Below are 128,841 nucleotides of genomic sequence, written 5' to 3'. Positions count from 1 at the left end.
CCCCCTAGCACGGGCCCCGCTGACAGGTGATGTGGGCAGCGGGCTCCTGTGACCTCCTGTGTGCTTGGGGGACGAAGGCAAAGCGGGGCTCTTGGCTCGCTTCCTTTTAACCTGGAAGAATCGGACAGGAATTCTGTGGGCATGAAGCCCACGCGTGCTTCATAAACCATCGAGATGCTGTGACCTTCCTGAAGCCTTGAGAATTTGCTCAGGAAAGTGACTTCATACCAATGGTTTTGCCTCAAGGAACGCCGCTGGTCTGGCGGGGACTTGTGGTGGTTGTCGAGTGTGGGTGAGGGTTGCTGGTCTGTTTTCTTGGGCAGCTCGCTCTCCCACTGTTCTTGTCTCCAGCTTTGTGAGCACAGAGCGCTTGGTGGTCAGCTGCTGGGGGCTGTGAACCGGTGGGCTTCCGGAGCTGAGAGGGTTCCGGGCCTCGGACCCTCAGGGCGGCCCCTGCCCCGGGTCCCTTGCCCTGGACTCAGCGCACACTGCGTAGCCGCTCCACACCGGGTCTCAACACTCGGACTGTGGCCAGTTCGGGGCTGTCTGGACGTGCTGTGTAGAGGGGCGCTGCTTCTCTTTCCTGGTGGGCTCGTAGGACCGGGAGGGACCTGCGGAGGCGTGTCTGCGCGTCTGCGGCCCGCCCGTCGTGTGGAGGGCTCCGGGCTGCGTGCTCGCCAGCACTTGCCGCTGTCCTCCGTGTTTGCAGCCTTGGCCTCTCCTGGGGGTGCAGTTGGTTTAAAGCAGCTTTATTGGGGTGTTGACGGATAGCCCGCATGTTTCTTCATTTTCAGTCTTACTGAGGGTGGTCCATTCACGTGCACCCAGCTCGGCCTGAGGTGGGTGCTTGCGCTGCGCATGCGCTTGTCCCCCCTCCGTCCTTCCCCGCCGCGGCCATCACCGGACAGTGCCTGGCGTGCCAGTATCTGGGCAGCAGGGCCTTGCCCGTCCATCTCTGTGGGAGCCGAGGGCCTGCCCGGCCCGCCCTCCCGCAGGCCCCTTGGCCCCGCAGGTCGCTCTCGGTCTGTGAGTCTCTGCTTCACAGCTGAGTTTGCGTCATGTTTTTAGGCTCCACGTGGGAGTGATACCCGTGACCCTTGTCTTCTCTGGCTTCGCGTAATACGATCTGTCTCCAGGTCCAGCTACGTTACTGCCGGTGGCGCCATGTCCTCCTTTCTGTGGCTGAGCAGTATTCCACTACGGCGCTCGCGGTACAGAGCCTGCCTGCCGATGCAGGTTCCACCCTGGGCTGGGAAGGTCCCCTGGAGAAGGAAACGCAGCCCACTCCAGTGCTCTTGCTGGAGGATCCCATGGGCAGAGGAGCCTGGCGGGCTGCAGCCCGTGGGGTCGCGGAGCGCGCGCGCCGAGGACGGAGCCGCCTTTCTCCTTTTCTCTGTCCGGCTTAAAGTCGGCTGCTTGTCTTGGCTGCTGTAAACGGCGTTGCAGTGGACACTGTGGTGCCTACATCTTTTCAGGTTAGTTTTTTGGACACGATGCCCGGGAGTGGACTTGCTGGACACATACCACAGCTCTTTTAGTTTGAGGACCCTCCACGCTTTCTCCGTGGGGGCTGCACCATTTCCGCCATGTGGGAGGGTTCCCTCTTGTCCACCGCACTCCCGCTCATTTTCTCACTGTTTCCTGGCAGCCTTCTGTTAGCGGTGTGCTATAAGTCGCCTGAGGTCGCGCTCGGAAGCTGCGAAACGGGGCACGAGTGCCCTGCGTGCAGTCCGCCCTGTTGACGCCGAGCTGTGTGTCACGCCTGGGAGTGGCGTCGGTGCCCCCAGGAGCGCTGCTCGGACGCCGCTGGCTGTGCACGCCGTGTGCGTGTGTTCTGCGCAGTGTGACCACAGGTGTCACGACCCAGCCCTGCTGTGACCAGTGGCTCCCAGGGCCACAGGGAAGCCTGTCTGCAGTCCTGGCTTTCACTGGTGCGGTGCTGGTTAGCGTCGCGTGTTTCCTGTCTCGGGGAAACACCCTGGATGTGACTGCTGGTCGTGTGGGTCATCAGTTTCCCCCTCCTTGCCCCTGTGGTCCACTGTTGGCAGGGGGCCCGGGCCGGGGGGCTGGGGGCGGCTTCTTCCCATCTTCCAGCGTTTGCCGTCTCTCGGTGCTCACGTTGATGAGGACGGCCTGACTTGTCCCAGGAGCGAGCAGACTTGCTCTCCCAGGCTTGGAGATACGAGGTGCTGTCTTCATTAAGTCTTGGAACTGCCGGCGGGGCTGTGGCGCACCTTCTTGGCCTGCTGGCAGCGCCATCTGCTGCGTCCACGCTAGACGCGGTCCTTGCCGTGCCTGCAGTGTGACTGCGGGCCGTTTTCCAGGGCGTCTTTGGGGCTTGCGCCAGGGCCCGCGGTCTGTTAGTAGGCTGGCTGGAGCTGTGGGCCTGCGTCTCTGGGCTTTCTAGGTCCGTTGTTGCCTCTGGGCCTTAGGGTGGAGCTGGAAGCCGTCTGGCCCCCCAGCCCCGGGCCTCTGCCCTCGTCCCCAGCCCCATGCCGCCCATCCCCATGCGGTGTCTAAAGCTCAAATTGCCGCTCCATCAGCGGAGCTGTGTGTGTGAGCTCTGCGTCCTCGGTGGTCAGCAGAAAAATAACTCAGCAAAACGTAATTTTAAAACAGCAGTGCTTATCATTTTTCCTAGTTACACGTGGACAAATGGATAGAAAAGGGAAAGGGAACAGAAACGTGCAGGGGCCCTGCCCACCCAGGGGCTGGGGCTGGCACTGGGCTGGCACGGCGGCCCTGTGTGGACGCTGTCTTCTCCGCGTGTGGGGCACCGCGGCACCATGCCTTTCAGGGTCCCTTGTGCGATGAGAGAAGGCCACGTGTGATTGTTGCAATTTCACTTCTTCGCTTCCTGCCTTGAGCGGCCCCTGGCTTCTTCTTGCGAGCTGCCTGGGTGTTTTTACCGGCTCTGTTGCACAGCTCGCCATCTCCGTATAGATTGAGAAAACACCTCTGCTGAGAGTGCTTTGTCCTAACAGTTCAGGTGTTTTTCCAGCCGAGTTATTTGTATGGCTTTGGGCCTTAGACAGCCACGGCTGCCACCCAGCCTCCCTGATGTGTGCTGGCCTTCTGGTGCCCGGGCCAGTATGGGAAGAGGGTTCTCCTGTGAGCACCGGCTGCTCGCTTGCTATAAGACCTGGAGGACCCTGACCCCACCCCAGCACCGGAACGTGGCCCGTTCCGTCCCCTCCAGTGGCCTGTGTCCTCGGCCAGTGCGCCTGAGACCCGGCTCCTCCCCACTCGCTGTTCACTGGGTTCAGCTTCCCGCAGACCAGGCTGGGGCTGCCTGGAGGGGCACCGCGCGGGGGCGTCTGGGTGAGCAGCTCGGCTCTGGGCCTGCCCCTTCTCCCGGAGCAGCCTCTTGCCGCCGCCACACCATCTTCCCTGTGGCGGGGGCGTCCTGGATCTGGCCACTCCGCCCAGCCTGTGCATCCGCCACCTTTCCTGCTGACCGCGCGCCTCCCGACTTCGGTCCGGTCCGTCGCGGGCCCAGCCCCACTCCCTGCAGTGTGAGCAGAACCCAGCCTGAGCCTGTTAAATTCCAGCCTCTGTCTGCCTGCCCTCCAGCTGTGGGCGGCCAAGACTGGGCGCAGAGCCATCCTCTCCCCCAGCACAGACCTGGGACACAGAGGGGCTCGAAGGACCTGGGGCTCCTCCTGGCGGGTCCGGATCACCCGCTGGTGCCAGAGGCGCTCAGGGCCTGGCCCCATCCGTCCCTGCAGGCCCACTGTCCCCTCATCACCCCTGTGTCTCAGGACGTGGGGAGCAGAGCCCCTCGTCCCAGGAGGGCTGCTGTGTCTGCCTTCTGAATAAACAGCATCAGAATCATCAAGGGAAGTTTCAGAGGGCCCAGTTCTGCCCTTCTGCCCCAGCACTTCCCCTCTCGGTCCCGCCGAGGTGTGTCTGACAGGCTGTATATCCTGTCCTTTCTGACATCACCCTTGATGTAACCTTTAAAGGCAAAGCCCCCACCCTTTATCGGCCCGCTGGACCTGGCCTGCTCCCATCCCCGTGTGGATGCTGTGGCCGTGAGGCGTGGAACGTGCACCGGCCACCCTGCCTCAGGAGGGCCCCTCCCTGTGCCGCGTCCTGGAGGCCCCAGCCTGTCCCCTACCCTCGCCCTGGGGCCTGCTTTCCTGGGGTCTGCTGTGCCCGGGGCTTTGGGAGGGGCCGCGGTCCCTTCCTGAACTTGGACGTCACCATGACCCCCAGCCGTCTGTGACCTGCGGTTTTGAAGCTTGAAGGAGCTTTGCTCGAGGGTGCTTGCTTGGGACGAGGTGTGTCCCGCGCCCGATGTGTCCATAGAGCAGGAGGTGGGGCAGGGAGCACCCCGTCCTGTAGCTCTCTGCTGAGACCACCTCCACGTCCCCGCTCGTGGGAGCCCATGGCTTATTGTTCTCGAGGTCGATGTCACGTTTGTTTCAGGAAGTCAGCTTCGTTAGAAGGGTCACTCCTAACTATAGTGGCCATCAGACAATGCACTCGAGAAGTTCTCTAATTTTAGGTCTGAAATGCCAGAATGGACAGATGAGGCCAATATTTGTTCAGTCTTTCAAAAGTATTTTCGCAGTGGAATGAAAAAGAGCTCCCAGGACGGAGCGCTCACAGGTGGGAAAACAGTTGCTGCTTTGAAGATGGTTTTCCCAGGCACAGGGCTCACGTCTCCCGCTGCCAGGGGCAGAGATGGCGTGTGTGGTGTCAGTGGAGGGCTCCTGGCTGAGGCCAGCCCGTCTGAGCTGGGCCGCCCCCAGGGAGCGCGCCTTGAGGAACTTGGAGGAGCTCGTCCGTCAGATGCACACCTGAGGTGGCAGGACGCACCTGCACGTCCGCAGGCCCCGGCCTCCAGGTGTTCATCGGGGGGGTGTGGTGCACACCTGCTCGTCCCTGAGGCCCCTGCTCCAGGTGCCCGTGGCGGGGGGGGGGGGGGGAGGCAGGCACACCTGCACGTCCACAGCTCAGCCTCCAGATGTTCCTCGGGGGGCTCACCTGCATGTCCGCAGTCCCCGGCCTCCAGGTGTCAACTCACTGAGTTTTTGCTCAGAAGCCATGTGTTAAAAGGCAAGTGGGATTGAGGTCTTGGCTCCCCAGTGACCACTGGGTTTGGCTCTGCTTTTGAGTCCCAAGCCTCTGCTGGCCTGGCCCGTTCTTCAGGGCTGAGCATGGTGGCCACCAAAGCTGGACACCTCCACCCAGCAGCCCTCCTGGCCTGGTGGTGCAAGGCAGCTGGAGTCAGGCTCCACCTGGTGCAGGGCAGGGGTGGAAGTGCGTGATGGGTGTGCCTGGGTCTGGGGTGCGTGTCTCGGTGCCAGGACCCGGGGCTCAGCACGCAGGACGTAGACAGGCTTACCGACAAGGCGTGTCAGGGTTCAGGCAACCCGCTGTGACCCGAGCCCCCAGACTTCCATGCAGAGGATCCCCTGCAGAAGGGAACGGCTGCCCACTCCAGGATTGTGGCCTGGAGACTTCCATGCACAGAGGATCCCCTGCAAAGGGAGGCTGCCACTCCAGGATTGTGCTGGGACTTCCATGACAGAGATCCCCTGCAGAAGGGAACGGCTGCCCACTCCAGGATTGTGGCCTGGAGACTTCCATGCACAGAGGATCCCCTGCAGAAGGGAACGGCTGCCCACTCCAGGATTGTGGCCTGGAGACTTCCATGCACAGAGGAGCCTGGGGGGTACAATCCTGCTAGAACATTTCTAATCAGAAGGGTCTCTGTGCTCGCGTGTCCCTGCAGAGTGAGCTGTGACAGCCGAGGTGTGGAGCGCCTGCGGGCGGCCTGATGGGAAGCTGTGTTTATACGACGGAATATTCCGGAGCCAGAAGAGCGGCAGGTTACAGTCCACGACAACAGGGGCGGGCCTGGAGGGTCTCACGCTGAGAGAAATCTGCCAGACACAGAAGGACAAGCAAGTCCGATCTCACTCCCACGTGGAATCTGAAAGCGACCGACACAGATGAGGCATGGGGGACAGACAGGGAGTTGCCGGAGGGCGGGCGTCGGGCAGCAGGAGACGCAGGTGCAGGAGACTGAGGCAGCGACTCCAGCCCCAGGACAGACAGGTCACGGCTGTAACGGCAGCACGCGGTCCCCAGCCCCGTAACCGGCGTCTCACGCCTGAAACCAGCTCTGTACGTCAGCCTCCCAGCAGCGAAAAACAGATAAAGCACGTTCAGAGCCCAGCTCAGCCATCGCCTCCAGCTGCCAGGACACTGTCGTCCTCAGCTCAGGGGAGACCCCTCCCTGAGACGCCCCCGCCCCCCCCCCCCCCACCGCAGGCGGCTCTCCTGTCTGGATTCGCCCGCCTGGGACATGTCGCGCCAACGCGGTCCTCGGCTGTCTTGGGACCTGGCCGTCTGCTTCTGCGGAGCCTTGCGTTTTAGGGCTCACACACCTCTCCCCTTTCCTGATGGCGCCCTCGGAAGCACAGAGGCTTTCAGCTCCGGTGACGTTCCGTTCGTTTTGCTCCCTTTCGTCCCTTGTGGTTTTGCTTACCTCTAAGAAGCCGTGGGCTCATCTGAGAGCTTTAAGATACCTGGGAGAAACCGAAGGGCTTCCCTGGGGCGCAGCTGGTAAAGAATGGCCTGCAGTGCGGGAGACCCTGGGTCGAGCCCTGGGTCGGGACGATCCCCTGCAGAAGGGACGGGCTACCCACTCCAGTATTTTGGCCTGGAGAATTCCACGCACAGAGGATCCCCCGGAGAAGGGACGGGCTGCCCACTCCAGTATTTTGGCCTGGAGAATTCCACGCACAGAGGATCCCCGGAGAAGGGACGGGCTGCCCACTCCAGTATTTTGGCCTGGAGAATTCCACGCACAGAGGATCCCCCGGAGAAGGGACGGGCTGCCCACTCCAGTATTTCGGCCTGGAGAATTCCACGCACAGAGGATCCCCCGGAGAAGGGACGGGCTGCCCACTCCAGTATTTCGGCCTGGAGAATTCCACGCACAGAGGATCCCCCGGAGAAGGGACGGGCTGCCCACTCCAGTATTTCGGCCTGGAGAATTCCACGCACAGAGGATCCCCCGGAGAAGGGACGGGCTGCCCACTCCAGTATTTCGGCCTGGAGAATTCCACGCACAGAGGATCCCCCGGAGAAGGGACGGGCTGCCCACTCCAGTATTTCGGCCTGGAGAATTCCACGCACAGAGGATCCCCCGGAGAAGGGACGGGCTGCCCACTCCAGTATTTCGGCCTGGAGAATTCCACGCACAGAGGATCCCCCGGAGAAGGGACGGGCTGCCCACTCCAGTATTTCGGCCTGGAGAATTCCACGCACAGAGGATCCCCCGGAGAAGGGACGGGCTGCCCACTCCAGTATTTCGGCCTGGAGAATTCCATGGACTGCACAGTCCACGGGTCGCACAGAGTCGGATACGACTGAGCAACTTGCACGCTTCACACACACACTAAGAAACCACTCCCAACCCCCAATCCTGAAGATTCCCTTCCGTGTTTTCCTTGCATCATGTTTTAAATCACCCTGTGATTTTCATCTTTTTTAAGCTGTGCCGCGTGGTCTACAAGGTCTTAGTTCCCTGACTAGGGATCAAACTGCCCCCTCCACCGGAAGCTGGACTGCCAGGGAATTCCCTTCGTCTGCTATTTTGATCGCTTAACTCTGGAAATGTCAGCCTCTCATGAAGTTGGAGTTTTGTTTTGCTGAAAGGCAAACCCCCTTTTCTCCAGTGGTTTCTGGGTTCTCATTGGTTGTCAACCCCCATTGATCTGAGACGTCGCCACCGTGGTGCACCAGCTCGTCCGGCTCAACCTGTAGATACTGGCACTAAAGACTGCGGATCTGCTTCTGGACCTTCGAGGTTTTCTTGTTGGCACTGTTTGACTCAGTAGCTTTATAACAGGCTTTACTATCTGCTAGGAAGCATCTTCTCACAATTTTCTTCTGCTTGCTAACTTTAAAATGAACTTTAGAATCATTCTAGCTCTTGAAAATTCTATTCCTGGTTTTCTTTTTTGAGAATTGCTAAAAGCAGACCCACATGAGGAGACGGCGTGCTTCCCGTCTCCTCATCCAGAGCCGGCGTGCCTGCTCTGCGTCGCTCTGCTCCCCGGGGCGCGCGGAGGCCTCTCTGTGGAGCCCGAGGGCCCTCTCCCCGCTGGCCCTGAGCGGTGACGTCCGGCTGCTGTACTCAGCCGGCCTCCTCTCCCGTCAGGCCTCCGACCAGGCGGGTGCGCCGTATGGAGAAGCCTCCGCTTTGAGGGTCCCACGCCGTTCCCCGCCTTCGCTGAAGGGTCCATCGTCTGTGGCTCTTGCTGGCCACCCTTCGCACCCTCGGCCGGACGGTCCTCGGTGCCCTGACTGAGAGGGCGGGCTTGGAGCCCCCGGGACCTGCGCCACCCCCAGCCCTTGAGGCCGCGCGGGAAGCCCCCCTGCCCCTGACACCAGGGGCCTCGCCTCCGGCTCACCCAGCTCGCCCCACCTCAGGGACTTTGCTCATGCTATTTCCCTGCCTAGACATCCCGCACACCGGCTGCTCCAAAGGCCCCTGTCGCCCCCACCCCGCAGGGCGCCCTGTCTGCGCCCCGCAGGCGCGTTCTCTGCAGCCTGGCTGCCTCACAGGACGTGGGCTTCCGGGCCGGTCTGGCCTCCGTGCCTGGGACCCGTGGGGTCAGACGTGGGGCGGGGGGCCCTTTCTGGAGGGCCGGGGCCCCGGCACCTGCGGGGAAGGGCAGTGCCCCAGCCCGGGTCAGCTGTGGGCCGGGGCCCTGACGCAGTCTCTCTTGCAGTTCATGGCCTCCCGCGGCAACGCCATCGCCAGAGCCACGTTCGAGTCCAAAGTGCCCGCCTTCTACTACCGGCCCTCGGCCTCCGACTGCCCGTGAGTACACAGGGCCTGTCCGCGCCGCTGCTCTGCGCCGGCCCGTGTCGGGAGCCCTGTCCAGGCGCCCCTCGCTTGGTTTTGGTTTCTGGTGTGGCGGCGGTGGCGGGCAGGGCGGGGACAGCTGGCCTGGGCCCCCGGGCCGTGCAGGTCCCCGGGGAGCCTCAGCCTGGGTCCAGGGGTCCTTGTGGCACCCCGGCCATCTGGGGGGCTCGCTGGGCGGCCACTCCTGCGTACAGCCCACCTGGCTCGGTGCCCAGGGCATGGACGCGGGGAGGGTCGGGGCGTGGCTCCGCATGATCCCAGTCACCAACCTCTCTGAGCCTCAGGGTCCCTGTGGGCACCGCTGGGTTCCGAAAGGTTCCGGGGGTCAGGGGAGGTGCTTGGGGTGAGGTTGGGACCCCAGCCCCTGGGAGAGGCCCCCATGTCAGGCTCAGCACCAGCTTGGAGAGGAAGGCCCTGTGAGGAGGCTCCTCCTGGACTGTCCCCCGCTTGGGACGGACGGCGGGGCCGCAGCCTGCCCTCCTCCCAGGCCCTCCCCATCTGGCTCCACCCCCAGGCGGCACCTCCTCTGTTTGCTCAGTGCTGTTGCCCCCGACTCACTTGTTGAACCCCACACCCCGGGGGCCCGGCCCACACCTGGACCCGGGCTGCACGCGGGGCTCGTGTGTGCCTAGCTCTGCGCAGGTGGGGGCTAGGCTGCTGGCTGCCCCAGTGGGGTTGGGAACAGTGACCCACCTGGGAGGTGGGCCAGCTCAGACCCCGCTTGACAGGTGGGGAGCCGGGGGCTGACCTCACTCTGCACGCTGTGTCCAGCCCTTCAAGTGCTCGTGTGCAGGCCCCTTGCCCGGCCCCACCCCTCCTGGCACCCCCACCTGGCCGCTCTGCCCACCTGTGAATCTGCAGGTCAGCAGTTCTTCTGCGGTCAGCCCACCTGCACGCATGGCTGGGTCCCCACCGCCTGAGCCGGCACCGTGGACAGACTCCCACGTGCCTGGTTCCTACGAGGTGCCCCGGCACGGCTGTGTGGTCAGGGCCTCTAGGCTGACCCAGCGGCCCCAGCGGGAGGGTGCTCTGAATCCCAGTGGGCCCCATTTTCCAGAAACCTCTCTGGGTGAGGGCTCACAGGAGCCGAGCCCACTCCATTCCCCAGACTCAGGTGCCTGGGTCTGCCGGCAGCGGTGGGGTCCTGGGAGAGGCCCCTCACCGGGCTGGTATCAACAAGGGAACCTGACCAGGCAGCCATGAGACCAGGAGGGTGTGGGGGCTGATAGCCGAGCTCACCATGGAGGCTGTGCAGTGGTAGAGGGCGCGTGGATGCCCGTGTTCGGTGTGGAGCGCACCTCTAGCTATACCCACTTAGTGCAGCGGCTGCAGCAGCCTCCCACAGGCAAAGGCTCTGGGGTGCTGTTGGGATGAAATAGGTGGTGAGTCAGGAGGCCAGAGTCTGGGCCGCGAGGGGTCTCTCGACCCGGGGCCCTCCCCGCCCCCTGCCGCCTGCGTAAAGGGAGGGTCAGGCCCCAGGGATGCGGTCAGTTTCAGCAGCAGGCCCGTGACCCAGGGCGGCCGGGGACCCGGCTCCCTTCCCGTGCCCCTGGTGCCTGACCTCGGGCTGGGGGAGGTCAGGCCAGCCCCGTTTGGCCTGTTGGAAGCCGGCCCCTCCTGCTTCCCGCGTGAGTGGGGTGGGCTGGGCCCCCCTGCTCCTGGCAGCCATGGCCGGGCTGCCCCCTCGGTGGGCGAGGCCCGCCTGCTCGTCCGAAGTTCCCCCGGGCCGCTCTGGCCAGGCGTCGCCCAGCGCGTGCCCTCTCTCCTCAGACTCCTCCGGGAGCAGTGGATCCGGGCCAAGTACGAGCGGCAGGAGTTTGCCCACCCCGAGCGGCAGGAACCCTACTCTGCAGGTGAGGCTGCCCCCGCCTGGGCGTCTGCCCCCGCCACCGCCCCCCAGAGCTGGAGCAGGGCCCCAAGGAACCTGGGCGGCCGCTTCAGAGTCTGGGCCCGTGTCCCTCCACCAGCCCTCAGCACCGGCTGGCTGACCTGGCCACAAGGGCCCTACAGCTGCTCACAGGTCCGCCCTGAACCCTGCCTGCGGGTGGCCCTCTGGGCCCTTGGCGGCTGTGCCTTTGGCCCTGCAGGGCGGGCGGGGCTGTCCGCAGGGGCGTGGACGGGCCTGGGGCCCAGGTGGGCCTGGAGAGGGTGGGCCAGGCCCCGGGGGCTCGGTCAGCACAGGGCTGCTGCTGCTGCGGTGATCAGACGAGGGCAACAGGGGACCAGCCCCCGTACCGTCTGTCGGCCGAGGGGCTCTGCGTATGCCCCTCTCCTACCTGGCAGGCGGTTGCAGGACTGGGCTGTGGCCTTGATTCAGTTGCCATCCACCCCTGAGAGCCGTGAGCTCGTGGGCGCAGCCCCCTGTTCAGCCCCAGGACTCACACTTGTCCTGCCTGAGGCCCCGGGATGCTCACCCCACAGCCTGTCTCCCGTCTCCCAGGAACGAACACCTCAGGGGTCTGGAACGTGTGCGCGTGGCCTCAGCTCAGAGGCAGGGTGTCGTCTGCTGTCATCAGGACCTCTGGCTGTGGGGGTCCAACCCAGAGGGCGTCAGGCAGACAGGAGGGTGGGCTCGCGTGGCGCTGGCTCTAGGCCCAGCCTGACCCTGGGCCTCAGTCAGCGGTCAGGGCCCTGAGGACGTGGCCCGCTTCCCCTGGTTCCACCTTGGGTGGCAGCCGCCCCCGGAGGAGGCTTCACTGCGGCAGCTCCAGACTCCCTGCCTTGGCTGGAAGCGCCCTCGGCTCCCACTTCCCCCGGGTGCCGCGAAGAGCTGCTGGGCACGGTGTGGGCCTCACAGGGGACAGCTCCCACCAGGCGTCGGCTCCTCTGCAGGAGGCCACCCCCTTTTCTCCGAGCACTGGGGCCCAGGTAGGGAGGCCCTGGCCTTGGCTGCGTCTCTGCCCCCGGCTCGGGGCAGTGACCCCTGGCCAGGCTTTCTTCTCTTTGCTTCAAAGCCAGCACCTCCCAGAGTGTAAATGCCGCCACCTTGAGCCTGAGGATCCAAGCCTGTGGTCCCCCAACGCCCTCACCCAGTGGAGCTCTGGGTGCCCTGAGACTCTCAGGGAGTGTCCCGGGTGTGCAGGACCCCATGGGAGCCCTCTGCAAGGGCCCTTGGGGCAAAGCCCCCCTCAGGGTACCGTGGGGAGGTGCCCTGGGGACCCAGAGGTGCCCAGCACTGCTCTGAGTGTGGCCCTGAGTGGCCTGTCTGGTGGTCACGGCGGGGCTGCCCCTTCCCCACCTGCCTCCCCAGGCCTTCAGGGAGAGGGTGGTGGCCCGGGGCACGGCTCCCCACAGCTGCCCACCTGGCTGGCCGGAGACCCCGAGACTGGAGCCCTGCCCGCGCTGTGCTGCAAGGAGGGGGCTAGGCCCCAAGCCCCAAGTCTCCTGCCCCCCAGCCCCCATTGCACCTCCCCGTGCCCCTGTCTCTCCCCAGCCCTCGCCTCCCGGCAGTCCAGGGCGGTGGGGCAGCTGCCCCGGCCCGTCGTCCTCCTCAAGGCGCAGCCCTTGCGAGGAGCGCTGGGGTTCCTGGGGCCTTTCCCATGCATGGGAATCCAACACAGCCACGGCCACCAGGAAGGGGGCCCGCGGCCCGGAGGGAGGGCGCGCAGGCTGAGCCGGGCAGCCTGAGCAGCCTGCAGCGGGGGGATGCCACACACCCCAGGATCCAGGGACCCGAGCGCAAAGCCACCGTGGACGAGGTGCCCGTGCAGGTCACTTCCCAGGTCAGGGTCGGCATGCCCGGGGGCGCCCATGTGCCCCCGTCAGGCAGGGACCCCCAGCGTGAGGCTGTGGTGGGGACCGCAGGCGCCAGCCCGGCTCAACGGCTCTGTTGTGGCGGCGGGCGAGGCAGTAGGTACCCCACGCTGCCCTTGGCCAAGGTCGGGTGTGGGAGGCGCTCGCCCTGAGATAATGCAGCAGAAATTCCCGCCGCCCACAGGCCCCTCGGCCAGCTGACCCCAGGTCCCGGCCGCTCCTGGCTCTGTCCCCAGCCCGTCCCCGCCTGCACCGAGCCTCAAAGGCCGCCTTTCACAGGCAACAGGGCCCCTGTTGTCCCGAGGGCCGCCTGTCACAGCACACCCGGCCCCACAGGTCCCAGCCCCTCAGAGCCCGAGGGCCCCAGGGCCTCGTGGGACGTGTGTGTTGAGCTTGATGAGAAGCTGCCCACTGCTTGTCCCCTCGGGGGACGGTCAACTGGGGAGCTGGCTCCCGTGTGTCGTCCCTGGGGTGGGCAGCACTGGAGCCTGGAGCCCCTGCTGTGTCCTGGCCGCTCCACGCAGGGCTTCCTGAGCAGAGGTGGCTGCTGAGCGGGGGGCAGCCTGGGTTCTCCAGCGGCCCCGCGTGGGGCATGCAGCTGGCACTCAGTAGATGCTGAGTGAACCCTGTGGCCTCTGCCCCAGCACTGGCCAGTCTTTTGGGAGCAGACGGTCATGCCGCACGCAGCCGGGCCCCTGGTGTGGGCTGCGGGTGGGTGCTGCTCGGGGCCCCTGGGCTGGGCTTGCTGGCAGGTGGGTGGCCGGGGGCCCGGCTTGGAGCCCAGGGCGTGCTGGGTGGCGGTGCCCACATCAGGGACTGGGCTGCCGCGTCCTGTATCACGGAACAGGGGTGCGGAGACAGCGTGGCTCGGCCGCGGGCTTCAACTGTGGCCTAAGAGCCGCCCATCCCCCGGGGGCATTGGAGGCTGGCGGGTGCCCACCTGGAAACACCACGGCCAGGCCACACACCCGAAACCAGGCCTCCTGGCGGCTCGCCGTCGGGCCTGGGGGCCCGTCCCGTTGGGCCGGCCGCGGCGGGTCAGCGGGGTCGGGGTGACCGGCTGGAGCTCCATCCGGGCCACCGCAGGGGCGCCCCAGCCCAGGCCGGCCGAGGCGCTGCTGCCCCCTGCTGGGACCGGCCGGCAGCTGCGCGCTCACTGGCCAGCGGCCTCGGACAGGACTGCTGCCCGCCTCAGCCGCGTCCTCAGCAGGTGGGCGGCCGCGGGACGGCCCCGGAGGCCCGTGTGGGGCCACGAGACCGCTGAGTGCGTGCTTGGCCGGCCGTGCCTGGTGCGGACAGGGTGCTGGCAGGGACCATCTTCGCAGAAGAGCTGTTCCTCGGGCACTGCTCTCTCTAGCTGACTCAGGGTCGGGGAAGCCGGCCAGGGGTCTCCCGGCCTTGCCCTGGCGGGGCGCTCGTTCAGTCAGCACGCGTGCCAGGCTTGAGCTGGGGGCGTGGTGGTGGCCTTGTCCTCCAGCACACACACGCAGGGCACGGGGCTGGGCCTGCCCCAGGCTCTGAGGCGTGGGGCGTGGGCGGAGGCCCCACCTGGCCTGTCACACTGCAGACTCAGGGGGCCAGTGGCCGCCTTTTTATGGCCGTCTGGAGCGCAGAGAAACGCCCCTTGTCCACGGTGTCTGGGGCGGGCGGCGGGCAGGGAGCTGGAGGCTCCGGGGTCAGCACCTCGCCATGGTGTCCCTACTGGGACAGCTGCAGCCTGCGGTCACCTCCAGCAGGGGGCAGCACCAGGCACGGCCGGCTCAGAGGGCCAGCGGGGGGCCCTGCCCTGCGACACTCACACGGGGCCCAGAGCAGGCAAAGGGGAAAGAAAGGGCAAGAGGGGTCAGGGCGGACGCGGCCTGTTGTCCATCTCCCCTGCCCGCCGCTGCAGCCCTGACCGCAGTCTGTACCCTCAAGCCACGTGACTGACCCCGGGCCCGAGGTCAGGGCCGGCTCCCCGGTTCCCGGCCGAGGCTGTCACGGCACCGTGTGTCCGAGCTCGCCTCCCACCTCCCTCCCCGTCCCCGTCTCTCTGGGCCCGTGGTGCTCTTGCATCTGGGTGTTTGGCCGCTGCCAGCCCCAGGCCTGCAGAGCCCGTGGGCGCCACGTGCCTCCCGCCCACCCAGCAAAAGGAAGGGGGAGGCCCGGGGTCCAGAGACGCTCAGGAGCCCCCCACCCCCACCCCCGGGGGGCAGGCCCCCGCACAGGAGTACGACCACCCGGTCCCCCCATCGGGGTGGCTGTCCAACCATGCCCTCCCCCCAGGGTACCGAGAAGGCTTTCTCTGGAAGCGCGGCCGTGACAACGGGCAGTTCCTAAGCCGGAAGTTCGTGCTGACGGAGCGTGAGGGGGCCCTGAAGTACTTCAACAGGAGTGATGTGAGTGGGTTCGGGGGCCGGCCCTCCACGCTCTCCTGGGAAACACACTGCTCCCCTGTGGGGACCCTCCACCCGCTGCTGGTCGCAGCCACTCCCTCTGGTGTGGGTGACGCTGGGGGCACTCATAGGCCCTCGAGGGACAGGGAACTGCCACCCTGAGGCAGTCAGGGGTCCCTGGGCAGTGTGTGGAGGGGCTGGCTGGCCCTGCCCAAGGGCACCGGGGCCTCCGCAGCCCCACGGCAGGGAGAGGGGAGAGGTCAGGCTGGCAGGGTGGGGAGCGGGAAGGGGCACCCGGCCTAGCGTGGGGTGGGCCACAGGGCCCCCCTCGCACCTCCTGGGAAGGTGCAGTTCCCTTGGATGGGGAAGCCCAGGCCCAGCAAGTGTAGGGAACTTGCTCAGAGCCGCACGGCACGCACGTGTGGGGCCAGCATGCAGAGCCCGCCGTGCCTGCCTGCTGCTGAGGCCCGGCCCTGCTCCCCAGGCCAAGGAGCCCAAGGCCGTCATGAAGATCGAGCACCTGAACGCCACTTTCCAGCCGGCCAAGATTGGCCATCCGCACGGCCTGCAGGTCACCTACCTGAAGGACAACAGCACCCGGAACGTCTTTGTCTACCATGAGGACGGCAAGGTGGGCGCACGGCTGGGCCCTGTGGTGGAGGGGGCCGAGGAACCCCGGGGGGAGGGGGGTGGCAGCTGGCGGCTGCGTCCCCACCCGGCGAGGCTGGGCCTCCGAGCAGACCCTCAGGCCTGGCCTCAGCGTCACTCTGGCGTGACCTCCGAGTGCTCGGCCGTGCTGTGGGTTGTGCGCGGCGCACAGTCTTCTGATGCTCTGCTGCTGCTGCTGAGTCGCTCAGCCGTGCCTGACTCTCGGCGACCCCATGGACTGCAGCCCACCAGGCTCCTCCGTCCATGGGATTTTCCAGGCGAGAGCACTGGAGTGGGGTGCCGTCGCCTTCTCCACTTTGAGGCTCAGTGTGTTTAAATAGCCAGGCTTCTCTTCGGCTGTGTGCGCCTTTGGGGTCACAGTCAAGAAGTCTCTGCCAAGTCACGTCGTGGCCCCGTGTTTTTCTCGTAAACTTTACTGTTCGGGGACTCACGTTTCAGCACTTGATGCATCTGTGGTTGAGTAAGGGTCCAGCCTCATTCTCTGAAGTGTGGACATTCAGTTTTCCCAGCACCGTTTGTTTAAAGGACTGTCTTCTCCCCACGACCAGTCTTGACGCTGTTACAGAAATCACTGCACGCCAGCATTCGCTCCTGGGTTCCCTGTTCTAGCCCATCCTGGGTTCCGTGTTTTTGGTTTTAGTTTTACTGAACTATAGTTGCGTACTGTGAGCATCTTTGGGCTCTTTCTCACGTTTCCGTCCGCTACGGGCTGTCGCCGGGGGCGGAATAAGGCTCCTGAGCTGCACAGGCCTGCCCTTACCCTCCTTACCCTCCTGCCTCTGCGCGGCCCCTCCTCCTCCTCGGCAACCACGGGTCTGTTCTCTGTGAGCCTGTTTCATGAAAGCTCATTTTCTGTCATAGTTTAGATTCCACGTGTAAGTGATTTCAGATGGTGTTTGTCTTCTCCTGACTTACTCTCTGGACGCATCCAGAGAGCTGCGGATGGCATTCGTTTCGTTCAAAAATGGCTGATATTTGTGTGTGCACAAACCTTCACCCACGCGTCTGCCCGTGGACGCGCAGGCGGCCTGTGTGTCTTCAAGCGCACCTGCTTGAGTCAGTCTTCTCTACTGCTCCCAGGAGTAGGACCGAAGGTCACATGGTCATTCTGGGTTCTCTGAGGAACTTCCGCACTTGTCCACGCGGCTGCGCCGGCTCACACTCACGCCAGTGAAGGGGGCCCCTCTTGCCCACAGCCCCTCCAGCGTCTGTTCTCTGCAACCGTTCGACGGCGGCCGCTCTGTGTGAGGTGGCTCGTGGTGGTTTTGGTTTGCGTCTCTCTGATTGCTGGTGGTGTGTTCTTCAGAGAAACGTCTATTTAAGCCTCTGCCCGTGCTTTGACTGGGCTGTTTTCGTGTCACTGAGTCATAGGAGCTTTCGTAGATGTTTGGGAATTAGAGCCTCAGCAGCTGCATTGCCTGGAGATACCTCCCCGCCGTCTGCAGCCTGCCTCTGCATTTTGTTCAGTCTCGTTTCCTCTGGCATTTGCCTAGGGCCCACTCATCATTTGTTTCAAGTGCCCTGGGAGACTGACCTATGGAGTCTGGTGCGGCTGGTGAGAGTAGGCCGTGCGCGGGTCTACTAACAGACGCGCCTCCTTGGGCCAGCGTCCGCGTCTGCGGGAAGGCCCGGCCCACGGAGCGGCGGGGCTGAGGGGCAGCGCGGCCGCAGCCCACCGCCCAGGCCTGCTCTGGGGCCCGGCCGCGGGCGGCCTGCGGGCCAGGCGGGCGGGGCTGGGCGCGTGGCGGCCCCGCGGCGCCGCCCTCACCCCGCCTCTGCCCCCAGGAGATGGTGGACTGGTTCAACGCGCTGCGCGCCGCCCGCTTCCACTACCTGCAGGTGGCCTTCCCGGGGGCCAGCGACGCCGACGTGAGTGGCTGCGGCTCCCCGTGACGCGGGGGGAACGTGTGCCCTCGGCCGGGACTTGCGGCTGGGGGCCGACCGAGGGCCACGCGGCCCCCAGAGACCCCGGCCGCCAAGGGGCCTGAAGTCCCTGGAGGCCACGGGGTTTCGTTCCAGGGAGTCTCGGTGTCACTGTGGACGGGGAAGGCAGGCAGGGGCGGCGGGGGGCACAAGGGGCGGGGCGCGGGCAGGGGGCGGGGAGATGGGCGTGGCGAGGCGGGCGGGGCGGAGGGAGGGGCAGGGGCGGGGCGTGGGGCGAGATGGGCGGGGCGGAGGGAGGGGCAGGGGCGGGGCGTGGGGCGAGGTGGGCGGGGCGGAGGGAGGGGCAGGGGCGGGGCGCGGGGCCGAGCGAGGGCGGGGCGTGGGGTAGGGCGGGGCGTGGGGCGAGGCGAGATGGGCGGGGCGGAGGGAGGGGCAGGGGCGGGGCAAGGGCGGGTGGGGAGGCCCCCAGGCCCACGCCGCGCGGTTCCGCCCCAGCTGGTGCCGAAGCTGTCCAGGAACTACCTTCAGGAGGGCTACATGGAGAAGACCGGGCCCAAGGTGGGTCTGACCCAGCGCCCTGGACGCCTGGGCCTCACAGCGAGGCCCCATCCCCGTCACCCGGGGCTGGGCGGGACAGGGTCGGGGGTAAACAGTGCCGGCAACTGCCCATGTGTTTTGTGAGCTGGGCTCCACTGACCCCGCTCCTGGGGCTTTGGGTCCGGCGTGGTCAGCTGCGAACCCTGCCTCCCGCCCTCGGCCTCCCCGACACGCCCCTGTGCACCCGGGGTCCCCGCCACAGGGTGGGGCGGGCAGGCACAGGGCCCAGCCTCCGGGACCAGATGGGGCCCCTGGGGAGGCGCCGCCTCGGGCCGACCTGCGCTCTCACCCCCCAGCAGACAGAAGGCTTCCGCAAGCGCTGGTTTACCATGGACGACCGCAGGCTCATGTACTTCAAGGACCCGCTGGTAAGGCTGGACACGCCCCGGGTCCCTGAGGCATGGGCTGTGCCCTCCCGTCACTGCGAGGCAGGCCGGCCCGGGCGGTCTGCTGGGTGAGCTGGGGGGCGGGGCTGCACGCAGCTGAGTGACTCGGGCGGGAGCAGCCGCCCTGTGCAGCACCCCCGGTACCCCCCCAGGACGCCTTCGCCCGCGGAGAAGTCTTCATCGGCAGCAAAGAGAGCGGCTACACGGTGCTAGACGGGCTCCCACCGTCCACCCAGGGCCACCACTGGCCACATGGGATCACCATCGTCACGCCAGAGCGCCGGTTCCTGCTGGCCTGCGAGACGGAATTGGAGCAGCGGGCGTGGATGGAGGCGCTCCGGAAGGTGGTGGACAGGCCCATGCTGCCCCAGGAGTACGCAGGTGAGGCGGGGGGGCTGGCCGAGGGGGAAGCCCGGCGACCCCGGGGCAGCTGTGACCCGGCGGGGCCCTGTCCTTCTGCAGTGGAAGCCCACTTCAAGCACAAGCCCTAGCACGAGGAGGTCCCGGAGGCCCGAGGACCCTGGACTGCCCGGACGTGGCTGCAGGAGGCCGCGGCCAGCGGGGCCCGAGCTTCAGCCACTAGCACCCGTGTCTCTGGAACCCCTTTGCGGGCTGGCCCAGCCTGACCCCACCACGCTGCTGCCCACCCTCCATGGGACACCCACAGCACCCCCACCGACTTCTGCCCGCCAGACCCGCGTTCCTCTGAGGACCAGCCCCCAGCTGCCACTGCTCACCTGAGCGGGAAGCCCCTCCCACCAGGAAGCTGGGCTGTGGGGACAGAGCCAGCCTGCATGCCCCCCTCCTAACACGTATTTATTGAAACCTGCCGTGTCGGTCCTGGGGTCCCGGGGGCCAGAGCGGCAGACGTGGATCCCATCCTCACTGAGCTGACCACACGGATGTGTGGGTCTGGGGGGTCGGGCCCCCACGGCAGGAGCCACAGGACCTCAGGCCTCAGGCCTGGCTGCCCCTGGGCGCCTGCCACGCCGACTCGGGACTCCGCGCTGACTGTGACCCCCCCATCTCTGCCTCCCCTGTCTCTGACCCCTCAGAGGATGGAGCCTGGGCCCAGCTCACTGTCTGCAGCCCAGCATGCTGCTGGCCAGTGGTAACTGCCCCAAGCCTCCCTGTGTGCCTGGGGTGGGGGGACAGGGCCATGGTGCAGCAGGACGTGTGTGGGGGTCACCCGCCAGGTCATCTGGGTGCTGTCCTGTGTGGCCACGACATGCTCCCAGGGGACCTGGACCAGCTGCTGGGACCGAGAGGAGGGCACTGGGCCTCGGCCTGGCCGGCGGGCCCACAGCCAAGGATGGGGACAGGCGCCCTCCTGTGAGCCCGTCTCCCCTCGAACAGTGCAGACCCACGAGAAAGCTGGACCTTGGGCAGGGGCTGCAGGGGCCAGCAGGCAGCACAAGCCCCCTCCACCGGGACCACTGCCAGAGCTCGCCAGGTCAGGGGTCACCAAGATGGCTGGGGAGGTGAGGACTGCTGTGAGGTCACCCGGGGCCAGAGCGCTGTCTCCCCAGACCCCCTGCCCCTGGCGGCTCCTCCAGTCCAGGTCCCAGGAAGCCCAGGTCCTCAACTTCCAGAGCAGGCAGGGGGCCTCACCCAGGGTCCCCAGATCTTCCTGACCACACAGGGCTGCCCAGGACTCAGCCTCGGGCCCTGGACAGCGGCAGCCCGCTCTGTCAGTGTGGACTCTGCACGCCCACATGCTCTGCCAGAAAGCTGTGGGAAAGAAGAGCTGCATGACCAGCCAGCAGGGAGCATCTCTCAGAAAGAGCAGACCCCACGTGGCGGTGCGGGAGTCAGAGGCACCTCCTGCTCGATGAGACCAGGGCTCAGGGCACCCAGCCCCACCGGCCGCTCGGAGGGCCCGAGAGATTCAGAGACAACACTGTCCATGCCTAAAACCACGACACTCTCCCAACACTGGCCACTTGGTGCCACTCACCAAGGACACACTCCAGACAGAGCTGAACACTGGTCCCAGCGCCCGCGGACCTCATGGGGCGTCCAGGCCGCGCTGCTCCCCGCCCACACCCGGCCCCAGGAGCTCCCTCAGAAAGGACCACTGCTGCTGAGCCCAGTATAAAGGATTTATTTAAACTCAACAATGAACACAAACCTTCCTTTAAGTTCCATTTTTACAGTGAATGAAACTCTGTACTGCGTTCCTTCCCATGCATGGTCACCGGGCATTAATCTACACCTCTTATTGTAATTGTGGAAAAATAAAGTGTCTCCCCTTTTGTAACCGTCCCGGCATCTGGTGCAGCGTCGGTGAGGCACAGGCCTGCTCGTCCCGGGCCGCTCACCTGTGTAACCCGAGCCGTCAGGTCACGGCCTCCATCACCGGCCGGTGGTCACGCCGCCCCACGAAGCCGGGGGGCCCGCAGTCTCCTGACGAGAGCTGTTCTGATGGCCAGGCGCTGGCTGCCCAGCTGTCCCTGGGACACGGTGGCCAGGCCCCCCGCCCCGCCGAGCCCTCCCCAAGCAAACCAGACACGAGGGCCGGGAGGAGGCGCCGCAGGGCCTGCGCTTTATTGGGGTCATCAAGGTACACGGCCTGGCCCGGGCCCCCACGCGCCCCGGCCCCGCCGCGGCCCGGCCGAGTCTGCGGCTCCGCGGGCGTCAGTCGAGCTCGATGGGGCTGCTGTCGTCCTGGCTGTCCTCGCCCTCTTGCTCCGAGGAGCCCATGAGGCTGCTCAGGAGGTTCCCTGGAAGGGGTGCGGCACTGTCAGCCCCAGTCCGGTCCCGCCCCGCGGCCCCACCCTGTGCCCTCCTCCCGCCCCACGCCCTCCTTCCGCCCCGGGGGGCCTGCGGGGGCCCGGCACGGCCACCAGCACAGGCCTGGGGCACCGGGGACCGAGCAGCGGGTTCACTCGCTCGCAGGTTACCTCTCCAGTGCCCCAGGAATGAAGGAGATGTGTCCGTTCTAAAGCAACTGTGGCCGCCTGTGGGCCTTGTTGGGCCACTTTACCTAATTTTTATCCAAAGAACCACTCCTCCGTCGATACAAAGAGCAAAGTTTATACAGTGCCCGAACCCAACCCACACAAGGGAGCAAGGAAGAAAGGGTGTGTGGCGCCCCCAGGGTGAGCCTGCCCCAGGGCGGCACTCTGGGACTGGTTCTGCGGGAAAAGCAGGGCTGCTGACGAGGCCCGAGGGGCGGGAGGGCTGGACGCGGTGAGAGCCCAGAAAAGGGGAGCGGCCCCCACCCCGCCGCTGACACGCCACACCACTCCGCCTACAGGTCAAGTCGGGCTTGTACCTAAGTGGAAACAGCTGCTCAAATGATTCAGGAGACCTTTCCCTGCGGCAGCACCGATCGACAACGCTCACCCCAGCCTCCCTGCAGATCCCCATGCGGCAGGCTCGCCTGCGACGGCCTATCGCGCAGGGGACGCGCCGAGGGGCTTGTTCTCCCGGGCCTGCGGCCCTGAGGCCCACGGCAGCTCCACAGCAAAGGACACGGGCTGGGGGTTCATGGAGAAGGGGCTGTCTGTCTGTCTGCGAAGCTCCCCCCAAGGAAGCTGAGAAGACCAGCTGCCTGGCCTGCATGTCCCCCGGGGACAGTGGCGGGCCTGGCACATGTGGACTCTGTAAGGCGCTTTATCTGCTCAAGAGGAAGCCTAGAGCGCTAGCGATGCCAAAACCCATGTCTGAGTGCAGGACTCGGCTGGCCCCTGCCCTGCGGGAGGGCAGGGCAGCCAGGACTCGGGAGATAGAGGCAGCACAGACGGCGGGGCAGGGAGAGGCCCGGCCCGGAGAGGCAGTGTCCGGGCCCGCACCCGCCAGCGCCCAAGACACACACTCCCAACACGCTCTAGGGTCAGGGGACGGATCTGGAGTCAGGCTCCAGCAAAGAAAATCCCAGAACCTCATAGCTTCCCTGGTGAAACTGCCAGAGCCAGAACAGACACTGCAGGGAAAGAAAGCTACAAACCAACATCCCTCATGAACACTGACGCAAACGCCTCAGCAGGACACTCGCAGACCCAGTGCGGCAGCTGGGGAAAGGCTCAGCGCCACGGCCAGGCGGGCTCTGCTCCTGGAGTGGAGGGAGGCTCCACATGCGGAAACCAGTCAGTGTGACACAGCCCGACAGGTGAAGGGAAACCAATGGTCATCAATGGGTACAGACAAAGCACTTGACAAAGGCAAGACTTTCATGAACACACTCAGAAAGGAGACCATCTCACGCCAGGATGCGATGAAAGCCAGACGTGGACCACAGCAGCCACCACAGCGGTGACAGGCTTGGAGCTCCTGCCCTGAAACCAAAGGGTCGCTGCCCCACTCCTGCTCAACACGGTCCCGGTGGCCCTCAACACGGGCACTGCGCGGCCCACTCACACGAGGGCTTGTTTCCTATGCTCACACTGCAGCTGGCTGAGCCCATGAACAGCCGGCCAACTCTAAGTTACACACCAGTTTTCGGCTGCTCAGGGAATCAACACCCCAACCTCTGCACGTGCTCAAGGGTCAACTGAACTTGAGGTTCTAGCCAGAGCAATTAGGCAAGAAAATGAAAGGAATTACAATGTGAAAAGAAGTAAAATTATCTGTGCAAGTGGTATGATTTTACATGTAAAAATTTCCAGAGAGTGTAAACAGAAACAATTCTATTTACAATAGCATCAAAAAGAATAAAACAGTTAACTAGCTGAACCAAGCAGGTGAAAGCTTTCACGACAGAAAGCATAAGGCATTTCTGAAAGATACGTAGGTGAAGACACATCCCATATTCCTAGACAAAAAGACTTCATATTGTTTAAATGTCAATACTACCTAAAGCTGTCTACAGACTGAATGAAATCTCAAATCCCCAAAACATTTTTTGTGGAAATAAAAAAACCCATCCTAAATTTCACATGGACTCTCAAGGGACTCAAATAGCCAAAACAATCTTGAACAAAACTGAAGTCTTGCACTTTTTCATCTGAAAACGTACTCTAAAGCTACAGTCATCGAGGCTGGGCTTCCCAGGCGGCGCTAGTGGTAAAGAACCCGCCTGCCAACGCAGGAGACGCAGGTTCGACCCCTGGGTCAGAAGATCCCCTGGAGGAGGAAACGGCGACCCGCTCCGGTGTGCCTGCCTGGAGAATCCCGCGGAGAGGAGCCTGGCGGGCAAGGAACAGCCCACTGGGGCGCAGAGACAGACACGCTCTAGAAGGAAACAGACCAGGGCGGCCGAGCGGAAGACACGCGCCAGCCAGTGGGAGAGCGAGCCCAGAAAGGATTGCGGCAAAGGGCTCTGGACAAGCGGGATGCGCCCACTCGGTGGGGAAAGGGCAGTCTTTCCAACACGCGGTGCTGGGAAAACTGGAGACCCGCACACCCAGGAACCAAGCCGACGGCCGCGCGAGCAAACCACGTCCAAGATCCCCTCAGACCGGACCAAGGACCACATGGAGGCCTCAGCCAGCAAAACTCTTAAACCTCAGGGCAAACGCTTCGCGACGCTGAACTTGGAAATGACTCCAAAGGCACCAGCAACGGAGAGCAGCAGAAAACAGGGTGAAATTTAACGTTCGTGTCAAAAGACGCTCCAGGGTCGCGCGACGGGCGGCAGAAGCCAGCGCGGCGCCGTAAAGCGTCACCCTCCAGCGCGGCGCCGTAAAGCGTCACCCTCCAGCGCGGCGCCGTAAAGCGTCACCCTCCAGCGCGGCGCCGTAAAGCGTCACCCTCCAATTAAGAATCTGAGACAGACTCTAGGGAGTAAAACGGTGCCGAGGGAGAGGAGGCGAGAACAGGCGGACAGAGGTTTTCAGGGCAGCACCAGAGTAACGGCGTGTGCACGTTACCGGGCGCCTGTCCGAACTCACAGGCACCAGAGTGACGCTGGCGTACTCAGCCCCGGGTGGTGAGGCCGTCAGAGCAGGGGCGTCCTGACAGGTGGACCCGCTGGAGGCGGGGAGGCTGCGCCGGCGGCGGCGGGGCACTGGTGGGAAACCTCCCTACCTTCCTCTTGGTCTTGCTTGGACGTAAAACTGCTTAAAAAAAAAGCCAACCCACAGAATGGGGGCAGATAGTCGCAGCTCATGTGTCTGGTAAGGACTTGGTAGCCAGTATAGATTCAGAGCTAGGGAAACGACATGAACCAACGGCCGACAAGCACATGGAAGAGAGGCGCTCGGTCCCGGAGCAAACACGCGGCAGCCCCGGCAGCGCGGGTCCGGCGCCCCCGCGCCCAGACGCCGCCGCCAGCAGACGGCAGCAAGTGCTGGCGGCAGGCGGACGTGCAGGCCCCGGACCCTCCGCCCCGCCGGCGGCCGTGCAGAGCGGAGCAGCCGCCGTGGGCGGAGGGCGTGTGCTCAGCAATCGCACAGGCCCAGCAACTCTGCTTCTGGGTGTCCCGAAAGCACCGAAAGCAAGACCTCACGGAGACGGCTGGCACAGCCACGCTCGCAGCGGGCCAAGGGGGAGAACCCACGCGCCTGCTGATGACGGGCAGGTCAACAAGACGCGGTCCACGCGCGCGACGGGACACACGCCGCCTCAGAGAGGAAGGGAGTCAGGGCACCGGCCGCAGCCAGCACCGGACAGGCACCGACTCCACCAGGTGAGGCCCCCGGGGGCGCCAGGCTCGCAGGGACCGAGAGGAGGGCTGGGGCTCGGCCAGGACCAGCGCCCACTGCAGCCTCACGGCCCCACGGCACGGCTGAGGTGGGCAGCGGCATCTAATGTGTGTTTTACCACAAAGCACACCCGGCTTTGACTCTGCGGCCAACAGACAGGAGCCCCGGGGAGAGCATTCACCGGGGGCAACAGGCCCTACCGCTCTGCTCGGGAGGCGGAGGGCCGGGGCTCCCAGGGGGGCGGGGAGATGGGCCAGCAACCCCCCTACCAACGTCGGGCGCGCTCCAGGCCCCGGACGCACTCTGCTCTGAGCCGCACCCACGGACCCCGACCCGTGAGCCCCCTCACCTAGCAAGCCTCCGTAGGATGACGTCTGCTTGGGCGGCACACCGAAGAAGAGCTGTCCTATCCTGTCGAGGTACTGTGGGGGGCGGGCACTGAGCCGGGCCGCGCCCGGAAGCTTCTCCCCACCGCCCCTCCCAGCTTCTCCCCCAGCCCCCAGCTTCTCCCCCAGCCCCCCAGCTTCTCCCCCAGCCCCCCAGCTTCTCCCCACCGCCCCCCAGCTTCTCCCCCAGCCCCCCAGCTTCTCCCCCAGCCCCCCAGCTTCCCCCACCGCCCCCCAGCTTCCCCCACCGCCCCCAGCTTCTCCCCACCGCCCCAGCTTCTCCCCCAGCCCCCGAGCTTCTCCCTCTGCACCCCCAGCTTCTCCCTCTGCACCCCCAGCTTCTCCCCCTTCTCCCCAGCCCCCCAGCTTCCCCCCCTTCTCCCACCGCCCCCCAGCTTCTCCCCAGCTTCTCCCTCTGCACCCCGAGCTTCTCCCCATTCCCTCTTCTCCCCACCCCCCACGCCCATGCAGCTTCTCTCCACACACCCCTCTCCGGCCCTCACCTCGTTGTACATGGGGTCCCGACGCAGGGATGGCTGGTACTGCTCACACAGCACCGTGAACACCGTGAGCTTCCCCCTGGAGCAGGAGGAGCCAGCACACTGATGCCGCGCAGGACCACCGGCATGGGGAGCGAAGCCACACGCCTCCACACACGCTCACACACACCTCCACACATGCCAACACGCCTCCACACACACACACACGCCTCCACACACTCACACGCCTCCACACACGCCTCCACACTCACACGCCTCCACACACTCACCTCCACTCACACACCTCCACACTCACACGCCTCCACTCACGCCTCCACACACACACACGCCTCCACACACACACCTCCACACTCACACGCCTCCACACACGCCTCCACTCACACACGCCTCCACACTCACACGCCTCCACACACTCACACCTCCACTCACACGCCTCCACACTCACACGCCTCCACACTCACACGCCTCCACTCACGCCTCCACACACACACGCCTCCACTCACGCCTCCACACACACACGCCTCCACTCACGCCTCCACACACACACGCCTCCACTCACGCCTCCACACACACACACGCCTCCACACACACACCTCCACTCACACGCCTCCACACTCACACACGCCTCCACACTCACACACACCTCCACACTCACACTCCTCTACTCACTCCTCCACACACACGCCTCCACAGACACGCTTCCACACATTCTCACATGCCTCCACATTCACACACCTTCACACTCACGGCTGCACACACACGCCTCCACACACACACGCCTCCACACACTCACATGCCTCCACACACGTCTCCACACACATGCCCCTGCACACCTCCAGTGCCTTCACACAAGCACACGCTTCTACGCACACACCTCCACGCATACACTCACCCATCTACGGCCAGCAGCAGAAACCAGATGAAGTTGAGCAGGGGCTGCACGAAAGGAGGCCCGCTCTCAATGGACGGGTGTTTCTGTGTGTACGTCGTGAACACCACCGAGGCGCTGCTTTTGTTTTTTAAACAGAGAAACCTGGAAATAAGAAACATCCCAATCAGTGGTTGCACACATCCTCAGGAGGAGGAGATGGGGGCCACGACCCTGCTCCGCCCACCTAAGGTGCCTGCCAGGCCCAGCGCAGGGAGCTGGGGTTGACAGCGTGGGGACTGACTCCAGAGGGCGCCCGGCCAAGGTCAGCAGAGGGGAGCAGCAGCTCCCTGAGCCCGAGCGCCTGCCTGCCCTGCCGGCGAGCACTCGGGCTGGATGCTGCCCAGCGCTGGCCCCCTCCCTGTGGAGGACGTGTCTGTGGCCAGATTTCGGCGCAGCGTGGGCCCACAACACAGCCAGATGGACAGGGAAGGGCAGAGGCCGCAGGGGACATCAGCACCACGCGCCAAGCTGGGGTCAGGGCGCTCCGGATGGTGAACTGGTTTTGTTCTTGGAGTCCAGATTCAGCAGCAAGTGGTGCTGGTGGGGTTCCGAAGCTCCCTGTCCCCCAACTCACGAGACACGGCCTGGCCCGAGGCCTGGCCGCCAGGTCTAAGTCCTCTCTGGGAAGGTTAATCTCATTCACAACAGCGGTGTATCTGCTGGGGGGAGAGGCCGGGCCCCAGTCACCTCACGTGAGCTCCCCACCATGTGGGCCTGACACGGTGCTCACGCCTCCAGCGACTCTGCTGTACCACAATGTTCTTAAAATAAATTGTCCAAACAACTCAAAAGAGAAGACTCAGCTGGGACAGAAGAGCGGGGACACAGAGCTGGGTGGGAAGCTGCGGGTGGCCCCCATCACCGTGTCTGGACCAAGAGACGTCGGGAAGACAAGCCGCCTCTGAACAACACCCGTGTCATACGGACACTTCACATCCCAGCGTGGCGCTGGAAATTCAGTGAACGCCTGTGTCCCACCGAAAGAGTAACTCCCTGCCGACCAGATGCGATGGATAAATAGGAAAGCAGAATGCACGGCCACAAACAAGTGCCTTGAGGCGTGAAAGTGCTTCTGCCAACAGAAGCGTCCAGGTTGGCCCGAGAGAGGGCAGGTCTGGAGCCCCTGGAGGTCAGCGGCAGCGTCATGCTTGGGGACGTGAGGCGTGTGTGGGATGCCAAGTGACTTCAGACCTGTGCTTGCGTGAGGTTCGGCCAGAGGCCAGCCTGGGGCCCCGGGACACCACACGCGAGGAGGGGGCGGCAGGCGGGCACCTACTGGAGGACGGCCTGGGCCACGAACATGTCCGCCTCGCCGCGGAAGCCGTGGGCCGTGGAGTACTCCACCAGCATGTCGGCGCAGCCCTCGCCGTCGCTCGAGTGCAGGAAGTGGTACCGGGACTCGCCGTAGTTCTCTTCTGCGGGCAGAGCGAGGGGGGTGGGCGTGAGCGCGGGGGGCGGGCGCGAGCGCAGCGTGAGCGCAGGGCCCCGCGGCGTCCACGCACCCCACCTGCTCGGTGGACCCGGCAGAGGCCAGACTGCCCCCACCGTGCGGACAGCTGGGAGCAAGCCAGGAAGGCAGAACCTGAGGCCCCCGGGAGCGGAGCACGCAGGGTGGAGCCCAGGGGCCCTCTGCCCACGTCTGCCATCCTGACGAGGACCCAGGACCGGACGCAGGCTCTTTGGGGACCAGCCGTCCTCTGCTGCTAGGCTCCTCTGAGCCTCTGACTCCACACTGGCTACTGCCCTCTGGGTGGGTAACCCCAGCCCCAGCCTGCCCAGTTTCAGTAGAGGACTGGAGCTGTGAAGGGGCCCCCATCCCCCAACCCACCTTCCAGCCAACATCTCCCACCCAGAGCGACTCAGCTCCTACCCCAGTACCCCAGTCACTCAGTCCTACACTGGGATGCCTGGAGCTACTGTCCACCGTCACAGCTGGGGGTGCCAACGGTACTCAACCCCAACCCCAGACCACCTAGCAGCTACAGAGCTGGCAGGACACCCGGGATCGGTGGCATAGAGGCTGAGACCCAGCTACAGGGTAGGGACCCTAGGTCCTGCTCACCCGCCACACTGGGTCCCTCTCCTCCAGGGGAGTCTCCACTGCTTCGGGTTAAGCATTCTCCACCTTCCAGCCGTTCCCCAGCCCAGCCCAGCCCCAGGTCACAGCCAGCTCCTGGCCGCCTCCAGCACCGAGCTAGTTCCGGGGTCTCCTCTCTCTCCAACCCCAAGAGCTTTCACAGCCTCCAGGTGAGAGGAGAAACCTGCCAAGTCTCCAGCGTCCTCCAGCCCCGGGCAAGCAGCTGCACAAGACCTCAGGGGACCAGGGCTCCTACAGCCCTTTCACAGGACATCGGCCCCGCGCACACACCCCCGGGGGCTGCCTATCGCAGGGGGGACCTGCAAACACCCCTCAGCATAGCCTCCCATGTGCGCAGGGTCCCGCCAACCTCACCCACCATCTGTGCTTGAGACCCTTGAAATACTCAGATCTTCAACTTCAAATCTTTAATATACGCGTACCAGAGATACACAGCTCCCAACCTCAGCAAGGTCTCTGCGCAGGCACCGGCCGCACACACCCGGCTCCGCAGACTCGGGTAGGCTGGGCACGCAGGCGGACAAGGCAGCGCAGAGCAGCCTTCGGGCCCAGCCAACCTGCGGACAGAGCCCGGCCCGTGCGGACAGAGCAAAGCGGCTTCTAGCCAAAGCCTTCTGAACCGCCACAGGCCGGGGCGGACGAGGCCGCCCGTCGGTGCGGTGTGACGGCCCCTGCCCGTGGCCGCCATGTGTCCACCCGGCCTGAGGACTGCCGCAGCGCTGATGGGTCGGCGATGCCCTGCCTGCGGTTGCCCATTTAGAAGAGAGCGGTGGGTGCAGACGGGCCGGTGGGGGTGGCGGATGCAGAGCCCAGCGCCCGCGGCCACCCGAACACACCTACCTTTCCACAGGGTGAGGGCCAGCAGCTGGTGGAGCCGGGGGTGGCCCAGCTTCCCTGACCCGCCGCTGGACCACTTGAGGGCTCGGGACACGAACGCCACTCGCTCCGGGGAGTTGGGGTCCATCAGGCTGAACAGCCTGGCCAGACTTTCTGCAAAGCGAAGGCACACAGGCCTGACCCGGAGGCACGCGCGCGGCTCCGGCCCTGTACCGGGCATCTAAAGGAAGCGAAACCCGCCACTTCCGGGGGCAGGCACCGTGGTGGGGCCCTGGGGCCACCCGACCGCTCGCCGCCTGCCTTCACCAGGCGCCTCCCCAGCGGGGCCCGCGAGCGGCGCGGGCAGGCGGGACACGGGCTGCGGGTATCCACAACAACCCCCGCAGGGTCCGTGCAGGCCTCAGTGTATGAGCACGTGAACGCGTGCGTGCAGATGTGAGTACATGCGTGCGCATGCGTGCACGGTGGGGCTCGGGCCGCCTCACCCAGCAGCTCGTCGGCCACCTCGACCTCTGCCTTCTCCAGCGACTCCAGGACAAGCATGGACAGGTCAGCGGCGCTGTTTTGCTGTAGAACGTGAGAGAGGCCGGTCAGTGGCAAGAGAGGCTCCTGCCAGCTTTCAGAAGGCGGGGAGGCTGGCCGGTGGCTCTGGCTGCCAGTTAGAAACCAGTGGCCGACCGCACCTAGGAAACAGTTCTGAGCACCGAGGCGGGACACGGGCACGCTAGGGCCGCCCTCCAGCCCTCTCCCTGGATGCTCTGCGCCGACGGCTCACCTGCCCATGGCTGAAGAACAGCAGGGCTCCGGAGCACATGAGCTCGCGGGCCTCGGCGTGCTTGCTCTGGGCCATGTACCTGCGGGAGAGAGGGCAGGCCGTCAGGTTCCACCACACAGGCCCGCTAAGCTCGGCCACTCCCCACCCCCGTCTGGTGACCGCGTGTGGGCACCCTCTCCGACCACAGCAGCACCTTCCTGGTGCAGGGCAGGGGTCTCAGCAGAGGGACCAGGGAGGGGCTGAGGGCCACTTCCAGCTTCAGACACAGGTGTGACCGCGGCAAAAGGCAGGGGAACCTGGCCAGGACCACGCATCGGGGCCGATGGGCTGCGAGGCCGTCCCCTCCCCTGAGTGCTTTCCAGCGGGAAGGCGTCTCGCTGGGGACAGGAGTTGGGAAAAGCTGGCTTCCCAACTGCAGGCAGACAGGAACCTGATGGGCAATGAGGCCCACACAGAATACAAAGGGTGCTTCCTCCACAACAAGTGAGACAGAGATCCAGGGTGGCAGGGTCAGGCCTGAGCTGAGCACAGGACACCAGGCCCACTGGCCACACGTTCCTCTCAGGGACAAACCGGCCCGAAACCCGCCTAGCCGGTCAGACCTGCGTCCCAGCCCAGACAAGCCGAGTGGGAGATGCGAGAGGTGCGCGGCCAGCAGGCGCGCAGGAGAGGCAACACGGGAGCCCTGCTGCCCTCGGGCTCAGGCCTGGACCAACTACGGAAAAGGGCTTTTATGCACCCGGCTCGGGAGCAGCAGCCTCAGCCTCAGCGCACAGGGTGGGACCAGGAGGAGACACCCACAGCCCGGGAAGCACCCAGGGCACCTGCGGGTGTGGGCCGGGCTTCTGGAAAAGTGAGCCCTTGCAGGCCACGGCACGGATGCTCACAGCGGGCTCTGCTTCACGGACACGACAGGCTCCGGATCCTCCCCCGAAGCACAGCTAGAAACAAGCACCTAAAAAGCCAGGGAGGGACCGGAGGCCCGAGAGGCAGACAGGTCGGGTTCCTGGGGCAGCAGGCCCGGTTCCCAGTGACCACAGCCACACAGTCCTGGCAGCCCTGCCCACGGGAGAACCGCCAGCGGCTGGACACCCCCCAGCAGCGACAGGTGCCCCGAAGCCTGACGCGCCTTCTGCATGCCGCAGAGGGACGGGTCTGAGCCCTTCCTGTCCCGGCAGAGAGAAGGCTGAAGAAGAGTGCCCATAACACCTGGGACGGAGCTCGGCCGCCCTCGTCCTTGGAACCAGCAGCTCCTGCCCCCCTCGTGCAGCACACACCCTGTAAATCCAACCCAGTTCCTCTCCCCCTCCTCAAGCTGCTGGGGGACACAGTGTAAGCGAATTAAAATAGCACAGATAGGTGAATTTATCCAGCAGGTGAATGGATAAGATGATGTGGCCCACCCATACAACGGAATGCCACTCAACACTAATTAACCAGTGACACGTGTAAGGCTGAATCTTCCAATGATCATGCTAAGGAAACTTGAGAAGTCAGACAAAAAGAGGACATGCTATACAATGCTGCTTACATAAAACCCCACAAAATGCAAACCCAAGTATCGTAACAGAAATCAGTGGACGCCTGGGGGCAAGGGGTGAAAAGCTCATTCTAAAGGCAGAAGAGAAAGCTGTGGGGCATGAGGGGTATTTTCAGTACTTTGGTGATAATTTCTTGCGTGAATACATATGTCAAAACCCATCAAATTGTACATTTATATAAATGCTTAAAAGCACTTATAAAAAGACATTACAAGAGTGAGGCTGACTTCTTCGGAAGCCGCCAGCCACGAAGAGCTCTAAGCCAGGACTGCAACCGCAGGTCTGAGCACGGATGACGCCCTGCAGGCCGACTCAGCTGGGCCCTCTGGACGCCCACTAACGCCACCCTGCTTGGGTCCACAGCTGACCGTTCACTTCTCAGGAGTCCTGAACACGTGTAGGAGTCCCTCAAAGACCAAAGAGGAAGCCAAGACGTGGAGAAGAGGTTTAGCAAGTTGTCCTGGGTTACAGATCGCTGAGCAGAGGAGAAACGTGAATACAAGTCACAGCAGGGCTGGTGGTCACCACAAAGCACACTCCGGGCACAGGGAGGCCTCTTCAAAGCTAATCAACAATCGCGCTCCTGGCACAGCGGCGACTGCAGAACTGGCTCACAACAAGGATCGCTGTGTTTATTTTTGGGACGATCCAGTTTTGCTGATAAATCACTGGGGCAAATATTTATATACAAATCCCTGAGAACAGCAAGCACCAGGCAAATCTCAAGCGCTACAGAGCTCCCATCCTACAGATCTCGTTGGCTGGGCTCCGGGCAGAAGGCTCCACGTTACAGACTTTAAACCTGCTTACACCTTTGACTCATCCCCTGAAGGACAATTAACTCCCTGCTCCCTGGTCCTCTGGGCCACCAGCCCAAATGCGATCTGAGGCAGGCTCACTCGGACTGTGTCCCAACCAACCAACAACCAGAGCAGAAAGCACTGCCAGAGCTCCCAAGACACTGATCCAACCTGCCGTTAAAAGAAAAATTTATATCCAGGCCTAAATGTTTTAAGGCAGACCTGACTGCCCATAAACATCACAGCAAAGTATTTGCCGCCCTGGGACAGTTTGGGGAAAAAAAAAAAACATTCCGCAGAACAGATTAAATCCTCTAAAATAATCTTTAAATGCTAACAAATGGCCCAAATGTTTTCTGGCAAGAAACCTAAAGGCTGATAGCATTTATGTAATATACAGCAATGCCTGACGCGCACAGGGACAACTAGGAAATCACAGCAGCAGCTGTAGGGACCGCAGAAACGGTGTGACACGCTGCAGTCCAGAGCAGAACCGAGCTAGGCGGCGCCCGGGCAGCTCCTGAGGCCACCCCAAAAGCGACATCGCATTTAATCCAATGCGGCCAGTCAGTAGTTCCTGAAGTTACCTGACCTCTCCTCTGCGCTCACAGCCCATCCTGTGAGGGACTCGCATTCCAGCAGCTCAACTGCCGCACGTGGCCAGCCAGCCGCACACGCACAACAAAAACACCGGCTTCACGGAAACAGCCGGGTCAGTAACACGGCGAGCAAGCGCGACGCAGCAGGAGAAGCATGTTTACAGCCTCGCGGCCGGGCGCGGAGGGAGGAGAACCGGGGGGCGCGGAGCGAGGCTTTCGGACTCAACGGCGCTCAGGGCGGGGGAGGGGGCGAGCGGCCGCGGCGGCTCCGGCACCCGGGCCGTCTGCACTCTCGGCCAGGGCTTCGGGCCCAGCCGGGGTCCCGGCCGGGGCTCCGGGTCGGGGGTGGGGGTGGGGGTCCAGTCCCGGGCGGGGCTCCGCGTCGGGCGCCGGAGTCCGCGGGCCCGGGCGCCGGCGGGGGCCGCGGGGGCGGGTGAGGGGCCGCGGCGCGGCTCCCCGGGCTGCAGCCCGCCCCCGGCCGCCTCCCCGCCGCCCGCTCCCACCGCCCAGGCGACGGGCAGCGGCGCGGGCCAATGGCGGCGCGGGGCGGCGCGGCGCGGCCAATGGGGGGCGGCCGGGGGCGGGGCGCCGGGCGCCGCGGCCGGGCGGAGAGCCCTGGAAGGCGGCGGCCGCGGCGCGGCGCCTACCTGAAGAAGAGGGTCCGGTACATCTGGTGCGCCTCGTAGTAGTCGCCCTTCTCGACGCTGGCCCGCAGCTTGCCCTCCACGCGCTGGACGCCGCCGCGGTTGCGGGCGCCGTTCCGGGCGCTCTCCTGCTCGGCCATCGCCGCCGCCGCCGCCATCGGGCCGGCGCTCCGCGCAGGGCTGACGCTGTCGCAGGCGCGGTCGGCAGCGCCTCTCGGCTTCCGTCCCGGCGGCCTCCGGGTGCCCTCTACGGTGGCCCGCGAGCAGCCGCGCGCGGCCGGGGAGGCGGGGCGCGGGCGGGCACGTGACCGCGGGGCGGGGCGCGGGGCGCCGCGGGGCGGGGCGGCGCCACAATGGCGGCGGCGGCGGCGGCCCCGGGAGCGCGGGCAGGGCGCGCCCCGCCGTGGCTGCGGCCGCCGAGACACTGAGGCCGTCCGGGGAAGACCGTGCTCCCAGCCCTTCAGCGGGGCGCCGGCGGCTCGGGGTCCGGGCACAGCGCTCGGCCCCGGCGCCCGACACCCGGCCCCGCCGCTGACGGCTCGCGGGGGGCCCGTGGGAAACGCGGAGACGCGTCTGCGGCGGGGGCGCGCACGGCGGGGGCGCGCGCGCACGTCCGCCGCCAGGGGCACGCGCACGGCGGGGGCGGGGGCGCGCGCGCCGAGAGGCTCGCTGCCCGGCGACCCCGGCCCAGACCTGGCAGAGGCGACCTGGCCGGAAAGGGTCGGAGGAGGGGTCGCTCAACGCGCTGTGTCCCCCCTCATCGCCCGGGGCAGAGACGAAGCAGGTAGAGAAAAGAACATACTGTTTAGTATTCATCTGAAACGCACTTTTAAAAATTAAAACTCTTTATTTGAACATTTCGGCAGCGTCTTACCAATTCGGTGGCAGCAAAGAAGCTCTACCAAAGTGTGGAAAAGCATCTGCAAAAATACACTGCGCAGAGTCCTGTCTCGCGTCTTTAAAAATAAATATTCAAAATATTTCCACCCCATCTCCCAAATTTAGCTTTACATAGGAAATTTTGATTTATATATTTATCCTGTAATATATGAAACATATGTATACATTTTATTCAACTTAACTGCATAGGCATTAGTTTCAATTCTAACAAGAGTGAAAAAAAATCCTAGTTTATGTGGCTTTCGTATATTTGAGGACTATTGTGCAATGCACATAAAACTCTTCAGAAAACCAGTCAGCACCATCATTTTGTCTTTTTCTGAAAATACATTTATGGTACACCAAAAAACTGTCTTAACCCAATAAAACTTAAATAATTCTTAAGGTAAAACAATCTGTAACTTCAAGTGCCTTGCAGATACATTTATAAAGTCTGCTCAGTAAAATAGTCTAAATATTAAATATTAATTATAACCAAAACAAAGAGAATGGCCAAGTCATAATAAAAGGCAAATCCAACCAGAGCCAGCACAAAGTGCTGCTGTAAGAACAGCGTCACCAAATGTCCTGGTTTCATGAATTTGCCACGTGGGACAATCTTTAATAACTGTAAGTGGAATAAAAACATAAGCCTCTGAAAGACAGAGCATGTTAGTGTTTGCTTTTCAGCAAAATTCAAGACAAAACCTGAATATACCCAAAAGATTGGATTTCTTGGTTCCTATTCATAGTGTGAAGTGAAACTGCAGGGAGAACCCGATGGGATGAGCCCAGTGGAGACCTGAGAACTCTTATTTACATTTTATACAGATCCAGACCATCCCCTCTTGAGTCAGATACACTTCAAACCTGCAACAAAGGCAAACGCTCCAGGGTTCCTGACGGGATGATGGAAAATCCTTCTCAGCGGTGGGAGCATGCTAAGCAGGAAACCCCATTTTCATTACTTCTGCACCTGGTGATATAAAGGGCCACTTATGCCAACAGAGGAGCATCTCATCCTAAAGGGAGGGAGTTCAGCTCTCAGCTTTGGTGACACCGTTCATCCCTGAAAGACGTGTGCTGGGTTGAACACGCATCTGCTCCCAAAGGCCCTTTCAAGGGGCTGATGAAGGCTGCTGTCAAGGCCTCAAGAACACTCCAAGCTTTTTAACCTCCTTTGCCTTGTTCCTGATGTCAAGCAAGTAGTTTTATGTTCAAAGTCAAATCCCCCCCACCCCCCAAAAAATAAGTGTCTGTGTGAACCATACATTCAGATGAATCCCCAGAGGCCACCTGTGGCTGGTAGGCCTCTGAGCCCACGAGCCAGCATGCAGTGTCTGCTGGGGACGGGGCAGCGGCCGTGCAGCGGGCATCACTCCACCCTGGGTCCTGCCGGCGGTCGGCGCATGTATTTCAGGGGCGACTAAATGCTGCAGTCTACGCCTGAGCCTGTGAAGGATTCCAGTGTTCCGGGCTGACCACTATATACAAAATGTACAAGAATAGCGAGTCGTCTCTTTACTCAACAGGCTCTCCATGAACTCTGAACCGGTAAAGACACGTGTATTCAGGATGGCCCCAGTTAGAAAAAATCCGAAGTTCCACTATTTGGAAAGCTCTTTCCGGTTTTTTCTGTAATTGAAGGGAAAAGAAAAAAGAATCACACATTTCATATTAATAAGCCCAAGCCCCACCACTTCCCCAGCTGTGAGACTTGAGATGAAGTAGCCAAGCTGGAGATGAAGCTTTTAACATGAAACGCATCATCACAGCACACAGGTTCAGGTCTCTGCGTGCGACACGCTCACGCGGGACAAGCTGCGCACTGGCGAGGTGCACTCGGGCCGGAGGCGCTGGGAGGCGCGGGCCCGCTGCCTCGGGGGCTGGCCCTCACGCCCCGTGGGCGGTCCTCAGGCCGGGACCGTGGCAAGGGAGCCCGGGGTGTGCAGGAAGCACGAGGTCCTTACCGGGGCCGCGAACATCTGGAGAGACTCCCCTTCCTGGTCGTAGGTGAACCGTCCCAGGGGCTGCCCTTCCTCCTGATACTCGTTTTCCAACCCCTGAAACAGAGCCATCTGGTCACTGAGTAAAGGGAGGAGACCAAGTGGTGGTGGGCTGGGCTGGGCTGGGGGCCACGTTTCCGTTAAAGCAGGCGAAGGCCCTCCCAGGAAGGCCTGCCGTGCGCTGGACACGGTGCTATGCGCGCCTCACAGACCACAAAGCCTGTGAGGCAGGCGTTGTTTCCCGTTACATGGGTCAGGAAAACAGGCAGGGAGAGGGCGAGCTGACCAGGCAGACAGCCACGTGGCCCGATGCTGCCCTCCACACTCCAGAGTGGAGCCCCAGGGCACCTGATGAGTGCGGGAGAGGAGAGGAGGCCAGCAGAGTGAGGTCGGCTCACTGCCAGAAAGAGGACGGTGGGTGAGGGACGGGAGTCAGTGTCTGTGGAGACGGTCTCCGTTTGGGAAGATGAGGGAGCCCAGGAGATGACGGTGGTGACGGCTTTCCACAGGATGAATGCGCCTAAGACCCCTGAACTGCGCACTCAGAGAGGCTTAAGATGCTAAGCTTACGCTCTGTGTATTCTACCACAATAAAAAAGCAACCAGTAGGAAACAAGTGACTATTTAGATGTCTGTTTCATAAAAGGAAAAAGGACTTTCTAGGTGTAAAAATGGCATGGAAGAAATCACAGGTAATGACCAGGCGTAACTCAATGTGGAATTAAGACTCCACAGGAGAAAGTGTATCTAACAGAATGACTCATGATCAGTATTCTTACATTAAGAAGCTAAAATGTCCGTAAGGCAACTAAGATATCAAAAGATAAACAAAGACTAGACTAGACTCTACAAAAAAAGGAAACACGCGTGTGAAACACACAGTCACGAAGATTAAAATAAGAGCCATCAGGCCAGTGGAGACTTAAAAAGACCCAGAAAGGGGGCTGCGAGGTGAGGAACGCCTCTCAGACTAACAGCACACGAAGGATCAAAGGCCCCTCGCACCCCCGAAACCCCCCGCTGCCCGAGTGTCTTTCTGCGGAGTCACCGGAGAGGGAAGAAACTTTGGGGAAGCTGGCACGTGGACGGGGCACTCTGGGTAGGCGGCCCAGTGCATAGCGGCAGGAGGTGCTCCAGTGTACCCAGGCGCCAGATGCTGCTAAAACGCCTGCGCTGACGCTCACTGCCACCGACAGATTCTTAGGGTCAACTTGCTCTTTCAGGGTGAGAAGTGAAATTTTATGAATGGTGTTGCCTCAGACCGCATTTTTCTTGCCAAGCTATGCAGCTTGTGGGATCTTAGTTCCCAACTGGGGCCTGGGCCCGGCAGCGGAGGCACAGCCTGCCCGCTGCACAGCGGGGAAGCCCCTCAGCTGCGGCTGTCGTGGAAATGCCAGGGTTGACGGCGGCATCCGAGGCGCTGGGACCCAGACGTCCTCTCCCAGCTGCGCCATGAGAGGCGCGTCCTCCCGCAGCCCCCGTCCCTGGAGACGTCTGGGGACGTCTCCGTCCACGTCAGCGGGCAGAGGGGAGGCCACAAGGGGCGACACCGGCAGCATACTCATGTCCCAGCCTTCTCGGGGCTCCCGGGGGAGGCTCCCGGGGGCTGAGGCGGGGTCTCGGGGCTCCCGGGGGCAGCTCCCGGGGGCTGAGGCGGGGTCTCGGGGCTCCCGGGGGCGGCTCCCGGGGGCTGAGGCGGGGTCTCGGGCTTCGGGCGCACTCACGTAGACCGCGAAGTCCTTGGGGGCGCTGGTGATGCTGCCGGTGGGTGACAGTGCCTTCGGTATGTGCTCCAGGGTGAAGGCGGTCGGGCGGATCGTCATGGACAGCCTCACCACCAGGTACCCCTGGGAGCCTCTGAACGCCCAGCAGTTCCCTGGGTAGATGTCAGGCTGGGGAGAGGAAAACACTCACACTTAACGCTCAACAAGCTCCTGCCGCTTCAAGCAGGAGCCGCGAGAGAAGACTGGCTGATGCTGAAAAAAGCCACAGAATTTCTGCTGGTAAGAAATGGTAAAATCACGCGTAAAATCAGAAATAGGAAGCGAGGAAAGGCATCTGTGACTTCACCCCAAAGGGCCACGTGTGCAGCGTGAGGTGAGCGCCCAGTCAGGCGAGCCTGCAGGAAAGGGCGGCACGCGGCGCTGCGAGTGCCTCGGGCGCAGGGAGGGACTCCGTTCCCAGGGCAACAAGGAAAGCACAACTCGACCGACACCTGTCACCACCTGTCACCACCTCTCACGCTGCAGACAGACCACAATCCCCACCAGACAGAACCCGCTCTGTGCTGGGGGTGCACGCCCCACGTGCTGAGCCCAGAGCAGCGGGACGCAGCCACCCTCCGGCTGAACGGGGAGCCCACGTTCACGCCCTGTGTGTGGACACAGCCCCAGATGACAGAGGCCGAGCGCTCCCCGCGAGAGAGGGCTTGTACTGCGGCGGAGGGCCCGCAGCCCTCACCCGGGGCCTGCCGTCCAGAGGCCGGGACCACCTCCTGTCCACCCCGGCACCCGGTGTGCGGCTCCGCCTCTCCAAGCGCACCAGCCGCCCGCCCTGCGCCTGGGGCTCCGGGTCCCCGGCAGGGTCCTTCCAGCCTGCAGAGAGGCCAGGCTCCCCAGGGGCAAGCCAGGCTGTGCCCTCTCAGACAGGCCTGGGTCTGAGCCGTAGGGGACACCCCTGAGAGACCGTGAGGCCCAGCACAGGATGGCACAGGCACCCTCGCCTGCGCCAAGTCCAGAAACAAGCCAGGCCAGCAGAGGCGTCAGAAATCGCCTCTGAGTGAGTGGGGATGACGGGCCCGTGAGGTGTGGGACTCTGCTCCTGGGTCCTGAGCTCCTGCGTAAGCCACACCCTGGACCGCGGACTTGGGACTTGCACGCTCCAGCCTGCAACTCTGTGGAAGCAGAACACACACCCCCAAACGGTCACAGCGGCACCACGCCTGCTCAAGGCCGGGACACGCACGCGGCGGCCCGGACGCCTGCTCACCTGGATGGCCACGCGGGGCGACTGGGAGAAGTACCAGAGCGGCACACCGAACAGGCTGATGAGCGCGGTCTTGGTCTCGTACGTCTCGGAGCAGCGGGTACTCAAGACGCTCCCCCCTGCAGCAGAGCGGAGACGCGGCTCAGCGTCTCAACCTACTGTTTCAGAAGCAGCATCACTCCCACCTTAGGGATCTGGTTGTAGTGTTCTAAAAATTCTCAGGTTTCTAGTCCTGTAAATAATCTCACATGAAGACCAGCTCCAGCCTTACTTTTCAAACGTTCATTTATGTGCCTGAGGGGGTCTAGCTGCAGCACTGGGGAGGCTCACGCGCGGCTGTGCTTGGCCCCCCAGCTGCGGCGTGCGGGCTCCAGAGCGAAGACTCAGCAGCTGCAGCGCTCAGGCCCAGCTGCTCTGCGGCGTGCGGGGTCGTCCCGACCAGGGATCGAGCCGTGTGCCCTGCATTGCACGGCGAATTTTTCACTGCTGGACCGCTGGGGAGCCCCTCCAGTCTTAATTTTACTTTTTCCAAATTCAGAGTCAACAGTTCAGAAATGTTTCAAGACACACAGTCCTAATGCCAACAAGACACTGGGCTCCCCGCCTGCCACGATGGGGGCAGTGACGCTGAGTGAACTTTTGTTCTCATTTTGAAATAGAGAATAAAGAATCTAACCGGGCATCAGCACTGCCTGACGGAAGTTTTCAGACGGCCTTCTTATTGCTGGGGTGATGGGACGTGTCTAATAGGACAGGACTTCTATTTGGAAATAAACAAAAACGTCCTGGAAGTGGATAGTGGTGACTGCTGTAACACGGCAAGAATACTAAAAGCCACCCAACTGTACACTTGAAAATGGAGAAGTCTGTTGTATGAATTATATCTCAGTAATTACAATAATAAAAATGGTAAAAAAAACGTCCTCTCAATAGGAAAATTTGCCTCTCAATAGGAAATGGGATAGGATGTCGGTGCCAAAGCAGGTCAACATGAGTTGGTGTGGGAACAAACAGCAACTCAAGTGAACTGAGAAGAAAATAAGTATGTGATTAATAAGTCCGAGCAGCCCCGAGCCGTCTGTCCGCTCACAGCCAGCGGCGCCTCGGCCAGATGCACGCCACCACCCCGGGGACGCCGGCAGACACAGCCCCGCTCCCTCTTGGGGCTTCTCACCTCCCAATGGGACAAAATTTTAAACAAGAGAATAACATGATTTTGCTCTAGCTGACCAGCAGGTCCAAACTTCCGAATTCTTTATCTAAAAAAGTGTCTCCTTAAATCCAGTGACTCAGTTTTTTCACTTAAGAAGAGCCAATAAATGCTTTGTTCAGTAACAGAACATTCAGTTCAGCCTTCTCGGGATGATGAGAACTCTCAATCAATGACATACCAACCTGTGAGGACTTACACCTCTAAGAAAACATGGCAACTACTGGTCCCACCAAACTGGTAAAAGTCATGTGATGTCTCTGAGTTGTCAAAGTTTCCTCAGAAACCACTGAATTTCAGACACAAAACTAAAATCACTTAATATTCTAAACAGTCTAAGCACCCGACGCACAGCGAGCAGCTTTCGCACGCTGGCAGAACCTGGCTGCCTCTGGCAGGAGCAGGAGCCCGTGAGGGTGAGTGAGGGGAGGCCCCCGGCCCCGCCCGCGCCCTGCCAGCTGCCCTCAGCCCTCCCACAGGTGCTACACGGTTACTGGCGTGTGCCAAGAACCTCCCTTCCTCCAAGAGACCCTAAACATTCAGAAAGCCAGGATTTTCTCCAACGCGTCTGCTGCCAGACGCTCCCTGAGCTGACGCAATGCCACTCCTGTTTCCACACGCGTCCCGCGTGACCCCGGGTGCTGTCCTGGAGGTCACCGAGGGCTGGCGACAGAGGTCCCTGGGCGCGCCGCCTCGCTGGACCACAGGCTGGCCCTTCCAGTGCACCTGGCCCGGGGCCACGTCCAGCAGCACCTCCGACCAGCCTTCCCGAGAAGCCGGAACGGTGCCCGTCCTCCCCACCCCCCAGCTGTGGCTTCTGGCACGGTAATGGCCATTCTGTCATCTGTCTCCCCCTGCAGAGGAGGTTCTGGGGGGCAAGGACTGTCTGATTCACTGCTGTGTCCCCGACGCCCCCAGCGGGCCTGCACGTGGCTGACGGAGCACTCCTGTCCTGGGACAGTTTGGAAAATACCCTACAGTCAGTGGGCTTCTACACTCTAAAAACCCACACCCTTTACAACACACAAGACTGCGAGTGAGCAGTCAGCAGTCCTGGGGTTCTGCTGCCGCGCGTCATCTGGCCGCGCACCCCACAGCCCGCGCTCCGGGGGAGCTGGCCCGCCTCCAGCAGACCCCAGGTGCGCGCCGGGAGTCCCGCTCCCCCTCGGGCCGTTGCGCGATCTCCCACGCCCCAACCCCTGCTCTTGACCGAGGAGTCGGGCACTCACCCCCGGACTCCAGGGCGAAGTCCACCATGCCCGTCTTGTCCTGGGAGTACAGCTTCAGGGCGTTGTTCACGATGACCTGTGCTTGCTGGGCAGAGGCGGTGCCCACAGGAGCAGAGACAAGACTCACACGTTAGTGACAGAGACAGACTTGCAGTCAGCTCTATGTGGGTGCCTCAGCAACGCCAGACTCGAGTCCTGCTTGTGACTGCGGGGACCTTGGCGGGAGGGCCAAAGCCAGACACCCAGGCTCAGACACAGCACAAAAGGCTGAGCCAGAGCCCCTGGCGCCATAAAAAATGGACAAGCAAGGGACAGCATCAGAGATGGCGACTGGGACCAACTATGGGACATTTCTGTGTAATTCCAGAAGGCATGTGGCCGCCCAGGCAGGCAAAATCTTTGGGACAAAAAGATCAATAAAGTGTAAAATGTGACACTTCCAAGAAGTAGTGTGGCAGCAGGAAGCGTACCCCCCACACACGCTCGGAGTCCAGCGCTTTCTACACCCTCGTCACACCCTTCAGGGACCATCCCCAGGACAGGGCAGCAGCACCTGCTAGCCTGGCACCTGCACGGGCAGTGTCATCGCCACGTGACGGAAACACTCGTCGCCTACTCACCGCTTCTGTTATTCCCGGAGCGCCTGCTCCGCTCACAGCAGACACTACGGTCTCGGAGGTCGGCATCTGTCTTGTCACAGAAATGTGGTGCGTGATGTTCCTCAGGACCTGCAGCTCCAGGTCTCGTAGCAAAGCCTGCACGTCATCCTTGCTCACAAACTGAGCAGACAGCTTCTGGAGCAGCCAGTCGGCAGAAGCATCGTGCTCATCCCCAGAGAAAATGAGTCTGAGAGTCTCTCTGATCTGGACATCCACCTAGAAGCATCATGGGTGAGGATCACATGAATCTATCGTTTCAGATGAATCTTTTCAACTCTTCACTCAATCCCCTTCGACACCCGGAAAAGACCACACCGCTGACCAGAACCCGCGGCAGAGGCGCGACACAGCTCTTCCCTCTCGTACAAGATTTAAGAGCCTCCAATGACGCTGGGACACATTCAGGGAGCAGGGACAGAGGTAAGCAAGTCTGGGCGCCCTGGCTGCCCAAAGAGGGGGCTGGAGGGGGCCGCGCCCCAGGTGAGGGAGGTGCAGAGACGACAGGGCCCCATCTTCAAATTCAGTCTGAGAAGCTAACAGTCCCACACACAACTGCAGAGGTGACTTTACGCAGGGAGGAAGCATCCCAGTGCGATGCTTCTACACAGACACCACGGCGTGCACACGCTCCTCTTCAGGCTCCACAGAGAGCGAGCTCGGGGCAGAAGCCCCCGGGAAAGCGCAGCTCCTGTGACGTCCCCCTCTGTGACGTGCCCTGCCTCGGGGCACCTCAGCACTAACGTCACCATGCTGCACACGTGTCCATAGCCCCCGCGTGTCCATGGCCCCGCGTGGGCTCTTTGACCTCTGTACCCGGGTCCCAAGAGTGGGGCTGCCTGTCTCCAAGACAAAGTCTCTGCGACCCATGACCGTCTCAGGGCCTTCCCCCAGGAGGCTGCAGGCCCCCGTCCCCCAGGCCCCCTGCAGGGACGGCCACCCCCTCACCAACCTGGGGACCGAGGAGCGGGTGTTCAAGCGACCTGCACACCCACTCAGGGAGATGGGTCGCCTGCCCGGCTGGGCTGAGTCTAGTGACCGACTAAACCAAAACCACACAGCTTCAGGGCTCCAACAGCCCTGTTTCACCGGAGCCGTTGTGTGCTCTGACAGGTGTTCACGTATTTCCCGGTGCCTGCCCGCCCAGCTCAGCAGTGTCTGCCCTCGCTGCCCGCAGCTCTGAGCATGGGCGGCCCCGATGCCACGTCCTGACGCGCAGATGTGAGGCACGAGTGTCTGCTCTGGAGACAGACAGACAAACTGCCCCCCGCCATACAGGCGCGCCCTTGGAGGACAAGATAGGCCCGGCACCCACACCTCGTGTCACTGGAATGGAGGGAATCTGAGGGGAGCTGAATTTTTAATTTCATTTAAAATGTTCAAAAAGCTTCAAACATAGTAAAATAAAAATTTTAAACAAAGTTGAAATTAAAAAAACTTAAGACACCAACTCAGTGTCTCTATTTTCCATGACAAACATAAAAGCTGAGGCACTTGCCTTTTCATGGACGGCCTCCACCGTCGCACAGCTGGCCTGCCCTTGCTGCCAGCTGGACAAGCCCGCCTTCAGGCGCCCCAGCTCCTGCTCCAGACGCCCGACCAGCGCAGGCAGGCGCTGCTCCTCACCAGCTCCACTGCAGGGAAGGATGACAGACAGCACCGTCAGGGAGAGGCCCCGTGACAGGCAGGGTGGCTGGCAGCGCACCCCTGCCCCCAGCACACGGAAGGTTCAAGTCAAGGGCCCAGAGACCGCTCCCACCTCAACGTCGGTGCACACGCCACACACACTCGGTTCCATCAGCCTGGCTCTCCCGCCCCTGTTGCCCTTGTTACTCCAGTAACTCACCTGGACGCGAACAGCAGGGAGCCCTGACCTCCAGGCTCCTGTCTCTGGCCCCAGTGTCTGTGGGTCCTGTGTCGTGATTTTAGGCCTCAGGACAGTGTGCGGGCGGGGGCTGGATCCGCTGTCAGCAGTGGTTACGCCTCCACTTGGGGGTGGGCACCTCCTATACACCATTTAATATGTAAAACCTACCCCCGTCTCCTTAAAATTCTGAAAGACTTCATAAACTCATAAACGAGGCTGTGTTTATTGGTCATCATCATGAAGTATGAATTTTTCATGTTACTGGGAGAGAAAACGAAACTAAAGACATGGCTTCAGGGCTCTAACAGTCCTGTTTCAAGGCAGCCACCGTATGTTATGAAACGCTAGTGTTCTATTTTGGAGAAGGAAATGGCACCCACTCCAGGGTTCCTGCCTGGAGAATCCCAGGGACAGAGGAGCCTGGTGGGCCGCCGTCTATGGGGCCGCAGAGTCGGGCACGACTGAGCGACTTCCCTGTCACTTTTCACTTTCATGCACTGGAGAAGGAAACGGCACCCTCTCCAGTGCTCCTGCCTGGAGAATCCCACGGACGGGGGAGCCTGGTGGGCTGCCGTCTGTGGGGCCGCACAGAGTCGGGCACGACTGAAGCGACTCAGCAGCAGCAGCAGCAGAGTTCTATTTATCTTGTTCACAGGCAGGTGCCATTGTGTGGAGACACCAACAGTTCGAGTCTCTCGAGAGTGCCCTGCGGGGTGAGCACTGCGGGTCTGCACGGCTCTGGCAGGTAAAGGCCCTGCAGGAGAGTTAGAAGGCCTGCCACGCACGCTGTCCTGAGGCCTCAAGTCACGACACAGGACCCACAGACACCCTGGGGCCAGAGACAGGAACACTGGAGGTCAGGGCTCCCACCTGTTCTCGTCCGAGTGAGTTACTGGAGTAACAAGGGCAACAGGGGCGGGAGAGCCAGGGTGACAAGGCCCAGAGTGTGAAGAAGACGGGCAGCTCTGAGGCTCGCAGGCAGGGAGGCGCCGCGTGGCCGAGGGCGCTGAACGTGCGGAGAAGCACTCAGGCTGTGAGGACCGGACACAGCACCCTGGGAGCTGCCGAGAGGCCAGGGCTCACAAGGCAGGTCTCCTCGAGGGGCTGCCGAGCAGGGCCCAGGGTTGCACTGCGGGGCCCTGGGGCGAGCAGAGGCCCCGGCAGGAGGCTCACCACACCCGGCTGTAAGCCCACGGCCGCTTTACCCCGGGGTGGCCCTCCAAGGCGCGTCCAGGGAGGGAGGCTCCCCAGAGCACACAGGGCCCCGCATCTTTGGTGCTGCGTGGAGGTGGATGGCAACAAGCCCCCCCACCCTCCTCCATCCTCAGGTGCCCTGAGAGCCTCCCAGGAAGACAGCGGCTGCAGCTGACACAGCCCCGCCACTCCCGTGCTGAGACGGTGCGGCCCACGGGACACCGAGGAGGCCAGGAGAGTTAGGCGGGAGGGAATTACGGAAAACGTCCTACCTGGCTGCTCTTAGCCTGGCCTGCTCTAGCTCCTTCTGGATGGCCTAAAACGATTAAGAAACTGTTTAAATACACAAGTTATGCACCAACTTTCCAGGAAGTCACATACATGACTACATACGTCATGGAAGACACACATTTATCTGGGATTCTCTCCCTTAATTTAAAGCCCAGCCCTGGCTGCTGGCAGGCAGGTGAGGGACATTCACTTTACTTTCCACAACAGACTTTAAAAGACACACAGTGTCCATTCCGAGGGGCACAGTTCACCTGGGAGCAGCCTGACAGATTTTCAAACTAAGCAGCTCCTGTAACCAGTACCCAGGCCACGAAGCCAGACTCCGCCAGCCCCAGTGAGTGCCTTAAGCGTGGCAGGGTGTGGAGGAGCAGGTGTCAGGTTCACACATGAAGCTGTGCCTCATTAACACGGTTTGTTCACAGCCGTTCACAGGTCATAACTGGACCGGGGCCCTGCTCCGAGGCGGCAGCAACACATGTGGGACAGCCGCGGGCTCTCCCGCGGGGGGCCATGGAAACTTTCAACCGATGAGCAAAGCAAACCCTCTGCCTTGGTTGCTGTGTGCGGCCAGCCCTGCCCTGAGGGCCACGGTCTCCCCTGAGGCAGCAGCTCCACCCCCTCTCGGCACCCCCGGGCCTCCTCTCTCGGCCTCCTCAACACCTGACGAGAGCAGACGTCCCCCAGAAAATCCCTCTGCAGAAGGCTCAGGGTGCTGCTGCTCCTGTCCCTGTCCACAGACACTCAGCCCGCAGAGGTGGGAGACAGCGAGGAGAGCCTGCCCCACCCCACGCCTGGCTCAGACCCTTCCCCTCTAAAAGACGGCTTGGAGCCCGTGAGCTGGACACGCGTGGCAAGCACTAACGCACGCTGGAGCCACCCAGGGAAGCGGGGGCAGATCAGACACGCTGCTCTTCAGTCTCACAGAGGACAGCAGCAAACGCGCCGCGGCAGCACCTCCAGACGGGCTGCGGATGTGGACGCAGGATGCCTGCTGACTTTTGTCAAGGACACCGCGCTGCTGGGGCCGGAAGTGAAAGGCCAAGTGCATGAATACCTCAGATCTTTCTGTCAGTTCTCCAAGTACACCTTCCAGGCTGGAGATGCGAAATTCATGCTCTTGGTGGAGCGTCACATAGTCAGTCTTGAAAGGGAAAATTAATGAAAAATAGTAGAGAAAATTAAGCATCAAATAAGCCCAAACCTGTCAGCCAGGCCGTGCCGTTCCTCCACAGCACAGCCCGCCACAGCACCCCGCAGGGAGGACATCTTCTCTAGGTCTAAGTTCTGGGTCTGAAACCTGCCCTATGGTGGTTTTCAGGAAAAAGGACTGACAATCCTTTCTTTGAGAACCAAACAGATGAGACAAGAAACATATATATATATATAGAAGCTCATGGTTCCATAAGGACTAGTAGCTGCTCTTAACTATCTCATGATCTTGAAATATTTTAAATAACGGCTTTGAGCAAACTTTCAGTTCAGTGACCGTAAAATTTCACGCGACTGTGTTCAATCCACTCACAGAATACCTGCAGGTCAGGGACAGCCGTGTGCCCAGCTGCAGCCTGCCCCAGCTCCTGGGCGACACCCACAGGCCTCTTCGCCTGCCCCACCCAGTCCTCAGCCGGGACTTCTCCTCGGGAGTGGCCGGAGCACCACAGTGCCGGCCACCGCAGGGCCCACCTGCTCCCTGTGCCTGAGAACCCCCTCGTGTCACTGTGGAGCCCGGGAGCCCACCAGCGCCAGCCCCCTTGAGACGCCGCCCTCCCACACTCCTCACCGGGGGTGACCCCCCGTCCCTGCTGCCGTCCGCCAGGTCCACCCGAGCCTGCAGCTTCTGGAGCAAAGCCACCAGCTGCCCCAGCTTCTCGTCGTGCCTCTGACAGCGTCCCGACAACGTGGCCACTTGCCTCTCCACCTCACTCATCCGATGCCAGTGGGAGGCCTCACCGCCGACCTGGAGAGTAAGAGGTTCCACAGGGGACAGAAAGACAGGGAAAGTCCAGACAGCGAAGCAGAGTGCTACGGGAAAACGCCAGCTACAATCCACAGCCCGAAGGAAAAGACAGAAACACGGTCCTCTTTGGGGAGGTCCTTCACATGGAAGCCTATAGGCGGTTTTCATTTTCTGCTTTATGCTTTCTACATCTTCCAAAGTAGTGAAAACTCTTTTTTTAAGTGAAAATGAACTGAATGATGAGATGAACTGAAACACAGAACTCCACTGAGCTTCACGGGCGCTGCATTTTCACAAGCAAAGGCTCTGTCCACGCACCTTCCTAACTACACAGAGGAGCCCGTGCTCCTGTGTCTGTATCACACTTGGGCAAGTCTCAAAATATTTCAAACTCTCCACCAGCAAAAGCGTTATATGATTCATTGAAGGCTGAGACGATGGTTAGCATCTGTTAACAGTAAAGTATTTTCAATTAAGGTCTGTACCTTGTTTTTCAGATGTGATGCTATTGTGCACTTAAAGTACCATAAGGTAAACATAACCTTCATACGCACCAGGAAACCAAAAGCTCCGTGTGATACTTGAGCTAACACAGTCCTTGAGGTGTGCCTGTATATACGCATTAACTCGAACTGTTTCAGAACAGGGAAGGAGCCCAGCTGAACTGCCCTGTCGTTTACAACGGAATGAAGAAACTCGCTTGGGAGAACAGACTGCAAGGCCAGGGAAGCGGGTCCCCTGGCTGATTACCTGCAGAGGCTGGCTGGGGTGGGAGGCAGCGGGTGTGAGCGTGGTTCCGGGGTCATCCACTCTCTGCACTCTGTGGCTGTGCGTCCAGTTTAACACAGGCAGGAGTGAGAGGACGTCACCCTGGCCCCATAACGAAATACCTGCACCTCAAGGCAGAGAAGAAGCACCTGTACACACGCGTGTGCGCACACTGCTCAAACGACACACACGTAAACGCTCTGCAGAAGAAGCACCTGGACACACGCGTGCGCACACCGCTCTTCAAACGACACACATGTAAACACTCTGCTTCTTCACTAATTCAGACACGTGCGTGTGCACATACTAGGCACGTAAGGTAACAAAGTTAAACTGGACTTACCCAGTAAAAGTAATAGTGGAATGAGCAAGATTAAAAACTTGCAAATATTTCGAAGGCACCTAGGAACAAAAAGATGTAACTTGGGAAAAGCGAAAAGCAGGGCTCACCATCCTGTCTGCCCTTGCTAGGTAATTTTATACAAAATGCACCCCCCGCTCTCATTTCACATGGGAAGTCCACAGGCCAAGAAATGCAGCTAGCTTTACACACAAGGTCAGTAGACGGCTACAAGAGAACCTGCCCACGCAGGGCTGTCCTCAGGGCCCACGTGAACAAGCCAACAGGTCATTAAGTGTCAACACGCTGGGCTGGGTGCACAGGAGGGCACTCAGGGGCCACGGGCACTGGCCCTACAGGGGCACCCTGGCGCCAGGGCGAGTGCACCAGAGAGGGAGCCCGGGGTCCGGGCCCAGCCCTGAGCACCCTCCGCGCCGTGTGCTCCAGGACGCGCTGCTCAAGCTCCGCACACCGGTCTCCCTGATGACACCTGCCTTCCGTTTGCACAGGAGTGGCTTGAAAAATCACGTGAGAAAATGAAAGCGCTTCACAGAATGTAAAACGTGAAGTCAAACGAGATCATGAAATCAGCACAACATCAGCTTTTTAAAACACCCAGCTGACACAGTGTCGGCCCCCTTACCTGGTAAGAAGAAACACATTCAGCCAAGAGATCAAAGTGACCAACTGGTACCATCCAGTCCCAAGCCACCAGAACACTTCCGACGCTGCCTTCCCTAGAAGAGAAAACACCAAAGGGCCTGTGGAGACGTTTTTAGGAAGAGCAAACCCCGAATGGACCAGTTTTGTGCAGATACGCCAGAAGCGCAGGAAGCGTGTTACCAGACACTCGAAAGTCTATGGAGATGGAGTCAGGGGTGAGGCACACGGGATGATGCTTCGTCACCACAGCAGGAACGCCCATCACTCAGACAGAACATAAATGAGCCACAGAGCAACATGCCACACACAAGATACAGAAGGGAAGCAGCAAGTCCATGCACTCCCAAGCACAGCAGACGCAAGCACCAGACTCACAGACCCCACCCCCCGAGGCACGCCGGCTGCCCCTGCAGCCTGAAGCGCAGGAGGCGGTCGAGAGCGTTTCTGATGAAGGGCAGAGCAGGCCACACGAGGATGAAAGCACGGAGAGCGAGCATGAAATGTTTACTTGGCTAGGTAAACAGTCTATTGCAGGTGCTTAGCCGCCAAAAGCCAAGGAGTGCTAACACGGAAGGCCAAAGTAAGCACCTGGGGCGGCCGTGGCCCAGCAGAGCGCCAGCAGCAGCATCCGGGACACGTGCCATCCTGCGGCTCCGGCCCTGCGCAGCGCCTGCCTCGAGAGCTGACCTGTGCCGGAGAGGGTGGGGCAGGAGGGGCGCCTTCAGACACCAGCCCCAGCCCCGGGGCAGCGCCCGTCCGCACCACACCCGTGCGTCAGAGCCCACAGCCTCCCCTCGGAACAGCCCCTGGCTGGCCTAGCCCAAGCAAGACGCCGACACCGACTCAGGAGGTCCCTGCTCCGGTCGCAGCAGCTCTCACTCACTTCTGCCTACGGACATGTAGGATGTAAAGTGCAGAGGTTTCTCCCAAACCCGCGGGGGCTGGCTGGCAGCTGCCCTGCACGCACGTGCCGCGGCTGCAGGCAGAGCATGTACCAGAGAGACACTGCCACCACGCACAGTAAGTGCGCGCCGCGCGCCAGCAGAGAGTAGGCTCTGGGTGAGGCAGGGGTCACTGACACCAGAACGAAGTCTCCCCACACTGGTGCAAAGTGTCTTGGCCTCACAACCGGCCGCCCCACCGGGTCACAGAATGAAGCGCGGCGAGCTTTCTGCCAGACGTCGCGCCTGGCACGAGGCAGAACGCTGCTTTCGAGACAGCGGTTCTCAGTTCAGAGTGACCACGGGAAGCTAAACACTCATAGCATTTGCGTGCTGACTCCTGAAAACGTTAAGTAATTCCAACTCAGCTGATGTGTAAAGACACATGGTGTTAGAGGCTTATCTTTTTTTTTAATCTATAGCTTCATGTTTATTAATTAACAATGAGAGACAAAAATTTTTCAAGTTCAGCTTTTTAAAAAGACTAGCGCCCCTCTGCCAAGAGGCTGGCAGGCATGAGCTGGACGCACAGCTGTCTCTGCCACGCACGGGCCGCACAGGCTCCGGACCAGCCCCAAGTTCCGGGCGACAGCGCCCACCCAGGCCCGGCCTCTTCTCAGCCGCTCAGTTCACCTCGAATGTGCCCCTCTCCACACGCTTCATTTACGCTAGATACACCTGCAGAGAAGCTTTTCAAGAACCATAGACTCCATATGTTCAACCAAAGTCACCACTTTCCTGTTGGCTTTACTAAGCCCTTGAATTTCAAGCACAAAGAAACAGTGGACAGGACCATCTCTGACACTGACTCACGACAGACGTGTCTGAACTAGCAAGAAGGCAGCGCCGGACAACCTGCGTGGGCCAGGGCGAGCCCCAGGGTCCCTGCCAGCCCTCCTGGCCGCGAGCGCTGCGAGCGGGTGGTGACGTGCGTTTCCAGGCGCTTCCTCCCCTTACAGTCGTCGCCTGCAGGGGTGGGACAAGCAGTTAATCGGACAGATGGACACACACACCCTGTCAATCTCAACGGTGCATGGCAACAGTGGTTTGAAACAAGCAGGAAACTCAATTCACGCGAACTCCCAGCCAGAACTCCCAGCCAGAGCCGCCGGTGCTGCTGGCTCCCGGCCTGAGGCCCGCCGGCCTGCGAGGCCCGCCCTACTTACACAGCGACGCCCCGTTTGCGCGGAGGTGGCCGTCCTCAGCGAGGTGTGCGCTCGCTTCCGTCCTCCCACGGTGACTGGAATGAGCTGCAACACAGGGGAGAGGGGCTGAGCGGGACGGCTCTGCAGGGCGCCGAGGGGCGGGGGCTGCCTACCCGGACACGCCCGCCAGCACACAAGCTGGGCCTGCTTCAGTCACTTTTGCAACATCACTCTAAATGCTATTCAGATATTCTTTTTTACTTTGAAAAGGTCGTAAGAATAAAAAGATGAGCGTATTAACTTTTAATTTACTGTTTAAATGCTGATCGACGTCCAGGAAACGTCCAGAACTGCAGAGAGAGAGAGAGGTGCAGAGCAAGGCTTCAAGCAAGCGAGAGAGAGAGAGAGAGAGAGAGAGAGAGAGAGAGAGAGAGAGAGAGAGAGGCCACACAGGTCAAGGGGAGGGCGTGAGCGAAGCGTCGCGTGGGGAGGAGTGTTTTCTCCACCTTGAAAGCGCACGATTTGGTGCAAAAAGGAATAAAAATTATTTAAATACCTTTTGATTCATGGCTTTCTGACTCATAGCTTTTTGATTCACAACTTTTCAATCTGTAATTTTCTGATGCATAATTGAGCTTCATTAAAACCACTTGGAAAAGTTGTACCAAGAACGGGGCACAGGACGCCGAGGTGCGCACGGCCAGCGACCAGATGCCATCCCCGCGGTGGGCGGCGCGGCCTGCTGAGAGACCGTGAGCAGTCACTCTTCCGGCCAGGAGGGGTGGCGCACTTCAGCTAAGGCGGGGCCCGCCTTTTCTCTGGCCGTGCCATGCAGCGTGCAGGGTCTGAGTTCCCCAACCAGGAACTCCCCCTGGGCAGTGAGAGCTCGCAGTCCCAACCGCTCGACAGCCAGGGCGTCCCCTGGAGCCCGCTTCTGAGTAGGCCCCTGCCGGCAGAGCCACACCCGCCATCCCCGAGGGTACTGGCAGCACCACACGCGCCGCCCCACGGCTGGCCGCGGTGGACGCGGGCTCCGAGAACACCGCCGCCTTCAGAAGCTGGCAGACGGCCTCTGCCCTGACCTCTGGCCCAGCAAGCCCACGGTGCTCCCAGCGGCAAGAAGCCCCTCAGAGAGGGGCAGCCCCCTCACAGGCGCTCCACAGCTCGTGCGGCAGGGGACGGGGACGCCGACACGGACACCGAGCCTCCGTGAACTCCGGGTGCCTGCCCGTCCCTGGCTCCCTTTCCACAGCACCATGTCAGGACAGACACTGCAGCCCCCGTAACCCCAACACGCAGGGCGGCGTCTACAAGTCACAGTGGCTAGAAACTTCTATCACTAAAAAAGAGTTTCTTCACTGAGTGGCAGCTGAAGAATGAGGCTCGATCCTGCCCCGTGACAACCACAGGGCGGTCTGGAGATGGGCCCGCTGGGAGCAGGGAGAAGCAGCCCCGTGCACGCACCCCCACTCCGCTCTGTGAGGTCAGGCACACACGTGAAGCCATGGGGACTGGAGGGATCTGCGCGCGAGTGAGTTACAAGAAACAAGGTCGGAGCTCCAACCCTCTCCCCAGATGGCCTGAGTAAAGCATTAGGCTACTTGTGAAGTGGAGATCTGAACAAAAAAAACTGGGACCAGAAACCCCGTCAGGTCAGCTTTGCGCTCCTCCACTCGCGTTCCTCTGCGTTTGACACCACAGTGTAAACTTTATTCAGAGATCGGTAAAAACAGGAAAAAATTAACGAGCAGGTTCATCCACGGCCTGTTTCACGGACAATCAAAAACACCAAAATCCACTTTTCATTCATCAATTGGCAACACTTAAAAGAACAAAAATACAAAGACTCCTACTCAGCGAGAGAACGTGCATGGGACCCTCAGCTGGCCTGCAGGAGAGCAGTCCTGGTCAGTCTGCTGGGAGGTCAACGGGAACAATCTCTCTAAACTGACACTACACACAACCTGCTTTCAGCAGCGATGATAATGATTCAGAAGCTGCCAGCTGCAACAGTTTTTAAGTATATTTAACTGCTGACTGTGGTTTCTGCAGAGGACAGGCTCAGTCAGAGCTGCTCCTTAGCATCCTGCTCTGTTGAACACTGCTCAATGTCCAAGGAAAGCATGTGCAGGGCTTTTAAGGCCTTTCTGGTGTAGCCCAGAAAGTCGTATTTTTTTCTACAATGCACTCAACCTATCAGGTTTCAGACTCAGAAACTGCACGGCTCAGACAGGACGCACGGCGTGCAACACAGCTGTGCTGCTTCGGGCCTGCCTTCCCTGAAGACTTGTGCACGGACTCACGCACACCCAAAGAAAACACCGTTTGTAGACGTGTACAGACAGCAAAGCCTGAATGGCCACGTCCACACCAACTAAACAAATTTCGAAACAATCATAAACACAGCATTAGGCTTCAGAAAGAATCTACGTTCACGGCGATCACTGTTTAACACGAGAGAACTTGCAAAACCACCTACTGGAAGCAAAGACAGAAACATGCTCCGCGTCTCTGCAGGAGCGTGGAGACGCCGAAACGATCCTCTAAAATGGCAGAGAGCTCAGTCCACGCTATGCGACTTTCACCTCCTTATTTCAGTGAACGGGTGAGGTGAAGGTCCCTCCAGAAGGGACACCAGACAGGGACTGAGGAGGAACAGGGAGGGGCTGAGCTTACCTGTGCTACTTAAAGATTCCGCAATGAGAAGGTGAGGAAAGAAACTGTGGGCTGGGGTTAGCTTACAATTATCACGCATATTTTGAGCAAATATGCTCATATAACAGATTCCACAACAGTGTGACCTAAACCACACAACAGAGAGAAGAGCCTCCGCGTACAAGTTACGCTAATTTTTCTTCTTGCACACCTCTGAGGTTTTCAAAAGTTCTTTGATAAACACTTCCCTCAAATAATTAGGAACAAATGTTTTCCAAAGGTAAGTCAGCTGGCACCGGCCCAACGAGCACTGCTGTGGTCTCCGGCAAGGAGCAGTGGGACAGAAGCTCCGAGACCCGTCGCTGGGTTCCTCCCCCAAATACTCAAGACCGACTGGAGCAGGAAGCGGGGTGAGGATCCAGAAGCCCCCCCTGAAGGCCCCGCCTCCGGCGCAGTGGGGCTCAGGCCACCGTCCCCGGCGGCCAGGACGAGTGGCTGGCAGCCAGCGACAGAGCCGCAGCCGGGGCGAGCGGCAGACACGGCCAGAGGCGGGCGACGCCGAGGGCAGCGTGTGGGGCGCACTTTCACCCTAAGGAGGGCACTGCGCTCCACGCGGCAACAGCGAGCTTCAAACGCAGCCTCAATGCGCGACGTGCGGCACATCAAGCATGAGGCCCGGGCCCCAGCCCCAAGGGAGCTCTCAGAGGACCAGCGGCTCGGGTGCCAGGTCCAGGCTCCACCACTCGCCGGCAAGCGTCCGAAGCTGGCTGAACCTGTTTCCTGGTCTGCACGACGGGGGCGACGAGGCCAAGAGCGACCACGACAAGGGGGACAGCTGTCCCGGGGGGCTGCTCTGGGGGCCGGGGAGGTCACGGTGCAGGGCCCCAGGCAGTGTGGGCGCGTGGGACGTGGGTCTCCATGGCACCCAATGCCCTGCCCTTCCCCTCACAGCGTCCCCACTGTTCTGGCAGCCCCGAGGAGGGCAGGAATACAGCAACTGGCAAAGCAGAGCTCCCAGCCACGGGGTGAGGTGCGGGAATGGAACTGGGGTCAGCCTGGGCCGTCCTCCTTCATGGCGAGACCCGCACAGGGGCGCCGCCCGGCCCCGCTCTGTTCCCTCCTGACTCTGTCCGCCTGAACGGCGTGTCCCCCGGCCCTGCCAAGCAGACCAGCGCTCGGATCACACAGACGCGGGATCGAGGGCTTGGAAACAAGGCAGCGCGGGTTTTTCAAGTCAAGCGCTCCCAGCCTCCCACACCCGAAGGCAAAGAGCAACCGCAGCGGCCACGAAGCCGCTGGAGGGGCACCTCGGCCAGGCGGCCCCCAGAGGAGCCTCTGTAGCTGCATTCTCCATGGAGACCCGGTAGAGGCTCACTCTCTCTGGCCAGGTATTGATCAGAACCGATCAAGCAGGCACATGGGGGCCCAAGGGCCTCCCCCTGCCAGTCAGTGGTTGCCCTATAAGACCCTCCACCGTGCCTGCCACCCTCCCAGAAAGGCTGGTGTGCCACGTGCCACCTAGCACCCCCGTGCTCTGGTGGGCTGTCCCCGCAGTCAGGACGGCGACCCACAGAGACCAGAGACGGCCCGTGGCCCGCCACCTCCTGAGGCACCTGGAGCCGGCGGCCCTCAGGAAGAAGAGTGCGTCTGCACGGACCGCACAGTCCTGCAGGCCCGTTCGGAACAGGGTTTCTCCCGCTGACTCTAGAGTTCAAACGGACAGACTCTCACCCACTCCTAGGGACAAGGCCCACCACACCGACCGCAGGCTGGGGGAGCAGGAGCAGGAGCAGGGCTCAGCTCACTGGTGCACCTCTGGGAGGGCCACTCTGGGCTCCCGGCTACGGTGGAAGAGTGCAGACCACGAGGCCTCAAGACAAGGCTGGTAAGGAGAAAACCAAACAGCTAGTGTTTGGACATGAACTCTTTTCCTCACTTTTAAAAGAGCAAGACTCACGTTTCTGACTCCTGTCCCTGGAGTAGATCCTGGAGGCCGGGCCGTGGGCTGCAGAGGAGGTGGTGAGCACGCCCTTGCGCTCGGAGAGGAGGCTGCAGTCGCCGCAGGTGTAGCCGTTGCTCCCGGCCGCCTCTGCGGCTCCCGCGGCCACCTCACCGTTTCCCTGAATGGCGACTTTATTCCCACCTAGAGTTTGCAAAGAACAGATGGAACCTGCTTGTTACAATCTGAAGATATCTAACTAAAACCTCCATCTTGAGAAACATGGAGAAGAAAAGGAGGAAAATAATTACCTTTAAGATCTCCGTCATCGTCAAGACCTGAAAAACACATATTTTTGCTGTTGAGCTACAATCATCAAAACCGGACAAGATGCACACAAGCAAAGCTAAAGGTTACAGAAAGGCTACATAAAGGCTCATAAACGAGCATCACGGCCCTGGCCAAGCCTGACTCCCTACGAGGCCCACAATTAATGGAGGTCCCTCTAGGCGCCTGCAGACGCCTGCTCTCCATTCCAGGAGAAGGCGCAGCTCTGGGGAAAATGCCCACACGCACTCTCTGTCTCACACGCTGACACACCTCTCCCTCATCTCACACATACTCACACCCCCTACACACACACACCCCCCCCACCCCTCACACACCACACCACCCGTTATCTCACACACACACACCCCCACCCCTCACACACCACACCACCCGTTATCTCACACACACACACCCCCCTCACACACCACACCACCCGTTATCTCACACTCACACCCCCTACACACACACACACCCCCACCCCTCACACACCACACCACCCGTTATCTCACACACACACCCACCCCTCACACACCACACCACCCGTTATCTCACACCCCCTACACACACACCCCCCCACCCCTCACACCACACCACCCGTTATCTCACACACACTCACACCCCTACACACACTCACACCCCTACACACACTCACACCCCCTACACACACACACACCCCCACCCCTCACACACCACACCACCCGTTATCTCACACACACTCACACCCCTACACACACTCACACCCCTACACACACTCACACCCCCTACACACACACACACCCCCACCCCTCACACACCACACCACCCGTTATCTCACACACACCCCCACCCCTCACACACCACACCCCTCACACACCACACCACCCGTTATCTCACACACACACCCACCCCTCACACACCACACCACCCGTTATCTCACACACACCCCCACCCCTCACACACCACACCCCTCACACACCACACCACCCGTTATCTCACACACACACCCACCCCTCACACACCACACCACCCGTTATCTCACACACACTCACACCCCTACACACACTCACACCCCCTACACACACACACCCCGACCCCTCACACACCACACCACCCGTTATCTCACACACACACCCACCCCTCACACACCACACCACCCGTTATCTCACACACATTGACACCCCCCTCACACACACCACACCACCCGTTACCTCACACACCCACCCCTCACACAGCACACCACCCGTTATCTTACACACATTGACACACCCCCTCACACACACCACCACCCGTTATCTCACACACATTGACACACCCCCTCACACACCCTGCCATTTCACACACACACACCCCCATCTCACACACACCACACCACCCGTTATCTCACATACATTGACACACCCACCCCTCACACACCACACCACCCGTTATCTCACACACACACACACCCACCCCTCACACACCACACCACCCGTTATCTCACACACACACCCACCCCTCACACACACACACCCCCATCTCACACACACCACTCCACCTCCCACACTCAGACACCATCTTTCACACACACCATCTCACACACTCACACGTCCATCTCACATGCTCACACACCGTGTCACACACCCCTCATCTCAGTCACACACCCGACATGCTCACACCCCCGCCGTCACACACACACCCCCACCCCCATCTGACATGCTCACACACCCCCGTCTCAGCCACACGCCCCCGTCTCAGCCACGCGGCCCCGTCTCACACGCTCGCGCGCCCCGTGAGTGGAGGAGCAGGCAGGAACCACAGCGCCAGTGCGCTCTCCCGCTGCCCAGGCGCTACTCCGCTGGTGAACAAAACTGAACCACGGTGTGCGCAGGGCCTCCCCAGACCAGCACACGCCATTTCTAGAGCCAATCCGATCTCCACGTTGCCTCCAAAGGGACAGCCTGGACGTCACGGGGACACAGTAGCTCTCGGCCCCCCAGCAGGGGCCTCTGCGGCCGCCGCGCCCTCTGCAGTGAGGGCGGGGCATGCTGCTGCCGCCCAGGGGGCCAGGTTACAGCCATGTCGCCTCTGGAGTCGGCCTTTCTTCACCAGAGGCCTTCCGAGGAGTCAGAAACTGGTCCAGAGCCTGAAACCACGCTGCTGAGTGTACCAGTGACTGCGCGTCAACAGCGCACAGAAGTCCCTCATCAGATGGTCGTGAGCCTGGCCCGAGCCCTCCACGCCACCTTCCGCAGCAGGACACGCGCTTGGCCAAGGGAGGTGGTTTCCTGGCATTTCCAATCTGATTCAGGGGAAGGCCTCAAACGTTCGCTGGGCTCCCCCCACCAGGAAGGGGCAAATCGACAAACTGGCCACAATACCCATTCTTCTCAGGACAACCGGAGACATCACCAGAGACAACTCACCCCAGAAGTGGGCCACTTTGGTCTGCTCACGGATCAGAGACTCATCCAGCACCGGAGGCCGCAGACAGGCCGCGGCCTGCACGGTGGCCGAGCCGCTACGGCTGGCAGCCGAGGACAGGGCCCTCCTCGAGCTGTGGTGGACGCTGAACGCCGACTTGTGTGCGCTGCCGCGCTGTCTGGTTAGTCTAAAGAAGAAACGGTGAGAAACAAGTCAACAAACCCCGTCTAGCAAATACAAACGACTGCCTTTCACCAGCACAGAACCCCTGCCTGACAAAGAAGGGCCGTCCCAGCAGCACTCTCTCACACCCTTCCTGCTCCCTAATAAGCCGCCTACTAATCTAAAGAAGGGGCTGCTAAGCTGGGCTCCAATAACTCCTCGGAAAATTGTACGCACAGGTAGTTTTTGGATTACCTGGGGTCCCATGACCCCGATAGCTCAGTTGGTAAAGAATCTTCCTGCAATGCAGCAGAAACCAGTTTGATTTCTGGGTCTGGAAGATCCCCTGGAGAAGGGAAGGCTGCCCACTCCAGTGCTTTTGGGCTTCCCTTGTGGTTCTGCTGGTGAAGAATCCGCCTGCAATGCGGGAGACCTGGGTTCGATCCCAGGGTTGGGAAGAGCCCCTGGAGGAGGGAAGGCTGCCCGCTGCAGGGTTCCGGCCTGGAGCACTCCATGAACTCGACAGTCCATGGCTCTCGAGGACTCGGACACCACTGGGCGGCTTTCACTTCGTGACCCAAAAGGGGTTCAAACTTAAAAAACAAGTCACGGCACCACAGGCACACTCTGCAGTTTCTCAGTCACAGTGAACACGGAGCCGCGTCCAGCACAGCGAGGAGAGGCTGCCACCAAATCCTCTCTGTACTGGGCTCACTGCGACGATGGACAGGAAGCCCATGAGGACAAGCTCCCTCCCCTGCACCCCAGGGACGGAGCGGAGACAGGAAGGCCCCCGAGCACACAGCCCAGGAAGCCTGGTCCTGGAGTCCCGGGGACAGAGATGCAGCCTGTCAGAGCCGGGGAGCCCGCAGCCGGCCCAGTGTGAGCCCCGAACCAGGACACCCAGGAACTCCAGGGAGCCCGCAGCCGGCCCAGTGTGAGCCCCAAACCAGGATGCCCAGGAACATTCCTGCAAGTGAGCCGCACGTGGCCGCAGGGGGCACAGCCTGCGCGTGTCCTGTGGATGGGGAGGCGGTGCCACAGACGCTCACGCCCAGCCCTGCTGTCAGCCCAGAGGCCCGTCCTCTCACCAGTCAGCATCCCACTCCCGAGAGACAACTACTCAGGCTGGAGACCCGTCGCTCTTCGCCGAGCGAAGCTGAAGGAGAGCGGTCACTCTCACTTTCCATCTCTGAATGGCACAGGGACCTGCACACTCCTTGTGCACAAGCAACTCTCCACACGCATGTGCCGAGTTCCGAAATCAAGTCAACAAGACAACCGTGGACACAGGTGAGCATCTGAACGGAGGCGTGTGCCCACCGGTCCAGAGTCCACAAGCAGCCTCCAAGCGCCGGCGACACGCACGCCGCAGGGCCGCGCGCCGGCGGGCAGGCCCCTTGCTCCCCACCGGGAGCCTGCATGCGGACGAGCGGGGGACACTGGCCGGAAAGCAGGGGTGTCCTCGCCCTCTAGACCCACGCAGACAGCCCGCACACCCCGGCCCTGGTTCCAGCCTTGTCCACAGCTGAGCTAGAACCACGTGAGTGCCTATGTGCACACGCGCAGCGTGAACCGCCAACACTGAGGGTCTGCAGGCCGGAGCGCGCAACGCGGTCTCCGTCTCGCTCACCTGGCCGCGCCGTCCCCGGCGGGGCCGTCCCCGGCTGCGCGGGCTGTGGTGACCAGGCGCAGACTGCGGCGGGACATTCTCGGAGAATCAAATACAGGATCCAGCTTGTGTTCAGTCTCGAAATCCAGAGCATCAGAAGAATAACTTGAACTAGAAGGAGAAAACCTTGTTAGAGATAAGCACCGGTTACAGCACCACTTCGAAAACAAACTAACAGAATGCGCAAGCTAGTGTGAATTTTTAAAAACAGCCATTAGGATGTGAAGCCTTTCCTACAAAGCAAAAGCAAGCTGGGACCAACTCGGCCCACAGCTGACACTCCCTCCATGGGCTTCGATCGCAGCCCCTGCCTGGGGTTCAGGTCTAGGGCCGGCTCTGGGAAGTGCGAGAGATGCGCTGAGGTCACCGGCACCCCGCCGTGGGCCACGAAGTCAGCCCTGTCAGGAGGCTACAACCTTCACTGTCAACAGCAGACCCTGCCTGATAACGCAGTTAATGAGACAGGGAGCCCAGGAAGCTGCTGAACAATCAACCAGGAGGGGAGGAGAAGCCGGAGACTGAACCGCCAGCGCCACTTTGCGTCTAACTCACCGTTAAGTCCAGAGACGAACGGTGCAAAGAAAACCCACTTCCACGTAATTACCTTAAACCAAAGCACAGGCCCTTCTGCACCGCCAGCAAGCTTCCCAGATCCGGAAACAGGAGCGGAGAGCCTGCTCAGGGCCCCGTGGGGGCGGGGGTCCTACCGGCAGTCCAGCAGCGGGGCAGGACAGTGAGGACTCCCCACCTCCAGGAGGTGAGCTCACACCCCGGCAGGAAGGAGGAAGGTGAGGGAGAGGCCACAGCCGCCACAGGGAACAAAGCAGGGGAAAAGTAAATCGCAGCCCAAGGCAAAGGGCTGCGAACAAAGGCCTCCTGGAAGCTAGAGGGGGACCCGCTCCCCGGAGGCCCTGGGCAGGCCCAGTGGTTTATCTGCAGGAGATGGGAGACTCTGGGGACACCTGGGGGGATCTCCAGAAGGCAGCAGAACAGGCCCACTCAAGACAGCGGACCCCCGGGCCAAGGGTCCGGACACCCGGGGGAACCAGGGGCACAGGCGTAAAGTAAATGGTCTTGACATTTCTGCAACTTACTTTGTATTGTAAAAATATTTCCAGAAGCGCCCCTGGTGGTTCAGTGGTAAAGAATCTGCCTGCTAACGCAGGAGACAGGGCTGGATCCCTGATCCGAAAGATCCCACGTGCCACGGCGGCTAAGGCCCTGCACCAAACTCCGGAGCCTGGGCGCCACCACCCCTGAGCCCCTGCTCCGGAGCCTGGGAGCCACCACCCCTGAGCCCCTGCTCTGGAGCCTGGGCGCCACCACCCCTGAGCCCCTGCTCCGGAGCCTGGGCGCCACCACTCCTGAGCCCACGAGCTGCGACTCCCGAAGCCCGTGTGCCTTGGAGCCCGTGCTTCACAAGAGAAGCCGCCACAGTGAGGAACTTGTGGGTCCGTCACAACCAGAGGGCAGCCCTACCCTCCACAGCTGGAGAGCAGCCCGTGTAGCCCCGGAGACCCAGCCCAGCCAGGAACAAAGAAACAGGATCACAAAAGACTCTTCCGAATCCAGCTCATCATAGCGGCAGACCTCACACTGCGCTTAGCCGCTCGGTCTCGGTCGTGTCTGACCCTTTGCGACCCTGTGGACTGACGCCCACCAGGTTCCTCTGTCCATGGGATTCCCCAGGCAAGAATACTGGATGGAGGAGGCTGCCATTTCCTTCTCCAGGGGATCTTCCCAATCCAGGGATCGAACCCAGGACTGTCGCATTGCAGGCAAGTTGTTTACCACTTGAGCCACCAGGGAACCCCGCTGGTGGGCGTTAGGGCTGACACTGAAAAATGCTAAGCCAACAGAAAGCCAATACAAACAGCTCCAAGTTGCTGTGTCTATTGAGGCATCACCTGTAACTTAAGGAAAGGGTTCTTAACTTTAGAGGCTGGAGTGGAGGCAGGACAAAGGCTGCACTAACCCACACTGAATAGTGAGGATGCTAAGCTCAACATAATTTTAATGCAGAATATAGTTATTACTTTTTCCCCAAAATTACTTTACATAATTTTCTTAAATGAAAACTGTAATTATTTCAAGTCAGAATTCACCACGCAGATGTGGACCAACACCCCTCCACCAATGTCCTCTTCCAAGATGTGGGCCTTGACCCCAGGGGCACTGGGGTTCCCATCTGGGCTGGCTGAGGGCCAGAAGGTGCCTGCCGCCTGTAGAACTCTTGAGCCTGAGTATCACACACCCTCCCATGAACTGGTCTTCTCCCAGGCGCTCCTCCTGTGCCCTCCCAGGCTGCGAAGTCACCCTTGCCCTCCCCTCGTCCCCTTCCTACCATTGACCACAAGGCCTCCAGTGTCCCCTCCCAAACCTCGCACCCTGCCCAGCACTGCCCGAGCCCTGCCCCCGCCCTGCCCCCATGGAGTCTCAGCTGAACGTCTGCCAGGCTCTGCAGAGCTCCGTCCCCATTCTCGAGACCCGCACAAGCCTGGTCCCACCCCACCCCCCCGGCCAGCACACCTCAGCTCACCGGCCTTTCCACTCCAGTCCTCACCCAGCCCGTGGCCCTGCTCCAGTGACCTGACCGAAACAAACAGTGCTGCTCTCCCGGGGGACAGATCCAGAGAAAGGGGTGCTTAAAAACTGGCTTTAAAATGGATCATAAAAACAGATAAATAACTATAAAAACAAAATTAAATGGGTTATAAAAACGAATAATAAAGTACCAAGAGTTACTTTTATGCTCCACAAATACAGAATAAGGGAGAGCTTTACTTGAGCTGGCCCACTCCTGTTGTTCTAAAATACTAGGACTTTCCATAAAACAGCACGTGTTACTATGGAAAAGCCTGACATGATTTAAACTGGAGACTAAAAACTCAGATCATTAACTGTCAGCTTTGACTAACGCTGCCACGAAGCATCCTTCTTGAAATATCTTCCAACTTTAAGTTCCGACCACATCTCTGACTTTCGGAAGACAAGCCGCGGATAAAGCTGGCACCTGCACCTTGCTTGTGTGCTCTCAACATCCCGCCAGGATACGAAGGTTTTCCTGTCCGCTAACCAAATCCTCACCAACCTGGGAACATCTTCCCTTTGCTGTTGGCCCATAACGTTACCGCACTTAAGTTTCATCTCAACCGTCCTTTCTACTTAGTAAACTAGAAAGGCAAAGAGCAAGTCAACACCTCTTAAGACTCGGACTTCCAGTCACAGCGCGAAATCACAATACAGATAAAGACCAGAGGCCCAGTACCGCATCTGCCTGCAGCCGCGCTCCGGGGACGAGGCTTCGCCAAGGGTCTGCGCAGGGCGCCTCCTCTCAAAGGCAAACCACTCTCCAGGTTACTTCTGTTAACTTTAAACTGCTTGGCCGTCAGCATAGATCACAAGCCCTAGCATAACCACACAGATGTGCTCTTGAGACCACAGCCGCCTGGGTGGAGGCTGAGAGAGTCATTTGCAGTGATGGATCACTGAGTCATCAGAAGCGTTTGGTTTTCAGAAAAAAAACCCTCACTATTTCCACGTCAGTTTAGCAGTTTTGTAAAACCAGAGCATGACATAAAGTTCACACACATTTTCCCTTTCAACACAAAGCAGCTGGGTGCGAGCACTACAGAAGCCCCAGTGGCCCCACGGCGTTCAAGACCACGCACACCACAGCTCACCTGAGTGCGTACGTGTAGCCAGTGTTCTCGGGAGCACACTGGGGAGGGGTGTACGTGTGGAGCCGAGAAAAGTCCATGTTCACGGTCTCAAAGCATACTGCAGAGAGGGGGAAAAGCAACGCAGGCTGTTAAACGCTGGACACACAGAGGGGCCCTGTACAAACTGACTGCAGAGCCGCCAACGCTGATCAAACGGGGCCAGCTGAAAGTTAGAGCAAGGCTGCCTTCTTCCTTTTAAGTAAAGGAGACACGTTTTCTCATGGCTCCCAGTCCAGAGCGTAGCTAGCTGTCAGACTGGGTTCCCTAAGACGACGAATCTGCAAAAGCGAAGGGGGAAACCCTAGACTGACCCACTGAAGATGGAGCGAAGGCACAGAGTGGCTCGGAAGCCCCTTCAGGGCGTAGCTTCTAAAGCCCCGAAGGTGTCAGAACGTTCTCCCGCCCCGGGGCCCCGGGAATAAATCTCCGTTGCCACTAAGTAAACAGCGCTGACTCTTGCCCCATGGACGAGACCACCCCCAGGCATTCCTCCAAAGTGAAGTTTTCAATTTCAAGTGCCTCAGAATCAGAAGACCCAGGCTGAGTAAGAGATAAGCTACAAGCTCTGGTTACACTTTTATTTTTCCCCAAAGAAAAACACAGATTATTTTTATTTTATTTTTTTTTATTTTTATTTTTTTAAAACACAGATTATTTTTAAATCTAAAAGTTTTAAGCATATTGTTTTCAAGAGTGTCATCTAGATTTCTTTGAAATGACTCAAATTTTCCTCTGGCTAAGAATACACACTTAAAAACACACACACACACACACCACCACACCCTCACAGGCGTAACATGAACCTTAATCTGCTCCTCAAAAACCGAGGACGAGAAACCTGGAAAAAAGCACTCACGCATGAATGACCAATTGCTACAAACTCAGCCAAAAGCACTTATATTCACCCCAGATTCTCTGAAACAACCCAGGCAGACCTTTAAAAACCGAGTTCCCACGGAAACAAACACCACCGCTTACCACTGCCCCGCTCCTAACTGGGGAACCGGCTCATCGGCCCAGGCAGCACAGGCGCCAGACAGGGCAGGTCACTCTATTAATAGACGCCTGGAGCTCCCGCTGCACAGAGCAGAGGCTGCGCGGAGCCCCCGTGCGTGCTCGGCACCCGCCCCTGCCTCCCTGCGCCCCACCGGCAGGGGAGCCCAGGTGCGGCGCGGGTTCCGCAGGCGGGGCCACACCCAGCGGAGGGTAACAATGGCTCTGCCGGAGACCCGCGGGCGGCAGCTCACCAGGCAACCAGAGGAGCACCGGCAGGGCAGCTGCTCCCAGCCCCAGCTCCGTTCCCAAAGCAACCTTCCAATCCGCCATCTACCAGCCCCTCAGCACCATGCCCACGTTAAAGCTGGCCTCACCGCTGCTCGTTTTAACGGCCGCTATATTTCACCATTTCCAATCCTGTACCTCTATAAAAATCGTTTGTTTGGTTTTGGCTGTGCTGGTCTTCGCTGCTGCAAGGCTTTCCTCCAGCTGCAGCGATCAGGGGCTGCTCTCGCTGCAGTCGGCACAGGCTTCTCACGGCAGCAGCTGCTCTCGCTGCCTGTGGAGCGGGGTCTCGGGCGCCCAGGCCCAGCAGCTTCTCTCGCTGCCTGTGGAGGGGCTGCTCTCGCTGCAGTCGGCACAGGCTTCTCGCCGTAGCAGCCTCTCTCGCTGCCTGTGGAGGGGGGTCTCGGGTGCATGGACACGGCTGCTCCTCGGTGCCTGGATCAGGGGTCGCACCCGTGTCTCCCGCATCGGCAGGCGGAGTCTCCACCATGGGCCCACCAAGGGAGCCCGCTGCAGCTGATTCTGGCCAACTCGCATTCAGCACACCCTAGTGAGCTGAGCGTCCGGATCGGTCCACACAAAGTCGCTTGCAAAGTAACAGATGACTGAGTGGCAGATGGCCGAGAGCCAAGCGGCACTGAAGCACCATGACGGTGACATGGAGACGTCAGAGCGGCCGGCTGAGACCAGGGCCGGGCTCCGACGGGTCTGGGCTCTGACCTGAGCTCTGCCACGAGCTGACTGCCCACCTGCGACAGCTCCTCATACTCAGAAGCTGTGAGATCGGCGGCAGCGCTCCAGGCAAGGCCACTGAAGGGCTGCAGGGAGGGCCAGCCCGAGACTCGGCACAGAAGAGCCCGGGGGGGAGGCCACTCGGAGAACTGACACCTTTTTTATCTATAATACTTTCTGATTTCATTTAATTGAAGTATAGTTGACCTACAAGATTTCAGGTGCATAGCAAAGTAATTCAGTTACACATACGTACAAACATATATACGCAAATACAAAGTATTTCTCATGCTTTTCCATGACAGGTTATTACACGATATTGACTACAGACCCCTTTGCCATATAATAGGTCCTTGCTGTTGGCCTAGTACAGCCCTTTTATTTTAAAAGAGTTACATTAATACGTCCTCACGTTTTCATCTATCTAAAAGAGAGATCAATCTCTAATGCATAACAGTGTTTCCAAAGGCTGCCGAGGGCAAAGGGCCAGCTGCGAGCACACTACTCAGCCTGGTTCTTCCGATCGCGGAGACAGACGAAGCTGAGCGATGCCACCCTTGTCAGCCTTAACGGAGGCCTTCTGCCACAACTCAAAAAGAAATGTGACTCCTCGTCTCTGAAAGACAATTCTACCCAAGAACCAAGTGCAGCTACCAGCCATCAGATGAGTTTCCTACCATGAGCAGGGCAGGGTTACAGCAGTGGCCGAGCAGACATCCTACCGGCGACAACACAGACACAAGCCGGTGCCGCGCCAGCGGGAGGCTGCTGGCTAAACGTTTCACGAGGGGAGCTTCAAACGCAACAAAATGCCCAAGGGTAACACCGTGGAGAGAGCACTGGTGTGGATACCCACGACTCTGGAAGACCAGATGCGGTCTGGAGGAAAGGCAGGCGGGAGACAGTGGAGGAGGTCTTGGCCCGAGCCGGTCAGACCCCAGCGGCCACAAGAGTGGAAGCAACGGGAGCCTGTGGCCGGGGTTCCCACTCTTCCCTACTCATTCCGACTTCACTCCTGTAAGCACGCAGACTTTGTGTTCAGCACACACGCATAACATCGTCTGCAGAACCCAGCCCCGTCTAATCAGACCTGCGGCCCAGGGAAATGCCGCCCTGGCCTTGACTGCCTCCAGCGCCCAGAACACCACCTCTCCACGCAGATCCTTCCAAAGCAGCAGGTGGGTACAGAAGCTGCACCAAGCTTGACTCAGAAACACGCCGCGGGGCGAGGCGCGCTCCCCCGCGCCCGGTGTGGCTGTGCCGCGGGGCACGGACGCTGCTGCTCCTCTCCTCACCCAGCCTCTCCCGTCACCCCCGCCGCCTCACTCTTCCTCCCTGGACGCATCACAGCACGCTGAAATTAATCTCTAGTTCCTTTCATAAGACACGAACATTAGACAAAATTGCAGAATAAAGGAAAGCAAAAGAGAGGTAAACGATGCGCGTAGAGCGACGCCTGACGCACGGCAACACTCAGCAAGTAAGCTTTAATTATCTTGTGCAATACAGCTACAAAATCTGTTTAAATTGTTTTTTAAAGAAGGATTTTTTTTTGGTCTTCTAACAATCCCCGAGATGGAAGAGTCACTCACCCTGGCCTCAGTGAAAGAGAAAGCCCGGTGACAGCTCAGATGGCCACACCCCGGAGGCCAGCAGGCGGAAGCCTCAGCTCAGCAGGACCCCCGGCAGCGGTCTCCCCGCTGCAAGGCTCGGCGTGTCCCCAGAGCTGCTCCCGGCTCCTCTTACACCATCGCTACTTCAAGCCTGAGTGTAACCTTAGAGCCTTCCCACTTGCAGCAGGGCCTGAAGGTGGCCTCAGCCTGTGACTTGAGGGAGATCAGATTTGCATTTATAATCTGAGCAGCATCGAAAGAGCAAGTGAAACAATGAATTGAAAATGTGTGCATCAGCATCAGAAAATCCTGAAAAGAACCCAAGTCAGCATGTTGCAAACGCGTGTCATGAGGAGCTTCCCGGGCAGACTGCACCGTCCCCACTTCTCTAGACTCTCGGGCCACACCCTTCTCCCAAAGCTGTCACCATCGGCTGACCTCCGCATGGCCCACGTGGCCTCTGAGCCCCTAACGTGGACATGGGGGGTGGAGCTGGCTCACAGCAGGGGACCTGTAGGCCCAGCAGGCTAGCGTGGGTGGGGGGATGCTCCCTTGAGCCCAAGTGGAGGCGGCGGGGGAGGGGGGTGCAGCGCTCACCTCGGCAGATGAAGCCGGGATTGGAGAAGGAAGCTCCGGCGTCGCCCTCTGCTCGTGTCCCAGCGGCCACACACGCAGGCCAGCACGCACGGGCAAAAGAAGGTCCTCTGTCTAGGCTGCAGACGCTGGTCTCAAACCTAGGAAATCAAAGAAGCGTCTTTAGCAACATGTAGATCCTAGCGGGGCTTTAAAGTACGCGTTACGACGCCTCATGGGGCACTTGGCTTCTCCTTCAGTGCTCTCCCCCTGCCCTGGGCACACTGTAATATTCACGCCATATGGGAGATGTGAAATACTAAGTTCAGGTTTTGTTCTTGAATGCTTTGGTTAAAAGTGAATTTTAGTTCTTCCACGACTATAATTTGAATCTCTACTATTTAGAATATTTGTACTCATCTAGTAACAGCTTAGAAAACATGCCTGAAAAATATTAAAAATTACAAGTCACATGGTTGAAAATAGAGACTGAAGTAAATGGCAATACCGAAGAAAGAAAATAAAATTGTTAACAGCCGTGAAATAAATCAGCGCAAAATATTTTCTTAAGAAATGCTATCAGTTCTGAAATAAAACTAGAAAAAAAATCAAACTTTAAAAATGGTCTGAGCATTTCTCCTCATTATTCTGGACCACAAGCATCACCATCTAGCAGACAGTTGTCACTAAACCATGTGAGACCCCCCAGAACCTGCTCCAAAGGCACCCTGCTCATAAAGACAAGCATGGGCTGACGGGGCTGCTGACCAAGTGGCTGAGCCCAGAAGTGAGCCTGACGGACACAGCCTGACACGGCTTCCCTGCACAAATCCTCGGGAGCAACACGGCTGCCCTGTGAGCCCCAGCCAGAGTCCCCTGTGAGCACCGCACCTCGCCCTCAGGAAGCGCAGCCGTCCAAGGGGACGCGCCGGACGGCACCCTCCGCTCTCTGGGCACAGCGCCAGACACCATCTGCCTCAGGACGCGTGAGCTGAGCTGACGGTGGAGGCACGGCCCTCCCCAGGCCCTCGCACCCTCGCACCGCACATGAGGCCCAGCCTCACTCCCACCAACGCTGCCCAGGGCTTGGCTGTCAACGTGCACTTGGGCAATCCGGTATTTCTTTATCACGTGCCTTGTAGAGAAGAATTTTAAAACTAAAATTCAGAGGTGCCCTTTAAAAATTAATACTATAGTGATTTAAAAAAAAATCAGTACTATATCTTATTGGTGATTCTGGCCTCACCGCAGGGCATGTGGGATCTTAGTTCCCTGACCAGGGACTGAACTCGCGCCCCCTGCGGTGGGCTTAACCACTGCGCGGGAAGCCCTGAGTACTCTACTTGAACATACTCACTTTGCTCAGGCTTAATCCTGTTAACATGCCTAACCCAGAGACTAAACATGTTAGTTACATTTGCCTGCAGATTAGAAAAAACAAACTGGCTTAGACACCACTGTTTTCCAAATATCGTGTTCAATGGAATCGCTTCCACAACATGATAAACAGGAACGGCACTGCCCACCTGTTTTCATTTTCAGGAAGCAAAACGTTGCTAGTTCATGGAAAACCGTGGTTTACGCTAGAGTACTTAAAGCGTGATCTTGTTGTTTAAAACAGTGAATCAGGAACAGATGAGTATTACCTAAAAATATGTGAGAGGCCTTTAGAGAATATCTTATAAGCTTTACACACACTTGAGTATATGCTTCATATACACTCGAATGTAGTGTTAAAACCTCAAGAAAAATACCACACCAAATTTAACTGTAAATTCCAGAGAATGAGACCACCCGCCTGGGGCTGCTGGACACTTTTTAAAGGGCAGGTAGACAACAGACGTGTAACTCAGTCACTCTGCCGTCCACCTGAGACACAGCGCTGCTCATCAACTATATTCCAGCACAAGATAAACAGGTTTAAAAAATAAATAAGGAGGAGGTTTTGGTCTTATAATTTAAGCAATTAACCCAGTAACTATTACTTTCAAAAAGAAAAAGAAGGCTGGTCTTATCTGTGAAGCGGTGTGAGGCGGCCGGACCCGGGGTCGGAGCCTGGCCCCTGGGCTGCGGCAGGACTCGGCCAGTCACCAGCAGCAACTCTGCACTGACAGCTTCCAGCCAAGATCTGAGGTTTCTTTTTTCAGAAATGATGAGATAGGAAAAGAGGCAGGCATCACAGCGGCGTTTTCGGGGAAATAACTCCTTCTATGAGAAGATGTGTTATCACCTGCTTACATCTCCCCAGGACATGTGCTCCAGATGGTTTTAATAAAACCTGTGCTTCCTCTCACAGGGAGATCTGCCTCAGTGTCTCGGCAAAGGCAACTTACTTTCTGCCCATTCTTGTAAAGGGTCCTTCTTCTCAGAAGACAGAAAACATGACCCCACACCTCTCAGACCCAGAGAGCACGGACTCTCCTCCCAGCAGCGCGGTCAGAGCAGATGCGCCCGGCACCGCCCCCGGAAGGAGCTCGGCAACCGCGCGGGACGGAGGGCCTTCCGGGGCAACGCCGGGTGGTGGTCCGGGGCCCCCACACCCCACAGGGCTCCTCGGGACACTAGAGGCCACTCTGACGGGCGAAGCCCGCTGTCTCATCCTGGAGAGGCTTGCCTCTTCCGCACCGTTGCCAGGAGTTGGGTGGCACACGCCTGGGCTGGCCCCGTCTGCGGCTGAATAGACGCGTGTGGCCGGCCGAGGCTCGGCCCTGCCCTGGAGGCCTTCCTAGCCCAGAGCCCGGGGACAGGCTGCCGCGGGTCCCGCTGCCCACGCAGATCCGGCCTCCACACTTCCCGCCGTTCCCATCTCACCTACCCCATCTTCGGTCCTCTGCACTCCTGAGGCGCATCTGGCTCGACCTCTGCACGCTCACCACTGAGTTCACGGGGAGCGACCGCCACCTCCCTGGACAGCGGTGCCCTCTCTTGGGCCAGCCCTCCGCACCCCCCCCATCTATGGCTGGCTCTGGGAGCGAGCACCCCTAATTTCCCCCTATCCAGTCTTGCCTTCTCAAGCCAGAAAACTGCCAGAATGGTCCAAAAAGAGATTCCGCCATCTCCCTCCCTTTAGATCCCACGGCTCCACCTCCCAGCTTCACCGAGAGCCTGGGCCCAAGCGGCCCTCTCTCTCTGCTCCGTTTGTGTAGAGCCCCAGTGCCCTTCTCTCATCCGGGACGCCCTCCTGATCCCGAATCCCACTCCCTTGGTCTCCTGACACCCCAGCTGCGCCCAGCTAACTTCTACGCACCCTCAGGCTACAGCTGAAAGACCACGTCCAGGAAGCATCCAACTTACGGGCCAAGTTTAGAGCTCCCTGGTGTTTAACCACATAACAGAAACGTGCCATCTGTTGATTAATGAGTCTTTTTCTCCAACTAGACTGTGAACTCTCTGAGGGTAGGAGCTAACCCTGACTTGTAGAACTGATGGGCATCACACAGGTGCAGACAAACGGGAGGAGTCGTTGCTACCACACTGCTTTGCTTTTAACCTGAAAATACTCCTGGCTCCCCTCACCCCTCTCTCAGCACCCCCCACCCCGTGCTGGATGAACTCCGAAAGAGCAGTGCAGGTCCGCACATCTGGTCCCCACACTCCTCCTAATCAACCTGAAGCACTTCGTGTGTTTCCTCCTCTAATCAGAACTGTGGCGTCCGCTGCTTCACTTCCAACTATAGCTGGGAACAACCAGAAACAATAATCACAGGATTTCCCTGCTAGGTAAATGTAAACCCTTAAGCCACACCCTGCAGGATCACCCTTTTTAACGCTCTGCCCCCCTGCATGTGAAGAACCGGCCTAAGAGTGAGCGCTCAGCAACACTGAGAGGGTTTCTAGAATAAACAGCAAGTAAGGAAACCTTTAGATGGATGTTCTTTGTATTTTTAGATGAGGCTCCCATTTCCAATAAAATTAAAGATCAAACAAGGAAAACAAAGTGACCGAGAGCGAGCGACCGGGCAGAGCACTCTTGTTTTGAAGCCGTGTGTGCCCTGGGGAGCCCCTCACGGCACCCGGGGCACCACTGACCCAGGCTTAATTACTCTCACGCGACTTGGGTCTTGCCCCTGCAGCTTTACTCTGCACAGATATCTAGAACCATCTGTCACATGGTTCTTACTCCCTAAACTAAAATTCACTCAATAACGGCTCACGGAGTGCCCGCATGCCACTAAATGAAAAACAAAGCTCTCAAAAATGAGCAGGGCTACAGACACAACTCAGACTGCAAGCCTGACTAATGAGTCACACAGGTCACTGAGCAGAGCAGTGAAGTCCCGCACTGATCACAGTGAACAGCAAGTCACAGGCAGCGGCACTGTGGTCCATACTTTGTCTAGCCTACATTTATTTTGGCCCAAAGGAAGTAAAGTTTCAGATGGAGCCAGCCTAGCCTCTTCTATCTGGACATCAAGTGGGCTAAGCTGTCCAAAATAGCAATGAGCTCCAAACTCAGGAAGAGAGAGAGGAAGCAAACGCAGGTGTTTTCAGTCGAGAAGAGAATCCTGCAGCCCTCCCGCAGGAACCACGGAGCACAGCCACTCTCCAAAACGTTCACAGCAGCGTCACGTGCGCTCGCCTGGAATTACTGCTTCACTTCCACTGCCCTGCGAACCCCAAGGTGGGTGCTCAAATTTCGGGTGTGTTCAGGACCGCTTAGCTTGTCAACAGTAGGCCCCATGAAACACCCTGCAGTTCTCTGGGTTCTCACCTCTCCCTGAAACACACAGATGCAGACAGGCGCTGCAGTGACGAAGCTGGCTGCATCCTGTCACCACTGCCACCAAAAGTGCCTGGCGCTTATTGAACAGGAGAAAAAACAACAGCAAGAAACGTGGAAACTAGAAAACGGGTGGATAAAGGAAAACTGACGCGGGCCAGCAAGAGCGGACTCGTGAGCTTGCAGTGGGCAACACTGAAGAAGAGCCCGGTTTTCATCACGGAATCCCCCAAACCTGAAGACGGCGACAGCTGTCAACACTTGGAAGTAAGGACGTGGAGTGGGTCAAAGTACAGGACGGCTCAAACACTGAACGTCTGCTTAAGGAGCAATCGGGCAAAACCACGGGATCATCTCAACGGTGCAGGAAAAGCATCTGCCAAAATCCAACAGTTCTTCGCGACAAAAACATTGGACAAACTAGGAAAAGAGAACTTCCTCTGACAAGGGGATTTACTAAAACTTACAGCTAACACCACACTCTATGGCGAAAGGCTGAAAACTTTCCCCTGAAATCAGGACAAAACAAGGACATCATTTTCCCACTGCTATTCAAGACTGTACTGGATCTAGCCAGAGCAATTAGGCAAGAAAAAGACTAGATGGCATCCAAATTAGAAGGCAAAAACTAAAACTGCCTCTATTCACAGATGGCATTATAGAAATTTTAAAGAATTCACAAAAATCCATTAAGACTAGTAAACTGAGCGAAGCTAAAGTTGCAGGATATAAGATCAAGACACAAAAACAAGTTATATTTCTATTTACTAGCAATAAGCCATCTAAAAATGAAATGAAGAAAACAACGGCTCTTAAAGTAGCAACAAAAACAGTAGCAAACTTAGCCAGAGGCGGTGAGCGTGTTCCTCACCTGGAGCACCAAAAAAAACCCCAAAAAACCCAGTAACAAACTTACTTGACTAAGTTTAAGAAAGTATGAAACAGGTACACTGAGCGTGATAAAATACTGCTGAAAGAAACGAAAGACACAAATGAACAGAAAGTCTTCTGTCTTCATGTGCCGGAAGACAATGGCGTTACCCAAACAATACTCCCCCAAGCAAGAACAGATTCAATGCACTCTCAAAATCGAAAGGCCTGTTTTTGCAAATGGTAAAGCTCATATTTAAATTCATATGAATTGCAATGAATCCCAAACAGCCAAAAACAGTGTTGCAAAAGAGCACCTTCGGAGGACTCTCGCTTTCCGATTCCAAAACGTACTTCAAAAGCGTTCCCCTCGTAACGACAGACACACAGGCTACCAGAGCAGAACTGACAGTCCAGAAATAAACCCAGACGTTTACGGCCACCGGTGCTCCAGAGGGGCGAAGCCAGGCAGCAGGGGAGGAGCAGCCTCTCCAATACGTGGGGTTGGGGCGTCTGGGCATCCGCAAGCAGAGCTGGACCCTGACCTCACCCCATACACGAACACTGACTCAAAATGAACTGAAGGCCTACATTTAAGAGCTGAAACTATGAAACTCTTAGATTGAACACATAGAGGTTTACCTCCACGACCCTGGATTTGCCAGCAGTCTCTTAGATACGACATCAAAAGCATGAGCAACAAGAGAGAATAAATGTGGCTCATCGGCAGAGTGAGGGGCAGCCCAGAGAGAGGAGGGCGGTGCGCGCAAGCCGTGTGCCTGGAAGGGCCCGGCACTCGGGAGGGCTCTCACAACTCAAAAGGCAAAGAGCCCAACTACAAAATGGACAAAGGACGAGAATGGACACTTCCCGAAAGGAGACACATAAATGGCCACCAAACACGTGAGAAGACGGTCACCATCAGTCACTGTGGAAATGCAAATCAAAATCAGGCTGACACACCACCTCCCAAGTACCAGGACGGCCGCAGTAAAGCAATACAAGATGGAAACAGTGCTGGAGAGGACGCAGAGACACCGGCACCCTCGCACACTGTCGGTGGGAAGGTGAAGCAGTGCAGCTACTGTGGAAAACAGTTTGGTGGTTCCTCTACAAGTTAAACAGAGTTACCATGTGACCCAGCAGTTCCACTCCGCTACTGATATATGCCCCAATAATGAAAACAGGTGCTCGAACAAAAACTTGTACACAAATGTTCATGGCAACATTATTCATAATGGACAAAAAGTGGAAACAACTCAAATGCCCACTAACAGATGAATGGATAAGCAAACTGACATATTTGTACAATGGAATATTATTCAGTTGCAAAGAGGAATCCAAGTTCTGACACTCTACAACACGGATAAACCTTAAAAATGTTCTGCTAAGTGGAAGAAGTCAGCATAAAAGGCCACATACTGTAATAACCCATTTGTATTAAAGAAAAAAAATCCAGAGCAGACACATTCACAGAAACAGAAAAAACCTTAGCTGCTGCCAGGGATCACCTAATAGGCACCCGACTTCCATCTAGGGTGATGAAAAAGTTCCACAACCAGACGGTGACGGCTGCACAGCGCTGCCAGGCGCCGCACAGGTTAGAACGCAAATTTCATCAGGCGTATTTTTTACAACTTAAAAAAAGAGCAGTTAGCTACTCCGCATGGATCCCCTTCCTGCCTCCCCCCAGAAAAGACTGGGGCATAAAACCAAGGGCTCTCTAGACCAGCAAGTAAGAGTTCTAGAGTGCCTTCCTGAAACGGGGGATAAGGGAGCATTTCCTGTCCAATGTGTGAAGCCCACACCATAGTCTTCCACTCTTAAAAGGAGGCAGGAGATTGCGCAGCCCTTCCCTGGACCTCTAGAAAGTCCAATCAAAGGACCCAAGGGCAGCGACACTGGGTGCGGCTCAAGGAAACCCAGCCCGCCCTCTCAGCCAACAGCGGCAGCCCCGGCGCAGGTGCACAGAGCTCCCCCAGGGCTGGGCAGGTGAGCTGCAGCCCTGGGGCCGGACAGGAGGCCTCACGCAAGCCAACACGAGGCCACGGACGGAGAGAGAGACGCCAGGGCGTTCAGAAACACGACTCAAAATTTTAGAGGAAAAAACAGTAACGACCAAACCAGCCTCCGGGAAATGTGCAACCTGGTGGTCAAAACAAAACGCTCAACAAATGAGTCAGGACATTAAGGAAACCTAGAAAGTCAAACAAGAAGACATCGGTGGAAAACAGGAGATAAAGATAACAAACCAAGAGCTCCGATGCCCAAATACAGCGGCATTTCCGAACACACAGAAAAAAAAATTAAGAAAAAAAGAAAACTAGCAAAGCAGATACATCGAGAAAATTAAATTCTCCAGAACTTCCCCGTCTCCCCGCGTTTCCAGACTTGAAGGAACTCTGAAGGGTCCGAAGAACCGGACGAGAACGCAGGCGGACCGCTCACGTCCCGGAGCCCCGCGGGCGGGCCGAGGGAACGGGGCGGGCCCGGAGGAGCCGGCGCGGCGCCGGGCACCGGGCCCGGCCCGCCCGACGTCGGCCCCCGCCTGCAGCGCCGGGCGCGCGGCCCCGGGCCGGAGCGGCGAGCCGGGCGCGCGAGGCGCGGGGGGCGGCGGGCCGCGGGGCGGGCGCCGAGGGGCCGCGGGGCGCCCGGGGCGGCCGAGGGGCCGCGGCCTGAGGGGGCCCGGAGAGCGTCCGGCGGCGCCGCGCGCGGGCACCACCGCCGCAGGAGGGGCGCGGCGCTGAGGCGAGGCCGCGGCCGTTGGCGACCCCGCCGGGGCCCGCGGCCGCCGCTGCCCCCGCCGCGCCCGGCCCGCCCGCCCCCAGCCCCGCGCAGCTCACCTGCCTCGCGCCGCGCTCGCCGCCGCCGCCGCCGCCGCCTGAGGCCTTGTCCGCGCCGCCCAGGCCCGGGAGACCGCGCCCCTGCCAGCCAATCGCGCGCCGCGCCGGGGAGCAACGTGGGCGCCCACCAATCGCGGGCGCGCGTCTGGAAGCTCCTCGCCAATGCAGAGGCGGCCTCCCGAGGGCCCACCCAATCGACGCCGGAGGCCGAGCCGCGGGCGGGGAGGTGGGCGGGCCCCCAGGGCGGCGCGCGCGCGGACGGGGCGGGGCGACAGGGCTCCGAGGCGGCGCGCGGGGTCTCCGTGCCGCGCGGGGCCCCGGGCGCGGGGGAACGTCCTCGTGGCCTCCGGGCAGCCAGGCCGCCCTCCCTGCGACCCCCGTCCCCGCGCCGCGTGACCGTCCCCGCGCCGCCGGCCGCGACACCCCGTACGCGTGCGCCCCCGAGCTCCGCCCGCGTCCCTAGGCGTGGCAGGTGCGCTCCTCCGCGGCGGGCGGCGGCGGAAGCGGGCTCTCGGGCCGCTGCCTGCGGAGGACACGTGCGCCTTCCCAGCCTGCAGGCTTCTCCACCCACGGATCACAACAGGCCGCTGTCCCGTGGAGTTTTGCGGTGTTTGAACCGACCTTTTATTATCTCTGAGTTTCAGAACTGATTGGCCAGGTAGATAAAGAAGCTGTTATTATCCTCCTCTACAAAAGAGGAAACGCGGCTCCAGCAGGTTAGCGGGCGGGTGAGGGTGAGAAGACTGTGACAGATTGCCCTCTCTGGAAAAGACTTCCAGCGCGGCAGAGAAAAGCGTTGCAAGGGCTGTTTTCCGTGTGCATTACGGTGATGGCAGGGGACTAACGCAGTGTTAGCTGGCTGTCCTTGTAGGGTCTGTTAAGAGAAGGGACGGCCTCTTTCTTCTCTTATTTTACTAACTCAGCACAGGGGCTGTGTCTTTAGGTGAGCTCGCGGGAAGTCACATCCCCCGGTATTAATTTTACAGATGCCGTTTTATAAGCAGGTTAGGAAGTCAGCAGGAGCAGTGCAGAGAGAGGAGAGAAGGTTGTGGGTTTTGGGTTTTGTTTTGTTGTGTTTTCAGTGTTGCCTGGGAGGGCGGAGTGGGAGTGGGGCGTAAAGCAGGGAGGACTGGACTGAAGAGAATAAATACCTGGATTAAGTCTAGGCCTGCCAGTTCTCCACAGTAGCTACCGGCCACGTGTAATTACTGTCACTGGAAATGTGGCTAGCTGAAATGGAGGTGAGCTGTGCATCGTATGGAACACACAGAATTTTAAAGACTTAAGGGTGTCGCATGTAAGAATTAAAGATTTTAAAATTAAATAAATAAATAATTTGTTAATTAAAAAACTAATGAAGTGTGAAAAAGAAGGTGAAGCATCTCGTTTAAAATACTACCCATTTGTTAAGCAGTGATGTTTTGGATTTGGCTGCTGTTACTTGCTTCTTCGAGTCTGACTCCTCGTGACCCCACAGACTGTAGGCCACCAGGGTCCTCTGTCCATGGGATTCTCCAGGCAAGAGCAGTGGCGTGGGCTGCTATTTCCTTCTCCAGGGGCTCTCCCTGACACAGCGATCGAACCCTTGTCTCCAGCCTGGCAGGTGGACTCTTTGCCACTGAGCCGCCGGGGAACCAGTATTTTGGATGTGCTGGTGAGATAAAACATCTGTTGTTCCGTCACTCAGTCGTGTCCAACTCTCTGGGACCCCGTGGACTGTAGCGCACCAGGCTTCCCTGTCCTTCACTATCTCCTGGAGCTTTCTCAAACTCATGTCCATTGAGTCAATGATGCCATCCAACCATATCATTCTCTGTCATAATATCAAGTTAATTTCATCTGTTTCTCTGAGTTTTTAGTGCAGCTTCTAGAAGATGCGAGTTTTCATAGGTGCCACGCATTGTGTCCCTAGCGGACAGCGGTGTAGACGTCGGGGGCGCTTCTGGATAAGGATCCCACATGGAAGGCAGGCCGCAGAGTCCATCTTTTTCCTCCCCATAATTACAAAACGACGGAGGCCAATTTACAAGAAGAAAAAATATTTCATCAGCAACGACAAACAGGGAAGGGTGCAAACCCACATGCCGTAAGGCCACAGGAGGGGAAGAGGTGCTGGTGGGGCTCTGTGGAGCCCCCAGTACGTAATGAAGGGAGCTCATGAGATCCTGAGGGTCCTGACAGGTAAGCCCCCACCTGCCAGGTCGGAGGGAGAGAGTAGAAGGCCCTGCTTCCCATCCTGGGCCCCGCCCCTACTGCCCTCAGCCTTAGTGCTCACCATTCAGACCTCCAGGCGGCAGAGCAGGGAGCGCAGCGTAGGGGTGGGTGGCAGGAAAATGTTCCCAGCTGAAAACAACAGAAACACTCCGCAGTGAAAGAGAAAACAGGCGGCTCCTGAGGGCAGAAGCAGCGCCGACAGCCACCACCCCCCACCAACCTCGGCGCAGCAGTGGGGGAACGCAGGACTCAGGACTCCGCTCCTTTCTCCTCCACCTGGTGGGGGCGGGCTGTGGAACCAGGGACAGATCCCTGGTGGAAGGAGGCCGAAACCGGGGACAGCCCCTGGTGCCAGGTCAGGCGCACGCCTGGAGGTCTTCCCGGGAGGGACTGTGTCCACCCTGACAGCTTCTCCAGTTCGTGCTTCAGCTGGTTGGTGTCAGCCTCTGGGTGCGAGGCAGTCCAGCTGCCCCGCACCCTTCAGCACAGCCACAGACACCTGCAGAGCGCCCAGCCCTGCTCCTCAGGAGCCGAGGCCCGAGCGGGAACAGGCTTCTCTGCGGGTGCTGTCAGCGGCCATGGAAGTCCTCCCCTCCCCCTGTGCTGGCCTTGTCTCCTGCTTTCCCCTGCAGGCCTCTTCCTCCAAGAAGTCTTCCCGGCTCAACCCACCCACCTGTGTCTCCAGCGTGCCCACCCGGACAGCTTCTTGGGTGCTTACTCCCAGTCTCCCTTCTTGGGATTGCATTAATTTAACGTGTTCACTGGACGCTTGCTGTGTGTCCCATACTTAGAAGGGGCTGGGATCCACCACTGAAAATCAGATTTGCTGCCCACCTGACACCTATATTCCGGGGGGAAGAGCCATGTGTAACACGTGTGTTTGAGCATGTGTCCTATGCTCACAGAGCAAGAATTCACAATTCAAACAAGCAGAGGAACAGAGATCAAATTGCCAACATCCATTGGATCATCAAAAAAGCAAGAAGAGTTCCAGAAAAACATCTCCTTCTACTTTGATTGATTATGCCAAAGCCTTTGACTGTGTGGATCACAACAAAATGTGGAAAATTCTTCAAGAGATGGGAATACCAGACCACCTTACCTGCCTCCTGAGAAATCTGTCTGCAGGTCAGGAAGCAACAGTTGGAACTGGACATGGAACAACAGATGGGTTCCAAATCAGGAAAGGAGGACGTCAAGGCTGTGTATTGTTACCCTGCTTATTTAACTTATATGTAGAGTACATCATGAGAAACGATGGGCTAGAAGAAGCACAAGCTGGAATCAAGATTGCCGGGAGAAATTTCAATAACCTCAGATATGCAGATGACACCACCCTTATGGCAGAAAGTGAAGAAGAACTAAAAAGCCTCTTGATGAAAGAGGAGAGTGTAAAGGTTGGCTTAAAGCTCAACATTCAGAAAATAAGATCATGGCATCTGGTCCCATCACTTCATGGCAAATAGATGGGGAAACAGTGGAAACAGTGACAGACTTTATTTTTGGGGGGCTCCAAAATCATTGTAGATGGTGACTGTAGCCATGAAATTAAAAGACGCTTGCTCCTTGGAAGAAAAGCTATGACCAACTTAGACAGCATATTAAAAAGCAGAGACATTGCTTTGCCAACAAAGGTCCATCTAGTCAAAGCTATGGTTTTTCCAGAAGTCACGTATGGATGTGAGAGTTGGCTCATAAGGAAAGCTGAGCACCAAAGAATTGACACATTTGAACTGTGGTGTTGGAAAAGACACTTGAGAGTCCCTTGGACTGCAAGGAGGTCCAACCAGTCCATCCTAAAGGAAATCAGTTCTGAGTATTCACTGGAAGGACTGATGCTGAAGCTGAAACTCCAATGCTTTGGCCACCTGATGCGAAGAAGTGACTCCTTTGATGCTGGGAAAGATTGAAGGAAGGAGGAGAAGGGGACGACAGAGGATGAGATGGTTGGGTGGCATCACTGACTCAACGGACATGAGCTTGAGCAAGCTCTGGAGTTGGTGATGGACAGGGAAGTTGCAGATGGACATGGGGTTGCAGATTTGGACACGGCTGAGTGACTGAACTGAACTGAAAAAAGCAAAACGGGTGGAAACACTGGTTTCTAGATGGGGGGATGCTTCAGTCAGTGTGAGAGGATCACAGTGAGGGAAGTTGACCTGGAACCCTCATTTTTATTTTTGGCTGTGCTGGGTCTTCATTTCTGTGAGGGCTTTTCTCTAGCTGTGGTCCGAGGGCTTCTTACTGTGGTGGCTTCCCTTCTCGCAGAGCGCGGGCCTCAGCAGTCGCAGCCTCTGTCTCCGGAGCAGGGGCTCAGTGGCTGCGGCGCTCGGGCTCAGTGGCTTGGGGGGCTCGGGCTCAGTGGCTGCGGCACTCGGGCTCAGTGGCTTGGGGGGCTCGGGCTCAGTGGCTGCGGCGCTCGGGCTCAGTGGCTGCGGCGCTCGGGCTCAGTGGCTCGGGCTCAGTGGCTGCGGCGCTCGGGCTCAGTGGGCTTGGGGGGCTCGGGGGGGCTCAGTGGCTGGCGGCGGCTCAGGGCTCAGTGGCTGTGGCGCTCGGCTCAGTGGCTTGGGGGGCTTGGGCTCAGTGGCTGCGGCGCTCGGGCTCAGTGGCTGCGGCGCTCGGGCTCAGTGGCTGCGGCGCTCGGGCTCAGTGGCTTGGGGGGCTTGGGCTCAGTGGCTGCGGCGCTCGGGCTCAGTGGCTTGGGGGGCACGGGCTCAGTGGCTGCGGCGCTCGGCTCAGCGCTTGGGGGGCAGGTCAGTGGCTGCGGCGCTCGGGCTCAGTGGCTTGGGGGGCACGGGCTCAGTGGCTGCGGCGCTCGGGCTCAGTGGCTTGGGGGGGCACGGGCTCAGTGGCTGCGGCGGCTCGGCTCAGTGCTGCGGCGCTCAGGGTGGCTCGCTCGGCTCAGTGGCTGGGGGGCTTGGGCTCAGTGGCTGCGGCGCTCGGCTCAGTGGCTTGGGGGGCTCGGGGCTCAGTGGCTGCGGCGCTCGGGCTCAGCGGCTTGGGGCTCGGCTCAGTGGGCTTGGGGGGGCTGGGCTCGTGGCTTCAGTGGCTTGGGGGGCACGGGCTCAGTGGCTGCGGCGCTGGGCTCAGAGGGCTCAGTGGTTGGGGGGCACGGGCTCAGTGGTTGCGGGCGCTCGGCTCAGTGGCTTGGGGGGCACGGGCTCAGTGGCTGCGGCGCTCGGGCTCAGCGGCTTGGGGGCACGGGCTCAGTGGCTGCGGCGCTCGGGCTCAGCGGCTTGGGGGCACGGGGCTCAGTGGCTGCGGCGCTCGGCGCGGCTTGGGGGGCTCGGGCTCAGGGCTCTCAAGGCGGCTCGGGCTCAGCAGGGGCTGCGGCGCTCGGCTAGTGGCTGGCGGCGCTCGGGCTCAGCGGCTGGGGGCACGGGGCTCAGTGGCTGCGGCGCTCGGGCTCAGCGGCTTGGGGGCACGGGCTCAGTGGCGGGGCTCGGGCTCAGTGGCTTGGGGGGCTCGGGCTCAGTGGCTGCGGCGCTCGGGCTCAGTGGCTGCGCGCTCAGCGGCTGGGGCACGGGCTCAGTGGCTGTCGGGCTCAGCGCTCAGTGGCTGCGGCGCTCGGGTGCTTGGGGGGCGGGCTCAGTGGAGAGAGTAGATGACTCCTTTGATGCTGGGAAAGATTGAAGGAAGGAGGAGAAGGGACGACAGAGGATGAGATGGTTGGGTGGCATCACTGACTCAACGGACATGAGCTTGAGCAAGCTCTGGAGTTGGTGATGGACAGGGAAGTTGCAGATGGACATGGGGTTGCAGGATTTGGACACGGCTGAGTGACTGAACTGAACTGAAAAAGCAAAACGGGTGGAAACACTGGTTTCTAGATGGGGGGATGCTTCAGTCAGTGTGAGAGGGATCACAGTGAGGGAAGTTGACCTGGAACCCTCATTTTTATTTTTGGCTGTGCTGGGTCTTCATTTCTGTGAGGGCTTTTCTCTAGCTGTGGTCCGAGGGCTTCTTACTGTGGTGGCTTCCCTTCTCGCAGAGCGCGGGCCTCAGCAGTCGCAGCCTCTGTCTCCGGAGCAGGGGCTCAGTGGCTGCGGCGCTCGGGCTCAGTGGCTTGGGGGCTCGGGCTCAGTGGCTGCGGCACTCGGGCTCAGTGGCTTGGGGGGCTCGGGCTCAGTGGCTGCGGCGCTCGGCTCAGTGGCTGCGGCGCTCGGGCTCAGTGGCTCGGGCTCAGTGGCTGCGGCGCTCGGGCTCAGTGGCTTGGGGGGCTCGGGCTCAGTGGCTGCGGCGCTCAGGCTCAGTGGCTGTGGCGCTCGGGCTCAGTGGCTTGGGGGGCTTGGGCTCAGTGGCTGCGGCGGCTCGGGCTCAGTGGCTTGCGGCGCTCGGGCTCAGTGGCTGCGGCGCTCGGGCTCAGTGGCTTGGGGGGCTTGGGCTCAGTGGCTGCGGCGCTCGGGCCTCAGTGGCTTGGGGCACGGGCTCAGTGGCTGCGGCGCTCGGGCTCAGCGGCTTGGGGGGCAGCGGCTCAGTGGCTGCGGCGCTCGGGCTCAGTGGCTTGGGGGGCACGGGCTCAGTGGCTGCGGCGCTCGGGCTCAGTGGCTTGGGGGGCCCGGGCTCAGTGGCTGCGGCGCTCGGGCTCAGTGGCTGCGGCGCTCAGGCTCAGTGGCTGTGGCGCTCGGCTCCAGTGGCTTGGGGGGCTTGGGCTCAGTGGCTGCGGCGCTCGGGCTCAGTGGCTTGGGGGGCTCGGGCTCAGTGGCTGCGGCGCTCGGGCTCAGCGGCTTGGGGGGCTCGGGCTCAGTGGCCTTGGGGGCTCGGGCTCAGTGGCTCGGGCTCAGTGGCTTGGGGGGCACGGGCTCAGTGGCTGCGGCGCTCGGGCTCAGCGCTTGGGGGGCTCGGGCTCAGTGCTTGGGGGGCACGGGCTCAGTGGTTGCGGCGCTCGGGCTCAGTGGCTTGGGGGGCACGGGCTCAGTGGCTGCGGCGCTCGGGCTCAGCGGCTTGGGGGCACGGGCTCAGTGGCTGCGGCGCTCGGCTCAGCGGCTTGGGGGCACGGGGCTCAGTGGCTGCGGCGCTCGGGCTCAGCGGCTTGGGGGGCTCGGCGGGCTGGCAGCGGCTGCCGGGCCGCCCGGCGCTCGGGCTCAGCGGCTGCGGCGCTCGGGCTCAGCGGCTTGGGGGGCTCGGGCTCAGTGGCTGCGGCGCTCGGGCTCAGTGGCTGCGGCGCTCGGGCTCAGCGGCTTGGGGGGCACGGGCTCAGTGGCTGCGGCGCTCGGGCTCAGCGGCTTGGGGGGCACGGGGCTCAGTGGCTGCGGCGCTCGGGCTCAGTGGCTTGGGGGGCTTGGGCTCAGTGGCTGCGGCGCTCGGGCTCAGTGGCTGCGGCGCTCGGGCTCAGCGGCTTGGGGGGCACGGGCTCAGTGGCTGCGGCGCTCGGGCTCAGCGGCTTGGGGGGCACGGGCTCAGTGGCTGCGGCGCTCGGGCTCAGTGGCTTGGGGGCACGGGCTCAGTGGCTGTGGCGCTCGGGCTCAGTGGCTTGGGGGGCTTGGGCTCAGTGGCTGCGGCACTCGGGCTCAGCGGCTTGGGGGGCTCGGGCTCAGTGGCTTGGGGGGCTCGGGCTCAGTGGCTGCGGCGCTCGGGCTCAGCGGCTTGGGGGGCTCCCTGGGTCGGGGCTGGACCCGTGTCTCCTGTGCTGCTGGCAGATGCTGCACCACAGCCTCCGGGGAAGGCCCTGGCGTCTCGTAGGTAAATTAAGGGCGGGAAGAGGCAGCTCCAAAAACAGAGCCGGTTCTCCTTGAGAAAGAAAACAGTCCTCACAGTGTCGTATCTGTGCAGAGCCCAGGGTGTGACATGTGCTCAGGACGTGATACGCTGTTAACTGAAAAAGGCAGCTTCTCTGATTCCATGTGTGTCTAGACACACACACAGGGCACAGAAAACCGTTGCCAGCGATTCTGTCCAAGCAGGGGCCTCGTAGATTGTTTTCCTTTTCTTGCTTGAGTTTACCTGTATTTTGCACAAAATACTGAGAAATTTTTAGAAATTTTAGAAGTTTCTAAATGTTAACATTTCTAAATGTTAAACTATGGGAAAAGTACAGACTTGTACTGTTCTGTACAATAATGACTTGTACGTTAGGATAGTGACTCCATCATCCTACATTAACAACTATGAATATCTTGCCATCCTTCCTCATTGAAATTTTATTTTTAAAGAAATAAAACTAGATTCCAGATGAGTGACAACCCAACTGAGAAGGAACACTGCGACATCGAAAGAAGAGGCTGAAGGAAGCTGTTTTCCCAGGGTGAGGCAGCGTTTCCTAAACCTCCAAAGCACAAACCTACGGCGAAGCATTGATGGGCCTGACTCCATCAAAGTGAAAGGCGTCTGTTCAGCAAGACACTGTGAACAAGTCAGCAGACAGATAACAGGTCAGAAGCTATCTGCTGTCTTTAAAACAGACCAGGAGTTATGACTGGTTAGAACAGACAAGAACCTCCTGCAGCTCAACAAAGGAGAGAGAAAGGCAAGAGGGAAATGGCAGAGCCTGGGAACAGCAATCCGCAGAGACAGGAGCGGCAGCGGGCGCTGGACACGAAGAGCTGTGCGGCCCATTAGTGGCCAGCGACACGCAAACGCAGGCGACTCCACACCACGCCACCCCCAGCACCCTGGCAGCGGTCAGACTGGACAGCAGCGAGTGCCCGCGGGCCTGTGGGGGGTCCCTGGAGCAGGGAGGGTCGAGACAGGAAGGAGGAGGTTGGGCACCAGGGACTGAGGGAGGCAGGTGGGGTTAGTATTTAATGGAGACGGGGTCTCAGTTTGGGGAGGCAAGAAGGTTCTGGAGACGGACAGTTGTGATGGTTGGACAACAGCGTGAATATTCTAGACACCTCTGCACTGGACTCTGAGAAGTGGTTGAGAAGATGGCAAATGTTGCGTGAACTTCAGTACAATTTTGTGGCGTGTGGAAAACAGCCTTGTCGTACCTCCCATGGAAGAAACCCTCCCGCCGATTACAGGTTCACCTGCTTGGGGGCTCCAGCCTGTCCCGAGGGGGAAGGGCAGCTTGAAAATAGCGCCCCGGGCAGCCGGGGGCCTGGGGCGAGAACGAAGTCCACTCCAGGCGTGGGCACAGGCGTGGGCACAGGCGTCCAGGCTCGGGTGGCCAGGCATGAGGGTCCTGGAGGCTGCAGCTTCCCGGGGTCTCTCCTGTCCCTCTGCAGCCCCCACCCCCCTTTCTACCCCTGTACCTGGCCTCTGGAAACCACTAGCCTGCCCTCTTTCTCTAAAATTTCGTCAGCTCAGAAATGTCGTACAAATGGCATCCTGCGGTGTGTCACCTTTTGCGGTTGGCTTTCTGGGCCCGGCAAAATTCCCTGGAGATTGACCCACGTTTGTGTGTTCATCAGTCTCTGTACCCTTTTTAATGTAAAGGAGGCTACAAACACAGCACGGCTAATTGATGGGCAAAAACGTGAGTCCTGTCCCGGGGAGCAGGAGGCCTCCCCTCCGCCTGTCCCTGACAACACTTCTCTGGACTCGACTCTGGGGACGCCCTTCTTTCTTGCAGCAGGGAACGGACCAGAGGAACACACACCTCACGCTGAGCAGCAGCGCTGTCCCCTGAAGCCGCGACACCTCGGCTCCCAGCCTCACTCGCGTGACGACGACGTCCCTGTAGCATCAGGGTCAGGAAGGCTGTTCCCAGTCTCAGCGCCCGCCTGCCTGGTAGCCGCAGGCGTGTGCTGGTGACCGGCTGTTTGGCGTCGGGCCCTTTGGTCTGTGCGTTTATCACACGTGCTCCCGTGAGCACATGTCCACGCTTGAACGCACTGGAAGCCGTTGCGGGTGCGCCCCTCCTTCTCGGGGAGTCGCAGCAGGACTCGTGAGTTCCGTCGTAATACAGTGTTTGTTCCTGGGTCACTGTCAGAAGCTACAAGGAGCGTCGCGCAACCAGCTGCAGCCAGTCCATCCGCTTGTGGCCTCTTCAGAGGCCCTTCAAAGGCTGGAGCGAAGCACGTAAAGCTCTGTGTTCGGGCAGGCTGTCTCTCCGGTCTCATCCCTGGTGAATTTCCAGACCAGAGGCGGGCGTTCCTCCATCAGCTCTGAGAGAGAAGCCTTGACAGCAGACCAGCACGCGAATGTCTTTTCTCTGAACGCAACAAGGACAGGTTTCTTGTGAGGAGTATCTTAAGAGGCTTCTGCTTCCATTTCTGCAAAGTCAGAAATCTTGTCGTTCTGAGGAAAGTGAAAGGTGACTCAGCCTCCCTCATGAAAAGCTCAGCACCAGGTGCGCAGGGCGCACCTTTATTCACAGGGTTGTGTGCACGGCTTGGGGGACATTTGGCAGCTAAGGTCGGTTCGTTTGCTTGGTGAGATCGGTGGCTGATGGAGCTTGCCAGGATCCACCTTTGTGCTGGCCACAAACACGTAGATGGAAAGCAGAGTTAAGTTTGTCTGTGGACAAGATCTCAACAGTCTTTGTTCTGTGTATTCCGCAGTCTCGTTAAACTCTTCCCAGACATCAGGAGGACGATCTGGGGGCCCAGTGGTTAAGACTCTGCCTCCCGACGCAGGGATGCTGGTGATGCTGGTTTGACCCCTGGTCAGGGAACTAACGGAGAAGGCGATGGCGCCCACCCCAGCGCTCTTGCCTGGAGAATCCCAGGGATGGAGGAGCCTGGTGGGCTGCTGTCTGTGGGGTCGCAGAGTCGGACACGACTGAAGCGACTTAGCAGCAGCAGCAGCAGGGAACTGAGACCCCTCCTTGGTGACCTGGTGGTTAAGGATCCGCCTCACAATATGCAAGGGACACTGGTTGGATCCCTGGCCTGGGAAGATCCCACGGGCCGAGAGCCTGTCTCCACCACAAGAGAAGCGTCTGCAATGAGGGATCCACGCCCCACAGCAGCCTCCACTCGCCAGAGCCAGGGAAAGGCCTGCGCAGCGATGCAGGCCCAGCACAGCCGAAAATAATAAGATAGATAAATCTTAGAGTGCGGCTCTTGGGGAGCCCGTGGAAAGTCTCCTTGGGGTGAGAGGTGAAGGGTCAGCTCTCCTCTGTCAGGGCAGGAGGCACATTCCTTAGCAAAGTCTTACTTCTGATCTCCGAACGTGGAAATGTCACTTTGCTCAGCTCCATAGCGCATGAAGGGACAAGGTGTCCCCGAGCTCACAGTGGCCCCAGACTGCCTATGGTCTCGGGGAGACAACGAAGTTGTGGCTGGTTTACAAGAACTTTCCTGTTACACCCGGGACTTGAGGTCAGTCCCCACCTGCTTCCTCCCTGTCCATCTGAAAATCCAGATCAGATCCATGCGACCCTCCCCACTGAGCCACCATACAAACAGCCACACTCACGACCACAGGTCACAGAACGTGTTTAAAAAATTTAGGAACCCCATAGATCACTTTAACCCCGTCACCCGGAGACAGCAAACACTTCCTGTCTCTCCTGTCTGTGTGCACATGCGTGTATGTTTTATTAACATAAAGTGCGCGCCCCGTATACGCCCTCCTGCGGTCTGCTCCTGCACCTCACACACGTGTCCCTGGACATTCGCCTCTGCCCACAGAGGTCTCAGTGCAGAGAGCTGAGCACACGCAGCTTCTCTTCTCACCAAAGGCTTCTTCATCGAAAGGGTTAGCGGAGAAGCACAGAAAGGCGGTGGGTGGGGACAGGAGATGAGAGCCTTCAACAAATGTGGCCAAGTGTGGGCAGAGGGGGCAGCAGCCCAGAATAGGAGCGCTGCGCCGAGGCGGGGGCTCATCTGCCCTGGTCTCGGAGGCTCGGGGTAGGTGGGGCTGGCACTGGGGATTAACCAGAGGTCTGGGGATGAACAACTGTTCCCTCACACACCCAGGCCACAGAGCAGCTGGCAGCTGGCCTGGAGCCCTGGTCCCAAGGCCAGACTCTCTTCTCCAGAGAAACCAAGCAAACTGCTTTTAGAGGGGGGTGGGGCTCCCCAAGGAGTTCGCCCCTCGGCCTGGCACTCCTGAGAACACTGACCCTTGGACGGGAGACTCCCTCAACCTTTCTGTTTAGGAGAGAGGCCTGTCAAGGAGACTAAGTTACCTGGAGTGACTAAGAAAGTTCTGGCCCCACTGAGCGATGAGAAGGATTCAGAGGCAATGGAACGCTCTGCATTTCTGGTGGGACCACCAAGTGGCACAACTACTTTGGGAAAGAGATCAGCAGTTTATTATAGAGTTAAACATACACTTAACAGGCCATCCCGCAACTCCGCCCTTCGGTATTTCCTCAGGCAATGTACAGATGTATGTTAACACAGAGAGTTGTAAATGAATGTCTTCAGCCATTATTCCAGAGAAGGCAATGGCACCCCACTCCAGGCCTCTTGCCTGGAAAATCCCATGGACGGAGGAGCCTGGTGGGCTGCAGTCCATGGGCTTGCTAAGAGTCGGAGGTGACTGAGCGACTTCACTTTCACTTTTCACTTTCTTGCACTGGAGAAGGAAATGGCAACCCCCTCCAGTGTTCTTGCCTGGAGAATCCCAGGGACGGCGGAGCCTGGTGGGCTGCCGTCTATGGGGTCGCACAGAGTCGGACACGACTGAAGCGACTTAGCAGCAGCAGCCATTATTCAAAACTGAACTGGATAAACCCAAATGTCCCTCAGCTGAGGAACAGATAAAAAGCTATGATACAATGGACTATGACTCAGCAATAAAAATGGAACGAACAACTGACATGCGCCAAGACGTGGGTAAGTCTCAAAAACACACGCTGAGAACGACAATAAAGAAATGATGCTGTGATCTGGAATGACAGAAATCTGATCAGTGTCTGCCCAGGAGCTGAGTGTGGAGTGGGGTTTGACTGGGAAGGGGACCAAGGTAACTCTACGGAAATGTTCTATACCTTGACTGTGATGTGATTACACAGTTGTATACATTTGTCAAAACTCATCAACATTTACACTTAAAAATGGGACCACTTCATTGTATATAAATTAAACCTCAGTAAAGTTCATTTATGGAAAAAGAGACTTAAAAGGTAAACGGTAAAAAATAAAAGAATCAATAAGATACTTAGAAAATAAAGTAGAAAAATTATCTTAGGACACAGAAGAAATGGCCCAAGAAGAAAAAGAAGAGGAAGAGGAGAAAAAATAGGTAAGAAATGATGGAATCGTGGAGGATGTGTCCGGGATGCCTAACTTCGCGTACACGGGAGTTCCAGGAGAGAACGGAGAAAACGGAAAGTTCTTAAATGCAAACAAAAGACTGTAGAAAATGGAAGGTCCCCTTGAGCACAGAGAAGGGCGAATGAATAAAAAGACCCCCATTTAGACCTGTTCTTGTGAAACGCCGGAGTGTCAGGGAGAGAGGTTCCAGAAGCCTCTGAAGATAAAACTCGCGACTCTGGCAAAGGAATGACTATCAAACTGCCAACTGTGAGATGACGACACAGCTGGGCCCTCGAAATGCTGAGGAAACACTTGGGATCTAGAAACCGATGCCAAGTTATGAGTGCAAATTAAAAGCCTTCTTAGAGACAGAAAGACGTGCCCTTCTGAGGACATGCTTGAAATGCACTTCAGCATACGAAGCTGGAGCCAAGCACAGGGAAGGCAAGGGGCTGGTGGGCCACGCGCGGCGTCTGCAGTGACAGCCAGGCAGCAGGTCTGCACAGAGCGCGGGGCTCGGAGACACAGCTCCAGGGGAAAAGACAGGCTCCGGGAGCTTCTACAATCTACAAGCAAAGCACGAAAACGCATTTTCAACCCATTCAAATGGTAAAGACCAATCCTGACAGTGCTCAAGCAAAAGTCTGGGTGATGGAAGGTGGGCGGAAGTGGGAGAGGCGGAGGAAAGGACAGGACCCCTGTTCCATTGCATCCAAAGCACTCGGGATAAGACACAGAGGTTCAAGGACTGCGTATTGTTTAATGCCACACCGGTACTCGAGGAAAACGTACAACAGTAACAGAACTATAATAAAAAGGCGTGGGAGGAGACACGAGGGATAGGGGAGGACATGTTCTCTACCTCGCCGGCTGTGGTCCTGACGCTTGAATGCCCTCACCTCTTACCGTCCTCCTCTCACTCACCTGTAAGCTCCTGTCCTGCCTCCTTGCTGTTCCTCCAAATTGTCAAGTTTGTCCCTGCTCACAGCATTCGTACCTGCCAAGCCAGCAGAGACAGGGTGGGCAGCAGAGAGTCCACAGAAGCCCATCCATCCACCCCAGCCGCTCTGAGACGCAAGGGCCAGCCCCAGTTCTGAAGGTGCCCTGCTCACCTGGCCCAGGAGAGCAGTGAGCTCATCTTCACTTCCTCCATTTTGTAAAAATGGTACGGAGTTCCCATGTACTCTGTCTTATTTCTCAGTGGCAACAGTGTTCTATCTCACGCCTTCATCACTTGGCTAAGGTGTTTCGGCCAAGTTCTCCACCATGAAGTTACTATTAATCCCTTTGTGATTAAAAAATATCTTGGGGGAGATATTTGAGTAATAAGCTGTCTCAAAACTTTTGGCCATCAGTGGATCTTGTTTGGGACAAGTATTACTGTGGTGTCTGCCTAATGTTGATTTTCTGTTTCTCTCATTCCTACTATATCTATCGGAATATTTTTGTCTCCTTCCTCCCTCACTGATTCTTTTTTCTTTTTGGCGGCACCACATGGCTTGTGGGATCTTAGTTCCCCAACCAGGGATTGAACCCAGGCCCTCTGCAGTGAGAGTGTAGAGTTCTAGCCACTGGCCCACCAGAGAATTCTCTACTTATTTATTATTATTATTTCTATGTCACTAGGGACTCGTGGATATTTACATTATTCTGTAACTCACAACAGTTATTAATTTTGCCAGTCACATAGTTCCAGCTTCGGCCACTAGGAGCTCCTTCAGGTTGCCCCCTGAGTCCCCGTCCTTTTTGGAGCCATTCCTTACTTTCTGGAATGCTTGGACTTTCCCTGACCTAGCCCTGGGATCAGTCACTTCTTCAAGAAGCCCAGGTACGTGTGTGGGTGGAGCGCTCTCTACCCCAGGCCCGAAGGAAGGAAAGAGGGTGTGGGGATAAGGAAGGGCACTCCTGCCTCGCCCACTTCTCCCGCCCTATTCTTCCCTTCAGGAAGGATGTTGCCAACAGGTGCGGCGGCTCTTCACGGACTGCGCCCCGCTGGAGCCTTGTCAGGACCCCCAGGACTCAGAGGGGCATGGCTGGGTCTCAGAGCGTCACCAGGAGGGGATACTTGCCAACTGGCAAAGGCATCTGTGGGCAGCACCCCCGCCCCTGTCCCCTCCCAAATCTCTGGGGGCTGGAGGACGGTGGGAGGGACGGGAGTACAGTCCCTGTCGGCCCGAAGACGTTCTCACTGAGGTACAAACCTAGGACATGAAAAATGAATTTTTCTCCAGGTCGTTCTGGTAGTATGTTTCAATTCTGACGTTTTATCGGGCAAGTATCAAAACGTGCAGCTCAAACTGGCTTAAGCTAAACACGTTTCAGTGACTCAACCGAAAAGGCGTGTTTGGACCGCAGGTGCAGTTTGACGAGGCTTCTGGCTCCACTTCTCAAGAAAGCAACAGCAACAGCATCCCGCCCAACTAGACGAGCAGCCACTCCACACTGTAGACGTCAGCGCGCTGCGCCGCTAATCTGCAGTGTCCGGGCGGGGCCACACCCAGGCGGGGGGGGCGGGGCCACGTGACCCGGACGTCACCAATCAGGGGTCCAGCCGCCGCCGGACGCAACGACGCGAACGCCTCTGCGCCGCCGCCTCCCCCGATTGGCCGAGTCTGGGTCACGTGGCCGCGCCCTCGCCGCAAGGGCCGCTGGGAGGACCGCTGGCTGGGCCTTCGGTGCGGCGGAGCCGGGCGCGCACGTGGAGGTCGCGCGAGCGCGGGCCAGGGGCGCCGCGGCAGGCCGCCGGCGCGGATGCAGCGCCCGTCAGCGGCCGCGGTATTGGTCGCACTTCTCTTTCAGACGGCGGCGACGGCGCGCACCGGCCTGAGGCGGAGCTGCGAGCGGGAGGGGTGGCCGCGCACCCATCGTGAGGGCCAGGACCGCGGGTCCGAAGCCCGTCAGCTCCCGCAGCTGCTCCGCAGCGAGCGTCCCAGGGTCTCGTGCCCCGGGGCCGGAGGCCGGCCGTCGGGACCTCGGCTAAGACGGAGCGGGCTGGAGAAACCTTGTCGCTTTGTTGGGCGATACGGTTGTCCTGTAGGAATTTTATACGCCAAAGCGAAATTGCTAATTTTGATTTCGTCTTTAAATGTCATCAAGGAGTTCAGTTCAGTTCAGTCGCTCAGTTGTGTCCGACTCTTTGCGACCCCATGAATCGCAGCACGCCAGGCCTCCCTGTCCATCACCATCTCCCGGAGTTCACTCAGACTCACATCCATCGAGTCCGTGATGCCATCTCATCCTCGGTCGTCCCCTTCTCCTCCTGCCCCAAATCCCTCCCAGCATCAGAGTCTTTTCCAGTGAGTCAACTCTTCGCATGAGGTGGCCAAAGTACTGGAGCCTCAGCTTTAGCATCAGTCCTTCCAAAGAAATCCCAGGGCTGATCTTCAGAATGGACTGGTTAGTCTCAAGCTTTTGACTTCCAAACTCAACCAATGATTGTTTCTAAAGTTTTGATACTTTCAGTTATGAAAAAGTTCACACAAGATACACACGTGTACGCACACCAGTAGAGCAGAGAGGAATAGTACCTAAACATTGGTCACTGATTCGGTGGTTTAAGACAGAACCGTGGAAGGACTTTGCCGCTCTAGAAGTCCAGCGAAAGACTCACGCACTCCTCACACCTGGCCGGCTGCAGACTGAGGTCTGAGTGCGCCACCTGCCTCACGGTGCTTGGCGCCTTCTGACTGGTGTCTTCTGTCGTGTGGACGTACTACCGTTCATCCATTCATAACGTTGACGGACACTGGGTGACTTCCAGTTTGGGGCTGGAATAAAGCAGCTATGAACGCTTGGGCACAAGTCTTTGCATTTTCATTTCTCAACGAGACAAGTTTTTGGTAAACGTCTTGCTTCATCCTGAACGTCCTTCCCCGGAATTGGGCTCTGTTTACACAGAAGAAACGTGTGCAGACGAGAGGCAAGACAATCACCCACAGTCAATTTGGATTTCTGATTTGGCAGTTAAGTCTCAGCTGAGATATGCTTCCGACTACTGAACAAGGTATCAGAAGGCACAGACCCAGTTTCCACGCCAGTCCCTCAGCCCCACAGTTGCCCTCCTCAGGTGACACCACCCTTACCGATTTCTTTTGTAACCATCTAGAAATGTCTTCTGCACATAAAGCATATATAGGCAGCTCCTTCTCTCACATACGGTGCATTCGTTTTTTAGAAAACACTTATCCGGCCGGCCCAGATCTCCGCTGTGGCTCCCATATCTCTGATATTCGTTGCAGCACGTGGGATCTTTAGGTGCGGCGCGGGATCTCCTGGTTGCGGCACGTGGGATCTAGTTCCCTGACCAGACAGTGAACCCGGCTCTCTGTACTGGGAGTGCGGAGTCTTGGCCACTGGACCAGCAGGGAAGTCCCTACACACAGTGCGTTCCATACAGTGTAGTCTCCTCGCTTGCTACAGTTTCTTTTAGAAGTTGATCCCATACTGGCACATATCGGGCCGTCTCTGGCTACTAAAAGATAAGTGTTTCATCTTCAGCCAACCAACTCACCCCTAGAAGGATGTCGTATTTTCACGTAGGTCATGGAGTGGAGAAGGCAATGGCACCCCACTCCAGTACTCTTGCCTAGAAAATCCCATGGACGGAGGAGCCTGGTAGGCTGCAGTCCATGGGGTCGCTAAGAGTCGGGCACGAGTGAGCGACTTCACTTTCGCTTTTCACTTTCATGCACTGGAGAAGGAAATGGCAACCCACTCCAGTATTCTTGCCTGGAGAATCCCAGAGACAGAGGAGCCTGGTGGGCTGCCGTCTATGGGGTCACACAGAGTCGGACACAACTGAAGCGACTTAGCAGCAGCTTAGTAGCATGGAGAAGAGATTTTAAAAGGAGCTTGTTTTTGAACCACAGCATGGGTTGAGGATAGATAAATTACCTTTAAGAAAGTAACCTTTTGAGCTTCTTAAATTCAGGAAATGAAACCTTGGGTTGAGCACAAACCTCCTGGATGCAGCATCACCAGCACAATCCATAAAGGAACAAGTCGAAAAATTAGACTTCTGGGAACTTCCTGGTGCTCCAGTAGCTAAGACGGCACCGTCACTGCAGAGGGCCCGGGTCCAATCCCTGGTTGGGGAACTGAAGGCCCCGCAAGCCACGGGTGTGTTAAAAAGGTTACTACCCCTTCACAGGCCGAGCTTGTGTCGGATGTCCTGATTCGCTGCAACGCTGCCTCCGCGTCGTTCCCCGAATGATGCACAGCAGCAGAAGCGCAGCGTCAATGCCGCCGCGGCAGCCGGGCTGGACAGCAGTGGGGGGAACCCAGCCCCGGCCGGCCTCGTGGGAGGTGAGGGGTCGAGCACGCGGTGTCCTCCTAGCCAAACTCTCTGCTGTTTACTTTCGGCTCCTGTGACTGACTGACCAGAGGGAGAAGATGGGGCTTCTTGCTGGATGTGAAAACGCGTGCTCTCCAGGCAGGAGTCCCCGGCCTGTCGTCTCTGATTCGGTAGGTCTGGACCGAGGTCAGATGACATGCATCTCTGACAGGTTCCAGGTGGTGCTGAGGAAGGGCACGCAGAGACAGCAGAGGGCGGCCGCGGAGCTGGGGGAAGACTGAGGGAATCCGCCATCCCTGCAGCCGTCAACCCACATGGGGTTTGGAGAGGAGCTGCGCCTTCAGAGCCTGGGAGGGCACAGGAGCGGACATCAGGAGCTGCGCTGCCCGGGACGCAGCGACCCAGGCTCAGCTCTCAGCCGTTCTTCAGGCGGACTCCACTGGAGGGCAAGCCCTTGGAAGCCTCGCTGCCGCCCTTGTCTTAACTTGTTTGGAGCGCCTGCTACCTGGTGTCCACAGAGGGTACGTCAACAAGCAGTGAGACCCCCCCGCCCCTACCTCCCACCCCAGTCCAAAGGCCCAGGATTCTTGAGGCTGCTGTGAGGCTAAATCTGAGGAAGAAATGAGTCTCAATTTCAGTTACCAAAACACAGACAGGCATACAGAATAATTATAATAAATATTTTAAGTTATATTTTCAAATACCAAAGCATAAATGTTAATATTTGATTTTTGGAAAAAATAGAGCATTTTCTTATGTTAACATAAATATTTGGCTTATGGAAATAATGCTTAGAATGAAATCTTTTAGGCACTTGGGGATAGAAAGTGCAGGAAAATATAACAGGTTTACTGTACTGCTACGTACAAGAGCAACCAGAATTATATCTGATTGAATATCCTGTTCTCAACACTGTCAGCATTACTGATCTAAGAGAAACCACTGACCAAATACAGCCCACATGGCATTTCAAAAGGGGAAGACTTGGCTGATGGTAGTTCTTGACATTTCAAGTTCTTTTCAGTGTCTTCCCGGAGATATAAAGTTTCAGTAGACAGAACCCAAAGAAGAAATATTTCATCTTCTTCTTTTTTTAAAAACAATATTTCTTTTTAATCACTTTGACTTTTTTCTTTATAAACACTCAAGAACTTTCTTGGTGGGCATTTAAGCAAGAAAGAACCAATAGCCCACGAACCTCGCAGCACACACAGCCTAAAAAACACACAGCGCGTGGATTAGGCTGCCAGGATGAGCAGCCGACACTTAATGTGAAGTCAGCCATCGATTTCTGGCAGATCTCTTAATGAACTGTATGAGTAAGACACAAAAATACAGAAGCCACTCAGCGAAGTTATTTCAAAACCTGCTGGATGTGAAAACCTGTCCCAGGAGGCACTGGGCAGGGCGCTCCGGGAGTACATTCTTCCTGCTGTCAAGGCTTGCTTGGGAGGGTCCTCCGCTGCTGGCAGACAGGTGCCCTGTGACGAGGCTCAGAGGCCACGAGTCCCAGCCCAGGGGAGGCGAGGCGAGGGCTGCGCGTCTGCCCCTCCCGCTGCTGCGCTGAGGCTCTGCTCCCAGGACTCTGATCACTGCGGCAGGGCCTGCAGGTGCTGCAGGAGCTGCTCGCAGTAGGTGGGCGAGCGGTGCTTGTGGAGGACAGCCTCCGTCTCTTTCACCAGGAGGTCGGGGAAGAGGACGCTGCCTGCTTTGAGGGCCTCTGCAAAACAGGAAAACACTTTTGTGATGCCAGAAATGAATAGGAAGCCAACCTTAGCTTCATACGAAAGTTACAACAGCCATAAAGAGCAGGCTGCAGGGAAAGGGAAGTGATCGGGGGTAAGGAGGGCGTTGCGTAATGACTATGTCCGTTCTCAAGAAGACATAAGGATCTTTATGTATGAGCCCCATGTCCGAGTGTCACGCTATGCAAGGCAAGACTGGCAGCTGTGAGGAGAAGACGAATCCACTACTGTGCAGGAGACGCCCACACGCCCCTCTCAGAAAGGGGAGGATCCAGCAGGCAGCTGGGTAAAGCGGAATCCAAGAGCGCCAGTGGTCAGCTGAGTATCCACAGACCGCCTCATCCAACACCAGCAGAACATACATCCTCTCAGCTCCCATGGAACATGTACTAAAACAGACCACGGCCAGGGCCGTAAGGCACACCGTCAGCAGGAGCCCTGTAGTCTCTGCTCTCAGACCTCAGTGGAATCAAACTGAAGTCAGTAACAAAGAGACAACTGACAAACTCCAAACAGCTGGAGATCATGCAACACATCTCTAAATACCACAACGGTCAAAGAAGACGCCTCCAGAGAAAACACTTTTAACTAAAAGAAAATACGACTTGTTTGCAAATGATGTAATCGACAAGGGGCTAATCTCCAAGACGCAGATCTAAGCAGCTCATGCAGCCCAGCCGCCAAGCAGTGGCACAGCCCGGCCGAACGCAGGCAGAAGCTCCGAGCAGACACTTCTCACCAACAAGCACGTGGAGAAATGCTGACCGTCGCTGATGAGCAGAGAAACACAAATCGAAACTGCAACGAGGCACCACGTCACACTGGTCCAATGGCCATCAGTAAAAAGTCTGCCAACAACAGATGCTGGCGAGGGCTGGAGAAAAGGGAGCCCTCCCATACTGCTCTGCGTGCGTGCGTGCGTGCGTGCGTGCGTGCGTGCGTGCGTGCGTGCGTGCGTGCGTGCGTCCGCGCGCGTGCTCAGCCATGTCCTCTCTGCGACCGCATGGACTGCAGCCCGCCACAGCCCGCCCGGCTTCTCTGTCCATGGGATTCTCCAGGCAAAGAGTATTAGATCCTCCAGGGGATCTTCCTGATCCAGGGGCTGAGCCCACATCTCCTGCATTGCAGGGGGATTCTTTACCGCTGGCGCTACCTGGGAAGCCCGCTGTACTGTTGGTGGATGTGAACCGGTCCAACCATCATGGAGACCAGTGTGGAGATTCCTTAGAAACCCAAGAGCATGCCACTCCTGGGTGTGTGTCCGGAAAAAACGAACTTGAAAAGGCACACGCAGCCCAGTGTTCACAGCAGCACCATGTGCAGCAGCCGCGACCCGGAGACAGCCTGGACACCCACGGACAGGCGAGCGGAGAAGTGCTCCACAAGGCGAGTCGCAGGGGGACGCAGATTAAAACAAGGGGCAGCCGTACACCCGTCAGGAGGGCTGGAGTCGGTGCGCCCCCTGCTGGCAGGCTGTGGGACGACGGGGACTCTCACCTTGCAGGTGGCACTGCTAAATGGTGCAGCCACTTGGGCGATTTCTTAGGAAACAAACACACTCTCGGGCTTCCCTGGTGGCTCAGCTGGTAGAGAGCCCGCCCACAGTGCAGGAGACCCCGGTGTGATTCCTGAGTTGGGAAGGTCCGCTGGAGAAGGGACAGGCTCCCCACTCCAGTACTCTCGGGCTTCCCTCGTGGCTCAGCTGGTAAAGCATTTGCCTGCCATGGGGGAGACCTGGGTTCGATCCCTGGGTTGGGACGATCCTCTGGAGAAGGGACAGGCTGCCCCCTCCAGCATCCTGGCCTGGAAAAGTCCATGGTGTCACAGAGTCGGACACAACTGAGTGACTTCTGCGTCTCCCTTTCACACCACACTCTTACCACGCGAGCCGGCAATCACAACCTCCATATTTATCCAAAGGAGCCGACAACGCACATTTGCAAAAAGCCTGCACACAGATGTTTAGAGAAGCTTAATGCATTTTCATCACAATTTGGAAGTGATGAAGATGCCTCTGTAAAGGGATCAGTGAAGGTGTGCCGGGAGCCAGCGTGAGGAACTCCGCCCGTGGCAAAGGTCACGAGGAAGGAGGCTTCGGCACACGCAAAGGCGGGACCGAGCCTCAGGAGACCCCCGTTCCCGAGCATCTGCCCCCAAAACCAGAGTGCCTGCTTTACTGTTTTATGCTCTCACCTGTACCTCTGACTTTACGGGGGGCTGACCCCTCCACTACCTCTCTCGGAGGAGTTAACTTGCAGCTCCAGTTAATAAAAATTCCTGGGCGTGACAAGGGTGTTTCAACTTACAAACTCCTCTGAAGGTTCTCTAGCCTGCCTGAGCAGGTTCGTCCAGCCACATGTGATTGTTCGCAGCCTCCCAACCGTGAGAGGCACGAGATGCTTTAAAACTTTCTAAATACAGACTCTTTTGAGAAGTTACAAAATTATTAGCATAGTATAGTGGGTCGATTAAAAATTATATTGGTGAAGGGTTTTTCATTTGTTGAGCCAATATTTGCTGCTAAATCTCCATATTCCCTGCCCTTATAATGAATATAACTAGCATATGGGAGAAATAAGTATTAACCTTTAAGATCAATCATTTTAAACCTTAGGCTAAGTAAATTCCTTTTCTTGATTGTAACCCACTACACCCTCATCCTATAGGAATGCAACTTTATTTGGAGGGTGGTGCCTGGTTTAAGAAAAAATCACCCCTGGAAAAAATAAGTTTTCTGGTTGACTGACTGTTATCAGAAAGGGCCATAAAATGTCAGCAGGCCTCATGGTCAGAAGATGATGTAAAACTCCTAAGACCTTTGTATAATTTTATATGAAGCACCTGATTTTGACAAGGGTCAGGTCTGCTGACCCTGCGTGACTCTGTATTCATCCCTATGTATAACAAAAAGGTATATAAACAAACCTGAAAAATGAAGAAATTGGATCAGTTTCTGGAAAGACTGATTCCCCCGTGTCGTTTCTTGTTCTCCGTTTTTCTGGCTGAATTCCCATCTGGAGCGTGGGTACTCACTCACCAAGCCTGCTAATTTTGCCTGGGCTTCTAAGATTGGACTGGGGAGGCCTGAGTGCCTCCTCTCCTTCGGGAGAACGGAAAGACGCCTGTGGCCTACGTACGTGGTGCAAGCTTCTTGTCTCAAAGTTTTATTGGTATTCCACGTAAACCAAGTTATTCAGCCTCTTTTTCTCCACTAATCTTCCTACTACACTATTCTTCTCTAATCTCTCTTCATATCTGTAATTAAATAAGTATTTTCCTAGGACGCCGATTCCGTCTCCCCTTCGAACTACCCTGGATCCACCAGGGCTGGACCCCGGCAGAGGTATAAACAGACTGGTTCACTCAGACAAGGCCTTAGCCCTAAAAAATGAGCCCTCACACCAGGAAAAGGACCCTCAAGTGCCTGTCGCCAAGCCTAAGAAGGCAACGTGGAAGGCTTCACACCCCACGATCTCAAGAACACGATGTCTGCAAAAGGTAAACCAGAGGACGGGTGGCCGCTCAAGTCCAGGAGGGGCAGGGAGACAGACGGACGGGGGAGGCACTGAGTGTTTTCAGGGATTGCGTGTGACGCTGCCACTTGGGATGCTCGCCCAGACCAGCGCACGCACGGTGCCCAGTGACCCCGACGTAATGGAGCACTCAGGGCGACCGCCGTGTCCCTGCAGGCTTGCTGACTGGGACACACGCACGGCGCCCAGTGACCCCGACGGAATGGAGCACCCGGGGCGACCGCCGTGTCCCTGCAGGCTCGCTGACTGGGACACACCCACGGTCAGGTGGGGCCGTCAGCCACGGCTGAGCGTGTGCCTGTGAGGCAGTCTCTGCACTCCTGCTCAGGGTGTGAGGTCTGTAGAAATGGGGAGGGTGACGTCGGTCAGGAACCGCCGTGAGCACATGTGTGGGCTCCTGGTACAAAGTGAGACCACCCGTCCGTTCGCAGATGCTGCCACTGTGAGCAGTTTCCAAGTCGCCCCGAACAAGTCCCCTCTTGTTACCTCGAGAGCTGTAGCGCCGGCCAGTGGCCCCTGTGTGGCCAGCCCGGGTGGGGACAAGGCTCTTACCCAGAACCGCGTCCTGGACGGCGCACTCCGGGTCGTCGAGGTACACGAGGAGCTCGCGGTACAGGTGCCGGACGCTGCTCTGGTAGCAGCACTTCGAGGCCTCGCTCTGGACACGCTGTAGCCAGGTCACCAGGGCGGAGGTGGCTGCCAGCCTCACGTCATCGGAAACGTCGTCCAGGCGCTTTAGGAGTTCTGGGGGTGGGAGCAGAACAAGAGTGTGAGCAGAGGTTCCGGGGCCAGCGTGCACAGCTAAACTCCCAGCACCCGTCCCGGGAAACCAACACGCAGGTGCCGGGAAAGGGGTGTCCTGGGACCCTCGGCTGCTCTGGCCCAGGGTGGACTCTGTGGTCACTGAGTGGAGGCATGACTGGCCGGCCTGGGAGTCTGTGCCCTCTGACCCGTAGGGTGGCCTTGGGGTTCCCCCAGCTCCAAGATGCTCAGGCTCAGAGTCATTCACAGGCGTCCTGCCCCCGCTGCCCCATTCTCCCCGCTGCACAGACGGCACAGGAAGGGCATGTGCTGACCCTGCTCTCTGCCCACAGCGGCTCTGAGGATGGAGGGGAGGGCTGGTGACATGATGGCCACCAGCCATGTTGGCTGTTTCTATTGAGTCTCCGAGACCAGACGTCCCGGGGGAACAGTCCTTCCCGAGGGGCAGGAACGCTTCCCGTGAACGGGAGAAACTTATCGACGGGTGCTTCTCCCTCAGAGCGCACGCGAGATGCCGGCCCCATGACTGGCGTCTTCGGGAGGCTCCGCTCCACCCCCAGGTGCTCCCAGGTTTCGGTGCTCCCACTTGAACTTTTCTCAACTTGTCTTTTTCACTTTCTGTGAAAGTTCATCCTGAAACGTGCAGCAGGTTCCAAGACAGCGCCAGTTCTAAGCTGTCGGCAGGGAATCAGATGTTCGCCCAGCGGTGGATTCAGGATTACCACGGCCTCGGGCACAGGGCCTGCTGACTCTTCTCTCTGCGGGAACGCCTGTGTTCCTCGCCTGCCTCCTGGCACCTTCAGGACAGACACGGTGACGTCTGGCACCCTTTCCGCAGAGCCTGCCCCCAGAAGCGCTCAACTTGTCCTGAAGGCTGTTGTCCTTGCAGCCTTCTGTGGGTCATGACTGCGCTCAAGCATGCAACTGCCACCTGCCTCCGGCAAGGGCGCACCCACGGGCCTGAGGTCCTCGGCAGCAGGCCCGCGCTGCATGCGTGCCTGGGACTCGCTGGTGCTCAGGCTCAGGAGGCGTGGCGCAGCGCACGTGAGGCGGGAGCCCGCACTCCCCGGGTGCAGACGCCGCCTGCTGCAGGCGGCCCCCGGCTCCGGGGCGGCCGAGCGCCCACCCCGCAGTTCCACAGGCGCGCGTCCTGCCCCTCCTGCTGTGCTCCTTGCTCAGTGACGTCACACCCACCACGGCCACATGCGGACTCGGCACCAGCCTGGCCAGAAGTCGAAGGTAGCGTTTCCTGCCCTTCCTCTGACAGAGGCAGCTGTCACACACACACACAGGACCGGGGAAAGAAGAATGTCCTACCAGGGTAAATCTTGATGAATCTGTCTGGATCAGTCACACCATTAGAGGTCTTCAAAAACAGGTTGATGATCCGGCACGAAATCAATCGAGTCATCTGAGAATCTTCTTCCAGGGCGGTCAGAATTTGAGGCATCAGTGTTTCCTGCATGCCCTGTATCTGCAATAAGAAACCACGTGAGCTGTGCGTCCTGGCTGGACAGGGATCGCTCTGCACGCGCCGTGTGCACCGCCTGTAATGGGAGAGACTTGGACCATCACAGAGTCTGGAACGCTGTTCTGCAATTTCTATGTAAGTAGCAGACTCGAGTCTTGAATTTAAATTCAGACAATTTGGACACTGGTCAGCTGATCCTTAAAAAGTCTGTTATTCAGAAAATCTCAGGCACGGATCCTACACAGCCCACTGCTTGCCAGCACAGCTGGATATCCTGTCCAGTAAAGCTTAGGGGGCGTTTCTGTAAACGCTGCTGCAAATCGCCGTGGCCATGCTGGCTGCAGCACGCGGGCCTCCAGCTGTGCCATGCGCCTCTTAGCTGCGGCGCATTCACCTCCAGGGATTGGACCCGGGCCCCTGCACTGGGGCAGCGGAGTCTTAGCCACCGGGCCCCCAGAGAAGGCCCGAGGGGACATCTTAACTTGAGTGACAGCCGCTCAGGCAGCACCGTGCCCCCTGCTCCCACTGTGTCCTCAGTCCCCTCTGATGAGACGTGAACACAAGCAACACTCCAGTTAGGCTCCTGTGAGGAAGTCTGTTCCCGTAAATGTAACGCTCACCTGAGAAAACCACCAGGTGACTCAGGGAAGCCCAGACTCTGCCCCTAGACCTCTGCTCGCCCGCCAGCCCCACGGTCCCGCCCTCGGTCTGCCTGGGACCTCCTGCTGCAGCTGTCAGGACAGGAGACTCAGGCGAGTGCGCTTCCAGGGCACATCCCCTTCCCTCTTGGGCCGGGGACGCACGAGCCCTACCTGCCTGTCCGACAGGACGCCGCTGCTGACAAGTGCCCAGAGGCAGGACACGGCCGCCGTGCGGATGGCTGCGGCCGTCCTCCCGGCGTGCCACTGCAGGTTGGGGACGAAGATGTCCTGGACCAGGGTGTCCAGGTAGCCGCGGAGCTGCCTGGAGTGGAAGAAGGAGAGAGCGGGCGTGGGGCATTCAGACTCCTTGGAGGCAGCGCTTTTGCCTGGGAAATGGACGGCCCTGAGGAAGAAGGCCAGAGGAAGCAGCAGAAACGAAACCCTGGGCACTGAGCAAGTATTTCTCAGGGACACGGTTTCTGAGGGGCGTGGGGCTTCCCCACGGCTGCCGGGGGGCACCTGCTGCCTCTCCGGGGCCGGGCCCTGGGCTGCTGCATACTCCAGCCTCCCTCCCGCTTGGCGGCCCAGGGGCTGCCCTGTCCACCACCCTCCTGGAGTATCGCTGGGATGGTGAGTGACTCCAGGGGCAGCATCCTCACACACACACGGGCCTCGCGGCCCCTGAGACGATGTGAAGTCGCTATGGCCACACCCACCACCTCAACAGGAGGGCACCTTGGGGCTGTGCCCACGGTCCCACGTGCCAGGACACCGGGAGACGTGCACATTCCCGCCAACACGGCTGGGGCCCTTTCTCTCAACAGCCGTCAGGACAGAGCAAAGCGGAACCAGGATCGCAGCCCCGAGCCCCACGGGCTGGCCGGGCCACCCTGCACCGCGGAGCCGCAGCTGAGGCCCCATCCAAAGCCCAGGGCACAGCCTCGGCTCTTCTTACAGCTCCTCTGCCCCACAGGCCTCTGCTGGTGGCGCAAAACCTAGTCTGCTGAACACGTGACCCATCGACTGTGTCCGGAGGAAGTGGATACGCTGCACTGAGGAGGCTCCAGGAGCAGGTCGGTGTGACCGGCGCCAGGGCGCCAGGACCTCCAGCGGGGGGCGCTGCGGAGCGGGGCCTGGGAACCTGGCGCAGCGGGGCTCACAGGCCTCCCAGGTTCCAACCTGCTCCAATTCTTGCGGCAAAGAGCCACTGGTTCCTGAAAAGCGATCCACCAGGGGGCTCTGGAGAGGTCAGTCTCGCGTCCTAGCTGAGGTGGCCCACACGTGGCAACACGGGCCTGGGGGCTGAGCGCCGGCCACGAGGGACAGGCAGCGGCCACCTGAGCTGCTTCTGACTCCAGTGAGGTGCTGGGAGCAGAAAGCGCAGCAGACTCCCGGAGGATGAGCCCCACTGCGCGCGGAGCACGCACACGTGTCCCAAGCTGGGTCCCGAGACAAGGAAGCCCAGCCGGGGGGCCCACAGGCTCCCCCAGAACCGCCAGCACCCAGTCTCGCCCTATGGGAGAGGGGTTCCGTAACATTTGCGCCAGGGGACGGATCCGCGCGAGGGGACCGCTCCGCGCCAGGGGACGGATTCACACCAGGGACAGCTCCGCGCCAGGGGACCGCTCCAGGGAAATGGACGCATCCGTGCCAGGGGACCGCTCCACGGGAATGGACGGCATGAGGGGACTGCTCTGCACGAGGGGACCGTGTGAGGGGACCGCTCCTTCAACTTCTGGGCACCCAGAGCGGGGAGCAGCCCTCTATCACCCGCGATTCCTGCTCCAACCCGGGGGCACCCCCCCGGCCTCTGGCGGGGGGTCCTTACAGGGCGGGGTGGGCACAGGGGTCCCTTGCTGTCTCAGGCGCCATGATTTTACAATCCTCTAGTTCAAAGCCAAGCAGGTGTTGTTTCCCAAAGTCTCTCCTGCTTGTAAAACAGCTAATACTTTCACTAAACACTTGAAACTGAGCGCCTCTCTCTCCACAAGAAGCCTCCGAGCAGTTTCTTGAGGGAGCTCAGCCCAGCACGGAGGCCTCTTTCCTGGGGCGTCTCTGTCCGCGGGGAGCAGGGGCCTGAGGGGCAGCAGCTGGGCTGTGGGCCCTCCACCCAGGACGGCACCGGGGCCGACTCGCACCGTCTATGGGCTCTCCTAACCCAGAAGCCTCTGCAGACAAGTAGGAAACAACGCTTCCTGCAGCGCGATGGGCTGGCTAGAGGCCCAACAGCAGGTCAGAGCGACCTCCAGAGAGGCGAGGTCTGAACGATGACCCGTTATTTCCCTGGGAAAGTCCAGGACAGGCCGACGGCTGAGATCTGCTCTCTCAGATCCCAAACAGCTCTCAGCATCTTGCCGCCTGCTGCCCGTCCTGCCAAGGACGCCAGCCCCGTGCTCCCCTCCTCTCCGAAGCCCCGAGCTGGAGGCCTGGGTGTTCACTGTCTCCAGTCTCTCTGCAGAACACGCGTTCCCTAAGCTCTGAACTCCGCGGACATTCAGTCAACTCTGTGAGGCTTGAAAGGCACCAGAAGCCGTGCAGAGCTGGGCACAGTCCTGTATAAACCATCAGGAGCCAACGTTCCCTGAAACTGCTTCATTCCGTGGGATTTTAATGGCCACACGAGCACAGCTTTGACTCAGTGTCTCTGTGCTCCGCGCTGTTTCCCTGGGGCGGCGTGTCAGGGTGGCACGAGGGAGCCGCAGGACAGCAGGGCCTCGAGCTCGGGGTCACCGTAGTCCCCACGAGACCTCAGTGTCGGGGCAGGTGGGGACGACCCAGCCCTAACTCAGTGTGCGGGGGTGGGGTGGGGGGGCAGAGCCGACCTACCCCTGTGAATCCACCGTCTCCGGGGCTCCCAGCAGCACGCCCGTCAGGGTGGAGAAGAGCTTCAGGCGCATGGCTGGGTCCCTGGCCGGCTGAAGGCAGCTCCTGAGGATGGGGACCAGCTGGGGCAGGGCTTCTCCGAGGGCAGGGCCTAGAATACAGCGGCAGCAGGAGGGTGAGAAGGTGGAGCCCTGCAGCCACCCTGGCAGTGAGAGGCGGGGTGCGGGGCACAGCGCGCAGGGCGCCCTCGGCGCAGGGTGCTCTCGGCGCAGGACGCCACGGCCCTGCTCTGCCCCCTCTGCCACGGCTCTAACTGTTTGCCAAGCGCACTTTTTCTTCTCACATCTCACCAAATTCATAAAAACACTGAAGTCAGTCTTTTAAAGACCAGTCAAAATCAACTACGCAGAGTCTAAAGCTGCTGGACGTGTGCCGCGAACCCGGCAGCCAACGACGCCCCACGCCTGTCACCAGACGGAGCGGCAGCGCCCTGGCCCTGAGCCTGGCAGGATCCCAAACGCAGCAACGCTGCTCAGGGCCTGGGCTCGCCCGTGACGGGTCTCCGGGTCTGGATGTGAGTCGCACAAGCTGCCTTTCCCACCAGGCCCTGTGCCGACCTGGGGCGTGTGTCAGAAGGGACGAAGGCCAGCCTCAGGCCCTCTGGTCCACGCCCCGTCTGCTGACTCCGTACTCAGGCAGGACTTCAATCTGTCCAGAGGCATCGCCTCAGAGCCCAGGGTCAGAGTGGAACAAGCGTGGCCAGAGGAAGCCTGCCACCCCCTCCCGCCTTCCAGCCTCCACCCGAGCCCCTAACCCGCAGGACAGCCACACACGGCACCATGCCGAGTCCCGCGTTCAAGGCTTAACATCAAGACGTGTGCCTGGGCAGACTTTCAAGACCACGTTACATCAATTCGTCACTGTAACATTCTCAGCACTTTTAAGACGAGGTTTTAAAATGGCCAGTCTCCACAGGTGACAGTGATCGTGAGTGAATGAAGAGCCAGGCCCCAGCGCGTGGCCGACTGGGCGGTGAGTCTGGCCGTCTGCGCTGGGCTGCCAGGGCCGCCAGGCACCGGTGCTCGGAACCCAGCCCGGGGCACCCATCTGGGGCTCACCTGAGTGGGTGAGCACCACGTCCAACTGCAGGAGCTCCACGGAGTGGCCGGTCCAGGCCCGGTGCGAGGCAGCCAGCCACTCCAGGAGGGGGCTCACACGTGCTCGGAAGAGGTCCTGGCTGCTGTCCATGCCCTCCACTGCAGCCAGCTCGGCCAGCGTCTCCTGAACCTGGGGGAGCAAGTCGCCGGCTGGGACAGTCAACCTGAACGTGGGACTCACACACCCCACTGGAGACCCCTGTCCTCACTGCCCGAGGGAGGGAGAGCCACTCGGGCGCACGCCCTGTGACCTGGGGTTCCCAGTCCACGGCCCGCCCGTCTGGACGACAAATGAATGGAGAGACGTGCGCTGACAGCAGGTCCAGCGTCCCCCCCCTCATTTCGCACCACCCAGGGCAGGGCGGTCCCTGCAGGGCAGAGGGCCGGGGCAGCGGGACCCTGTCTGCAGAGAAGGGGACCGGGCAGCTTCAGGGACTGAGCTGACAGGCTTAAACTGTGGTCAGTGAAGGTGGGTCCAAGGCCCCCTCTCTGAGCTCTGCACCTGACCAGACCAGCAGCAACGGTGTGTCTGCTGCTTTGGGGGCCAAGTGGTGAGGGCAGATTGGACAGTGGAGCTGGGGCTGCCTTGCAGGCCCGCACCCCGCCACCCCCGCCTCGGGCTTGAGGAACAGGACGCGCCTGGCACTCTGCACGCTGCCTGGGGCCCAAGTCTGGCCTGCAGGCCCTCCATGAGGACCAACTCAACTTTTCTAACATAAATTTTATGGCCCTATGGTGACAAACCACGAGCTCAGACACGTGCCCTCCAGAGAAGGGGACTTTCAAGAGACAAAACAAAGTTTAGAAAGGCACTAGGGAAAGGGAGGGCGGTGTGTGTGTGCGTCCTGGACACGGTGTGGGCAGAGAGGAGAAAGAACCAGGGGGAGAAGCTGAGTTCTCAGCTCAGGGAGAAGCGGCCAGACACCTGTCTCCGCTTGGCCCCTACAGTGGCGGGGAGCTAGACGGCAGGAGGTTCCAAGTCAGATACAGAGCCAGGGGGGCGGAAGTGACTGGAAAGCTGGGCTGTAACTAAATAGGGAAACGTGACAACATCTCCCCGCCTGCATCTGTCAACCTCTCGTAGACGCAGGTTTGTTAATGACCAGGGAGGCCGCCTTTCTTCCGTTCCTCCAAGGTAAAGTAGCGTCTTTACTCTGAGACACTGAAGTCAACTTCAGTGGGAAGGAATCGCGAATCCTGGGTCCCCCCAAGGCTGCCTAGAGGAAGACACACCGAACGGTCTGGATTCTTTGCCTTTGGTCACCAGCTCGGTGGGCCAGCTCACGACGTGGCGTCTGAGAGCAGAGACGACGGATGACGGTCACGGTCAAGGGGCTGCGCCAAAGCAGGAGGCTCCCCGCTCACCTTGTCGCCGAGGCCCGTGGGCCCCCACAGCGCCAGGACAGTCACCAGCACCTCCAGGAGCGGCTCGCCAGCCCCGCGGCAGTCCTCCCGGCCCGCGGACACCACGGCCTGCACGCACTGCAGCAGGCGCTCGCCATACAGGTGCTGCAGAGAGAGCGGCACGGTGAGCCACCCCGCGCCCGCCCGGCAGCCCAGATGCGGCCCCGCCAGCCAGGCCGTGCAGCCACAGCGGGCTAGGCCCGGGCTTCCGCACGTCAGCATCGAGAGGGCGTCCCTCTTCACAGCAGGGAAACTGAACCCCCGCTGAGCCCGAGGATCACGGGTTCCATGTGCAGTTCAGCGACACACACGGGAAGGGCCGGGGACCCTGGGTCTGCTTCAAACGCTCCAGGCCTCCCCGGCCCGGTCAAGCTGCAGAGGGGTGCGGCCGGGAAGGCGCGGCAGGCACGAGGGGTGCATGCTGCTCCCCTCCGCTCTGTGCACTTCTGAACTCCTGTAATGCTCAGTGAACAAAGACAGATAAAATTCTATGCCTCAAAAGACGCTTCCAGACCGCTGGGGAGACAGGGTTGCACCTCGGGAGGGCCGAGCCCATCCCTCAGCTCCCAGGCTCCAGCCTCATCCATCATGCAACAGGGCTGGGAGTGGGCGTGGGATGGCCCCCACAGGAAGACCCCAACGCCCCTCCCACGTGTCTGCTTCACTGTTTCACAGAGGACAGAAGGTCAGGACAGGGGTCATGCATGCAGGTCATGTGTATGTCCCCAGTGCGGTGGCTGCCCCGCTCTGTCCACCCCGTGGGCACGGCCGCCCCTGTTGAGTGTTACCTGGTGCGGGGCCAGCTTCCCGCGGGGCTGCAGAATGATAGCAGATGCCCAGTGAGGCAAACCCTTGCTGCTCCAGAGACAGACAGAGGGGCCACTTTCCAATGCAAAGAGTCAAGGTTTAAGACCATCACAACCAAACAAAAACAAGGTCGATATTTTTCCATCAATAGCAAATAATTATAAATTATTCCGAATGACTAAGTCTAACTACCTAGATTGTTTCAGCTTCAGATGTAACGGATTTATTGCTCAATTTAAGACAATAAATTTGTAACCGCCAAGCACAGCACCCAGTGACAGGTGCCAAATTAGGCTGCCTGCCGAAGCCCCACGAGAAGCCAAGTGCTGTGGTAAAGACAAGCTTGCCGTGGAGACATGGTGTCCGAGAGGTGTGTGGACCGACAGGGTGGGCGGATGCCACTGGCCACAAATACTGGGCACTCGGAATGTGGCCAGTGTGACTGAGGACTGCCTGTGCCCCAGGTGGATGCAGCAGAACGGGCCAGGAGCGCACGGGTCCATCGGTGGCTGCACCCCAGCCACGTGGTCAGTCAGCCAGCTATCCCCAAGGGGCCTGAGGGACACGTGACCGTCACTGCCTACGCGTGGATGGCCCCAGCAGGGGACGGCAGCACCATGGAGACGGGCTGACTCTATGACCCCCCCCCACCCCCACGTGCTCACGTTTTCAGACGCTTGGCAGATGTGAGCCTGCGCCAGCTCCACAGCGATGACCTTCACATGTGGCCGCAGAGCCTCCCTCGGGCAGCCTCGGATGAGGGAGGCGAGGACCAGGAGGCCGGAGGGGGAGGGCGACTTCCTCAGCGCTGGCAAGATCAGCTTCAGAAACACCTCCGGGCTGACAAAGGTGCCGACCAGCTCTGCAGACCTCGTGCACTGGGTGGGGAGGGGCGGGGATGGTTGGGGCACCGAGGCTGCGGCCGCTCTCCCTGCTACCCCACCAACACTGCTCGGCATCGGCCTCACATGCTTTCACCCCCCCCCCCCCCCAGAAACAGCCCTGTAAGCACGTTTCCTCCTCAAATGCTCACGAAACAAGTGAGTCCTCCCGTGAGCTCAGAACTGCCAGGGGAAGGAAGTCTGGCTCGTGGGAGGGCTGTCAGAGCAGCCTGAGGCCCGGCTGCCTGAGCTGGACCCCGGGGGGCCGCTCTGCACATCTGCCTGCCCACGGTCCCTGCGGGCTGACCACTGCAGGGCCTGCGGGTGGAGGCTGTGTTTTCATACGGACGCGGGGCCACTTGCCCGCACGTGCTTAAGGAGAGCCTTCACACGCCGCTCCTCGCAGGCCCAGGGCCACGGCACACCTGCAGCTTCACACGGGGCGCCCCTGTGCCTGCTGAGGTCCGAGTTCACGGCCGGCAGAGCGGAGAAGCAAGGGCGGGGCCCCACAGACGCCACTCACGCTGCTGACCACGGCCGCCTCCTCGTCAGCGCAGGCGTGGAGCAGGGCGCGCAGCACGGGCTCCAGGTGCTGCGTGGTGTGGTCCTCGGCGTGCAGGAGCAGCACGGCCAGCAGCTGCGCCGACTTCACCCTGGTGCCCGCCACCCAGTCAGCGAGGTCGTGACAGACGGCGGGGAGGATCTTGGAGAAGTTTCTGAACACGAGCTCTCGGCAGCCCAGCCCCGGGCGGCTCCCTGCAGGTCGTGAAGGTGGAGGGAGACGGTGACACTCAGAAGCACACACCCCAACGATTCGCGTGAAAGTCACTCAGCGCACATCCCTCGTCTAAGGCAGACCTACAGGTTTCCGAGGCCTTAAAGAACTCAGCCCGACTCTGAAGACAGGAGATGAGGCCAGAGTGCCACTACTTCCTTGAAAGCCTTTAGCAACGCAGAGGCGGGACATGCATTAAACTACATGTTCAAAGTGCTAACAAAGGATACACGGCTCTCAAGACAAGACACACGCATCGCCCAGAAGCGCCCTGCGCTCCCAACACCCCCACCGCCACCCCTCCCTCAGGCAGCTCGGTAGGCTTCCCGTCACTTCGGAGGAGCGGCCTCTTCTTCCTTCTGTGAGCGCAGCTGCACAGCACACGGCCCTCTCTGCCGGCCTCCCTCCACACGGAAAGGCATGCTGAGGCCCACCGCGTGGTGGGGCACACGAGACCTTCTCACTGCTGAGCGTGCGCCACTGCACAGACAGACCGCAGCTTGTTCGTCCCCCCGTCCACCTGCTGATGGGTGCCTGAGCTGCCCTGGCGCACGCTGCTGCCAACAGCTCTTCTCTCGGGTGGGTACCCGGCAGGGAGGCACTTAACGGTTTAAGAAACTGTTTAAGATGGCTTTTCAAAGCAGCGGTGCGTCCTCCTTCTGCTCCGGGCTCCGCCCCCCGCCACGCCCGGGACGCCACCTGCGGGGCAAGCTCAGGAGCAGGCAGTGTCTCCTTGCTGCTCTAAAGCGCATTCTGCTCAGGACCCGCATTCTGCTCAGGACCCATCGTGCCCGGGGCCTTTTCTCAGGCGCTTTCTCAGGCAAATGTCTTTTCAATCTCTTTTTCACCCACTGAAGCTGCTGCTGAGCTTGCCGTTCCCTCTGTGCTCTGGAAGCGCGTCCTTCGCACGCAGTCTGCAAACATCCCCTCTGTGCCCTCAGCTGAGCTTTCTCAGCGTCTTCGTCTTGATGAGAACCGGTCCACCAGCCATTCCTTTGTGGAATGTGTGGGTCCTACTCTCCAGCCCACAGGCCACTGGGGCTCAGCCTCGTGGGTCAGGAGGACGGGATCCAGGCCCAGGGGCACCGGCTTTCTCCCCTGAGCCGTCTCTGCAGCTCATCCGAACCCAGAGGCCACCCATGTGTCTGTGTTTGGACTCCGCCCTGCCCACAGCCCGTCTGTCTGATGCTGACCCCTCTGTGCCTGCTCACTCTGGCTTTATGTCTCTATGTCTTTATGTCTTGAAGCCAGACGTGCTTGTCTTTCAACCTGGGTCTTTGTCTTCAAAGTTTCAACTGACCTAGGTCCCTTGCGTTTCCTTGTGAATTTCAGGATAAGTTTCTCAATTTCTATAAAAAAGCCTTCAAGGATTTTGATTACAAGATTTTCATCTTAAAGATTCAAAACAACTCTAGAAATAGAAATGAGACGGTGACAAGTCAGAGTTTAAAAGGTGTTTTAGTAGAAAGCACAGCTTGAGCCGCGAGGCCCACGGTGAGCGCTTGCTCCTGTGACTCTCCTATCTCCACGGCGTACGAGAGACTTAGTTCCGGAGGCTCAGATCCTGTCAGCTGTTTAAGTGAGCTTGTTATCAGCTCAGTTCAGTTCAGTCGCTCAGTCGTATCCGACTCTTTGCGACCCCATGAATCGAAGCACACCAGGCCTCCCTGTCCATCACCGTCTCCTGGAGTTCAGACTCACGTCCATCGAGTCCGTGATGCCATCCAGCCATCTCACCCTCTGTCGTCCCCTTCTCCGCCTGCCCCCAATCCCTCCCAGCATCGGAGTCTTTTCCAATGAGTCAACTCTTTGCATGAGGTGGCCAAAGTACTGGAGCTTCAGCTTGTTATAATCCTGCAAAAGACAAAATGCCAAATCGATGCCCTTTTCTTCCTGGTGACGCTGGTCCCTTGCAGTGAGTCTGGGGGATGAGGGGCCATATTAGCATGGTCTGGGGAGGGGTCCGCAGGCAGGCGGGCACGTGGCCTCACTCAGACAACGCTCTGCCCTCTGTTCTTGTACATGATATGGCGGATGTGGCAATTCAGAAGGTGGTGAGTCCTCAAACTTCAGTGAGTGAGAAAAGTCCCTGCTAGCCACTAGTTTCTGTAGCTTTTCCAGAACACGTGTGATCTCCCCTTAGAGCAGCTGTGCGGTGCGGGAGGCGACACTGCCTGAGGTGACAGGGAGACCAGAAGGAAAGAAGACGCAGGCCTCCCAGGTGCAGGGGGGCCGCCCCGCGGGCCTCTCAGGAACACCACCAGGAGCATGCTGGGTGCCGACACCCACCCCCCGGAGCTCACCACGCCCGGAGCCCCTCGAGGCCCTGGCTCCACCCGGCCAGGTGCGGCGGGGCCTGCCGGCCCCAGGGCTCGCTCACTCCCACGGCACTGCCCACCCGACCTGGCGCACGTTTACCAGGCTCTGTCCCGGCCAGCACCACCCCATCACGGCGGCACCCTAAGAGAGCACCTGCAGGCAGATGGCAGTGACGAAGGCGCCCCATCAGGCTCACAGGGGCTTCAGGCCCCGACAGAGAGTGTTTCCTCAACACAGGACACCAGATGGACGCGAGGCCCTGGCGCAAGAAGCGGGGCTGGGGCCTGGCAGGCAGGGGCTTCCTCGGAAATGCAGCTCGGATCTGACTTGGGAGTTAAGGGGAAACGTGGGTGCCCATGTGTGCACGTGCACGTGGGTGCTCACAGTCTGGCAGGGACCACAGCGAGGGGTAGGACGGGGCCCGCCAATGGCAGCCTCTGTTCTGAGGAGGCATCACCCAAAACGCTAGGGCAGCACCCCACTCGGGGCCCGTGTCTCCTCTGCAGGTGAAGCTGACAGAAGAGCTCCGTGAGCTGACAAGGCGCCCCGTTTTCAGAACTCCCCAGAGCCCCGCGCTCCTCAGCTGGCGTGTCCTCACATACCCAGGGAGGCCGGCCTGGGGCCTCGGGGGCGCTCCTTCCCACGCCGGGCTCCACCTCCAGGACACGCCCGCCTCATCAGCCCAAGCCTCTGCACTCACCTGGTGAGGGGTGGTGGGCCGGGGGAGGGCTGGCAAAGTCCAGCTTGTCCTTGAGGTCGTCCTCGTTCTCCGTCTGCCACTGCAGGCCGACCTGCTCCCAGAGGCTCCTGGCCTCGCACCTGCCACATGCGACACAGCGCAGGTCAGGGGGCGCCCGCGGGGACGGGGGCACTGGGGGGTGCCCGCGGGGACAGGGGCACTGGGGGGCGCCCGCAGGGATGAGGGCACTAGGGGGCGCCCGTGGGGACAGGGGCCCCTTCCTGAAAGAACTCACCTGCGGGTCTGCCAGCCTCAGCCCTGCCTAATTCCTGTCTGTGAGCCGGGCAAGGGGCGGAAGGTGCAAAACGGCCCAGTCAAAGCCCCGGGGGCTGCTCAGCAGGCAGGAGGGGGCGGCTGCAGGGGGCTCTGGCCCAGAGGAGAAGCCGCCGCCGCGGGAAATGACAACAGAGGAGAGGCCGCGCCTGGGAGGAGCGCGGGCGGCCTGGGGCACCCGGAGCCGGCCGCAGCTGCCACGGCGTCACTTACGCGACCTCAGGGATCTCGTCGTGGAGGCCGCTCAGCAGGAGTGGGATGAGCTTGTGGAAGAGGGAGTAGCGGTCCCGCAGGCTCAGCAGCCAGCCCCCGACCACGCGCATCACCGCCTGGCGCACCTGCGGGCGGGAGGCAGTCAGCGGCCTTCCCCAGCGTGGGCACCGCCGGGCCCAGGGCCAGCTCGCTGCTCCAGCAGCCCCGCTGCCCGCATCTTGGGTCTGCGGACAGATAGCCAGGACGCCTAGTCTTGCTGGTTTGAGCCCTCGTCCTGCAGGCTCAGGCCGGACCCCCACTGACCACAGCAGGCTCCGTGGCCCTACCTCAGCCCTGTGGCATGTCCGCAGCCTTCTCTACGGAAGCTCCTGGGCAGGCTGGGCGCCAGCCGCCTGTGTCTGAGAAGGTGGCGTGCGTGCCTGCACACACCACACCCCCTGCAGCGAGAAGGCGAGCTTTACACTAACGATGAAGCATCAGAAAGAGAACGTAAAAATAAAATCCTTTTTAAAAATTGCACCATTAAAGTTAAAATACTTGGGCATAAACCTGGCCACGGAGGTGAAAGACTCACGTGCTGAGAACTAGAAACATTAATAAAGGAAGCTGAGGATGACTCAAAGCAGCGGAAAGACACCCCACCTTGCTCTTGGGTTGGAGAACGCTGTTAAACAGCTGCACCACCCAAAGTAAGCTACAGATTTCATTTGAGGCCTATCAAATTACCCATGACATTTTTCATAAAGTGAGAACAAATAATCCTACAGATTATATGGAATCATAAAAGATCCAGAACTGCCAAGACAAACCTGAGGGGAAAGAACAAAGCTGAAGGCATGGCTCCCCAGACTTCAGACAGCACTTCAAAGCTGCAGTCGTCACAAGAGCATGGTGTCGGCACAAAATCAGACGCGGGGATCGGTGGGGCAGCGAGAGGGCCTGGAAGTGACCCACACAGCTGCAGCCAGCTCACCTTCAACACAGGAGGCGAGACTACACAGTGGGGAGAGGGCACGCGGAGTCGGGAAAGCCGGACAGCGGCGTGGAAGTCGGTGAGGCTGGGACACACCCTCACAGCACACACACACACAGACTCAGAACGTCTTAAAGACTCAACCTTAAGACATGACACCATGAAACTCCTAGGAGAGAGCACAGGCAAAACCTTCTCTGATATAAACCGTGCCAGTGTTTCCTTCGGTCAGTTTCCCAACATAATATAGAGAGAATGAAGCTGAACCACCGGGACCTAATCAAACTCATAAGCTTTCGCCCAGCAAAGGAAACCATAAGCAAAACAGAAAGACAATCTGCAGACGGGGAGGAAATATTTACATGCCGCGACTGACAAGGGAGTAATTCCGCACATGTACAAACAACTCATACAACTTCAGAGCAATAAACCAAAAAACCCAAGGGAAAAACGGGCAGAAGACCTTGACAGACATTTCTCCAAAGAGGACATGCAGACGGCCAGCAGGCGCGTGAAAGGACACTCAGCATCAATAATTACTGAAGAAAGGAAAATCAAAAGCAATCAGAATGGCTATCATTAAAGTCTCCAGATGGACTTTGCTGGTCTTCCAGGGGTTGCAATTCCGCCTGCCAATGCAGGGGACACAGGTTTGGCCCCTGGTCTGGGGAGAGTCCACAGGCCGCCAGACAACTGAGCCCGCAGGTGCTAGGGCCTGTGCCGCACAGCAAGAGGAGGCACGGCGGTGGGACGCCCGCTCGCCGCAACCGAGGACAGCCTCCGCTCCCACAGCTGGGGCAAACAAAGACGGCCCGGTGCAGCAGAACTTTTAAAAACAAAATAAAAAAGAACACAGAAGTTTTGGAAAAGTCTACAAATAACAAACGCTGGAGAGGCTGTGGAAAGAAGGGAGCCCTCCTACACTGTTGGTTGGGATGTAAACTGACACAGCCACTAGGGAGCACGTACGGAGGCTCCTTGAAAAACTAAGACCAGAGCTAACACGGGACCCAGCGACCCAGCTCCCGGCAAACGACGGAGAAAAACGCACTTCAAAATGATACCCACCACAGCCAGGACACGGAGACAATCCAGACGCCCACGGGCAGGTGAACGGATACAGATGCGGTGCCTACACAGACGGTGGAATGCTACCCAGCCGTAAAAAGCAAAATCATGCCGTTTGCGGCAACATGGATGGACCCACAGATCATCACACTAAACGAAGAAAGTCAGAGAAAGGCGAATACCGGATGGCACCGCTTGTATTTGGACCCTACCTATGAACAGACAGACTCACAGACGCAGAGGGCACACTGGGCGTCACCAAGGGGGAGGCGAGTGGAGAGGGAAGGCCCAGGAGCTCGGAGCTGGCAGTCACAAACCAGCACGTACGCACGGGCAAGCAAGGCCCTCCTGCGCCGCAACACCCTGTGAGAAGCCACAGCGGGAAGCGCTCCAGAAGGCAGCAGGCTGAGCCACTCCACGCACGTGTGCGGGCTGAGCCACTCTGCTGTACAGCTGAAATCGACACTGCCTTGTGCATCAAGTATACACTTCAATCATAAAGAAGAAGAAAACAATATGACCCCGCGTGGCTGTGGCTGGAGGCCAGCTGGGGTGCTGGAGAGCAATCTTTGGGGTCGACAGACCCAGGCCTGGAGGAGGCCAGCTCCAAGTGGGGTCCTGCGCACCCATCCCAGCCCCAGTCTCAGACATGGAGGATTTCCGTGGGAAGGGACGCGCCAGCATGGAAGCACGGACGGACAGGACCCGAGAAGGCTGGTGCTCCCTCTGCCGGGGGCACGGGAGCCGCTGTCGCCTGCCGTGCAGGCCCCCACCAGCAACCACCGCTGCTCCTGCCCCGGGGACAGGGCCCTTCACCCACTCTCCCCTGTGGGAGAGAGCCTGCCCGGGTGGCCTTCGCTCTGCCCCCACAGCCTTAGGTCCACGACTCTGAGCGGCTTCTGCCGACAGAACAGCTGCTTCTCTCACCTCTGCCCGCCTGCCTTGCCTGTCTGTCTGTCTCCGCAGGCCCCAAAGCCAAGGGAAGGGATTACCCAAACACACTGACCCTGGCTCCAATCCTCCTGGTTTGGCAACCTCTGCGGCTTTTCAATTAAATCACCTTGATGAACGGCATGTTACACTTATTTCTACAGACCGTGGAAACCCTGTTTAGAGTTTCTTCCTAAAAGCAAACAGTCCTCGTTCCCATCCTTTAGAATTAAGCATAACAAATCCACTACAACAATTCAGTTCTCCCCAGGAACACCCTGTGGCTGGGAAGGATGGAAGGACATTCTGGTGTCACACATATCTTTAGTAAAGGACAGAAGTCAGTAACTGACAAACAGCACCCCAGCATGCTTCTGGGGGTGAAGAGGGGCTGCCCTGGAGAAGCTCCCCTTACCTGGGGAACGTCGTCAAAGAGCCGCTGGGCCAAGTGCGGAAGGACGTCATCCACGGACTTCCCGCTGCCGAACTGGATCGTCGCGCCCGCGGCCTCGATGACGGCCGCGCGCACCCTCCAGTGCTGGTGGGAGACGGCCTGCATCAGGGGGCCGACCAGGGACTCCGACTGCATGTGGAAGTGGTCTGTGGGGCGGGGAGGCCACCAGTCACCAGGGGGTCGGCGGGCCTCCGCTCTGGCCTGGCTCCGCTGGGAGCGTGGCACCCTCACTGGGAGAGGCTCAGGGACGGGACCAGAGACTCAAACAGCACCTCTCTCGGAGGCCTGGGGCAGGACCCCGTGCCAGCTGAACACAGCAGCTGGGGGTCGGGGGGGGAGAGCCTGAAGCTGCCAGTGGCTGCGACAGGTGCCCGAAAGGGACGCCGAGTGGGGAGAGACGACGCCTCCCCAGGTCCTGCCGAGCCAGACTCGCAGCACGGAGCAGGAAACCGCGCCAGCACCGCCTCAGGCAAAGCCACCCTGCTTCTACGGGCCTCACGGAAAGCCAGGACCGGGGGTCTTCCTGAGACCCAGGTGGACCCTCCGGCTTTGCAGTTCTGCCGCTGCTTAAGACCTGTGCGAGGTCGCGATTTCAGTGGTACTTCCAGCGAGTTCTCTCAGCGCTCAAGTCCTAACATCAAGGCAGGCTCGGGCTCACTGCTGCCCAGGGTGCGGGGGCCCAGAGGAGACGCGCGGCGCGCAGGAGCGGCGCTGAGACCGGGAGATGCGGCGCTCGCTGCGGGCAGGCGCTGCGCTCGGGGCTGGGGCCGCAGGAGGGCGCGGGGAGGGGGCCACCGGGGAGGGGGCCACCGGGGAGGGCGCCACCGGGGAGGGCGCCACCGGGGAGGGCGCGGGGGCTGGCACCTGGCGTGGCGCGCGCCAGGCCGGCGGCGCACTCGCAGCTCTCGCGGCGCACGGCGGCGAAGGGGTCGAGCAGCGTGCAGCGCAGCGCGCGCACCGCGTCGTCCAGGTGGGGCGCGAACGCGGCGCCGCTCAGGCGCACGGCCAGGCCGAGCAGCTGCACGAGCGCCAGGCGCAGCTCCTCGCAGGCCTCGGGCGGCGGGCGGCGCGCGGGCTCGGGGCTGGCCAACCGCGCGGCGAGCGCGGGTAGCAGGCGCGGGAGGGCGTCGCGGGGCCGCGCGGCGCGCCGCAGGCCCAGCCCCAGCAGGTGCACGGCCAGCGCGCGGCAGCTCTCGGCCGGGTCAGCCAGGAGGCGCAGCAGGCGCGGCAGCAGCAGGTGCACCCACGGGCCCTGGAAGGCCGCGGCCGCGGCGTCGGGGTCGGCGTCGGGCGCCTCGGGCTGCGCCGCCTCCAGCACCCGCTGCAGCGCCTCCAGAGCGCGCCGCCGGCCCAGCTTGCTGTCGGCCTCCAGCCCGGGCAGCAGGCGGCTCAGGGCGCGGCTCAGCGCCGCCGCCTCGGCCGTCTCCCCGGCCTCTGTCGGGCCTCGGGGCGCCGCGGCCTCAGGCGTTACCAGCGCCGCCATCTTCCCCGCGTTGCTAATCACCAGGGGAGACCGGCGCTTTTACGACGGCCGCGGTGCGGATTACGGCACGTTTTCCGGTCAGCTCCGAGCGCAACTTTATTGGCGGCTCGGGCGCGGACAGGACACGGCCGGGGGCGGGGCCTTGGGGAACTGGAGGGACGCCGGCCAGGGCAGGGGTCCCGGTGTGCGGGCTGCTGCGAGCCTGTGTCCGGTGAGGCGTGGTGGTCCTCGAGTGGCTTCTGTGGCCCTCACGCCTCCTGCAGGCCCGGGTCGGGCCAGCCTGGTCTTGCCGGCTCGGGCCTCGGTCTACTGGGTGGCAGGTTAATCAGCGTGAGGGATGAACGGCAAGGAACTTGGTGTAGACCGGGAAGGCTTCCTGGTGTGGCGGCCGTGGTGGTATTGTGCAGAGTGAGTAATAGTTAACTCTCGTAAAAGTTAACTTCCCTGGTGGCTCAAATGGTAAACAATCTGCCTGCCGTGCAGGAGACCTGCGTTCGATCCCTGGGTCAGGAAGATCCCCTGGAGAAGGGCATGGCAACCCACTCCAGTATTCTTGCCTGGAAAATCCCATGGACAGAGGAGGCTGGTGGACTACAGTCCACGGGGAGAAAGAGCTGGACACGCCTGAGCACACAGCACACGATAGTTAGCTGGGTGACAGGGGCGGGGAAGCAGAGGGAGGGGACCAGAGGCACAGAGGCCTGTGATGGGAGTGTGGCCGCTCGGCTGTGTCGTGCCCCCCAAAGTTCATGTAGTGGAGTCCTGACCCTCCCTACCCGCCCTGGACCTCACAAGGGGATGTTACTTAGCGACTCATCAAGTTAGGACCGTGCCTTTAGGGTGGGCCCTGATCCGCTTGACGGTGTCCTTATGAAGAGGGGAAACGAGACAGCCGGGCACACACGGAGAAGCGCGTGAAGGCAGGGCGGCCGTCTGCAGGCCCAGGAGAGGGCCTGGGACAGACCTCCTCACAGCCCTCGGGAGCCAGGCTCCGACACTGGGATCTCGGGCTTCTGGCTTCCAGAACGTTGAGGTAAGTTTCTCTCGCCCAAGCTGCCAGGTTCACAGTACTGTTTCCACAGCCACAGGAGCAGATATGGGGAGGGGGCCTGACACCGTTCCACCCTGCCAGGGAGCCGGGGCCTCCAGCGCAAGCAGGGTCCTCTGGGTCCCAGTCGGGGACGCACGGAGGGTTTGAAACCTCCCAGGGTTTCACTGGGAGGTTTGTGTCTGTAGGAGACCGCTCCGGCTGCCGGAGAATGGGTTGGAAGGGAGCCCGGCAGACGCCGTGTGAGGCTGCTGGGAAGGCCTTGGCTGTCGTTAAGATGAGAACGTCAGCATTGAAGTGAGGGTGCTGGGCTCCCCGCTCCAGGAGAGGGGCAGACCCACTTCCCCAGCTACTCCCCCGCCCAGGTACAGCTGAACACCCTGCAGCTAGTTCAGCAGACAACGGGGAAAGGGTCTGCGCTGGAAGGAAGGGGGCAGACTGACCGGGGCCCCCACACTAGAGGGGCGGCTGTGGGGTGACCCAGGGGTTTCTCTTCTGCTTCCAGGTTCCCGGAACAGGCGCTAGAGGGGGCTGTAACCCAGGTCTGCTGGCAGGCTGTGGAGGAGCAGCCCAGCCAGTGCCAGAGGACGGGCTGCTGCCTCGGCGTCTGCTCTCGGTGGCCCGGGGCCTGTGGGGCCTTGAACTGGCGGGAGCCTCTGCAGTGCGGGCCCCAGATGACAGCCTGCAGGGTCACCAGTAAACTGATGTTCCCAGTGTGACCCCCCCAACGCCAAATGAAAAGTGTGGAACTGGAAAACACAGTAGCCACGATAGCATCACGCCCGTCCCTGGACACGGTGACCACTGTCCGCTGCTGGATGGGTGTGATAGCAACATGGAGCTGGTGGAAAGACTCGGGAAATTCACAGATAAGGCAGTAGAACCTGCTCAGTCTAAGCAACAGAGAGAGAACAGACTGAAGAGACACAGAGCCTCAGATCTGCAGGACAGTCATTTGATCACCAGAGACCCGGAGCAAGAGGAGGGAGCGTGTGGGCTGCAAAGTGTTGCAAGGAGTAATGGCTGACAACGTCTGAGCCTGGTGAAAGACAAGCCCGCAGGCACAGCGGACTAACAAGCCCCGAGTAGGCCCGGGTGTAGCGTCAGCCACTCCGCCGCCCCCGACTCTGGATGTGGCCCCCAGGCGCCTCTGTCCACGGGATTCTCCAGGCAGGAATACTGGTGTGGGTAGCTCCTCCCTTCTCCAGGGGATCTTCCTCGACCCAGGGATTGAACCCGAGCCTCCTGCATTGCAGGTGGGTTCTTTACCATTTGAGCCACCAGGGAAGAGCTAAGCCCTCTAAAAATCCACACTAAGACACATCGTGATTAAATCTCTGAAAACGAGTCACAGAAAAAAAAAGTGAAAACCGAGAGAGATGTGGTGTCGCCTCGAGAGGGACACGAGTGTGAGTGAGAGGCTTCTTGTCGGAAAGCATAGCGGCCAGAAGGAAGTGGCACGTTCTTCAACGTCTGACGGTTGCAGCAAAGCAGGGGACTCTGTGCGCGTGAGAGAAGCGAGAGGGGTGGAGGGAGGACTCTGCGCCACGCGACGGGGCGGAACGTCGGTGCCATGGACTGGTGACTGCGTGCGTCCACGGGGGTGTGCAGAGCGTTGCTCACAGACGTTGACAGCGATGCACTCAGCGCGCCGTCCGGGGGAATTCTGGCAGATATCCAGGTGCCCCGCGCTGTGGCGCAGGACAGGACAAGGCCACTTGAGCACTAATTATCTGTAGTTACTGCAGATGTGAACGGCATGTACACACCAGTGAGAAGACAGATTCGCAGGAGGGATAAAAACCCATGACCCAACTCCACGTTTTCTGTCATATGCTGAAACTCACTTCAAACGTGGTAACGGGGAGGCTGAAAGAAAAAGGATGGAGAAAGATCTATCATGTAAACATTCTCTTTGAAAAACTAGAATGATGACTCTCAGCCAAGGCAGATGTCAGAGCAAGGGGAATTTCCAGGGGAAAACAGGTCGATTGTGTAACAATGAAAGGATTAGTCCACCAGGCAGATACATAGCAGTCACAAATGTTTATGACCCAAACAGATCTTTAAGATACACAAAGCAAACACTGGTGGAGCTGAAATGAGAGGGACAAACCCCCCAGTTTCAGGTGAGGACCTCAGCTCCCACTCTTCACAGCTGCTGGAACTGCTGGACATTCGGAAAGGACACAGACCAGTGTCGATTGGAGGGATCAGTGGACATTCATGGAACCCTCCACTCAACAGGCGAGGAGTGCATGCTGTTCACAGCTGCCCGGGGACGTGCCAGGAGAGACCATATGTATCCTGGGCCATAAAACAGACCTCGACAAATGGAAGTGAAGTCGGAGCATAAAAATCAGTGACAGAAAGACAGACTCCAAACGGGGACGATAACTCAGTTCCCAGAAACGAAGGGGAAGAACTGTTGACACAGGCAGAGACTCGGGTGCACCTCCAGGCGGTGTGCCGAGTAAAGGGCAATCCTGACGAGACGCCGACTGCGCGAGTCCCTGTAAGCAGTCCCGAGGTGACACGGGAGTGGAGGACCCGGGAGCGGTCTCCGGGGCTGGGGGCTGGGCCGGGCGTGATTGCACGGGCATAGCGGGGGAGCCTCCCGAGTGTCCTGATTGAGGTGGCGGCTCTGTGAGCACTCGGGGGTCCAGCCTCCTGCCCCCTGCCCCCTGCCCCCTGTCCCCTGCCCCCTGCCCCCTGTCCCCTGACATCCCTGCAGACGGGATGAACAGGAGCAGTAGGAGAGGGACCGCGCCTGGAAAGGAGCAAATGCGAAACGGGAACAGGAAGCTGCATCTTCAACGAGAGGCACGTGGGCGGCAGAAGCAGCAAATGCTCGGATCAGGTGAGGAGACGTTTGGAAGGACGTGGAGGGTTAGGGCCCCGAGTCTCACGGGTGGGAAGGTTAGGTAGTGCCGCCACTGAGGAGCCCTGTGGTTCCTGAAAAAATGGAGCAGGATTCGCAAGTGCCCTGCCAGTCCACACGCGGGTGCGAGAAGGGAAAGGCGGGGAAGGAGGGGAGGGGAGGGCTCTCGGGTCTGCCCCCCTTGTTCACAGCGGCCAGAAGGTGAGCCTGGGATGTGCTGGGTACACGCCACCCAAGGCGTGTGCGTGAGTATCGGCCGTGGTACGACGCTGACCCCGGCCGGTGTGGGCCAGCCGCAGCCACGCTCCGCCTGGTGAGAGGAGCCCTCTCGCGGGGCCGTGAGTCTGCGTCCTGCTTCCCTGAGGCACTGAAGCTGGCGTGGTGGCTGGGAGCGGGGCATCCTAGCTGCCACAGGCTGTCCCGATGCGATAGGTGGCGAAGCCCAGTTGGCAAGTTTGTGGGGGGTGGCCGCTCGAGGAAGAGGAAGAAAGCCGGGTCCCGGCCTCGGCCCAGCCGGACGAGGGGAAACACTTTAGATGAGGCTGCAGTTTTGACCGTTTCATGGCACTGGCCACGAAGAGGCTGAGTTGACACTGGCTGCATATGTTGACATAACGGTAGAACTTTGAAATTCTCTGCGTTTGAGCCGAAATGTGATGGAACTGTCCCAAATGTATAAGCAGGAGCCACCTCCTCCGAATGGAGTTTAGAGGCCCGGCCAGGGTAGGAAGGAGCCTCCTCCTCCGAATGGAGCTTAGAGGCCCGGCCAGGGTGGGAAGGAGCCTCCTCCTCCGAATGGAGCTTAGAGGCCCGGCCAGGGTGGGAAGGAGTGACTTCAGGTCTGCTCCAGGAGCGCCCGTTCCCTGTCCTGGTGACGAACGTCGTGAACTGTCATCTCACCAGCACAACAGACCGCCACGAGCCGGTGCGCTTGGTCGGACTGTTTATTAGCTCCTCCGGCCAGTTCTCATGGGACGCTCGGGGTCCCGGCATCCACAGGAGCCCCTCCTCACAAAGCTGAGGGCCGGAAGCCTGTGGATGGTGGGGATGAAGGGGAAGGACCCCAGCTGGCGAAGATGAGGGGACGATGGGGCGGGGCCTGGGGCTCTGGGGACCGGCGACCCCTGCTGCCCGCGGGCGTCACTGCCTCTGTCTTCTGCAGCTGTTGTGAGTCACCACTGGCGCGGGGCCTCACACGTCTGACCATCTCGCGTCAGGGGCTCAGGAGTCCGGCAGGGCTCGGGTGTGTCCCCTGAAGGCAGCCCTGGAGGCCTGGGCCGGTCCTCTGCTGGGGGCCCCGCGCCTTGGGTGGCCTGCTGCCCCTCGGAGCCCTGCCCCGAGCTCTAGGCCAGGTCCCTGCCCTCCGGCCCCTGCTTGGGCCCCTCTTCTGCACCCACACAGGCCCTGACAGCTCTGCTCTGTGCGGGGCGCTTACCTTGCCCTCCCCCCGCCCCGCCAGGAGGGACGTGGCTGGACAAGCTGTACTGGTAGCCTTGCGGTCACTGGGTCCCTTTGGTTCCCCGTCAGCAGGTGCTGGGAGCCACGCCCACCTCCATGCCCACAGGTGGGAGACTCTTCCAGGTGAAGCCCCCCGAAGCTCCCACGCTGTTGCTGGCTGGGAAGCAGGACTCACCTAGGAGTCTGCCTCCCGAGCCCAGCTCAGCACCCCCGGGTGGGGGGACGGTTCTGAGACCCCCCTCGCCTGGGCAGGTACCCACGTCCGTCTCCTCGCCCCTCAGGGTCTAATGCAGTGTCCGTGCTCCCCAGGGCGCTCGGCACAGCAGGGGGCAGAGAAGGGGGCAGGTTCAGCAATTGGGCTCCCGCACGCTTCGCACAGAGCCAGGGCTTCAGGGAGACCCCGGTGGAACCCCAAGGGCCCAAGCTGGCCTGCAGGTGTGAGGGCCCCAGGCAGGGAGGGTTCCTTGCAGAAGCAATGTCCCTGTTGAATCCTGGTGGGTGAACTGGACTTGGCACCTCCAGGAGTCTGGGGCAGGGGAGGGAGTGGTTGGAAAATAAGGAGGTTTTGAAGCTGGAGCCTTGTAAGACTCAGAGACTCGGGTTCCGGGGTGGGTGAGGGCCCTGGGCTGGGGCACAGGCACCCCTTCTCTGGGGAGGGCAGGAGGGCTGCGCTGGGGGGCCGCCCTGTGGGTGGAGGGGACGCACAGGCCAGCAGGACCTGTGGGGATGTTTGCCTGACGTGATCCCCGCCTCACGCCCTCAGGACGGCGGCCTCCCTGTGGGTGGAGGGGACGCACAGGCCAGCAGGACCTGTGGGGATGCTTGCCTGACGTGATCCCCGCCTCACGCCCTCAGGACGGCGGCCTCCCTGTGGGTGGAGGGGACGCACAGGCCAGCAGGACCTGTGGGGATGCTTGCCTGACGTGATCCCCGCCTCACGCCCTCAGGACGGCGGCCTCCCTGTGGGTGGAGGGGACGCACAGGCCAGCAGGACCTGTGGGGATGTTTGCCTGACGTGATCCCCGCCTCACGCCCTCAGGACGCCCAGTCACCCAGGGCTTGCCACTGTCCAGCCCGGCCAGGTGAGGACCTTGACCCAGCTGTGCGTGGCAACACTGGTCCACACAGCCCCCTTACCCTGCTCCAGGAGGGGCATCCCCAAGGTGCCCCCACGTGAGGCCACCGGCCACCCGCGGTCTAGGTGGCTCCCTGGTGGACCCTGTGCTTACCCCCCGTCTCGGGAAGGGGCGTAGGCCGTGCAGTTCAGGGTGGAGTCTCTTGGATCAGCTGCACGGGCCACTGTGCCGTCAGTGGGAGCGTTGCCCGGGCTGCCCCAGTGGCTCAGCAATCAAGTGCAGGGGATGTGGGTCCAGCCCCCGGTGGGACGATCCCCTGAGGGGGAAGTGGTGCCCACTCCATATTCTTGCCTGGAGAGTCCCGTGGACAGAGGGGCCCGGCAGCTGCAGCCCACGTGGTCGCAAGAGTCGGACACGATTCAGCCTCTGAACAACAGCAACAGCAGCTGGTCTGTGCCGCCCGGTTCTGGACACAGGGAGGCCGGGCCTGGTTTGAGGGCCCCTGGCTCCCTGCCTTGAAGCAGTGAGTGCCTGGATGAATGGGATGCTGTTCCTTTCCACCCAAACGGCCGGCAAAGGGGGCTGGGGCCCCAGGAGAAATGAGGGCCTTGCCAGCAGGTGGGGCTGTGGGCAGGAGGGCTGGCGCTGCGCTGCGGCCTTGGAGGGGGGATTCTTAGGGCGGCCCACCTGCAGGCCCTGGATGTGGGGGCCCCTGAGAGGTGCCCGAGGCGCCTGGAAGGGTCTGCAGGGGAGAGGCTGGTGGGAGCTGCCCCCGTGGTGGCTGGAGGACGGGGCTCATTCAGTCCCAGCTGAGAGGGGCCGGGGAGCAAGTCTCCAGCGGGGTGGAGGTGTGAGGCGCGCGCGTGGGGGCGGTCGTGGCGGTCCCCCTGGCGGCGCAGCAGCGCACTGATGTGTGTCGGTTTGTCAAACGTGGGGCCAGTCAGCCTGCGCGTCTGGGGCAGGGGGTGAGGAGGCGGGGACAGCAGGGGGAGGGGGGCAGGCGGGGGTGGGGGGGCGGTTTGCCCAGGCGGGAGATCTGGGCGGCGGGGAGAGGGGGTTGCGGGGTGGGCCGGCGGGAGGGTGGACGGCGCGGCGCGGGGGCGGGCGGAGGGCGGCGCCGCTGCAGTGCGGGACCACTCGCCCCGCCGTGCCCGCGTCCCCGCGCAGCCGCCTCGGGCCTCGGGCGCCGCGCATCCAGGTACGCGGGGCTGGGGAGGGTCGGCGCTCGAGCCCTCGGCTGCCCGGAGGCTCCGGGAAGCGTAGGCCCTGGGGGAGCCCCCGCCTCTTAGCCCGACCCGGGCCGATGTGCCGCGGGGGCCGGGGGCGCCGAGCTGCGTGCAGCGCGGGCCGGCAGGCCGGCAGTTCCGGGCGGGTTCCGAGCTGTCATTGTGACCTGGCCGAGCGCGGGCCGGACGCGCGGCCCTGCCATTGTTCTCCGGGCTCGTCTTCC

General features: G+C 59.8%; 5 protein-coding genes and 1 long non-coding RNA gene across 29 annotated transcripts in view; 2 read left to right on the top strand and 4 right to left on the bottom strand.

The window, feature by feature from the left end:
- On the top strand, positions 8,757 to 20,817 carry ADAP1 (ArfGAP with dual PH domains 1; the record flags this gene model as incomplete). The annotated part of the gene is given in 9 exon segments (XM_018039917.1): positions 8,757 to 8,848; positions 10,664 to 10,746; positions 14,912 to 15,024; positions 15,506 to 15,652; positions 17,476 to 17,559; positions 18,070 to 18,132; positions 18,468 to 18,539; positions 18,710 to 18,938; positions 19,020 to 20,817. Coding segments are annotated over 9 exon segments (912 nt in total), but the record flags the coding sequence as incomplete, so codon positions are not given.
- On the bottom strand, positions 20,647 to 34,497 carry GET4 (golgi to ER traffic protein 4). Of its 8 annotated transcripts, none has more exons than XM_018039921.1 (10): positions 33,605 to 33,956; positions 31,559 to 31,626; positions 30,672 to 30,750; positions 30,382 to 30,463; positions 29,900 to 30,049; positions 28,238 to 28,376; positions 26,923 to 27,063; positions 26,034 to 26,109; positions 25,494 to 25,566; positions 21,074 to 21,280 (listed from the first exon to the last, which is right to left on the bottom strand). In XM_018039921.1, the coding sequence occupies exons 1-10, from the start codon at positions 33,644 to 33,646 to the stop codon at positions 21,195 to 21,197; spliced, it is 936 nt and encodes a 311-aa protein (XP_017895410.1). In that variant the 5' UTR covers positions 33,647 to 33,956; the 3' UTR covers positions 21,074 to 21,194. The 8 variants fall into 8 exon arrangements, with proteins under 8 accessions (XP_017895409.1, XP_017895410.1, XP_017895412.1 ...); XM_018039923.1 differs by having other exon boundaries at positions 31,496 to 31,626; positions 33,600 to 33,953; XM_018039926.1 differs by having other exon boundaries at positions 33,600 to 33,953.
- On the bottom strand, positions 35,080 to 77,926 carry SUN1 (Sad1 and UNC84 domain containing 1). 4 transcript variants are annotated; one of them, XM_018039915.1, is made up of 24 exons: positions 77,878 to 77,926; positions 69,469 to 69,605; positions 65,207 to 65,303; positions 61,485 to 61,634; positions 59,692 to 59,876; positions 57,292 to 57,318; positions 56,999 to 57,184; positions 52,943 to 53,128; positions 52,408 to 52,491; positions 52,097 to 52,207; positions 50,889 to 50,987; positions 50,281 to 50,374; positions 49,641 to 49,699; positions 49,280 to 49,425; positions 48,353 to 48,529; positions 47,627 to 47,713; positions 46,554 to 46,597; positions 44,719 to 44,854; positions 43,185 to 43,439; positions 42,565 to 42,649; positions 40,129 to 40,244; positions 38,865 to 39,032; positions 37,105 to 37,197; positions 35,080 to 36,769 (listed from the first exon to the last, which is right to left on the bottom strand). In XM_018039915.1, exons 3-24 carry the CDS (start codon positions 65,281 to 65,283, stop codon positions 36,656 to 36,658), a joined length of 2,679 nt encoding a protein of 892 aa, XP_017895404.1. In that variant the 5' UTR covers positions 65,284 to 65,303; positions 69,469 to 69,605; positions 77,878 to 77,926; the 3' UTR covers positions 35,080 to 36,655. The 4 variants fall into 4 exon arrangements, with proteins under 4 accessions (XP_017895404.1, XP_017895401.1, XP_017895402.1 ...); XM_018039912.1 differs by lacking the exon at positions 77,878 to 77,926 and adding an exon at positions 72,260 to 72,924 and having other exon boundaries at positions 52,943 to 53,125; XM_018039913.1 differs by lacking the exons at positions 52,943 to 53,128; positions 77,878 to 77,926 and adding an exon at positions 72,260 to 72,923.
- On the bottom strand, positions 89,017 to 92,652 carry LOC108633850. The gene is made up of 3 exons (XR_001917208.1): positions 92,109 to 92,652; positions 90,110 to 90,208; positions 89,017 to 89,328 (listed from the first exon to the last, which is right to left on the bottom strand). It is a non-coding gene; the product is annotated as an uncharacterized LOC108633850 (long non-coding RNA).
- DNAAF5 (dynein axonemal assembly factor 5) lies at positions 97,147 to 120,957 on the bottom strand. Its single transcript, XM_018039916.1, has 13 exons — positions 120,310 to 120,957; positions 119,407 to 119,591; positions 116,021 to 116,145; positions 115,496 to 115,614; positions 112,225 to 112,457; positions 111,486 to 111,698; positions 109,975 to 110,118; positions 108,571 to 108,739; positions 107,456 to 107,603; positions 104,801 to 104,951; positions 103,835 to 103,991; positions 102,308 to 102,499; positions 97,147 to 98,197 (listed from the first exon to the last, which is right to left on the bottom strand). The coding sequence occupies exons 1-13, from the start codon at positions 120,926 to 120,928 to the stop codon at positions 98,067 to 98,069; spliced, it is 2,586 nt and encodes an 861-aa protein (XP_017895405.1). The 5' UTR covers positions 120,929 to 120,957; the 3' UTR covers positions 97,147 to 98,066.
- The window catches only part of LOC102173992 (translation initiation factor IF-2), a 17,070-nt gene continuing 9,257 nt past the window's right edge, over positions 121,029 to 128,841 (top strand). For 5 of the 14 annotated variants that reach the window (XM_018039933.1, XM_018039931.1, XM_018039930.1 and 2 more), the window contains exon 1: positions 128,598 to 128,841. This exon is cut by the window's right edge and continues 577 nt beyond it. In XM_018039933.1, the coding sequence (XP_017895422.1) occupies positions 128,695 to 128,841 (147 nt within the window). In that variant the 5' untranslated portion in view covers positions 128,598 to 128,694. Of the gene's footprint in view, positions 121,337 to 121,767; positions 121,962 to 122,481; positions 127,915 to 128,597 lie in introns of those variants that run through there. The other 9 variants (XR_001917206.1, XR_001917205.1, XR_001917202.1 and 6 more) reach the window with 9 other exon arrangements.

The sequence above is a fragment of the Capra hircus genome, chromosome 25 (assembly GCF_001704415.2).
Source record: "Capra hircus breed San Clemente chromosome 25, ASM170441v1, whole genome shotgun sequence".
NCBI lineage: Eukaryota > Metazoa > Chordata > Mammalia > Artiodactyla > Bovidae > Capra > Capra hircus.
The sequence above is the reverse complement of the archived record's forward strand: the minus strand, read 5'-3'. Positions and strand labels throughout refer to the sequence as shown.

Excerpts from the sequence above, each read along its gene's own strand:
- GET4 (XM_018039920.1), bottom strand. The coding sequence starts at position 34,413 with ATGGCGGCGGCGGCGGCGATGGCCGAGCAGGAGAGCGCCCGGAACGGC. Across the intron at positions 30,050-30,381 it reads GGTGGCCGACGAGCTGCTGG|AAAGTCTGGCCAGGCTGTTC; the intron begins GTGAGGCGGCCC and ends TTCGCTTTGCAG. Across the intron at positions 25,567-26,033 it reads GGGACCCCATGTACAACGAG|TACCTCGACAGGATAGGACA; the intron begins GTGAGGGCCGGA and ends CGCCCCCCACAG.
- DNAAF5 (XM_018039916.1), bottom strand. The coding sequence starts at position 120,928 with ATGGCGGCGCTGGTAACGCCTGAGGCCGCGGCGCCCCGAGGCCCGACA. Across the intron at positions 119,592-120,309 it reads CCTGGCGCGCGCCACGCCAG|ACCACTTCCACATGCAGTCG; the intron begins GTGCCAGCCCCC and ends CCCGCCCCACAG. Across the intron at positions 115,615-116,020 it reads GACGAGATCCCTGAGGTCGC|GTGCGAGGCCAGGAGCCTCT; the intron begins GTAAGTGACGCC and ends CGCATGTGGCAG.
- SUN1 (XM_018039912.1), bottom strand. Across the intron at positions 43,440-44,718 it reads TGGAGGCCGTCCATGAAAAG|GTGGATGTCCAGATCAGAGA; the intron begins GCAAGTGCCTCA and ends TGATGCTTCTAG. Across the intron at positions 36,770-37,104 it reads TCCAGATGTTCGCGGCCCCG|AAAAAACCGGAAAGAGCTTT; the intron begins GTAAGGACCTCG and ends CTTCAATTACAG.